Source organism: Plectrocnemia conspersa, unplaced genomic scaffold (genome assembly GCF_051122295.1).
Source record: "Plectrocnemia conspersa isolate PC_06_02 unplaced genomic scaffold, ASM5112229v1 ptg000014l, whole genome shotgun sequence".
Classification (NCBI taxonomy): Eukaryota; Metazoa; Arthropoda; class Insecta; order Trichoptera; family Polycentropodidae; genus Plectrocnemia; species Plectrocnemia conspersa.
In genome coordinates this window covers 32,095,302-32,238,710 of record NW_028277178.1, presented here as the reverse complement: position 1 = coordinate 32,238,710, position 143,409 = coordinate 32,095,302, and the positions used below count along the sequence as shown (strand labels likewise).

At 33.6% G+C, this 143,409-nt stretch overlaps 11 protein-coding genes and 1 long non-coding RNA gene across 19 annotated transcripts; 4 read left to right on the top strand and 8 right to left on the bottom strand.

The window, feature by feature from the left end:
- The first annotated feature begins 73,090 nt into the window (after positions 1–73,090).
- On the top strand, positions 73,091–83,818 carry LOC148226817 (3'-5' RNA helicase YTHDC2-like). Of its 2 annotated transcripts, XM_088204676.1 has the most exons (8): positions 73,091–73,652; positions 73,723–73,869; positions 73,945–74,240; positions 74,306–74,594; positions 74,668–74,809; positions 74,880–77,143; positions 83,337–83,491; positions 83,563–83,818. In XM_088204676.1, exons 1-8 carry the CDS (start codon positions 73,095–73,097, stop codon positions 83,720–83,722), a joined length of 4,011 nt encoding a protein of 1,336 aa, XP_088060802.1. In that variant the 5' UTR covers positions 73,091–73,094; the 3' UTR covers positions 83,723–83,818. The 2 variants fall into 2 exon arrangements, with proteins under 2 accessions (XP_088060802.1, XP_088060803.1); XM_088204677.1 differs by lacking the exons at positions 83,337–83,491; positions 83,563–83,818 and adding an exon at positions 77,252–77,613.
- Positions 83,819–85,623: 1,805 nt separating this feature from the next.
- Positions 85,624–91,484, bottom strand: Xpd (general transcription and DNA repair factor IIH helicase subunit Xpd). Of its 2 annotated transcripts, XM_088204678.1 has the most exons (18): positions 91,448–91,484; positions 91,285–91,384; positions 91,130–91,227; positions 90,906–91,062; positions 90,738–90,840; positions 90,531–90,661; positions 90,234–90,454; positions 90,039–90,172; positions 89,854–89,970; positions 89,550–89,790; positions 89,424–89,491; positions 86,883–86,986; positions 86,722–86,820; positions 86,462–86,641; positions 86,213–86,389; positions 86,081–86,151; positions 85,871–86,009; positions 85,624–85,809 (listed from the first exon to the last, which is right to left on the bottom strand). In XM_088204678.1, exons 1-18 carry the CDS (start codon positions 91,450–91,452, stop codon positions 85,672–85,674), a joined length of 2,283 nt encoding a protein of 760 aa, XP_088060804.1. In that variant the 5' UTR covers positions 91,453–91,484; the 3' UTR covers positions 85,624–85,671. The 2 variants fall into 2 exon arrangements, 1 of the variants encoding a protein (XP_088060804.1); XR_015812378.1 differs by lacking the exons at positions 85,624–85,809; positions 85,871–86,009 and having other exon boundaries at positions 86,115–86,389; positions 89,550–89,789; positions 89,852–89,970.
- A 1,347-nt stretch (positions 91,485–92,831) lies between these two features.
- On the bottom strand, positions 92,832–94,894 carry LOC148226815 (uncharacterized). Its single transcript, XR_015812299.1, has 3 exons — positions 94,648–94,894; positions 94,302–94,566; positions 92,832–94,233 (listed from the first exon to the last, which is right to left on the bottom strand). It is a non-coding gene; the product is annotated as an uncharacterized LOC148226815 (long non-coding RNA).
- A 6,112-nt stretch (positions 94,895–101,006) lies between these two features.
- LOC148226814 (coiled-coil domain-containing protein 25) lies at positions 101,007–102,903 on the bottom strand. 2 transcript variants are annotated; one of them, XM_088203355.1, is made up of 4 exons: positions 102,774–102,903; positions 102,617–102,708; positions 102,397–102,554; positions 101,007–101,359 (listed from the first exon to the last, which is right to left on the bottom strand). In XM_088203355.1, exons 3-4 carry the CDS (start codon positions 102,457–102,459, stop codon positions 101,045–101,047), a joined length of 378 nt encoding a protein of 125 aa, XP_088059481.1. In that variant the 5' UTR covers positions 102,460–102,554; positions 102,617–102,708; positions 102,774–102,903; the 3' UTR covers positions 101,007–101,044. The 2 variants fall into 2 exon arrangements, with proteins under 2 accessions (XP_088059481.1, XP_088059480.1); XM_088203354.1 differs by having other exon boundaries at positions 102,397–102,543.
- NC2beta (negative cofactor 2beta) lies at positions 102,904–103,624 on the top strand. The gene is made up of 2 exons (XM_088203356.1): positions 102,904–103,329; positions 103,485–103,624. The coding sequence occupies exons 1-2, from the start codon at positions 102,934–102,936 to the stop codon at positions 103,590–103,592; spliced, it is 504 nt and encodes a 167-aa protein (XP_088059482.1). The 5' UTR covers positions 102,904–102,933; the 3' UTR covers positions 103,593–103,624.
- Positions 103,619–106,563, bottom strand: LOC148226812 (dolichyldiphosphatase 1-like). Its single transcript, XM_088203353.1, has 5 exons — positions 106,486–106,563; positions 106,326–106,426; positions 106,080–106,258; positions 104,594–104,821; positions 103,619–104,520 (listed from the first exon to the last, which is right to left on the bottom strand). The coding sequence occupies exons 1-5, from the start codon at positions 106,541–106,543 to the stop codon at positions 104,391–104,393; spliced, it is 696 nt and encodes a 231-aa protein (XP_088059479.1). The 5' UTR covers positions 106,544–106,563; the 3' UTR covers positions 103,619–104,390.
- Positions 106,564–110,792: 4,229 nt separating this feature from the next.
- On the bottom strand, positions 110,793–112,405 carry LOC148226811 (TAR DNA-binding protein 43-like). Its single transcript, XM_088203352.1, has 2 exons — positions 111,647–112,405; positions 110,793–111,578 (listed from the first exon to the last, which is right to left on the bottom strand). Exons 1-2 carry the CDS (start codon positions 112,295–112,297, stop codon positions 111,036–111,038), a joined length of 1,194 nt encoding a protein of 397 aa, XP_088059478.1. The 5' UTR covers positions 112,298–112,405; the 3' UTR covers positions 110,793–111,035.
- Positions 112,406–112,520: 115 nt separating this feature from the next.
- LOC148226810 (uncharacterized) lies at positions 112,521–115,370 on the top strand. Its single transcript, XM_088203351.1, has 3 exons — positions 112,521–112,717; positions 112,990–113,863; positions 114,904–115,370. Exons 1-3 carry the CDS (start codon positions 112,562–112,564, stop codon positions 115,323–115,325), a joined length of 1,452 nt encoding a protein of 483 aa, XP_088059477.1. The 5' UTR covers positions 112,521–112,561; the 3' UTR covers positions 115,326–115,370.
- LOC148226809 (U3 small nucleolar RNA-associated protein 6 homolog) lies at positions 115,360–119,304 on the bottom strand. Its single transcript, XM_088203350.1, has 9 exons — positions 119,227–119,304; positions 119,038–119,155; positions 118,652–118,964; positions 118,387–118,578; positions 116,561–116,764; positions 116,386–116,493; positions 116,113–116,322; positions 115,864–116,049; positions 115,360–115,796 (listed from the first exon to the last, which is right to left on the bottom strand). Exons 2-9 carry the CDS (start codon positions 119,127–119,129, stop codon positions 115,392–115,394), a joined length of 1,710 nt encoding a protein of 569 aa, XP_088059476.1. The 5' UTR covers positions 119,130–119,155; positions 119,227–119,304; the 3' UTR covers positions 115,360–115,391.
- Positions 119,305–119,603: 299 nt separating this feature from the next.
- LOC148226808 (uncharacterized) lies at positions 119,604–123,992 on the bottom strand. The gene is made up of 12 exons (XM_088203349.1): positions 123,933–123,992; positions 121,996–122,164; positions 121,769–121,936; positions 121,540–121,706; positions 121,306–121,477; positions 121,067–121,242; positions 120,607–121,005; positions 120,418–120,543; positions 120,189–120,350; positions 119,981–120,107; positions 119,817–119,919; positions 119,604–119,744 (listed from the first exon to the last, which is right to left on the bottom strand). The coding sequence occupies exons 2-12, from the start codon at positions 122,149–122,151 to the stop codon at positions 119,653–119,655; spliced, it is 1,848 nt and encodes a 615-aa protein (XP_088059475.1). The 5' UTR covers positions 122,152–122,164; positions 123,933–123,992; the 3' UTR covers positions 119,604–119,652.
- Positions 123,993–124,351: 359 nt separating this feature from the next.
- On the top strand, positions 124,352–128,366 carry LOC148226807 (2-oxoglutarate and iron-dependent oxygenase domain-containing protein 3-like). Its single transcript, XM_088203192.1, has 4 exons — positions 124,352–124,532; positions 124,596–125,034; positions 125,106–125,258; positions 127,603–128,366. The coding sequence occupies exons 1-4, from the start codon at positions 124,459–124,461 to the stop codon at positions 127,882–127,884; spliced, it is 948 nt and encodes a 315-aa protein (XP_088059318.1). The 5' UTR covers positions 124,352–124,458; the 3' UTR covers positions 127,885–128,366.
- FASN1 (Fatty acid synthase 1) lies at positions 128,248–143,208 on the bottom strand. Of its 5 annotated transcripts, none has more exons than XM_088203187.1 (24): positions 142,984–143,208; positions 142,773–142,811; positions 141,339–141,618; positions 141,021–141,173; positions 140,788–140,961; positions 140,541–140,714; positions 140,165–140,430; positions 139,863–140,093; positions 139,472–139,792; positions 138,905–139,405; positions 138,374–138,828; positions 136,590–136,848; positions 134,950–136,515; positions 133,297–133,683; positions 132,850–133,029; positions 132,578–132,775; positions 132,189–132,510; positions 131,994–132,114; positions 131,734–131,933; positions 130,596–131,171; positions 129,612–130,018; positions 129,335–129,499; positions 128,810–129,085; positions 128,248–128,673 (listed from the first exon to the last, which is right to left on the bottom strand). In XM_088203187.1, the coding sequence occupies exons 1-24, from the start codon at positions 143,149–143,151 to the stop codon at positions 128,557–128,559; spliced, it is 7,536 nt and encodes a 2,511-aa protein (XP_088059313.1). In that variant the 5' UTR covers positions 143,152–143,208; the 3' UTR covers positions 128,248–128,556. The 5 variants fall into 5 exon arrangements, with proteins under 5 accessions (XP_088059313.1, XP_088059314.1, XP_088059315.1 ...); XM_088203188.1 differs by having other exon boundaries at positions 128,810–129,049; positions 142,984–143,207; XM_088203189.1 differs by lacking the exon at positions 142,773–142,811.
- Positions 143,209–143,409: the final 201 nt, after the last annotated feature.

Genomic DNA, 143,409 nt, shown 5'->3' with positions numbered 1-143,409 from the left:
AATTTTAATTTGCATATAAAAGCAATTTTTAATTATTTTTTTTTTAATAAAAACCGAGTCTTACCATATATTGACCGAGACCTCGAACGAGCTTTTATGCGACTCTGCATAGAGTTAACGCTCGTATAAGGTTTCTATTAAAGAAATCGATTTGAATTTTTAATACAAAATAGAGCTTTCGACTATACTTACGATACTATAAAAAAAAATTAAAAATTAAAAAATAAAAGTATTTTTTTTTCAAAACACGTTTAGTGTGATGAGTCGATCGACCCACCATACATACGCTCATAAGATTTTCAATATAGTTAAGGTCAGTGTGAGCTTGTTTATACATATTTGAATTTTAATTTTTGTGACAGTATAGAATTCTTAAGCATCCTGTGTATGTTTGTTAGCAAAATCCATTTTGTCAATTTTTTGCAAAATGGCGACAAGTATTAAAATTCAATCACTTATAACTCAGTAGTGTTGAATTTCGTCAAAAAGGTCTCAATACATGAAATGTTGAGAAGCCTAAAGTTCATCAGAATAAAATATAAAAAATATATATTTTTGCTTGAAAACAAGCGATGTATCAGTTCGATCGTACCCCCATACTAGCCATTTTGAGACTTTCGGAAGAGTTAACGCTCTTAACTGCTTGGTTTCAAAGATTAAAATTTAAATTTTAAGTATCGCATAGAACTAACGCGCAGCCCCTATACGTTATGTTTAAAAAAAATATATAAATTTTTTTTTCAAAATGGCGGCTATCGTAAAAATTCAAAGTGTCATAACTTTGCTAAATGACATCCTACTGAAAAATGTCGTATGCAAAAAGTGTTTGGAATTTTAATTTGCATATAAAAGCAATTTTTTATTATTTTTTTTTTTAATAAAAACCGAGTCTTACCATATATTGACCGAGACCTCGAACGAGCTTTTATGCGACTCTGCATAGAGTTAACGCTCGTATGAGGTTTCTATTTAAGAAATCGATTTGAATTTTTAATACAAAATAGAGCTTTCGACTATACTTACGATACTATAAAAAAAAATTAAAAATTAAAAAATAAAAGTATTTTTTTTTCAAAACACGTTTAGTGTGATGAGTCGATCGACCCACCATACATACGCTCATAAGATTTTCAATATAGTTAAGGTCAGTGTGAGCTTGTTTATACATATTTGAATTTTAATTTTTGTGACAGTATAGAATTCTTAAGCATCCTGTGTATGTTTGTTAGCAAAATCCATTTTGTCAATTTTTTGCAAAATGGCGACAAGTTATTAAATTCAATCACTAATAACTCAGTAGTGTTAAATTTCGTCAAAAAGGTCTCAATACATGAAATGTTGAGAAGCCTAAAGTTCATCAGAATAAAATATAAAAAATATATATTTTTGCTTGAAAACAAGCGATGTATCAGTTCGATCGTACCCCCATACTAGCCATTTTGAGACTTTCGGAAGAGTTAACGCTCTTAACTGCTTAGTTTCTCAGATTAAAATTTAAATTTTAAGTATCGCATAGAACTAACGCGCAGCCCCTATACGTTATGTTTAAAAAAAATATATAATTTTTTTTTTCAAAATGGCGGCTATCGTAAAAATTCAAAGTGTCATAACTTTGCTAAATGACATCCTACTGAAAAATGTCGTATGCAAAAAGTGTTTGGATTTTTAATTTGCATATAAAAGCAATTTTTAATTATTTTTTTTTTAATAAAAACCGAGTCTTACCATATATTGACCGAGACCTCGAACGAGCTTTTATGCGACTCTGCATAGAGTTAACGCTCGTATGAGGTTTCTATTTAAGAAATCGATTTGAATTTTTAATACAAAATAGAGCTTTCGACTATACTTACGATACTATAAAAAAAAATTAAAAATTAAAAAATAAAAGTATTTTTTTTTCAAAACACGTTTAGTGTGATGAGTCGATCGACCCACCATACATACGCTCATAAGATTTTCAATATAGTTAAGGTCAGTGTGAGCTTGTTTATACATATTTGAATTTTAATTTTTGTGACAGTATAGAATTCTTAAGCATCCTGTGTATGTTTGTTAGCAAAATCCATTTTGTCAATTTTTTGCAAAATGGCGACAAGTATTAAAATTCAATCACTTATAACTCAGTAGTGTTGAATTTCGTCAAAAAGGTCTCAATACATGAAATGTTGAGAAGCCTAAAGTTCATCAGAATAAAATATAAAAAATATATATTTTTGCTTGAAAACAAGCGATGTATCAGTTCGATCGTACCCCCATACTAGCCATTTTGAGACTTTCGGAAGAGTTAACGCTCTTAACTGCTTGGTTTCAAAGATTAAAATTTAAATTTTAAGTATCGCATAGAACTAACGCGCAGCCCCTATACGTTATGTTTAAAAAAAATATATAAATTTTTTTTTCAAAATGGCGGCTATCGTAAAAATTCAAAGTGTCATAACTTTGCTAAATGACATCCTACTGAAAAATGTCGTATGCAAAAAGTGTTTGGAATTTTAATTTGCATATAAAAGCAATTTTTAATTATTTTTTTTTTAATAAAAACCGAGTCTTACCATATATTGACCGAGACCTCGAACGAGCTTTTATGCGACTCTGCATAGAGTTAACGCTCGTATGAGGTTTCTATTTAAGAAATCGATTTGAATTTTTAATACAAAATAGAGCTTTCGACTATACTTACGATACTATAAAAAAAAATTAAAAATTAAAAAATAAAAGTATTTTTTTTTCAAAACACGTTTAGTGTGATGAGTCGATCGACCCACCATACATACGCTCATAAGATTTTCAATATAGTTAAGGTCAGTGTGAGCTTGTTTATACATATTTGAATTTTAATTTTTGTGACAGTATAGAATTCTTAAGCATCCTGTGTATGTTTGTTAGCAAAATCCATTTTGTCAATTTTTTGCAAAATGGCGACAAGTATTAAAATTCAATCACTTATAACTCAGTAGTGTTGAATTTCGTCAAAAAGGTCTCAATACATGAAATGTTGAGAAGCCTAAAGTTCATCAGAATAAAATATAAAAAATATATATTTTTGCTTGAAAACAAGCGATGTATCAGTTCGATCGTACCCCCATACTAGCCATTTTGAGACTTTCGGAAGAGTTAACGCTCTTAACTGCTTGGTTTCAAAGATTAAAATTTAAATTTTAAGTATCGCATAGAACTAACGCGCAGCCCCTATACGTTATGTTTAAAAAAAATATATAAATTTTTTTTTCAAAATGGCGGCTTTCGTAAAAATTCAAAGTGTCATAACTTTGCTAAATGACATCCTACTGAAAAATGTCGTATGCAAAAAGTGTTTGGAATTTTAATTTGCATATAAAAGCAATTTTTAATTATTTTTTTTTTAATAAAAACCGAGTCTTACCATATATTGACCGAGACCTCGAACGAGCTTTTATGCGACTCTGCATAGAGTTAACGCTCGTATGAGGTTTCTATTTAAGAAATCGATTTGAATTTTTAATACAAAATAGAGCTTTCGACTATACTTACGATACTATAAAAAAAAATTAAAAATTAAAAAATAAAAGTATTTTTTTTTCAAAACACGTTTAGTGTGATGAGTCGATCGACCCACCATACATACGCTCATAAGATTTTCAATATAGTTAAGGTCAGTGTGAGCTTGTTTATACATATTTGAATTTTAATTTTTGTGACAGTATAGAATTCTTAAGCATCCTGTGTATGTTTGTTAGCAAAATCCATTTTGTCAATTTTTTGCAAAATGGCGACAAGTATTAAAATTCAATCACTTATAACTCAGTAGTGTTGAATTTCGTCAAAAAGGTCTCAATACATGAAATGTTGAGAAGCCTAAAGTTCATCAGAATAAAATATAAAAAATATATATTTTTGCTTGAAAACAAGCGATGTATCAGTTCGATCGTACCCCCATACTAGCCATTTTGAGACTTTCGGAAGAGTTAACGCTCTTAACTGCTTGGTTTCAAAGATTAAAATTTAAATTTTAAGTATCGCATAGAACTAACGCGCAGCCCCTATACGTTATGTTTAAAAAAAATATATAAATTTTTTTTTCAAAATGGCGGCTATCGTAAAAATTCAAAGTGTCATAACTTTGCTAAATGACATTCTACTGAAAAATGTCGTATGCAAAAAGTGTTTGGAATTTTAATTTGCATATAAAAGCAATTTTTATTTATTTTTTTTTTAATAAAAACCGAGTCTTACCATGTATTGACCGAGACCTCGAACGAGCTTTTATGCGACTCTGCATAGAGTTAACGCTCGTATGAGGTTTCTATTTAAGAAATCGATTTGAATTTTTAATACAAAATAGAGCTTTCGACTATACTTACGATACTATAAAAAAAAATTAAAAATTAAAAAATAAAAGTATTTTTTTTTCAAAACACGTTTAGTGTGATGAGTCGATCGACCCACCATACATACGCTCATAAGATTTTCAATATAGTTAAGGTCAGTGTGAGCTTGTTTATACATATTTGAATTTTAATTTTTGTGACAGTATAGAATTCTTAAGCATCCTGTGTATGTTTGTTAGCAAAATCCATTTTGTCAATTTTTTGCAAAATGGCGACAAGTATTAAAATTCAATCACTTATAACTCAGTAGTGTTGAATTTCGTCAAAAAGGTCTCAATACATGAAATGTTGAGAAGCCTAAAGTTCATCAGAATAAAATATAAAAAATATATATTTTTGCTTGAAAACAAGCGATGTATCAGTTCGATCGTACCCCCATACTAGCCATTTTGAGACTTTCGGAAGAGTTAACGCTCTTAACTGCTTGGTTTCAAAGATTAAAATTTAAATTTTAAGTATCGCATAGAACTAACGCGCAGCCCCTATACGTTATGTTTAAAAAAAATATATAAATTTTTTTTTCAAAATGGCGGCTATCGTAAAAATTCAAAGTGTCATAACTTTGCTAAATGACATCCTACTGAAAAATGTCGTATGCAAAAAGTGTTTGGAATTTTAATTTGCATATAAAAGCAATTTTTAATTATTTTTTTTTTAATAAAAACCGAGTCTTACCATATATTGACCGAGACCTCGAACGAGCTTTTATGCGACTCTGCATAGAGTTAACGCTCGTATGAGGTTTCTATTTAAGAAATCGATTTGAATTTTTAATACAAAATAGAGCTTTCGACTATACTTACGATACTATAAAAAAAAATTAAAAATTAAAAAATAAAAGTATTTTTTTTTCAAAACACGTTTAGTGTGATGAGTCGATCGACCCACCATACATACGCTCATAAGATTTTCAATATAGTTAAGGTCAGTGTGAGCTTGTTTATACATATTTGAATTTTAATTTTTGTGACAGTATAGAATTCTTAAGCATCCTGTGTATGTTTGTTAGCAAAATCCATTTTGTTAATTTTTTGCAAAATGGCGACAAGTATTAAAATTCAATCACTTATAACTCAGTAGTGTTGAATTTCGTCAAAAAGGTCTCAATACATGAAATGTTGAGAAGCCTAAAGTTCATCAGAATAAAATATAAAAAATATATATTTTTGCTTGAAAACAAGCGATGTATCAGTTCGATCGTACCCCCATACTAGCCATTTTGAGACTTTGGGAAGAGTTAACGCTCTTAACTGCTTGGTTTCAAAGATTAAAATTTAAATTTTAAGTATCGCATAGAACTAACGCGCAGCCCCTATACGTTATGTTTAAAAAAAATATATAAATTTTTTTTTCAAAATCGCGGCTATCGTAAAAATTCAAAGTGTCATAACTTTGCTAAATGACATCCTACTGAAAAATGTCGTATGCAAAAAGTGTTTGGAATTTTAATTTGCATATAAAAGCAATTTTTAATTATTTTTTTTTTAATAAAAACCGAGTCTTACTATATATTGACCGAGACCTCGAACGAGCTTTTATGCGACTCTGCATAGAGTTAACGCTCGTATGAGGTTTCTATTTAAGAAATCGATTTGAATTTTTAATACAAAATAGAGCTTTCGACTATACTTACGATACTATAAAAAAAAATTAAAAATTAAAAAATAAAAGTATTTTTTTTTCAAAACACGTTTAGTGTGATGAGTCGATCGACCCACCATACATACGCTCATAAGATTTTCAATATAGTTAAGGTCAGTGTGAGCTTGTTTATACATATTTGAATTTTAATTTTTGTGACAGTATAGAATTCTTAAGCATCCTGTGTATGTTTGTTAGCAAAATCCATTTTGTCAATTTTTTGCAAAATGGCGACAAGTATTAAAATTCAATCACTTATAACTCAGTAGTGTTGAATTTCGTCAAAAAGGTCTCAATACATGAAATGTTGAGAAGCCTAAAGTTCATCAGAATAAAATATAAAAAATATATATTTTTGCTTGAAAACAAGCGATGTATCAGTTCGATCGTACCCCCATACTAGCCATTTTGAGACTTTGGGAAGAGTTAACGCTCTTAACTGCTTGGTTTCAAAGATTAAAATTTAAATTTTAAGTATCGCATAGAACTAACGCGCAGCCCCTATACGTTATGTTTAAAAAAAATATATAAATTTTTTTTTCAAAATGGCGGCTATCGTAAAAATTCAAAGTGTCATAACTTTGCTAAATGACATCCTACTGAAAAATGTCGTATGCAAAAAGTGTTTGGAATTTTAATTTGCATATAAAAGCAATTTTTAATTATTTTTTTTTTAATAAAAACCGAGTCTTACTATATATTGACCGAGACCTCGAACGAGCTTTTATGCGACTCTGCATAGAGTTAACGCTCGTATGAGGTTTCTATTTAAGAAATCGATTTGAATTTTTAATACAAAATAGAGCTTTCGACTATACTTACGATACTATAAAAAAAAATTAAAAATTAAAAAATAAAAGTATTTTTTTTTCAAAACACGTTTAGTGTGATGAGTCGATCGACCCACCATACATACGCTCATAAGATTTTCAATATAGTTAAGGTCAGTGTGAGCTTGTTTATACATATTTGAATTTTAATTTTTGTGACAGTATAGAATTCTTAAGCATCCTGTGTATGTTTGTTAGCAAAATCCATTTTGTCAATTTTTTGCAAAATGGCGACAAGTATTAAAATTCAATCACTTATAACTCAGTAGTGTTGAATTTCGTCAAAAAGGTCTCAATACATGAAATGTTGAGAAGCCTAAAGTTCATCAGAATAAAATATAAAAAATATATATTTTTGCTTGAAAACAAGCGATGTATCAGTTCGATCGTACCCCCATACTAGCCATTTTGAGACTTTCGGAAGAGTTAACGCTCTTAACTGCTTGGTTTCAAAGATTAAAATTTAAATTTTAAGTATCGCATAGAACTAACGCGCAGCCCCTATACGTTATGTTTAAAAAAAATATATAAATTTTTTTTTCAAAATGGCGGCTATCGTAAAAATTCAAAGTGTCATAACTTTGCTAAATGACATTCTACTGAAAAATGTCGTATGCAAAAAGTGTTTGGAATTTTAATTTGCATATAAAAGCAATTTTTATTTATTTTTTTTTTAATAAAAACCGAGTCTTACCATGTATTGACCGAGACCTCGAACGAGCTTTTATGCGACTCTGCATAGAGTTAACGCTCGTATGAGGTTTCTATTTAAGAAATCGATTTGAATTTTTAATACAAAATAGAGCTTTCGACTATACTTACGATACTATAAAAAAAAATTAAAAATTAAAAAATAAAAGTATTTTTTTTTCAAAACACGTTTAGTGTGATGAGTCGATCGACCCACCATACATACGCTCATAAGATTTTCAATATAGTTAAGGTCAGTGTGAGCTTGTTTATACATATTTGAATTTTAATTTTTGTGACAGTATAGAATTCTTAAGCATCCTGTGTATGTTTGTTAGCAAAATCCATTTTGTCAATTTTTTGCAAAATGGCGACAAGTATTAAAATTCAATCACTTATAACTCAGTAGTGTTGAATTTCGTCAAAAAGGTCTCAATACATGAAATGTTGAGAAGCCTAAAGTTCATCAGAATAAAATATAAAAAATATATATTTTTGCTTGAAAACAAGCGATGTATCAGTTCGATCGTACCCCCATACTAGCCATTTTGAGACTTTCGGAAGAGTTAACGCTCTTAACTGCTTGGTTTCAAAGATTAAAATTTAAATTTTAAGTATCGCATAGAACTAACGCGCAGCCCCTATACGTTATGTTTAAAAAAAATATATAAATTTTTTTTTCAAAATGGCGGCTATCGTAAAAATTCAAAGTGTCATAACTTTGCTAAATGACATCCTACTGAAAAATGTCGTATGCAAAAAGTGTTTGGAATTTTAATTTGCATATAAAAGCAATTTTTAATTATTTTTTTTTTAATAAAAACCGAGTCTTACCATATATTGACCGAGACCTCGAACGAGCTTTTATGCGACTCTGCATAGAGTTAACGCTCGTATGAGGTTTCTATTTAAGAAATCGATTTGAATTTTTAATACAAAATAGAGCTTTCGACTATACTTACGATACTATAAAAAAAAATTAAAAATTAAAAAATAAAAGTATTTTTTTTTCAAAACACGTTTAGTGTGATGAGTCGATCGACCCACCATACATACGCTCATAAGATTTTCAATATAGTTAAGGTCAGTGTGAGCTTGTTTATACATATTTGAATTTTAATTTTTGTGACAGTATAGAATTCTTAAGCATCCTGTGTATGTTTGTTAGCAAAATCCATTTTGTCAATTTTTTGCAAAATGGCGACAAGTATTAAAATTCAATCACTTATAACTCAGTAGTGTTGAATTTCGTCAAAAAGGTCTCAATACATGAAATGTTGAGAAGCCTAAAGTTCATCAGAATAAAATATAAAAAATATATATTTTTGCTTGAAAACAAGCGATGTATCAGTTCGATCGTACCCCCATACTAGCCATTTTGAGACTTTCGGAAGAGTTAACGCTCTTAACTGCTTGGTTTCAAAGATTAAAATTTAAATTTTAAGTATCGCATAGAACTAACGCGCAGCCCCTATACGTTATGTTTAAAAAAAATATATAAATTTTTTTTTCAAAATGGCGGCTTTCGTAAAAATTCAAAGTGTCATAACTTTGCTAAATGACATCCTACTGAAAAATGTCGTATGCAAAAAGTGTTTGGAATTTTAATTTGCATATAAAAGCAATTTTTAATTATTTTTTTTTTAATAAAAACCGAGTCTTACCATATATTGACCGAGACCTCGAACGAGCTTTTATGCGACTCTGCATAGAGTTAACGCTCGTATGAGGTTTCTATTTAAGAAATCGATTTGAATTTTTAATACAAAATAGAGCTTTCGACTATACTTACGATACTATAAAAAAAAATTAAAAATTAAAAAATAAAAGTATTTTTTTTTCAAAACACGTTTAGTGTGATGAGTCGATCGACCCACCATACATACGCTCATAAGATTTTCAATATAGTTAAGGTCAGTGTGAGCTTGTTTATACATATTTGAATTTTAATTTTTGTGACAGTATAGAATTCTTAAGCATCCTGTGTATGTTTGTTAGCAAAATCCATTTTGTCAATTTTTTGCAAAATGGCGACAAGTATTAAAATTCAATCACTTATAACTCAGTAGTGTTGAATTTCGTCAAAAAGGTCTCAATACATGAAATGTTGAGAAGCCTAAAGTTCATCAGAATAAAATATAAAAAATATATATTTTTGCTTGAAAACAAGCGATGTATCAGTTCGATCGTACCCCCATACTAGCCATTTTGAGACTTTCGGAAGAGTTAACGCTCTTAACTGCTTGGTTTCAAAGATTAAAATTTAAATTTTAAGTATCGCATAGAACTAACGCGCAGCCCCTATACGTTATGTTTAAAAAAAATATATAAATTTTTTTTTCAAAATGGCGGCTATCGTAAAAATTCAAAGTGTCATAACTTTGCTAAATGACATTCTACTGAAAAATGTCGTATGCAAAAAGTGTTTGGAATTTTAATTTGCATATAAAAGCAATTTTTATTTATTTTTTTTTTAATAAAAACCGAGTCTTACCATGTATTGACCGAGACCTCGAACGAGCTTTTATGCGACTCTGCATAGAGTTAACGCTCGTATGAGGTTTCTATTTAAGAAATCGATTTGAATTTTTAATACAAAATAGAGCTTTCGACTATACTTACGATACTATAAAAAAAAATTAAAAATTAAAAAATAAAAGTATTTTTTTTTCAAAACACGTTTAGTGTGATGAGTCGATCGACCCACCATACATACGCTCATAAGATTTTCAATATAGTTAAGGTCAGTGTGAGCTTGTTTATACATATTTGAATTTTAATTTTTGTGACAGTATAGAATTCTTAAGCATCCTGTGTATGTTTGTTAGCAAAATCCATTTTGTCAATTTTTTGCAAAATGGCGACAAGTATTAAAATTCAATCACTTATAACTCAGTAGTGTTGAATTTCGTCAAAAAGGTCTCAATACATGAAATGTTGAGAAGCCTAAAGTTCATCAGAATAAAATATAAAAAATATATATTTTTGCTTGAAAACAAGCGATGTATCAGTTCGATCGTACCCCCATACTAGCCATTTTGAGACTTTCGGAAGAGTTAACGCTCTTAACTGCTTGGTTTCAAAGATTAAAATTTAAATTTTAAGTATCGCATAGAACTAACGCGCAGCCCCTATACGTTATGTTTAAAAAAAATATATAAATTTTTTTTTCAAAATGGCGGCTATCGTAAAAATTCAAAGTGTCATAACTTTGCTAAATGACATCCTACTGAAAAATGTCGTATGCAAAAAGTGTTTGGAATTTTAATTTGCATATAAAAGCAATTTTTAATTATTTTTTTTTTAATAAAAACCGAGTCTTACCATATATTGACCGAGACCTCGAACGAGCTTTTATGCGACTCTGCATAGAGTTAACGCTCGTATGAGGTTTCTATTTAAGAAATCGATTTGAATTTTTAATACAAAATAGAGCTTTCGACTATACTTACGATACTATAAAAAAAAATTAAAAATTAAAAAATAAAAGTATTTTTTTTTCAAAACACGTTTAGTGTGATGAGTCGATCGACCCACCATACATACGCTCATAAGATTTTCAATATAGTTAAGGTCAGTGTGAGCTTGTTTATACATATTTGAATTTTAATTTTTGTGACAGTATAGAATTCTTAAGCATCCTGTGTATGTTTGTTAGCAAAATCCATTTTGTCAATTTTTTGCAAAATGGCGACAAGTATTAAAATTCAATCACTTATAACTCAGTAGTGTTGAATTTCGTCAAAAAGGTCTCAATACATGAAATGTTGAGAAGCCTAAAGTTCATCAGAATAAAATATAAAAAATATATATTTTTGCTTGAAAACAAGCGATGTATCAGTTCGATCGTACCCCCATACTAGCCATTTTGAGACTTTCGGAAGAGTTAACGCTCTTAACTGCTTGGTTTCAAAGATTAAAATTTAAATTTTAAGTATCGCATAGAACTAACGCGCAGCCCCTATACGTTATGTTTAAAAAAAATATATAAATTTTTTTTTCAAAATGGCGGCTTTCGTAAAAATTCAAAGTGTCATAACTTTGCTAAATGACATCCTACTGAAAAATGTCGTATGCAAAAAGTGTTTGGAATTTTAATTTGCATATAAAAGCAATTTTTAATTATTTTTTTTTTAATAAAAACCGAGTCTTACCATATATTGACCGAGACCTCGAACGAGCTTTTATGCGACTCTGCATAGAGTTAACGCTCGTATGAGGTTTCTATTTAAGAAATCGATTTGAATTTTTAATACAAAATAGAGCTTTCGACTATACTTACGATACTATAAAAAAAAATTAAAAATTAAAAAATAAAAGTATTTTTTTTTCAAAACACGTTTAGTGTGATGAGTCGATCGACCCACCATACATACGCTCATAAGATTTTCAATATAGTTAAGGTCAGTGTGAGCTTGTTTATACATATTTGAATTTTAATTTTTGTGACAGTATAGAATTCTTAAGCATCCTGTGTATGTTTGTTAGCAAAATCCATTTTGTCAATTTTTTGCAAAATGGCGACAAGTATTAAAATTCAATCACTTATAACTCAGTAGTGTTGAATTTCGTCATAAAGGTCTTAATACATGAAATGTTGAGAAGCCTAAAGTTCATCAGAATAAAATATAAAAAATATATATTTTTGCTTGAAAACAAGCGATGTATCAGTTCGATCGTACCCCCATACTAGCCATTTTGAGACTTTCGGAAGAATTAACGCTCTTAACTCCTTGGTTTCAAAGATTAAAATTTAAATTTTAAGTATCGCATAGAACTAACGCGCAGCCCCTATACGTTATGTTTAAAAAAAATATATAAATTTTTTTTTCAAAATGGCGGCTATCGTAAAAATTCAAAGTGTCATAACTTTGCTAAATGACATCCTACTGAAAAATGTCGTATGCAAAAAGTGTTTGGAATTTTAATTTGCATATTAAAGCAATTTTTAATTATTTTTTTTTTAATAAGAACCGAGTCTTACCATATATTGACCGAGACCTCGAACGAGCTTTTATGCGACTCTGCATAGAGTTAACGCTCGTATGAGGTTTCTATTTAAAAAATCGATTTGTATTTTTAATACAAAATAGAGCTTTCGACTATACTTACGATACTATAAAAAAAAATTAAAAATTAAAAAATAAAAGTATTTTTTTTTCAAAACACGTTTAGTGTGATGAGTCGATCGACCCACCATACATACGCTCATAAGATTTTCAATATAGTTAAGGTCAGTGTGAGCTTGTTTATACATATTTGAATTTTAATTTTTGTGACAGTATAGAATTCTTAAGCATCCTGTGTATGTTTGTTAGCAAAATCCATTTTGTTAATTTTTTGCAAAATGGCGACAAGTATTAAAATTCAATCACTTATAACTCAGTAGTGTTGAATTTCGTCAAAAAGGTCTCAATACATGAAATGTTGAGAAGCCTAAAGTTCATCAGAATAAAATATAAAAAATATATATTTTTGCTTGAAAACAAGCGATGTATCAGTTCGATCGTACCCCCATACTAGCCATTTTGAGACTTTGGGAAGAGTTAACGCTCTTAACTGCTTGGTTTCAAAGATTAAAATTTAAATTTTAAGTATCGCATAGAACTAACGCGCAGCCCCTATACGTTATGTTTAAAAAAAATATATAAATTTTTTTTTCAAAATCGCGGCTATCGTAAAAATTCAAAGTGTCATAACTTTGCTAAATGACATCCTACTGAAAAATGTCGTATGCAAAAAGTGTTTGGAATTTTAATTTGCATATAAAAGCAATTTTTAATTATTTTTTTTTTAATAAAAACCGAGTCTTACTATATATTGACCGAGACCTCGAACGAGCTTTTATGCGACTCTGCATAGAGTTAACGCTCGTATGAGGTTTCTATTTAAGAAATCGATTTGAATTTTTAATACAAAATAGAGCTTTCGACTATACTTACGATACTATAAAAAAAAATTAAAAATTAAAAAATAAAAGTATTTTTTTTTCAAAACACGTTTAGTGTGATGAGTCGATCGACCCACCATACATACGCTCATAAGATTTTCAATATAGTTAAGGTCAGTGTGAGCTTGTTTATACATATTTAAATTTTAATTTTTGTGACAGTATAGAATTCTTAAGCATCCTGTGTATGTTTGTTAGCAAAATCCATTTTGTCAATTTTTTGCAAAATGGCGACAAGTATTAAAATTCAATCACTTATAACTCAGTAGTGTTGAATTTCGTCAAAAAGGTCTCAATACATGAAATGTTGAGAAGCCTAAAGTTCATCAGAATAAAATATAAAAAATATATATTTTTGCTTGAAAACAAGCGATGTATCAGTTCGATCGTACCCCCATACTAGCCATTTTGAGACTTTCGGAAGAGTTAACGCTCTTAACTGCTTGGTTTCAAAGATTAAAATTTAAATTTTAAGTATCGCATAGAACTAACGCGCAGCCCCTATACGTTATGTTTAAAAAAAATATATAAATTTTTTTTTCAAAATGGCGGCTATCGTAAAAATTCAAAGTGTCATAACTTTGCTAAATGACATTCTACTGAAAAATGTCGTATGCAAAAAGTGTTTGGAATTTTAATTTGCATATAAAAGCAATTTTTATTTATTTTTTTTTTAATAAAAACCGAGTCTTACCATGTATTGACCGAGACCTCGAACGAGCTTTTATGCGACTCTGCATAGAGTTAACGCTCGTATGAGGTTTCTATTTAAGAAATCGATTTGAATTTTTAATACAAAATAGAGCTTTCGACTATACTTACGATACTATAAAAAAAAATTAAAAATTAAAAAATAAAAGTATTTTTTTTTCAAAACACGTTTAGTGTGATGAGTCGATCGACCCACCATACATACGCTCATAAGATTTTCAATATAGTTAAGGTCAGTGTGAGCTTGTTTATACATATTTGAATTTTAATTTTTGTGACAGTATAGAATTCTTAAGCATCCTGTGTATGTTTGTTAGCAAAATCCATTTTGTCAATTTTTTGCAAAATGGCGACAAGTATTAAAATTCAATCACTTATAACTCAGTAGTGTTGAATTTCGTCAAAAAGGTCTCAATACATGAAATGTTGAGAAGCCTAAAGTTCATCAGAATAAAATATAAAAAATATATATTTTTGCTTGAAAACAAGCGATGTATCAGTTCGATCGTACCCCCATACTAGCCATTTTGAGACTTTCGGAAGAGTTAACGCTCTTAACTGCTTGGTTTCAAAGATTAAAATTTAAATTTTAAGTATCGCATAGAACTAACGCGCAGCCCCTATACGTTATGTTTAAAAAAAATATATAAATTTTTTTTTCAAAATGGCGGCTATCGTAAAAATTCAAAGTGTCATAACTTTGCTAAATGACATCCTACTGAAAAATGTCGTATGCAAAAAGTGTTTGGAATTTTAATTTGCATATAAAAGCAATTTTTAATTATTTTTTTTTTAATAAAAACCGAGTCTTACCATATATTGACCGAGACCTCGAACGAGCTTTTATGCGACTCTGCATAGAGTTAACGCTCGTATGAGGTTTCTATTTAAGAAATCGATTTGAATTTTTAATACAAAATAGAGCTTTCGACTATACTTACGATACTATAAAAAAAAATTAAAAATTAAAAAATAAAAGTATTTTTTTTTCAAAACACGTTTAGTGTGATGAGTCGATCGACCCACCATACATACGCTCATAAGATTTTCAATATAGTTAAGGTCAGTGTGAGCTTGTTTATACATATTTGAATTTTAATTTTTGTGACAGTATAGAATTCTTAAGCATCCTGTGTATGTTTGTTAGCAAAATCCATTTTGTCAATTTTTTGCAAAATGGCGACAAGTATTAAAATTCAATCACTTATAACTCAGTAGTGTTGAATTTCGTCAAAAAGGTCTCAATACATGAAATGTTGAGAAGCCTAAAGTTCATCAGAATAAAATATAAAAAATATATATTTTTGCTTGAAAACAAGCGATGTATCAGTTCGATCGTACCCCCATACTAGCCATTTTGAGACTTTCGGAAGAGTTAACGCTCTTAACTGCTTGGTTTCAAAGATTAAAATTTAAATTTTAAGTATCGCATAGAACTAACGCGCAGCCCCTATACGTTATGTTTAAAAAAAATATATAAATTTTTTTTTCAAAATGGCGGCTTTCGTAAAAATTCAAAGTGTCATAACTTTGCTAAATGACATCCTACTGAAAAATGTCGTATGCAAAAAGTGTTTGGAATTTTAATTTGCATATAAAAGCAATTTTTAATTATTTTTTTTTTAATAAAAACCGAGTCTTACCATATATTGACCGAGACCTCGAACGAGCTTTTATGCGACTCTGCATAGAGTTAACGCTCGTATGAGGTTTCTATTTAAGAAATCGATTTGAATTTTTAATACAAAATAGAGCTTTCGACTATACTTACGATACTATAAAAAAAAATTAAAAATTAAAAAATAAAAGTATTTTTTTTTCAAAACACGTTTAGTGTGATGAGTCGATCGACCCACCATACATACGCTCATAAGATTTTCAATATAGTTAAGGTCAGTGTGAGCTTGTTTATACATATTTGAATTTTAATTTTTGTGACAGTATAGAATTCTTAAGCATCCTGTGTATGTTTGTTAGCAAAATCCATTTTGTCAATTTTTTGCAAAATGGCGACAAGTATTAAAATTCAATCACTTATAACTCAGTAGTGTTGAATTTCGTCATAAAGGTCTTAATACATGAAATGTTGAGAAGCCTAAAGTTCATCAGAATAAAATATAAAAAATATATATTTTTGCTTGAAAACAAGCGATGTATCAGTTCGATCGTACCCCCATACTAGCCATTTTGAGACTTTCGGAAGAATTAACGCTCTTAACTCCTTGGTTTCAAAGATTAAAATTTAAATTTTAAGTATCGCATAGAACTAACGCGCAGCCCCTATACGTTATGTTTAAAAAAAATATATAAATTTTTTTTTCAAAATGGCGGCTATCGTAAAAATTCAAAGTGTCATAACTTTGCTAAATGACATCCTACTGAAAAATGTCGTATGCAAAAAGTGTTTGGAATTTTAATTTGCATATTAAAGCAATTTTTAATTATTTTTTTTTTAATAAGAACCGAGTCTTACCATATATTGACCGAGACCTCGAACGAGCTTTTATGCGACTCTGCATAGAGTTAACGCTCGTATGAGGTTTCTATTTAAAAAATCGATTTGTATTTTTAATACAAAATAGAGCTTTCGACTATACTTACGATACTATAAAAAAAAATTAAAAATTAAAAAATAAAAGTATTTTTTTTTCAAAACACGTTTAGTGTGATGAGTCGATCGACCCACCATACATACGCTCATAAGATTTTCAATATAGTTAAGGTCAGTGTGAGCTTGTTTATACATATTTGAATTTTAATTTTTGTGACAGTATAGAATTCTTAAGCATCCTGTGTATGTTTGTTAGCAAAATCCATTTTGTCAATTTTTTGCAAAATGGCGACAAGTATTAAAATTCAATCACTTATAACTCAGTAGTGTTGAATTTCGTCAAAAAGGTCTCAATACATGAAATGTTGAGAAGCCTAAAGTTCATCAGAATAAAATATAAAAAATATATATTTTTGCTTGAAAACAAGCGATGTATCAGTTCGATCGTACCCCCATACTAGCCATTTTGAGACTTTGGGAAGAGTTAACGCTCTTAACTGCTTGGTTTCAAAGATTAAAATTTAAATTTTAAGTATCGCATAGAACTAACGCGCAGCCCCTATACGTTATGTTTAAAAAAAATATATAAATTTTTTTTTCAAAATCGCGGCTATCGTAAAAATTCAAAGTGTCATAACTTTGCTAAATGACATCCTACTGAAAAATGTCGTATGCAAAAAGTGTTTGGAATTTTAATTTGCATATAAAAGCAATTTTTAATTATTTTTTTTTTAATAAAAACCGAGTCTTACCATATATTGACCGAGACCTCGAACGAGCTTTTATGCGACTCTGCATAGAGTTAACGCTCGTATGAGGTTTCTATTTAAGAAATCGATTTGAATTTTTAATACAAAATAGAGCTTTCGACTATACTTACGATACTATAAAAAAAAATTAAAAATTAAAAAATAAAAGTATTTTTTTTTCAAAACACGTTTAGTGTGATGAGTCGATCGACCCACCATACATACGCTCATAAGATTTTCAATATAGTTAAGGTCAGTGTGAGCTTGTTTATACATATTTGAATTTTAATTTTTGTGACAGTATAGAATTCTTAAGCATCCTGTGTATGTTTGTTAGCAAAATCCATTTTGTCAATTTTTTGCAAAATGGCGACAAGTATTAAAATTCAATCACTTATAACTCAGTAGTGTTGAATTTCGTCATAAAGGTCTTAATACATGAAATGTTGAGAAGCCTAAAGTTCATCAGAATAAAATATAAAAAATATATATTTTTGCTTGAAAACAAGCGATGTATCAGTTCGATCGTACCCCCATACTAGCCATTTTGAGACTTTCGGAAGAATTAACGCTCTTAACTCCTTGGTTTCAAAGATTAAAATTTAAATTTTAAGTATCGCATAGAACTAACGCGCAGCCCCTATACGTTATGTTTAAAAAAAATATATAAATTTTTTTTTCAAAATGGCGGCTATCGTAAAAATTCAAAGTGTCATAACTTTGCTAAATGACATCCTACTGAAAAATGTCGTATGCAAAAAGTGTTTGGAATTTTAATTTGCATATTAAAGCAATTTTTAATTATTTTTTTTTTAATAAGAACCGAGTCTTACCATATATTGACCGAGACCTCGAACGAGCTTTTATGCGACTCTGCATAGAGTTAACGCTCGTATGAGGTTTCTATTTAAAAAATCGATTTGTATTTTTAATACAAAATAGAGCTTTCGACTATACTTACGATACTATAAAAAAAAATTAAAAATTAAAAAATAAAAGTATTTTTTTTTCAAAACACGTTTAGTGTGATGAGTCGATCGACCCACCATACATACGCTCATAAGATTTTCAATATAGTTAAGGTCAGTGTGAGCTTGTTTATACATATTTGAATTTTAATTTTTGTGACAGTATAGAATTCTTAAGCATCCTGTGTATGTTTGTTAGCAAAATCCATTTTGTTAATTTTTTGCAAAATGGCGACAAGTATTAAAATTCAATCACTTATAACTCAGTAGTGTTGAATTTCGTCAAAAAGGTCTCAATACATGAAATGTTGAGAAGCCTAAAGTTCATCAGAATAAAATATAAAAAATATATATTTTTGCTTGAAAACAAGCGATGTATCAGTTCGATCGTACCCCCATACTAGCCATTTTGAGACTTTGGGAAGAGTTAACGCTCTTAACTGCTTGGTTTCAAAGATTAAAATTTAAATTTTAAGTATCGCATAGAACTAACGCGCAGCCCCTATACGTTATGTTTAAAAAAAATATATAAATTTTTTTTTCAAAATCGCGGCTATCGTAAAAATTCAAAGTGTCATAACTTTGCTAAATGACATCCTACTGAAAAATGTCGTATGCAAAAAGTGTTTGGAATTTTAATTTGCATATAAAAGCAATTTTTAATTATTTTTTTTTTAATAAAAACCGAGTCTTACTATATATTGACCGAGACCTCGAACGAGCTTTTATGCGACTCTGCATAGAGTTAACGCTCGTATGAGGTTTCTATTTAAGAAATCGATTTGAATTTTTAATACAAAATAGAGCTTTCGACTATACTTACGATACTATAAAAAAAAATTAAAAATTAAAAAATAAAAGTATTTTTTTTTCAAAACACGTTTAGTGTGATGAGTCGATCGACCCACCATACATACGCTCATAAGATTTTCAATATAGTTAAGGTCAGTGTGAGCTTGTTTATACATATTTGAATTTTAATTTTTGTGACAGTATAGAATTCTTAAGCATCCTGTGTATGTTTGTTAGCAAAATCCATTTTGTCAATTTTTTGCAAAATGGCGACAAGTATTAAAATTCAATCACTTATAACTCAGTAGTGTTGAATTTCGTCAAAAAGGTCTCAATACATGAAATGTTGAGAAGCCTAAAGTTCATCAGAATAAAATATAAAAAATATATATTTTTGCTTGAAAACAAGCGATGTATCAGTTCGATCGTACCCCCATACTAGCCATTTTGAGACTTTCGGAAGAGTTAACGCTCTTAACTGCTTGGTTTCAAAGATTAAAATTTAAATTTTAAGTATCGCATAGAACTAACGCGCAGCCCCTATACGTTATGTTTAAAAAAAATATATAAATTTTTTTTTCAAAATGGCGGCTATCGTAAAAATTCAAAGTGTCATAACTTTGCTAAATGACATTCTACTGAAAAATGTCGTATGCAAAAAGTGTTTGGAATTTTAATTTGCATATAAAAGCAATTTTTATTTATTTTTTTTTTAATAAAAACCGAGTCTTACCATGTATTGACCGAGACCTCGAACGAGCTTTTATGCGACTCTGCATAGAGTTAACGCTCGTATGAGGTTTCTATTTAAGAAATCGATTTGAATTTTTAATACAAAATAGAGCTTTCGACTATACTTACGATACTATAAAAAAAAATTAAAAATTAAAAAATAAAAGTATTTTTTTTTCAAAACACGTTTAGTGTGATGAGTCGATCGACCCACCATACATACGCTCATAAGATTTTCAATATAGTTAAGGTCAGTGTGAGCTTGTTTATACATATTTGAATTTTAATTTTTGTGACAGTATAGAATTCTTAAGCATCCTGTGTATGTTTGTTAGCAAAATCTATTTTGTCAATTTTTTGCAAAATGGCGACAAGTATTAAAATTCAATCACTTATAACTTAGTAGTGTTGAATTTCGTCAAAAAGGTCTCAATACATGAAATGTTGAGAAGCCTAAAGTTCATCAGAATAAAATATAAAAAATATATATTTTTGCTTGAAAACAAGCGATGTATCAGTTCGATCGTACCCCCATACTAGCCATTTTGAGACTTTCGGAAGAGTTAACGCTCTTAACTGCTTGGTTTCAAAGATTAAAATTTAAATTTTAAGTATCGCATAGAACTAACGCGCAGCCCCTATACGTTATGTTTAAAAAAAATATATAAATTTTTTTTTCAAAATAGCGGCTATCGTAAAAATTCAAAGTGTCATAACTTTGCTAAATAACATCCTACTGAAAAATGTCGTATGCAAAAAGTGTTTGGAATTTTAATTTGCATATAAAAGCAATTTTTAATTATTTTTTTTTTAATAAAAACCGAGTCTTACCATATATTGACCGAGACCTCGAACGAGCTTTTATGCGACTCTGCATAGAGTTAACGCTCGTATGAGGTTTCTATTTAAGAAATCGATTTGAATTTTTAATACAAAATAGAGCTTTCGACTATACTTACGATACTATAAAAAAAAATTAAAAATTAAAAAATAAAAGTATTTTTTTTTCAAAACACGTTTAGTGTGATGAGTCGATCGACCCACCATACATACGCTCATAAGATTTTCAATATAGTTAAGGTCAGTGTGAGCTTGTTTATACATATTTGAATTTTAATTTTTGTGACAGTATAGAATTCTTAAGCATCCTGTGTATGTTTGTTAGCAAAATCCATTTTGTCAATTTTTTGCAAAATGGCGACAAGTATTAAAATTCAATCACTTATAACTCAGTAGTGTTGAATTTCGTCATAAAGGTCTCAATACATGAAATGTTGAGAAGCCTAAAGTTCATCAGAATAAAATATAAAAAATATATATTTTTGCTTGAAAACAAGCGATGTATCAGTTCGATCGTACCCCCATACTAGCCATTTTGAGACTTTCGGAAGAGTTAACGCTCTTAACTGCTTGGTTTCAAAGATTAAAATTTAAATTTTAAGTATCGCATAGAACTAACGCGCAGCCCCTATACGTTATGTTTAAAAAAAATATATAAATTTTTTTTTCAAAATGGCGGCTATCGTAAAAATTCAAAGTGTCATAACTTTGCTAAATGACATCCTACTGAAAAATGTCGTATGCAAAAAGTGTTTGGAATTTTAATTTGCATATAAAAGCAATTTTTTATTATTTTTTTTTTAATAAAAACCGAGTCTTACCATATATTGACCGAGACCTCGAACGAGCTTTTATGCGACTCTGCATAGAGTTAACGCTCGTATGAGGTTTCTATTTAAGAAATCGATTTGAATTTTTAATACAAAATAGAGCTTTCGACTATACTTACGATACTATAAAAAAAAATTAAAAATTAAAAAATAAAAGTATTTTTTTTTCAAAACACGTTTAGTGTGATGAGTCGATCGACCCACCATACATACGCTCATAAGATTTTCAATATAGTTAAGGTCAGTGTGAGCTTGTTTATACATATTTGAATTTTAATTTTTGTGACAGTATAGAATTCTTAAGCATCCTGTGTATGTTTGTTAGCAAAATCCATTTTGTCAATTTTTTGCAAAATGGCGACAAGTTATTAAATTCAATCACTAATAACTCAGTGGTGTTGAATTTCGTCAAAAAGGTCTCAATACATGAAATGTTGAGAAGCCTAAAGTTCATCAGAATAAAATATAAAAAATATATATTTTTGCTTGAAAACAAGCGATGTATCAGTTCGATCGTACCCCCATACTAGCCATTTTGAGACTTTCGGAAGAGTTAACGCTCTTAACTGCTTGTTTTTAAAGATTAAAATTTAAATTTTAAGTATCGCATAGAACTAACGCGCAGCCCCTATACGTTATGTTTAAAAAAAATATATAAATTTTTTTTTCAAAATGGCGGCTATCGTAAAAATTCAAAGAGTCATAACTTTGCTAAATGACATCCTACTGAAAAATGTCGTATGCAAAAAGTGTTTGGAATTTTAATTTGCATATAAAAGCAATTTTTAATTATTTTTTTTTTAATAAAAACCGAGTCTTACCATATATTGACCGAGACCTCGAACGAGCTTTTATGCGACTCTGCATAGATTTAACGCTCGTATGAGGTTTCTATTTAAGAAATCGATTTGAATTTTTAATACAAAATAGAGCTTTCGACTATACTTACGATACTATAAAAAAAAATTAAAAATTAAAAAATAAAAGTATTTTTTTTTCAAAACACGTTTAGTGTGATGAGTTGATCGACCCACCATACATACGCTCATAAGATTTTCAATATAGTTAAGGTCAGTGTGAGCTTGTTTATACATATTTGAATTTTAATTTTTGTGACAGTATAGAATTCTTAAGCATCCTGTGTATGTTTGTTAGCAAAATCCATTTTGTCAATTTTTTGCAAAATGGCGACAAGTATTAAAATTCAATCACTTATAACTCAGTAGTGTTGAATTTCGTCAAAAAGGTCTCAATACATGAAATGTTGAGAAGCCTAAAGTTCATCAGAATAAAATATAAAAAATATATATTTTTGCTTGAAAACAAGCGATGTATCAGTTCGATCGTACCCCCATACTAGCCATTTTGAGACTTTCGGAAGAGTTAACGCTCTTAACTGCTTGGTTTCAAAGATTAAAATTTAAATTTTAAGTATCGCATAGAACTAACGCGCAGCCCCTATACGTTATGTTTAAAAAAAATATATAAATTTTTTTTTCAAAATGGCGGCTTTCGTAAAAATTCAAAGTGTCATAACTTTGCTAAATGACATCCTACTGAAAAATGTCGTATGCAAAAAGTGTTTGGAATTTTAATTTGCATATAAAAGCAATTTTTAATTATTTTTTTTTTAATAAAAACCGAGTCTTACCATATATTGACCGAGACCTCGAACGAGCTTTTATGCGACTCTGCATAGAGTTAACGCTCGTATGAGGTTTCTATTTAAGAAATCGATTTGAATTTTTAATACAAAATAGAGCTTTCGACTATACTTACAATACTATAAAAAAAAATTAAAAATTAAAAAATAAAAGTATTTTTTTTTCAAAACACGTTTAGTGTGATGAGTCGATCGACCCACCATACATACGCTCATAAGATTTTCAATATAGTTAAGGTCAGTGTGAGCTTGTTTATACATATTTGAATTTTAATTTTTGTGACAGTATAGAATTCTTAAGCATCCTGTGTATGTTTGTTAGCAAAATCCATTTTGTCAATTTTTTGCAAAATGGCGACAAGTTATTAAATTCAATCACTTATAACTCAGTAGTGTTGAATTTCGTCAAAAAGGTCTCAATACATAATATGTTGAGAAGCCTAAAGTTCATCAGAATAAAATATAAAAAATATATATTTTTGCTTGAAAACAAGCGATGTATCAGTTCGATCGTACCCCCATACTAGCCATTTTGAGACTTTCGGAAGAGTTAACGCTCTTAACTGCTTGGTTTCAAAGATTAAAATTTAAATTTTAAGTATCGCATAGAACTAACGCGCAGCCCCTATACGTTATGTTTAAAAAAAATATATAAAATTTTTTTTCAAAATGGCGGCTATCGTAAAAATTCAAAGTGTCATAACTTTGCTAAATGACATCCTACTGAAAAATGTCGTATGCAAAAAGTGTTTGTAATTTTAATTTGCATATTAAAGCAATTTTTAATTATTTTTTTTAATAAAAACCGAGTCTTACCATATATTGACCGAGACCTCGAACGAGCTTTTATGCGACTCTGCATAGAGTTAACGCTCGTATGAGGTTTCTATTTAAAAAATCGATTTGTATTTTTAATACAAAATAGAGCTTTCGACTATACTTACGATACTATAAAAAAAAATTAAAAATTAAAAAATAAAAGTATTTTTTTTAAAACACGTTTAGTGTGATGAGTCGATCGACCCACCATACATACGCTCATAAGATTTTCAATATAGTTTAGGTCAGTGTGAGCTTATTTATACATATTTGAATTTTAATTTTTGTAACAGTATAGAATTCTTAAGCATCCTGTGTATGTTTGTTAGCAAAATCCATTTTCTCAATTTTTTGCAAAATGGCGACAAGTATTAAAATTCAATCACTTATAACTCAGTAGTGTTGAATTTTGTCAAAAAGGTCTCTATACATGAAATGTTGAGAAGCTTAAAGTTCATCTAAGTAAAATATAAAAAATATATATTTTTGCTTGAAAACAAGCGATGTATCAGTTCGATCGTACCCCCATACTAGCTATTTTGAGACTTTCGGAAGAGTTAACGCTCTTAACTGTTTGGTTTCGAAGATAAAAATTTAAATTTTGAGTATCGCATAGAACTAACGTGCAGCCCCTATACGTTATGTTTAAAAAAAATATATAAAATTTTTTTTTAAAATGGCGGCTAATGTAAAAATTCAAAGTGTCATAACTTTGCTAAATAAAATCCTACTAAAAAATGTCTAATGCAAAAAGTGTTTGGAATTTTAATTTGCATATAAAAGCAATTTTTAATTATTTTTTTTTTAATAAAAACCAAGTCTTACCATATATTGACCGAGACCTCGAACGAGCTTTTATGCGACTCTGCATATAGTTAACGCTCGTATGAGGCTTCTATTTAAGAAATCGACTTGAATTTTTTATACAAAATAGAGCTTTCGACTATACTTACGATACTATAAAAAAAAATTAAAAATTAAAAAATAAAAGTATTTTTTTTTCAAAACACGTTTAGTGTGATGAGTCGATCGACCCACCATACATACGCTCATAAGATTTTCAATATAGTTAAGGTCAGTGTGAGCTTGTTTATACATATTTGAATTTTAATTTTTGTGACAGTATAGAATTCTTAAGCATCCTGTGTATGTTTGTTAGCAAAATCCATTTTGTCAATTTTTTGCAAAATGGCGACAAGTATTAAAATTCAATCACTTATAACTCAGTAGTGTTGAATTTCGTCAAAAAGGTCTCAATACATGAAATGTTGAGAAGCCTAAAGTTCATCAGAATAAAATATAAAAAATATATATTTTTGCTTGAAAACAAGCGATGTATCAGTTCGATCGTACCCCCATACTAGCCATTTTGAGACTTTCGGAAGAGTTAACGCTCTTAACTGCTTGGTTTCAAAGATTAAAATTTAAATTTCAAGTATCGCATAGAACTAACGCGCAGCCCCTATACGTTATGTTTAAAAAAAATATATAATTTTTTTTTTCAAAATGGCGGCTATCGTAAAAATTCAAAGTGTCATAACTTTGCTAAATGACATCCTACTGAAAAATGTCGTATGCAAAAAGTGTTTGGAATTTTAATTTGCATATAAAAGCAATTTTTAATTATTTTTTTTTTAATAAAAACCGAGTCTTACCATATATTGACCGAGACCTCGAACGAGCTTTTATGCGACTCTGCATAGAGTTAACGCTCGTATGAGGTTTCTATTTAAGAAATCGATTTGAATTTTTAATACAAAATAGAGCTTTCGACTATACTTACGATACTATAAAAAAAAATTAAAAATTAAAAAATAAAAGTATTTTTTTTTCAAAACACGTTTAGTGTGATGAGTCGATCGACCCACCATACATACGCTCATAAGATTTTCAATATAGTTAAGGTCAGTGTGAGCTTGTTTATACATATTTGAATTTTAATTTTTGTGACAGTATAGAATTCTTAAGCATCCTGTGTATGTTTGTTAGCAAAATCCATTTTGTCAATTTTTTGCAAAATGGCGACAAGTATTAAAATTCAATCACTTATAACTCAGTAGTGTTGAATTTCGTCAAAAAGGTCTCAATACATGAAATGTTGAGAAGCCTAAAGTTCATCAGAATAAAATATAAAAAATATATATTTTTGCTTGAAAACAAGCGATGTATCAGTTCGATCGTACCCCCATACTAGCCATTTTGAGACTTTCGGAAGAGTTAACGCTCTTAACTGCTTGGTTTAAAAGATTAAAATTTAAATTTTAAGTATCGCATAGAACTAACGCGCAGCCCCTATACGTTATGTTTAAAAAAAATATATAATTTTTTTTTTCAAAATGGCGGCTATCGTAAAAATTCAAAGTGTCATAACTTTGCTAAATGACATCCTACTGAAAAATGTCGTATGCAAAAAGTGTTTGGATTTTTAATTTGCATATAAAAGCAATTTTTAATTATTTTTTTTTTAATAAAAACCGAGTCTTACCATATATTGACCGAGACCTCGAACGAGCTTTTATGCGACTCTGCATAGAGTTAACGCTCGTATGAGGTTTCTATTTAAGAAATCGATTTGAATTTTTAATACAAAATAGAGCTTTCGACTATACTTACGATACTATAAAAAAAAATTAAAAATTAAAAAATAAAAGTATTTTTTTTTCAAAACACGTTTAGTGTGATGAGTCGATCGACCCACCATACATACGCTCATAAGATTTTCAATGTAGTTAAGGTCAGTGTGAGCTTGTTTATACATATTTGAATTTTAATTTTTGTGACAGTATAGAATTCTTAAGCATCCTGTGTATGTTTGTTAGCAAAATCCATTTTGTCAATTTTTTGCAAAATGGCGACAAGTATTAAAATTCAATAACTTATAACTCAGTAGTGTTGAATTTCGTCAAAAAGGTCTCAATACATGAAATGTTGAGAAGCCTAAAGTTCATCAGAATAAAATATAAAAAATATATATTTTTGCTTGAAAACAAGCGATGTATCAGTTCGATCGTACCCCCATACTAGCCATTTTGAGACTTTCGGAAGAGTTAACGCTCTTAACTGCTTGGTTTCAAAGATTAAAATTTAAATTTTAAGTATCGCATAGAACTAACGCGCAGCCCCTATACGTTATGTTTAAAAAAAATATATAAATTTTTTTTTCAAAATGGCGGCTATCGTAAAAATTCAAAGTGTCATAACTTTGCTAAATGACATCCTACTGAAAAATGTCGTATGCAAAAAGTGTTTGGATTTTTAATTTGCATATAAAAGCAATTTTTAATTATTTTTTTTTTAATAAAAACCGAGTCTTACCATATATTGACCGAGACCTCGAACGAGCTTTTATGCGACTCTGCATAGAGTTAACGCTCGTATGAGGTTTCTATTTAAGAAATCGATTTGAATTTTTAATACAAAATAGAGCTTTCGACTATACTTACGATACTATAAAAAAAAATTAAAAATTAAAAAATAAAAGTATTTTTTTTTCAAAACACGTTTAGTGTGATGAGTCGATCGACCCACCATACATACGCTCATAAGATTTTCAATATAGTTAAGGTCAGTGTGAGCTTGTTTATACATATTTGAATTTTAATTTTTGTGACAGTATAGAATTCTTAAGCATCCTGTGTATGTTTGTTAGCAAAATCCATTTTGTCAATTTTTTGCAAAATGGCGACAAGTATTAAAATTCAATCACTTATAACTCAGTAGTGTTGAATTTTGTCAAAAAGGTCTCAATACATGAAATGTTGAGAAGCCTAAAGTTCATCAGAATAAAATATAAAAAATATATATTTTTGCTTGAAAACAAGCGATGTATCAGTTCGATCGTACCCCCATACTAGCCATTTTGAGACTTTCGGAAGAGTTAACGCTCTTAACTGCTTGTTTTTAAAGATTAAAATTAAAATTTTAAGTATCGCATAGAACTAACGCGCAGCCCCTATACGTTATGTTTAAAAAAAATATATAAATTTTTTTTTCAAAATGGCGGCTATCGTAAAAATTCAAAGAGTCATAACTTTGCTAAATGACATCCTACTGAAAAATGTCGTATGCAAAAAGTGTTTGGAATTTTAATTTGCATATAAAAGCAATTTTTAATTATTTTTTTTTTAATAAAAACCGAGTCTTACCATATATTGACCGAGACCTCGAACGAGCTTTTATGCGACTCTGCATAGATTTAACGCTCGTATGAGGTTTCTATTAAAGAAATCGATTTGAATTTTTAATACAAAATAGAGCTTTCGACTATACTTACGATACTATAAAAAAAAATTAAAAATTAAAAAATAAAAGTATTTTTTTTTCAAAACACGTTTAGTGTGATGAGTCGATCGACCCACCATACATACGCTCATAAGATTTTCAATATAGTTAAGGTCAGTGTGAGCTTGTTTATACATATTTGAATTTCAATTTTTGTGACAGTATAGAATTCTTAAGCATCCTGTGTATGTTTGTTAGCAAAATCCATTTTGTCAATTTTTTGCAAAATGGCGACAAGTATTAAAATTCAATCACTTATAACTCAGTAGTGTTGAATTTCGTCAAAAAGGTCTCAATACATGAAATGTTGAGAAGCCTAAAGTTCATCAGAATAAAATATAAAAAATATATATTTTTGCTTGAAAACAAGCGATGTATCAGTTCGATCGTACCCCCATACTAGCCATTTTGAGACTTTCGGAAGAGTTAACGCTCTTAACTGCTTAATTTCAAAGATTAAAATTTAAATTTTAAGTATCGCATAGAACTAACGCGCAGCCCCTATACGTTATGTTTAAAAAAAATATATAAATTTTTTTTTCAAAATGGCGGCTATCGTAAAAATTCAAAGTGTCATAACTTTGCTAAATGACATCCTACTGAAAAATGTCGTATGCAAAAAGTGTTTGGAATTTTAATTTGCATATAAAAGCAATTTTTAATTATTTTTTTTTTAATAAAAACCGAGTCTTACCATATATTGACCGAGACCTCGAACGAGCTTTTATGCGACTCTGCATAGAGTTAACGCTCGTATGAGGTTTCTATTTAAGAAATCGATTTGAATTTTTAATACAAAATAGAGCTTTCGACTATACTTACGATACTATAAAAAAAAATTAAAAATTAAAAAATAAAAGTATTTTTTTTTCAAAACACGTTTAGTGTGATGAGTCGATCGACCCACCATACATACGCTCATAAGATTTTCAATATAGTTAAGGTCAGTGTGAGCTTGTTTATACATATTTGAATTTTAATTTTTGTGACAGTATAGAATTCTTAAGCATCCTGTGTATGTTTGTTAGCAAAATCCATTTTGTCAATTTTTTGCAAAATGGCGACAAGTATTAAAATTCAATCACTTATAACTCAGTAGTGTTGAATTTCGTCAAAAAGGTCTCAATACATGAAATGTTGAGAAGCCTAAAGTTCATCAGAATAAAATATAAAAAATATATATTTTTGCTTGAAAACAAGCGATGTATCAGTTCGATCGTACCCCCATACTAGCCATTTTGAGACTTTCGGAAGAGTTAACGCTCTTAACTGCTTGGTTTCAAAGATTAAAATTTAAATTTCAAGTATCGCATAGAACTAACGCGCAGCCCCTATACGTTATGTTTAAAAAAAATATATAATTTTTTTTTTCAAAATGGCGGCTATCGTAAAAATTCAAAGTGTCATAACTTTGCTAAATGACATCCTACTGAAAAATGTCGTATGCAAAAAGTGTTTGGAATTTTAATTTGCATATAAAAGCAATTTTTAATTATTTTTTTTTTAATAAAAACCGAGTCTTACCATATATTGACCGAGACCTCGAACGAGCTTTTATGCGACTCTGCATAGAGTTAACGCTCGTATGAGGTTTCTATTTAAGAAATCGATTTGAATTTTTAATACAAAATAGAGCTTTCGACTATACTTACGATACTATAAAAAAAAATTAAAAATTAAAAAATAAAAGTATTTTTTTTTCAAAACACGTTTAGTGTGATGAGTCGATCGACCCACCATACATACGCTCATAAGATTTTCAATATAGTTAAGGTCAGTGTGAGCTTGTTTATACATATTTGAATTTTAATTTTTGTGACAGTATAGAATTCTTAAGCATCCTGTGTATGTTTGTTAGCAAAATCCATTTTGTCAATTTTTTGCAAAATGGCGACAAGTATTAAAATTCAATCACTTATAACTCAGTAGTGTTGAATTTCGTCAAAAAGGTCTCAATACATGAAATGTTGAGAAGCCTAAAGTTCATCAGAATAAAATATAAAAAATATATATTTTTGCTTGAAAACAAGCGATGTATCAGTTCGATCGTACCCCCATACTAGCCATTTTGAGACTTTCGGAAGAGTTAACGCTCTTAACTGCTTGGTTTAAAAGATTAAAATTTAAATTTTAAGTATCGCATAGAACTAACGCGCAGCCCCTATACGTTATGTTTAAAAAAAATATATAATTTTTTTTTTCAAAATGGCGGCTATCGTAAAAATTCAAAGTGTCATAACTTTGCTAAATGACATCCTACTGAAAAATGTCGTATGCAAAAAGTGTTTGGATTTTTAATTTGCATATAAAAGCAATTTTTAATTATTTTTTTTTTAATAAAAACCGAGTCTTACCATATATTGACCGAGACCTCGAACGAGCTTTTATGCGACTCTGCATAGAGTTAACGCTCGTATGAGGTTTCTATTTAAGAAATCGATTTGAATTTTTAATACAAAATAGAGCTTTCGACTATACTTACGATACTATAAAAAAAAATTAAAAATTAAAAAATAAAAGTATTTTTTTTTCAAAACACGTTTAGTGTGATGAGTCGATCGACCCACCATACATACGCTCATAAGATTTTCAATGTAGTTAAGGTCAGTGTGAGCTTGTTTATACATATTTGAATTTTAATTTTTGTGACAGTATAGAATTCTTAAGCATCCTGTGTATGTTTGTTAGCAAAATCCATTTTGTCAATTTTTTGCAAAATGGCGACAAGTATTAAAATTCAATAACTTATAACTCAGTAGTGTTAAATTTCGTCAAAAAGGTCTCAATACATGAAATGTTGAGAAGCCTAAAGTTCATCAGAATAAAATATAAAAAATATATATTTTTGCTTGAAAACAAGCGATGTATCAGTTCGATCGTACCCCCATACTAGCCATTTTGAGACTTTCGGAAGAGTTAACGCTCTTAACTGCTTGGTTTCAAAGATTAAAATTTAAATTTTAAGTATCGCATAGAACTAACGCGCAGCCCCTATACGTTATGTTTAAAAAAAATATATAAATTTTTTTTTCAAAATGGCGGCTATCGTAAAAATTCAAAGTGTCATAACTTTGCTAAATGACATCCTACTGAAAAATGTCGTATGCAAAAAGTGTTTGGATTTTTAATTTGCATATAAAAGCAATTTTTAATTATTTTTTTTTTAATAAAAACCGAGTCTTACCATATATTGACCGAGACCTCGAACGAGCTTTTATGCGACTCTGCATAGAGTTAACGCTCGTATGAGGTTTCTATTTAAGAAATCGATTTGAATTTTTAATACAAAATAGAGCTTTCGACTATACTTACGATACTATAAAAAAAAATTAAAAATTAAAAAATAAAAGTATTTTTTTTTCAAAACACGTTTAGTGTGATGAGTCGATCGACCCACCATACATACGCTCATAAGATTTTCAATATAGTTAAGGTCAGTGTGAGCTTGTTTATACATATTTGAATTTTAATTTTTGTGACAGTATAGAATTCTTAAGCATCCTGTGTATGTTTGTTAGCAAAATCCATTTTGTCAATTTTTTGCAAAATGGCGACAAGTATTAAAATTCAATCACTTATAACTCAGTAGTGTTGAATTTTGTCAAAAAGGTCTCAATACATGAAATGTTGAGAAGCCTAAAGTTCATCAGAATAAAATATAAAAAATATATATTTTTGCTTGAAAACAAGCGATGTATCAGTTCGATCGTACCCCCATACTAGCCATTTTGAGACTTTCGGAAGAGTTAACGCTCTTAACTGCTTGTTTTTAAAGATTAAAATTAAAATTTTAAGTATCGCATAGAACTAACGCGCAGCCCCTATACGTTATGTTTAAAAAAAATATATAAATTTTTTTTTCAAAATGGCGGCTATCGTAAAAATTCAAAGAGTCATAACTTTGCTAAATGACATCCTACTGAAAAATGTCGTATGCAAAAAGTGTTTGGAATTTTAATTTGCATATAAAAGCAATTTTTAATTATTTTTTTTTTAATAAAAACCGAGTCTTACCATATATTGACCGAGACCTCGAACGAGCTTTTATGCGACTCTGCATAGATTTAACGCTCGTATGAGGTTTCTATTTAAGAAATCGATTTGAATTTTTAATACAAAATAGAGCTTTCGACTATACTTACGATACTATAAAAAAAAATTAAAAATTAAAAAATAAAAGTATTTTTTTTTCAAAACACGTTTAGTGTGATGAGTCGATCGACCCACCATACATACGCTCATAAGATTTTCAATATAGTTAAGGTCAGTGTGAGCTTGTTTATACATATTTGAATTTCAATTTTTGTGACAGTATAGAATTCTTAAGCATCCTGTGTATGTTTGTTAGCAAAATCCATTTTGTCAATTTTTTGCAAAATGGCGACAAGTATTAAAATTCAATCACTTATAACTCAGTAGTGTTGAATTTCGTCAAAAAGGTCTCAATACATGAAATGTTGAGAAGCCTAAAGTTCATCAGAATAAAATATAAAAAATATATATTTTTGCTTGAAAACAAGCGATGTATCAGTTCGATCGTACCCCCATACTAGCCATTTTGAGACTTTCGGAAGAGTTAACGCTCTTAACTGCTTAATTTCAAAGATTAAAATTTAAATTTTAAGTATCGCATAGAACTAACGCGCTGCCCCTATACGTTATGTTTAAAAAAAATATATAAATTTTTTTTTCAAAATGGCGGCTATCGTAAAAATTCAAAGTGTCATAACTTTGCTAAATGACATCCTACTGAAAAATGTCGTATGCAAAAAGTGTTTGGAATTTTAATTTGCATATAAAAGCAATTTTTAATTATTTTTTTTTTAATAAAAACCGAGTCTTACCATATATTGACCGAGACCTCGAACGAGCTTTTATGCGACTCTGCATAGAGTTAACGCTCGTATGAGGTTTCTATTTAAGAAATCGATTTGAATTTTTAATACAAAATAGAGCTTTCGACTATACTTACGATACTATAAAAAAAAATTAAAAATTAAAAAATAAAAGTATTTTTTTTTCAAAACACGTTTAGTGTGATGAGTCGATCGACCCACCATACATACGCTCATAAGATTTTCAATATAGTTAAGGTCAGTGTGAGCTTGTTTATACATATTTGAATTTTAATTTTTGTGACAGTATAGAATTCTTAAGCATCCTGTGTATGTTTGTTAGCAAAATCCATTTTGTCAATTTTTTGCAAAATGGCGACAAGTTATTAAATTCAATCACTAATAACTCAGTAGTGTTGAATTTCGTCAAAAAGGTCTCAATACATGAAATGTTGAGAAGCCTAAAGTTCATCAGAATAAAATATAAAAAATATATATTTTTGCTTGAAAACAAGCGATGTATCAGTTCGATCGTACCCCCATACTAGCCATTTTGAGACTTTCGGAAGAGTTAACGCTCTTAACTGCTTGTTTTTAAAGATTAAAATTTAAATTTTAAGTATCGCATAGAACTAACGCGCAGCCCCTATACGTTATGTTTAAAAAAAATATATAAATTTTTTTTTCAAAATGGCGGCTATCGTAAAAATTCAAAGAGTCATAACTTTGCTAAATGACATCCAACTGAAAAATGTCGAATTTCGTCAAAAAGGTCTCAATACATGAAATGTTGAGAAGCCTAAAGTTCATCAGAATAAAATATAAAAAATATATATTTTTGCTTGAAAACAAGCGATGTATCAGTTCGATCGTACCCCCATACTAGCCATTTTGAGACTTTCGGAAGAGTTAACGCTCTTAACTGCTTGGTTTCAAAGATTAAAATTTAAATTTTAAGTATCGCATAGAACTAACGCGCAGCCCCTATACGTTATGTTTAAAAAAAATATATAAATTTTTTTTTCAAAATGGCGGCTATCGTAAAAATTCAAAGTGTCATAACTTTGCTAAATGACATCCTACTGAAAAATGTCGTATGCAAAAAGTGTTTGGAATTTTAATTTGCATATAAAAGCAATTTTTAATTATTTTTTTTTTAATAAAAACCGAGTCTTACCATATATTGACCGAGACCTCGAACGAGCTTTTATGCGACTCTGCATAGAGTTAACGCTCGTATGAGGTTTCTATTTAAGAAATCGATTTGAATTTTTAATACAAAATAGAGCTTTCGACTATACTTACGATACTATAAAAAAAAATTAAAAATTAAAAAATAAAAGTATTTTTTTTTCAAAACACGTTTAGTGTGATGAGTCGATCGACCCACCATACATACGCTCATAAGATTTTCAATATAGTTAAGGTCAGTGTGAGCTTGTTTATACATATTTGAATTTTAATTTTTGTGACAGTATAGAATTCTTAAGCATCCTGTGTATGTTTGTTAGCAAAATCCATTTTGTCAATTTTTTGCAAAATGGCGACAAGTATTAAAATTCAATCACTTATAACTCAGTAGTGTTCAATTTCGTCAAAAAGGTCTCAATACATGAAATGTTGAGAAGCCTAAAGTTCATCAGAATAAAATATAAAAAATATATATTTTTGCTTGAAAACAAGCGATGTATCAGTTCGATCGTACCCCCATACTAGCCATTTTGAGACTTTCGGAAGAGTTAACGCTCTTAACTGCTTGGTTTCAAAGATTAAAATTTAAATTTTAAGTATCGCATAGAACTAACGCGCAGCCCCTATACGTTATGTTTAAAAAAAATATATAATTTTTTTTTTCAAAATGGCGGCTATCGTAAAAATTCAAAGTGTCATAACTTTGCTAAATGACATCCTACTGAAAAATGTCGTATGCAAAAAGTGTTTGGAATTTTAATTTGCATATAAAAGCAATTTTTAATTATTTTTTTTTAATAAAAACCGAGTCTTACCATATATTGACCGAGACCTCGAACGAGCTTTTATGCGACTCTGCATAGAGTTAACGCTCGTATGAGGTTTCTATTTAAGAAATCGATTTGAATTTTTAATACAAAATAGAGCTTTCGACTATACTTACGATACTATAAAAAAAAATTAAAAATTAAAAAATAAAAGTATTTTTTTTCAAAACACGTTTAGTGTGATGAGTCGATCGACCCACCATACATACGCTCATAAGATTTTCAATATAGTTAAGGTCAGTGTGAGCTTGTTTATACATATTTGAATTTTAATTTTTGTGACAGTATAGAATTCTTAAGCATCCTGTGTATGTTTGTTAGCAAAATCCATTTTGTCAATTTTTTGCAAAATGGCGACAAGTATTAAAATTCAATCACTTATAACTCAGTAGTGTTGAATTTCGTCAAAAAGGTCTCAATACATGAAATGTTGAGAAGCCTAAAGTTCATCAGAATAAAATATAAAAAATATATATTTTTGCTTGAAAACAAGCGATGTATCAGTTCGATCGTACCCCCATACTAGCCATTTTGAGACTTTCGGAAGAGTTAACGCTCTTAACTGCTTGGTTTCAAAGATTAAAATTTAAATTTTAAGTATCGCATAGAACTAACGCGCAGCCCCTATACGTTATGTTTAAAAAAAATATATAAATTTTTTTTTCAAAATGGCGGCTATCGTAAAAATTCAAAGTGTCATAACTTTGCTAAATGACATCCTACTGAAAAATGTCGTACGCAAAAAGTGTTTGGAATTTTAATTTGCATATAAAAGCAATTTTTATTTATTTTTTTTTTAATAAAAACCGAGTCTTACCATATATTGACCGAGACCTCGAACGAGCTTTTATGCGACTCTGCATAGAGTTAACGCTCGTATGAGGTTTCTATTTAAGAAATCGATTTGAATTTTTAATACAAAATAGAGCTTTCGACTATACTTACGATACTATAAAAAAAAATTAAAAATTAAAAAATAAAAGTATTTTTTTTTCAAAACACGTTTAGTGTGATGAGTCGATCGACCCACCATACATACGCTCATAAGATTTTCAATATAGTTAAGGTCAGTGTGAGCTTGTTTATACATATTTGAATTTTAATTTTTGTGACAGTATAGAATTCTTAAGCATCCTGTGTATGTTTGTTAGCAAAATCCATTTTGTCAATTTTTTGCAAAATGGCGACAAGTTATTAAATTCAATCACTAATAACTCAGTAGTGTTGAATTTTGTCAAAAAGGTCTCAATACATGAAATGTTGAGAAGCCTAAAGTTCATCAGAATAAAATATAAAAAATATATATTTTTGCTTGAAAACAAGCGATGTATCAGTTCGATCGTACCCCCATACTAGCCATTTTGAGACTTTCGGAAGAGTTAACGCTCTTAACTGCTTAGTTTCTCAGATTAAAATTTAAATTTTAAGTATCGCATAGAACTAACGCGCAGCCCCTATACGTTATGTTTAAAAAAAATATATAATTTTTTTTTTCAAAATGGCGGCTATCGTAAAAATTCAAAGTGTCATAACTTTGCTAAATGACATCCTACTGAAAAATGTCGTATGCAAAAAGTGTTTGGATTTTTAATTTGCATATAAAAGCAATTTTTAATTATTTTTTTTTTAATAAAAACCGAGTCTTACCATATATTGACCGAGACCTCGAACGAGCTTTTATGCGACTCTGCATAGAGTTAACGCTCGTATGAGGTTTCTATTTAAGAAATCAATTTGAATTTTTAATACAAAATAGAGCTTTCGACTATACTTACGATACTATAAAAAAAAATTAAAAATTAAAAAATAAAAGTATTTTTTTTTCAAAACACGTTTAGTGTGATGAGTCGATCGACCCACCATACATACGCTCATAAGATTTTCAATATAGTTAAGGTCAGTGTGAGCTTGTTTATACATATTTGAATTTTAATTTTTGTGACAGTATAGAATTCTTAAGCATCCTGTGTATGTTTGTTAGCAAAATCCATTTTGTCAATTTTTTGCAAAATGGCGACAAGTATTAAAATTCAATCACTTATAACTCAGTAGTGTTCAATTTCGTCAAAAAGGTCTCAATACATGAAATGTTGAGAAGCCTAAAGTTCATCAGAATAAAATATAAAAAATATATATTTTTGCTTGAAAACAAGCGATGTATCAGTTCGATCGTACCCCCATACTAGCCATTTTGAGACTTTCGGAAGAGTTAACGCTCTTAACTGCTTGGTTTCAAAGATTAAAATTTAAATTTTAAGTATCGCATAGAACTAACGCGCAGCCCCTATACGTTATGTTTAAAAAAAATATATAATTTTTTTTTTCAAAATGGCGGCTATCGTAAAAATTCAAAGTGTCATAACTTTGCTAAATGACATCCTACTGAAAAATGTCGTATGCAAAAAGTGTTTGGAATTTTAATTTGCATATAAAAGCAATTTTTAATTATTTTTTTTTTAATAAAAACCGAGTCTTACCATATATTGACCGAGACCTCGAACGAGCTTTTATGCGACTCTGCATAGAGTTAACGCTCGTATGAGGTTTCTATTTAAGAAATCGATTTGAATTTTTAATACAAAATAGAGCTTTCGACTATACTTACGATACTATAAAAAAAAATTAAAAATTAAAAAATAAAAGTATTTTTTTTCAAAACACGTTTAGTGTGATGAGTCGATCGACCCACCATACATACGCTCATAAGATTTTCAATATAGTTAAGGTCAGTGTGAGCTTGTTTATACATATTTGAATTTTAATTTTTGTGACAGTATAGAATTCTTAAGCATCCTGTGTATGTTTGTTAGCAAAATCCATTTTGTCAATTTTTTGCAAAATGGCGACAAGTAATAAAATTCAATCACTTATAACTCAGTAGTGTTGAATTTCGTCAAAAAGGTCTCTATACATGAAATGTTGAGAAGCCTAAAGTTCATCAGAATAAAATATAAAAAATATATATTTTTGCTTGAAAACAAGCGATGTATCAGTTCGATCGTACCCCCATACTAGCCATTTTGAGACTTTCGGAAGAGTTAACGCTCTTAACTGCTTGGTTTCAAAGATTAAAATTTAAATTTTAAGTATCGCATAGAACTAACGCGCAGCCCCTATACGTTATGTTTAAAAAAAATATATAAATTTTTTTTTCAAAATGGCGGCTATCGTAAAAATTCAAAGAGTCATAACTTTGCTAAATGACATCCTACTGAAAAATGTCGTATGCAAAAAGTGTTTGGAATTTTAATTTGCATATAAAAGCAATTTTTAATTATTTTTTTTTTAATAAAAACCGAGTCTTACCATATATTGACCGAGACCTCGAACGAGCTTTTATGCGACTCTGCATAGATTTAACGCTCGTATGAGGTTTCTATTTAAGAAATCGATTTGAATTTTTAATACAAAATAGAGCTTTCGACTATACTTACGATACTATAAAAAAAAATTAAAAATTAAAAAATAAAAGTATTTTTTTTTCAAAACACGTTTAGTGTGATGAGTCGATCGACCCACCATACATACGCTCATAAGATTTTCAATATAGTTAAGGTCAGTGTGAGCTTGTTTATACATATTTGAATTTTAATTTTTGTGACAGTATAGAATTCTTAAGCATCCTGTGTATGTTTGTTAGCAAAATCCATTTTGTCAATTTTTTGCAAAATGGCGACAAGTATTAAAATTCAATCACTTATAACTCAGTAGTGTTGAATTTCGTCAAAAAGGTCTCAATACATGAAATGTTGAGAAGCCTAAAGTTCATCAGAATAAAATATAAAAAATATATATTTTTGCTTGAAAACAAGCGATGTATCAGTTCGATCGTACCCCCATACTAGCCATTTTGAGACTTTCGGAAGAGTTAACGCTCTTAACTGCTTGGTTTCAAAGATTAAAATTTAAATTTTAAGTATCGCATAGAACTAACGCGCAGCCCCTATACGTTATGTTTAAAAATAATATATAAATTTTTTTTTCAAAATGGCGGCTATCGTAAAAATTCAAAGTGTCATAACTTTGCTAAATGACATCCTACTGAAAAATGTCGTATGCAAAAAGTGTTTGGAATTTTAATTTGCATATAAAAGCAATTTTTAATTATTTTTTTTTTAATAAAAACCGAGTCTTACCATATATTGACCGAGACCTCGAACGAGCTTTTATGCGACTCTGCATAGAGTTAACGCTCGTATGAGGTTTCTATTTAAGAAATCGATTTGAATTTTTAATACAAAATAGAGCTTTCGACTATACTTACGATACTATAAAAAAAAATTAAAAATTAAAAAATAAAAGTATTTTTTTTTCAAAACACGTTTAGTGTGATGAGTCGATCGACCCACCATACATACGCTCATAAGATTTTCAATATAGTTAAGGTCAGTGTGAGCTTGTTTATACATATTTGAATTTTAATTTTTGTGACAGTATAGAATTCTTAAGCATCCTGTGTATGTTTGTTAGCAAAATCCATTTTGTCAATTTTTTGCAAAATGGCGACAAGTATTAAAATTCAATCACTTATAACTCAGTAGTGTTCAATTTCGTCAAAAAGGTCTCAATACATGAAATGTTGAGAAGCCTAAAGTTCATCAGAATAAAATATAAAAAATATATATTTTTGCTTGAAAACAAGCGATGTATCAGTTCGATCGTACCCCCATACTAGCCATTTTGAGACTTTCGGAAGAGTTAACGCTCTTAACTGCTTGGTTTCAAAGATTAAAATTTAAATTTTAAGTATCGCATAGAACTAACGCGCAGCCCCTATACGTTATGTTTAAAAAAAATATATAATTTTTTTTTTCAAAATGGCGGCTATCGTAAAAATTCAAAGTGTCATAACTTTGCTAAATGACATCCTACTGAAAAATGTCGTATGCAAAAAGTGTTTGGAATTTTAATTTGCATATAAAAGCAATTTTTAATTATTTTTTTTTTAATAAAAACCGAGTCTTATCATATATTGACCGAGACCTCGAACGAGCTTTTATGCGACTCTGCATAGAGTTAACGCTCGTATGAGGTTTCTATTTAAGAAATCGATTTGAATTTTTAATACAAAATAGAGCTTTCGACTATACTTACGATACTATAAAAAAAAATTAAAAATTAACAAATAAAAGTATTTTTTTTCAAAACACGTTTAGTGTGATGAGTCGATCGACCCACCATACATACGCTCATAAGATTTTCAATATAGTTAAGGTCAGTGTGAGCTTGTTTATACATATTTGAATTTTAATTTTTGTGACAGTATAGAATTCTTAAGCATCCTGTGTATGTTTGTTAGCAAAATCCATTTTGTCAATTTTTTGCAAAATGGCGACAAGTATTAAAATTCAATCACTTATAACTCAGTAGTGTTGAATTTCGTCAAAAAGGTCTCAATACATGAAATGTTGAGAAGCCTAAAGTTCATCAGAATAAAATATAAAAAATATATATTTTTGCTTGAAAACAAGCGATGTATCAGTTCGATCGTACCCCCATACTAGCCATTTTGAGACTTTCGGAAGAGTTAACGCTCTTAACTGCTTGGTTTCAAAGATTAAAATTTAAATTTTAAGTATCGCATAGAACTAACGCGCAGCCCCTATACGTTATGTTTAAAAAAAATATATAAATTTTTTTTTCAAAATGGCGGCTATCGTAAAAATTCAAAGTGTCATAACTTTGCTAAATGACATCCTACTGAAAAATGTCGTATGCAAAAAGTGTTTGGAATTTTAATTTGCATATAAAAGCAATTTTTAATTATTTTTTTTTTAATAAAAACCGAGTCTTACCATATATTGACCGAGACCTCGAACGAGCTTTTATGCGACTCTGCATAGAGTTAACGCTCGTATGAGGTTTCTATTTAAGAAATCGATTTGAATTTTTAATACAAAATAGAGCTTTCGACTATACTTACGATACTATAAAAAAAAATTAAAAATTAAAAAATAAAAGTATTTTTTTTTCAAAACACGTTTAGTGTGATGAGTCGATCGACCCACCATACATACGCTCATAAGATTTTCAATATAGTTAAGGTCAGTGTGAGCTTGTTTATACATATTTGAATTTTAATTTTTGTGACAGTATAGAATTCTTAAGCATCCTGTGTATGTTTGTTAGCAAAATCCATTTTGTCAATTTTTTGCAAAATGGCGACAAGTATTAAAATTCAATCACTTATAACTCAGTAGTGTTCAATTTCGTCAAAAAGGTCTCAATACATGAAATGTTGAGAAGCCTAAAGTTCATCAGAATAAAATATAAAAAATATATATTTTTGCTTGAAAACAAGCGATGTATCAGTTCGATCGTACCCCCATACTAGCCATTTTGAGACTTTCGGAAGAGTTAACGCTCTTAACTGCTTGGTTTCAAAGATTAAAATTTAAATTTTAAGTATCGCATAGAACTAACGCGCAGCCCCTATACGTTATGTTTAAAAAAAATATATAAATTTTTTTTAAAATGGCGGCTATCGTAAAAATTCAAAGTGTCATAACTTTGCTAAATGACATCCTACTGAAAAATGTCGTATGCAAAAAGTGTTTGGAATTTTAATTTGCATATAAAAGCAATTTTTAATTATTTTTTTTTTAATAAAAACCGAGTCTTACCATATATTGACCGAGACCTCGAACGAGCTTTTATGCGACTCTGCATAGAGTTAACGCTCGTATGAGGTTTCTATTTAAGAAATCGATTTGAATTTTTAATACAAAATAGAGCTTTCGACTATACTTACGATACTATAAAAAAAAATTAAAAATTAAAAAATAAAAGTATTTTTTTTCAAAACACGTTTAGTGTGATGAGTCGATCGACCCACCATACATACGCTCATAAGATTTTCAATATAGTTAAGGTCAGTGTGAGCTTGTTTATACATATTTGAATTTTAATTTTTGTGACAGTATAGAATTCTTAAGCATCCTGTGTATGTTTGTTAGCAAAATCCATTTTGTCAATTTTTTGCAAAATGGCGACAAGTATTAAAATTCAATCACTTATAACTCAGTAGTGTTGAATTTCGTCAAAAAGGTCTCAATACATGAAATGTTGAGAAGCCTAAAGTTCATCAGAATAAAATATAAAAAATATATATTTTTGCTTGAAAACAAGCGATGTATCAGTTCGATCGTACCCCCATACTAGCCATTTTGAGACTTTCGGAAGAGTTAACGCTCTTAACTGCTTGGTTTCAAAGATTAAAATTTAAATTTTAAGTATCGCATAGAACTAACGCGCAGCCCCTATACGTTATGTTTAAAAAAAATATATAAAAATTTTTTTCAAAATGGCGGCTATCGTAAAAATTTAAAGTGTCATAACTTTGCTAAATGACATCCTACTGAAAAATGTCGTATGCAAAAAGTGTTTGTAATTTTAATTTGCATATAAAAGCAATTTTTAATTATTTTTTTTAATAAAAACCGAGTCTTACCATATATTGACCGAGACCTCGAACGAGCTTTTATGCGACTCTGCATAGAGTTAACGCTCGTATGAGGTTTCTATTTAAGAAATCGATTTGAATTTTTAATACAAAATAGAGCTTTCGACTATACTTACGATACTATAAAAAAAAATTAAAAATTAAAAAATAAAAGTATTTTTTTTTCAAAACACGTTTAGTGTGATGAGTCGATCGACCCACCATACATACGCTCATAAGATTTTCAATATAGTTAAGGTCAGTGTGAGCTTGTTTATACATATTTGAATTTTAATTTTTGTGACAGTATAGAATTCTTAAGCATCCTGTGTATGTTTGTTAGCAAAATCCATTTTGTCAATTTTTTGCAAAATGGCGACAAGTATTAAAATTCAATCACTTATAACTCAGTAGTGTTCAATTTCGTCAAAAAGGTCTCAATACATGAAATGTTGAGAAGCCTAAAGTTCATCAGAATAAAATATAAAAAATATATATTTTTGCTTGAAAACAAGCGATGTATCAGTTCGATCGTACCCCCATACTAGCCATTTTGAGACTTTCGGAAGAGTTAACGCTCTTAACTGCTTGGTTTCAAAGATTAAAATTTAAATTTTAAGTATCGCATAGAACTAACGCGCAGCCCCTATACGTTATGTTTAAAAAAAATATATAATTTTTTTTTTCAAAATGGCGGCTATCGTAAAAATTCAAAGTGTCATAACTTTGCTAAATGACATCCTACTGAAAAATGTCGTATGCAAAAAGTGTTTGGAATTTTAATTTGCATATAAAAGCAATTTTTAATTATTTTTTTTTTAATAAAAACCGAGTCTTACCATATATTGACCGAGACCTCGAACGAGCTTTTATGCGACTCTGCATAGAGTTAACGCTCGTATGAGGTTTCTATTTAAGAAATCGATTTGAATTTTTAATACAAAATAGAGCTTTCGACTATACTTACGATACTATAAAAAAAAATTAAAAATTAAAAAATAAAAGTATTTTTTTTCAAAACACGTTTAGTGTGATGAGTCGATCGACCCACCATACATACGCTCATAAGATTTTCAATATAGTTAAGGTCAGTGTGAGCTTGTTTATACATATTTAAATTTTAATTTTTGTGACAGTATAGAATTCTTAAGCATCCTGTGTATGTTTGTTAGCAAAATCCATTTTGTCAATTTTTTGCAAAATGGCGACAAGTAATAAAATTCAATCACTTATAACTCAGTAGTGTTGAATTTCGTCAAAAAGGTCTCAATACATGAAATGTTGAGAAGCCTAAAGTTCATCAGAATAAAATATAAAAAATATATATTTTTGCTTGAAAACAAGCGATGTATCAGTTCGATCGTACCCCCATACTAGCCATTTTGAGACTTTCGGAAGAGTTAACGCTCTTAACTGCTTGTTTTTAAAGATTAAAATTTAAATTTTAAGTATCGCATAGAACTAACGCGCAGCCCCTATACGTTATGTTTAAAAAAAATATATAAATTTTTTTTTCAAAATGGCGGCTATCGTAAAAATTCAAAGAGTCATAACTTTGCTAAATGACATCCTACTGAAAAATGTCGTATGCAAAAAGTGTTTGGAATTTTAATTTGCATATAAAAGCAATTTTTAATTATTTTTTTTTTAATAAAAACCGAGTCTTACCATATATTGACCTAGACCTCGAACGAGCTTTTATGCGACTCTGCATAGATTTAACGCTCGTATGAGGTTTCTATTTAAGAAATCGATTTGAATTTTTAATACAAAATAGAGCTTTCGACTATACTTACGATACTATAAAAAAAAATTAAAAATTAAAAAATAAAAGTATTTTTTTTCAAAACACGTTTAGTGTGATGAGTCGATCGACCCACCATACATACGCTCATAAGATTTTCAATATAGTTAAGGTCAGTGTGAGCTTGTTTATACATATTTGAATTTTAATTTTTGTGACAGTATAGAATTCTTAAGCATCCTGTGTATGTTTGTTAGCAAAATCCATTTTGTCAATTTTTTGCAAAATGGCGACAAGTATTAAAATTCAATCACTTATAACTCAGTAGTGTTGAATTTCGTCAAAAAGGTCTCTATACATGAAATGTTGAGAAGCCTAAAGTTCATCAGAATAAAATATAAAAAATATATATTTTTGCTTGAAAACAAGCGATGTATCAGTTCGATCGTACCCCCATACTAGCCATTTTGAGACTTTCGGAAGAGTTAACGCTCTTAACTGCTTGGTTTCAAAGATTAAAATTTAAATTTTAAGTATCGCATAGAACTAACGCGCAGCCCCTATACGTTATGTTTAAAAAAAATATATAAATTTTTTTTTCAAAATGGCGGCTATCGTAAAAATTCAAAGAGTCATAACTTTGCTAAATGACATCCTACTGAAAAATGTCGTATGCAAAAAGTGTTTGGAATTTTAATTTGCATATAAAAGCAATTTTTAATTATTTTTTTTTTAATAAAAACCGAGTCTTACCATATATTGACCGAGACCTCGAACGAGCTTTTATGCGACTCTGCATAGAGTTAACGCTCGTATGAGGTTTCTATTTAAGAAATCGATTTGAATTTTTAATACAAAATAGAGCTTTCGACTATACTTACGATACTATAAAAAAAAATTAAAAATTAAAAAATAAAAGTATTTTTTTTTCAAAACACGTTTAGTGTGATGAGTCGATCGACCCACCATACATACGCTCATAAGATTTTCAATATAGTTAAGGTCAGTGTGAGCTTGTTTATACATATTTGAATTTTAATTTTTGTGACAGTATAGAATTCTTAAGCATCCTGTGTATGTTTGTTAGCAAAATCCATTTTGTCAATTTTTTGCAAAATGGCGACAAGTTATTAAATTCAATCACTAATAACTCAGTAGTGTTGAATTTCGTCAAAAAGGTCTCAATACATGAAATGTTGAGAAGCCTAAAGTTCATCAGAATAAAATATAAAAAATATATATTTTTGCTTGAAAACAAGCGATGTATCAGTTCGATCGTACCCCCATACTAGCCATTTTGAGACTTTCGGAAGAGTTAACGCTCTTAACTGCTTAGTTTCTCAGATTAAAATTTAAATTTTAAGTATCGCATAGAACTAACGCGCAGCCCCTATACGTTATGTTTAAAAAAAATATATAAATTTTTTTTTCAAAATGGCGGCTATCGTAAAAATTCAAAGAGTCATAACTTTGCTAAATGACATCCTACTGAAAAATGTCGTATGCAAAAAGTGTTTGGAATTTTAATTTGCATATAAAAGCAATTTTTAATTATTTTTTTTTTAATAAAAACCGAGTCTTACCATTCATTGACCGAGACCTCGAACGAGCTTTTATGCGACTCTGCATAGATTTAACGCTCGTATGAGGTTTCTATTTAAGAAATCGATTTGAATTTTTAATACAAAATAGAGCTTTCGACTATACTTACGATACTATAAAAAAAAATTAAAAATTAAAAAATAAAAGTATTTTTTTTTCAAAACACGTTTAGTGTGATGAGTCGATCGACCCACCATACATACGCTCATAAGATTTTCAATATAGTTAAGGTCAGTGTGAGCTTGTTTATACATATTTGAATTTTAATTTTTGTGACAGTATAGAATTCTTAAGCATCCTGTGTATGTTTGTTAGCAAAATCCATTTTGTCAATTTTTTGCAAAATGGCGACAAGTAATAAAATTCAATCACTTATAACTCAGTAGTGTTGAATTTCGTCAAAAAGGTCTCTATACATGAAATGTTGAGAAGCCTAAAGTTCATCAGAATAAAATATAAAAAATATATATTTTTGCTTGAAAACAAGCGATGTATCAGTTCGATCGTACCCCCATACTAGCCATTTTGAGACTTTCGGAAGAGTTAACGCTCTTAACTGCTTGTTTTTAAAGATTAAAATTTAAATTTTAAGTATCGCATAGAACTAACGCGCAGCCCCTATACGTTATGTTTAAAAAAAATATATAAATTTTTTTTTCAAAATGGCGGCTATCGTAAAAATTCAAAGAGTCATAACTTTGCTAAATGACATCCTACTGAAAAATGTCGTATGCAAAAAGTGTTTGGAATTTTAATTTGCATATAAAAGCAATTTTTAATTATTTTTTTTTTAATAAAAACCGAGTCTTACCATATATTGACCGAGACCTCGAACGAGCTTTTATGCGACTCTGCATAGATTTAACGCTCGTATGAGGTTTCTATTTAAGAAATCGATTTGAATTTTTAATACAAAATAGAGCTTTCGACTATACTTACGATACTATAAAAAAAAATTAAAAATTAAAAAATAAAAGTATTTTTTTTTCAAAACACGTTTAGTGTGATGAGTCGATCGACCCACCATACATACGCTCATAAGATTTTCAATATAGTTAAGGTCAGTGTGAGCTTGTTTATACATATTTGAATTTTAATTTTTGTGACAGTATAGAATTCTTAAGCATCCTGTGTATGTTTGTTAGCAAAATCCATTTTGTCAATTTTTTGCAAAATGGCGACAAGTATTAAAATTCAATCACTTATAACTCAGTAGTGTTGAATTTCGTCAAAAAGGTCTCAATACATGAAATGTTGAGAAGCCTAAAGTTCATCAGAATAAAATATAAAAAATATATATTTTTGCTTGAAAACAAGCGATGTATCAGTTCGATCGTACCCCCATACTAGCCATTTTGAGACTTTCGGAAGAGTTAACGCTCTTAACTGCTTGGTTTCAAAGATTAAAATTTAAATTTTAAGTATCGCATAGAACTAACGCGCAGCCCCTATACGTTATGTTTAAAAAAAATATATAAATTTTTTTTTCAAAATGGCGGCTATCGTAAAAATTCAAAGTGTCATAACTTTGCTAAATGACATCCTACTGAAAAATGTCGTATGCAAAAAGTGTTTGGAATTTTAATTTGCATATAAAAGCAATTTTTAATTATTTTTTTTTTAATAAAAACCGAGTCTTACCATATATTGACCGAGACCTCGAACGAGCTTTTATGCGACTCTGCATAGAGTTAACGCTCGTATGAGGTTTCTATTTAAGAAATCGATTTGAATTTTTAATACAAAATAGAGCTTTCGACTATACTTACGATACTATAAAAAAAAATTAAAAATTAAAAAATAAAAGTATTTTTTTTTCAAAACACGTTTAGTGTGATGAGTCGATCGACCCACCATACATACGCTCATAAGATTTTCAATATAGTTAAGGTCAGTGTGAGCTTGTTTATACATATTTGAATTTTAATTTTTGTGACAGTATAGAATTCTTAAGCATCCTGTGTATGTTTGTTAGCAAAATCCATTTTGTCAATTTTTTGCAAAATGGCGACAAGTTATTAAATTCAATCACTAATAACTCAGTAGTGTTGAATTTCGTCAAAAAGGTCTCAATACATGAAATGTTGAGAAGCCTAAAGTTCATCAGAATAAAATATAAAAAATATATATTTTTGCTTGAAAACAAGCGATGTATCAGTTCGATCGTACCCCCATACTAGCCATTTTGAGACTTTCGGAAGAGTTAACGCTCTTAACTGCTTAGTTTCTCAGATTAAAATTTAAATTTTAAGTATCGCATAGAACTAACGCGCAGCCCCTATACGTTATGTTTAAAAAAAATATATAAATTTTTTTTTCAAAATGGCGGCTATCGTAAAAATTCAAAGAGTCATAACTTTGCTAAATGACATCCTACTAAAAAATGTCGTATGCAAAAAGTGTTTGGAATTTTAATTTGCATATAAAAGCAATTTTTAATTATTTTTTTTTTAATAAAAACCGAGTCTTACCATTCATTGACCGAGACCTCGAACGAGCTTTTATGCGACTCTGCATAGATTTAACGCTCGTATGAGGTTTCTATTTAAGAAATCGATTTGAATTTTTAATACAAAATAGAGCTTTCGACTATACTTACGATACTATAAAAAAAAATTAAAAATTAAAAAATAAAAGTATTTTTTTTTCAAAACACGTTTAGTGTGATGAGTCGATCGACCCACCATACATACGCTCATAAGATTTTCAATATAGTTAAGGTCAGTGTGAGCTTGTTTATACATATTTGAATTTTAATTTTTGTGACAGTATAGAATTCTTAAGCATCCTGTGTATGTTTGTTAGCAAAATCCATTTTGTCAATTTTTTGCAAAATGGCGACAAGTAATAAAATTCAATCACTTATAACTCAGTAGTGTTGAATTTCGTCAAAAAGGTCTCAATACATGAAATGTTGAGAAGCCTAAAGTTCATCAGAATAAAATATAAAAAATATATATTTTTGCTTGAAAACAAGCGATGTATCAGTTCGATCGTACCCCCATACTAGCCATTTTGAGACTTTCGGAAGAGTTAACGCTCTTAACTGCTTGTTTTTAAAGATTAAAATTTAAATTTTAAGTATCGCATAGAACTAACGCGCAGCCCCTATACGTTATGTTTAAAAAAAATATATAAATTTTTTTTTCAAAATGGCGGCTATCGTAAAAATTCAAAGAGTCATAACTTTGCTAAATGACATCCTACTGAAAAATGTCGTATGCAAAAAGTGTTTGGAATTTTAATTTGCATATAAAAGCAATTTTTAATTATTTTTTTTTTAATAAAAACCGAGTCTTACCATATATTGACCGAGACCTCGAACGAGCTTTTATGCGACTCTGCATAGATTTAACGCTCGTATGAGGTTTCTATTTAAGAAATCGATTTGAATTTTTAATACAAAATAGAGCTTTCGACTATACTTACGATACTATAAAAAAAAATTAAAAATTAAAAAATAAAAGTATTTTTTTTTCAAAACACGTTTAGTGTGATGAGTCGATCGACCCACCATACATACGCTCATAAGATTTTCAATATAGTTAAGGTCAGTGTGAGCTTGTTTATACATATTTGAATTTTAATTTTTGTGACAGTATAGAATTCTTAAGCATCCTGTGTATGTTTGTTAGCAAAATCCATTTTGTCAATTTTTTGCAAAATGGCGACAAGTATTAAAATTCAATCACTTATAACTCAGTAGTGTTGAATTTCGTCAAAAAGGTCTCAATACATGAAATGTTGAGAAGCCTAAAGTTCATCAGAATAAAATATAAAAAATATATATTTTTGCTTGAAAACAAGCGATGTATCAGTTCGATCGTACCCCCATACTAGCCATTTTGAGACTTTCGGAAGAGTTAACGCTCTTAACTGCTTGGTTTCAAAGATTAAAATTTAAATTTTAAGTATCGCATAGAACTAACGCGCAGCCCCTATACGTTATGTTTAAAAAAAATATATAAATTTTTTTTTCAAAATGGCGGCTATCGTAAAAATTCAAAGTGTCATAACTTTGCTAAATGACATCCTACTGAAAAATGTCGTATGCAAAAAGTGTTTGGAATTTTAATTTGCATATAAAAGCAATTTTTAATTATTTTTTTTTTAATAAAAACCGAGTCTTACCATATATTGACCGAGACCTCGAACGAGCTTTTATGCGACTCTGCATAGAGTTAACGCTCGTATGAGGTTTCTATTTAAGAAATCGATTTGAATTTTTAATACAAAATAGAGCTTTCGACTATACTTACGATACTATAAAAAAAAATTAAAAATTAAAAAATAAAAGTATTTTTTTTTCAAAACACGTTTAGTGTGATGAGTCGATCGACCCACCATACATACGCTCATAAGATTTTCAATATAGTTAAGGTCAGTGTGAGCTTGTTTATACATATTTGAATTTTAATTTTTGTGACAGTATAGAATTCTTAAGCATCCTGTGTATGTTTGTTAGCAAAATCCATTTTGTCAATTTTTTGCAAAATGGCGACAAGTATTAAAATTCAATCACTTATAACTCAGTAGTGTTCAATTTCGTCAAAAAGGTCTCAATACATGAAATGTTGAGAAGCCTAAAGTTCATCAGAATAAAATATAAAAAATATATATTTTTGCTTGAAAACAAGCGATGTATCAGTTCGATCGTACCCCCATACTAGCCATTTTGAGACTTTCGGAAGAGTTAACGCTCTTAACTGCTTGGTTTCAAAGATTAAAATTTAAATTTTAAGTATCGCATAGAACTAACGCGCAGCCCCTATACGTTATGTTTAAAAAAAATATATAATTTTTTTTTTCAAAATGGCGGCTATCGTAAAAATTCAAAGTGTCATAACTTTGCTAAATGACATCCTACTGAAAAATGTCGTATGCAAAAAGTGTTTGGAATTTTAATTTGCATATAAAAGCAATTTTTAATTATTTTTTTTTAATAAAAACCGAGTCTTACCATATATTGACCGAGACCTCGAACGAGCTTTTATGCGACTCTGCATAGAGTTAACGCTCGTATGAGGTTTCTATTTAAGAAATCGATTTGAATTTTTAATACAAAATAGAGCTTTCGACTATACTTACGATACTATAAAAAAAAATTAAAAATTAAAAAATAAAAGTATTTTTTTTCAAAACACGTTTAGTGTGATGAGTCGATCGACCCACCATACATACGCTCATAAGATTTTCAATATAGTTAAGGTCAGTGTGAGCTTGTTTATACATATTTGAATTTTAATTTTTGTGACAGTATAGAATTCTTAAGCATCCTGTGTATGTTTGTTAGCAAAATCCATTTTGTCAATTTTTTGCAAAATGGCGACAAGTATTAAAATTCAATCACTTATAACTCAGTAGTGTTGAATTTCGTCAAAAAGGTCTCAATACATGAAATGTTGAGAAGCCTAAAGTTCATCAGAATAAAATATAAAAAATATATATTTTTGCTTGAAAACAAGCGATGTATCAGTTCGATCGTACCCCCATACTAGCCATTTTGAGACTTTCGGAAGAGTTAACGCTCTTAACTGCTTGGTTTCAAAGATTAAAATTTAAATTTTAAGTATCGCATAGAACTAACGCGCAGCCCCTATACGTTATGTTTAAAAAAAATATATAAATTTTTTTTTCAAAATGGCGGCTATCGTAAAAATTCAAAGTGTCATAACTTTGCTAAATGACATCCTACTGAAAAATGTCGTACGCAAAAAGTGTTTGGAATTTTAATTTGCATATAAAAGCAATTTTTATTTATTTTTTTTTTAATAAAAACCGAGTCTTACCATATATTGACCGAGACCTCGAACGAGCTTTTATGCGACTCTGCATAGAGTTAACGCTCGTATGAGGTTTCTATTTAAGAAATCGATTTGAATTTTTAATACAAAATAGAGCTTTCGACTATACTTACGATACTATAAAAAAAAATTAAAAATTAAAAAATAAAAGTATTTTTTTTTCAAAACACGTTTAGTGTGATGAGTCGATCGACCCACCATACATACGCTCATAAGATTTTCAATATAGTTAAGGTCAGTGTGAGCTTGTTTATACATATTTGAATTTTAATTTTTGTGACAGTATAGAATTCTTAAGCATCCTGTGTATGTTTGTTAGCAAAATCCATTTTGTCAATTTTTTGCAAAATGGCGACAAGTTATTAAATTCAATCACTAATAACTCAGTAGTGTTGAATTTTGTCAAAAAGGTCTCAATACATGAAATGTTGAGAAGCCTAAAGTTCATCAGAATAAAATATAAAAAATATATATTTTTGCTTGAAAACAAGCGATGTATCAGTTCGATCGTACCCCCATACTAGCCATTTTGAGACTTTCGGAAGAGTTAACGCTCTTAACTGCTTAGTTTCTCAGATTAAAATTTAAATTTTAAGTATCGCATAGAACTAACGCGCAGCCCCTATACGTTATGTTTAAAAAAAATATATAATTTTTTTTTTCAAAATGGCGGCTATCGTAAAAATTCAAAGTGTCATAACTTTGCTAAATGACATCCTACTGAAAAATGTCGTATGCAAAAAGTGTTTGGATTTTTAATTTGCATATAAAAGCAATTTTTAATTATTTTTTTTTTAATAAAAACCGAGTCTTACCATATATTGACCGAGACCTCGAACGAGCTTTTATGCGACTCTGCATAGAGTTAACGCTCGTATGAGGTTTCTATTTAAGAAATCAATTTGAATTTTTAATACAAAATAGAGCTTTCGACTATACTTACGATACTATAAAAAAAAATTAAAAATTAAAAAATAAAAGTATTTTTTTTTCAAAACACGTTTAGTGTGATGAGTCGATCGACCCACCATACATACGCTCATAAGATTTTCAATATAGTTAAGGTCAGTGTGAGCTTGTTTATACATATTTGAATTTTAATTTTTGTGACAGTATAGAATTCTTAAGCATCCTGTGTATGTTTGTTAGCAAAATCCATTTTGTCAATTTTTTGCAAAATGGCGACAAGTATTAAAATTCAATCACTTATAACTCAGTAGTGTTCAATTTCGTCAAAAAGGTCTCAATACATGAAATGTTGAGAAGCCTAAAGTTCATCAGAATAAAATATAAAAAATATATATTTTTGCTTGAAAACAAGCGATGTATCAGTTCGATCGTACCCCCATACTAGCCATTTTGAGACTTTCGGAAGAGTTAACGCTCTTAACTGCTTGGTTTCAAAGATTAAAATTTAAATTTTAAGTATCGCATAGAACTAACGCGCAGCCCCTATACGTTATGTTTAAAAAAAATATATAATTTTTTTTTTCAAAATGGCGGCTATCGTAAAAATTCAAAGTGTCATAACTTTGCTAAATGACATCCTACTGAAAAATGTCGTATGCAAAAAGTGTTTGGAATTTTAATTTGCATATAAAAGCAATTTTTAATTATTTTTTTTTTAATAAAAACCGAGTCTTACCATATATTGACCGAGACCTCGAACGAGCTTTTATGCGACTCTGCATAGAGTTAACGCTCGTATGAGGTTTCTATTTAAGAAATCGATTTGAATTTTTAATACAAAATAGAGCTTTCGACTATACTTACGATACTATAAAAAAAAATTAAAAATTAAAAAATAAAAGTATTTTTTTTCAAAACACGTTTAGTGTGATGAGTCGATCGACCCACCATACATACGCTCATAAGATTTTCAATATAGTTAAGGTCAGTGTGAGCTTGTTTATACATATTTGAATTTTAATTTTTGTGACAGTATAGAATTCTTAAGCATCCTGTGTATGTTTGTTAGCAAAATCCATTTTGTCAATTTTTTGCAAAATGGCGACAAGTAATAAAATTCAATCACTTATAACTCAGTAGTGTTGAATTTCGTCAAAAAGGTCTCTATACATGAAATGTTGAGAAGCCTAAAGTTCATCAGAATAAAATATAAAAAATATATATTTTTGCTTGAAAACAAGCGATGTATCAGTTCGATCGTACCCCCATACTAGCCATTTTGAGACTTTCGGAAGAGTTAACGCTCTTAACTGCTTGGTTTCAAAGATTAAAATTTAAATTTTAAGTATCGCATAGAACTAACGCGCAGCCCCTATACGTTATGTTTAAAAAAAATATATAAATTTTTTTTTCAAAATGGCGGCTATCGTAAAAATTCAAAGAGTCATAACTTTGCTAAATGACATCCTACTGAAAAATGTCGTATGCAAAAAGTGTTTGGAATTTTAATTTGCATATAAAAGCAATTTTTAATTATTTTTTTTTTAATAAAAACCGAGTCTTACCATATATTGACCGAGACCTCGAACGAGCTTTTATGCGACTCTGCATAGATTTAACGCTCGTATGAGGTTTCTATTTAAGAAATCGATTTGAATTTTTAATACAAAATAGAGCTTTCGACTATACTTACGATACTATAAAAAAAAATTAAAAATTAAAAAATAAAAGTATTTTTTTTTCAAAACACGTTTAGTGTGATGAGTCGATCGACCCACCATACATACGCTCATAAGATTTTCAATATAGTTAAGGTCAGTGTGAGCTTGTTTATACATATTTGAATTTTAATTTTTGTGACAGTATAGAATTCTTAAGCATCCTGTGTATGTTTGTTAGCAAAATCCATTTTGTCAATTTTTTGCAAAATGGCGACAAGTATTAAAATTCAATCACTTATAACTCAGTAGTGTTGAATTTCGTCAAAAAGGTCTCAATACATGAAATGTTGAGAAGCCTAAAGTTCATCAGAATAAAATATAAAAAATATATATTTTTGCTTGAAAACAAGCGATGTATCAGTTCGATCGTACCCCCATACTAGCCATTTTGAGACTTTCGGAAGAGTTAACGCTCTTAACTGCTTGGTTTCAAAGATTAATATTTAAATTTTAAGTATCGCATAGAACTAACGCGCAGCCCCTATACGTTATGTTTAAAAATAATATATAAATTTTTTTTTCAAAATGGCGGCTATCGTAAAAATTCAAAGTGTCATAACTTTGCTAAATGACATCCTACTGAAAAATGTCGTATGCAAAAAGTGTTTGGAATTTTAATTTGCATATAAAAGCAATTTTTAATTATTTTTTTTTTAATAAAAACCGAGTCTTACCATATATTGACCGAGACCTCGAACGAGCTTTTATGCGACTCTGCATAGAGTTAACGCTCGTATGAGGTTTCTATTTAAGAAATCGATTTGAATTTTTAATACAAAATAGAGCTTTCGACTATACTTACGATACTATAAAAAAAAATTAAAAATTAAAAAATAAAAGTATTTTTTTTTCAAAACACGTTTAGTGTGATGAGTCGATCGACCCACCATACATACGCTCATAAGATTTTCAATATAGTTAAGGTCAGTGTGAGCTTGTTTATACATATTTGAATTTTAATTTTTGTGACAGTATAGAATTCTTAAGCATCCTGTGTATGTTTGTTAGCAAAATCCATTTTGTCAATTTTTTGCAAAATGGCGACAAGTATTAAAATTCAATCACTTATAACTCAGTAGTGTTCAATTTCGTCAAAAAGGTCTCAATACATGAAATGTTGAGAAGCCTAAAGTTCATCAGAATAAAATATAAAAAATATATATTTTTGCTTGAAAACAAGCGATGTATCAGTTCGATCGTACCCCCATACTAGCCATTTTGAGACTTTCGGAAGAGTTAACGCTCTTAACTGCTTGGTTTCAAAGATTAAAATTTAAATTTTAAGTATCGCATAGAACTAACGCGCAGCCCCTATACGTTATGTTTAAAAAAAATATATAATTTTTTTTTTCAAAATGGCGGCTATCGTAAAAATTCAAAGTGTCATAACTTTGCTAAATGACATCCTACTGAAAAATGTCGTATGCAAAAAGTGTTTGGAATTTTAATTTGCATATAAAAGCAATTTTTAATTATTTTTTTTTTAATAAAAACCGAGTCTTATCATATATTGACCGAGACCTCGAACGAGCTTTTATGCGACTCTGCATAGAGTTAACGCTCGTATGAGGTTTCTATTTAAGAAATCGATTTGAATTTTTAATACAAAATAGAGCTTTCGACTATACTTACGATACTATAAAAAAAAATTAAAAATTAACAAATAAAAGTATTTTTTTTCAAAACACGTTTAGTGTGATGAGTCGATCGACCCACCATACATACGCTCATAAGATTTTCAATATAGTTAAGGTCAGTGTGAGCTTGTTTATACATATTTGAATTTTAATTTTTGTGACAGTATAGAATTCTTAAGCATCCTGTGTATGTTTGTTAGCAAAATCCATTTTGTCAATTTTTTGCAAAATGGCGACAAGTATTAAAATTCAATCACTTATAACTCAGTAGTGTTGAATTTCGTCAAAAAGGTCTCAATACATGAAATGTTGAGAAGCCTAAAGTTCATCAGAATAAAATATAAAAAATATATATTTTTGCTTGAAAACAAGCGATGTATCAGTTCGATCGTACCCCCATACTAGCCATTTTGAGACTTTCGGAAGAGTTAACGCTCTTAACTGCTTGGTTTCAAAGATTAAAATTTAAATTTTAAGTATCGCATAGAACTAACGCGCAGCCCCTATACGTTATGTTTAAAAAAAATATATAAATTTTTTTTTCAAAATGGCGGCTATCGTAAAAATTCAAAGTGTCATAACTTTGCTAAATGACATCCTACTGAAAAATGTCGTATGCAAAAAGTGTTTGGAATTTTAATTTGCATATAAAAGCAATTTTTAATTATTTTTTTTTTAATAAAAACCGAGTCTTACCATATATTGACCGAGACCTCGAACGAGCTTTTATGCGACTCTGCATAGAGTTAACGCTCGTATGAGGTTTCTATTTAAGAAATCGATTTGAATTTTTAATACAAAATAGAGCTTTCGACTATACTTACGATACTATAAAAAAAAATTAAAAATTAAAAAATAAAAGTATTTTTTTTTCAAAACACGTTTAGTGTGATGAGTCGATCGACCCACCATACATACGCTCATAAGATTTTCAATATAGTTAAGGTCAGTGTGAGCTTGTTTATACATATTTGAATTTTAATTTTTGTGACAGTATAGAATTCTTAAGCATCCTGTGTATGTTTGTTAGCAAAATCCATTTTGTCAATTTTTTGCAAAATGGCGACAAGTATTAAAATTCAATCACTTATAACTCAGTAGTGTTCAATTTCGTCAAAAAGGTCTCAATACATGAAATGTTGAGAAGCCTAAAGTTCATCAGAATAAAATATAAAAAATATATATTTTTGCTTGAAAACAAGCGATGTATCAGTTCGATCGTACCCCCATACTAGCCATTTTGAGACTTTCGGAAGAGTTAACGCTCTTAACTGCTTGGTTTCAAAGATTAAAATTTAAATTTTAAGTATCGCATAGAACTAACGCGCAGCCCCTATACGTTATGTTTAAAAAAAATATATAAATTTTTTTTAAAATGGCGGCTATCGTAAAAATTCAAAGTGTCATAACTTTGCTAAATGACATCCTACTGAAAAATGTCGTATGCAAAAAGTGTTTGGAATTTTAATTTGCATATAAAAGCAATTTTTAATTATTTTTTTTTTAATAAAAACCGAGTCTTACCATATATTGACCGAGACCTCGAACGAGCTTTTATGCGACTCTGCATAGAGTTAACGCTCGTATGAGGTTTCTATTTAAGAAATCGATTTGAATTTTTAATACAAAATAGAGCTTTCGACTATACTTACGATACTATAAAAAAAAATTAAAAATTAAAAAATAAAAGTATTTTTTTTCAAAACACGTTTAGTGTGATGAGTCGATCGACCCACCATACATACGCTCATAAGATTTTCAATATAGTTAAGGTCAGTGTGAGCTTGTTTATACATATTTGAATTTTAATTTTTGTGACAGTATAGAATTCTTAAGCATCCTGTGTATGTTTGTTAGCAAAATCCATTTTGTCAATTTTTTGCAAAATGGCGACAAGTATTAAAATTCAATCACTTATAACTCAGTAGTGTTGAATTTCGTCAAAAAGGTCTCAATACATGAAATGTTGAGAAGCCTAAAGTTCATCAGAATAAAATATAAAAAATATATATTTTTGCTTGAAAACAAGCGATGTATCAGTTCGATCGTACCCCCATACTAGCCATTTTGAGACTTTCGGAAGAGTTAACGCTCTTAACTGCTTGGTTTCAAAGATTAAAATTTAAATTTTAAGTATCGCATAGAACTAACGCGCAGCCCCTATACGTTATGTTTAAAAAAAATATATAAAAATTTTTTTCAAAATGGCGGCTATCGTAAAAATTTAAAGTGTCATAACTTTGCTAAATGACATCCTACTGAAAAATGTCGTATGCAAAAAGTGTTTGTAATTTTAATTTGCATATAAAAGCAATTTTTAATTATTTTTTTTAATAAAAACCGAGTCTTACCATATATTGACCGAGACCTCGAACGAGCTTTTATGCGACTCTGCATAGAGTTAACGCTCGTATGAGGTTTCTATTTAAGAAATCGATTTGAATTTTTAATACAAAATAGAGCTTTCGACTATACTTACGATACTATAAAAAAAAATTAAAAATTAAAAAATAAAAGTATTTTTTTTTCAAAACACGTTTAGTGTGATGAGTCGATCGACCCACCATACATACGCTCATAAGATTTTCAATATAGTTAAGGTCAGTGTGAGCTTGTTTATACATATTTGAATTTTAATTTTTGTGACAGTATAGAATTCTTAAGCATCCTGTGTATGTTTGTTAGCAAAATCCATTTTGTCAATTTTTTGCAAAATGGCGACAAGTATTAAAATTCAATCACTTATAACTCAGTAGTGTTCAATTTCGTCAAAAAGGTCTCAATACATGAAATGTTGAGAAGCCTAAAGTTCATCAGAATAAAATATAAAAAATATATATTTTTGCTTGAAAACAAGCGATGTATCAGTTCGATCGTACCCCCATACTAGCCATTTTGAGACTTTCGGAAGAGTTAACGCTCTTAACTGCTTGGTTTCAAAGATTAAAATTTAAATTTTAAGTATCGCATAGAACTAACGCGCAGCCCCTATACGTTATGTTTAAAAAAAATATATAATTTTTTTTTTCAAAATGGCGGCTATCGTAAAAATTCAAAGTGTCATAACTTTGCTAAATGACATCCTACTGAAAAATGTCGTATGCAAAAAGTGTTTGGAATTTTAATTTGCATATAAAAGCAATTTTTAATTATTTTTTTTTTAATAAAAACCGAGTCTTACCATATATTGACCGAGACCTCGAACGAGCTTTTATGCGACTCTGCATAGAGTTAACGCTCGTATGAGGTTTCTATTTAAGAAATCGATTTGAATTTTTAATACAAAATAGAGCTTTCGACTATACTTACGATACTATAAAAAAAAATTAAAAATTAAAAAATAAAAGTATTTTTTTTCAAAACACGTTTAGTGTGATGAGTCGATCGACCCACCATACATACGCTCATAAGATTTTCAATATAGTTAAGGTCAGTGTGAGCTTGTTTATACATATTTAAATTTTAATTTTTGTGACAGTATAGAATTCTTAAGCATCCTGTGTATGTTTGTTAGCAAAATCCATTTTGTCAATTTTTTGCAAAATGGCGACAAGTAATAAAATTCAATCACTTATAACTCAGTAGTGTTGAATTTCGTCAAAAAGGTCTCAATACATGAAATGTTGAGAAGCCTAAAGTTCATCAGAATAAAATATAAAAAATATATATTTTTGCTTGAAAACAAGCGATGTATCAGTTCGATCGTACCCCCATACTAGCCATTTTGAGACTTTCGGAAGAGTTAACGCTCTTAACTGCTTGTTTTTAAAGATTAAAATTTAAATTTTAAGTATCGCATAGAACTAACGCGCAGCCCCTATACGTTATGTTTAAAAAAAATATATAAATTTTTTTTTCAAAATGGCGGCTATCGTAAAAATTCAAAGAGTCATAACTTTGCTAAATGACATCCTACTGAAAAATGTCGTATGCAAAAAGTGTTTGGAATTTTAATTTGCATATAAAAGCAATTTTTAATTATTTTTTTTTTAATAAAAACCGAGTCTTACCATATATTGACCTAGACCTCGAACGAGCTTTTATGCGACTCTGCATAGATTTAACGCTCGTATGAGGTTTCTATTTAAGAAATCGATTTGAATTTTTAATACAAAATAGAGCTTTCGACTATACTTACGATACTATAAAAAAAAATTAAAAATTAAAAAATAAAAGTATTTTTTTTCAAAACACGTTTAGTGTGATGAGTCGATCGACCCACCATACATACGCTCATAAGATTTTCAATATAGTTAAGGTCAGTGTGAGCTTGTTTATACATATTTGAATTTTAATTTTTGTGACAGTATAGAATTCTTAAGCATCCTGTGTATGTTTGTTAGCAAAATCCATTTTGTCAATTTTTTGCAAAATGGCGACAAGTATTAAAATTCAATCACTTATAACTCAGTAGTGTTGAATTTCGTCAAAAAGGTCTCAATACATGAAATGTTGAGAAGCCTAAAGTTCATCAGAATAAAATATAAAAAATATATATTTTTGCTTGAAAACAAGCGATGTATCAGTTCGATCGTACCCCCATACTAGCCATTTTGAGACTTTCGGAAGAGTTAACGCTCTTAACTGCTTGGTTTCAAAGATTAAAATTTAAATTTTAAGTATCGCATAGAACTAACGCGCAGCCCCTATACGTTATGTTTAAAAAAAATATATAAAAATTTTTTTCAAAATGGCGGCTATCGTAAAAATTTAAAGTGTCATAACTTTGCTAAATGACATCCTACTGAAAAATGTCGTATGCAAAAAGTGTTTGTAATTTTAATTTGCATATAAAAGCAATTTTTAATTATTTTTTTTAATAAAAACCGAGTCTTACCATATATTGACCGAGACCTCGAACGAGCTTTTATGCGACTCTGCATAGAGTTAACGCTCGTATGAGGTTTCTATTTAAAAAATCGATTTGTATTTTTAATACAAAATAGAGCTTTCGACTATACTTACGATACTATAAAAAAAAATTAAAAATTAAAAAATAAAAGTATTTTTTTTAAAACACGTTTAGTGTGATGAGTCGATCGACCCACCATACATACGCTCATAAGATTTTCAATATAGTTTAGGTCAGTGTGAGCTTATTTATACATATTTGAATTTTAATTTTTGTAACAGTATAGAATTCTTAAGCATCCTGTGTATGTTTGTTAGCAAAATCTATTTTCTCAATTTTTTGCAAAATGGCGACAAGTATTAAAATTCAATCACTTATAACTCAGTAGTGTTGAATTTTGTCAAAAAGGTCTCTATACATGAAATGTTGAGAAGCTTAAAGTTCATCTAAGTAAAATATAAAAAATATATATTTTTGCTTGAAAACAAGCGATGTATCAGTTCGATCGTACCCCCATACTAGCTATTTTGAGACTTTCGGAAGAGTTAACGCTCTTAACTGTTTGGTTTCGAAGATAAAAATTTAAATTTTGAGTATCGCATAGAACTAACGTGCAGCCCCTATACGTTATGTTTAAAAAAAATATATAAAATTTTTTTTCAAAATGGCGGCTAATGTAAAAATTCAAAGTGTCATAACTTTGCTAAATAAAATCCTACTAAAAAATGTCTAATGCAAAAAGTGTTTGGAATTTTAATTTGCATATAAAAGCAATTTTTAATTATTTTTTTTTTAATAAAAACCAAGTCTTACCATATATTGACCGAGACCTCGAACGAGCTTTTATGCGACTCTGCATATAGTTAACGCTCGTATGAGGCTTCTATTTAAGAAATCGACTTGAATTTTTTATACAAAATAGAGCTTTCGACTATACTTACGATACTATAAAAAAAAATTAAAAATTAAAAAATAAAAGTATTTTTTTTTCAAAACACGTTTAGTGTGATGAGTCGATCGACCCACCATACATACGCTCATAAGATTTTCAATATAGTTAAGGTCAGTGTGAGCTTATTTATACATATTTAAATTTTAATTTTTGTGACAGTATAGAATTCTTAAGCATCCTGTGTATGTTTGTTAGCAAAATCCATTTTGTCAATATTTTGCAAAATGGCGACAAGTATTAAAATTCAATCACTTATAACTCAGTAGTGTTGAAATTCGTCAAAAAGGTCTCTATACATGAAATGTTTAGAAGCCTTAAGTTCATCAGAATAAAATATAAAAAATATATATTTTTGCTTGAAAACAAGCGATGTATCAGTTCGATCGTACCCCAATACTAGCCATTTTGAGACTTTCGGAAGAGTTAACGCTCTTAACTGTTTGGTTTCGAAGATAACAATTTTAATTTTAAGTATCGCATAGAACTAACGTGCAGCCTCTATACGTTATGTTTAAAAAAAATATTTAAAATTTGTTTTCAAAATGGCAGCTAATGTAAAAATTCAAAGTGTCATAACTTTGCTAAATAAAATCCTACTAAAAAATGTCTAATGCAAAAAGTGTTTGGAATTTTAATTTGCATTAAAAAGCAATTTTTAATTATTTTTTTTTAATAAAAACCGAGTCTTACCATATATTGACCGAGACCTCGAACGAGCTTTTATGCGACTCTGCATATAGTTAATGCTCGTACGAGGTTTCTATTTAAAAAAATTGACTTGAATTTTTTATACAAAATAGAGCTTTCGACTATACTTACGATACTATAAAAAAAAAAAAAAATTAAAAAATAAAAGTATTTTTTTTTCAAAACTCGTTTAGTGTGATGAGTCGATCGACCCACCATACATACGCTCATAAGATTTTCAATATAGTTTAGGTCAGTGTGAGCTTATTTATACATATTTGAATTTTAATTTTTGTGACAGTATATAATTCTTAAGCATCCTGTGTATGTTTGTTAGCAAAATCCATTTTGTCAATTTTTTGCAAAATGGCGACAAGTATTAAAATTCAATCACTTATAACTCAGTAGTGTTGAATTTTGTCAAAAAGGTCTCTATACATGAAATGTTGAGAAGCCTAAAGTTCATCTAAGTAAAATATAAAAAATATATATTTTTGCTTGAAAACAAGCGATGTATCAGTTCGATCGTACCCCCATACTAGCCATTTTGAGACTTTCGGAAGAGTTAACGCTCTTAACTGTTTGGTTTCGAAGATAAAAATTTATATTTTGAGTATCGCATAGAACTAACGTGCAGCCCCTATACGTTATGTTTAAAAAAAATATATAAAATTTTTTTTCAAAATGGCGGCTAATGTAAAAATTCAAAGTCTTATAACTTTGCTAAATAAAATCCTACTAAAAAATGTTTAATGCAAAAAGTGTTTGGAATTGTAATTTGCATATAAAAGCAATTTTTTATTATTTTTTTTTAATAAAAACCGAGTCTTACCATATATTGACCGAGACCTCGAACGAGCTTTTATGCGACTCTTCATATAGTTAACGCTCGTATGAGGCTTCTATTTAAGAAATCGACTTGAATTTTTTATACAAAATAGAGCTTTCGACTATACTTACGATACTATAAAAAAAAATTAAAAATTAAAAAATAAAAGTATTTTTTTTAAAACACGTTTAGTGTGATGAGTCGATTGACCCACCATACATACGCTCATAAGATTTTCAATATAGTTTAGGTCAGTGTGAGCTTATTTATACATATTTGAATTTTAATTTTTGTGACAGTATAGAATTCTTAAGCATCCTGTGTATGTTTGTTAGCAAAATCCATTTTGTCAATTTTTTGCAAAATGGCGACAAGTATTAAAATTCAATCACTTATAACTCAGTAGTGTTGAATTTTGTCAAAAAGGTCTCTATACATGAAATGTTGAGAAGCCTAAAGTTCATCTAAGTAAAATATAAAAAATATATATTTTTGCTTGAAAACAAGCGATGTATCAGTTCGATCGTACCCCCATACTAGCCATTTTGAGACTTTCGGAAGAGTTAACGCTCTTAACTGTTTGGTTTCGAAGATAAAAATTTAAATTTTGAGTATCGCATAGAACTAACGTGCAGCCCCTATACGTTATGTTTAAAAAAAATATATAAAATTTTTTTTCAAAATAACGGCTAATGTAAAAATTCAAAGTGTCATAACTTTGCTAAATGAAATCCTACTAACAAATGTCTAATGCAAAAAGTGTTTGGAATTTTAATTTGCATATAAAAGCAATTTTTAATTATTTTTTTTTTAATAAAAACCAAGTCTTACCATATATTGACCGAGACCTCGAACGAGCTTTTATGCGACTCTGCATATAGTTAACGCTCGTATAAGGCTTCTATTTAAGAAATCGACTTAAATTTTTTATACAAAATAGAGCTTTCGACTATACTTACGATACTATAAAAAAAAATTAAAAATTAAAAAATAAAAGTATTTTTTTTTCAAAACACGTTTAGTGTGATGAGTCGATCGACCCACCATACATACGCTCATAAGATTTTCAATATAGTTTAGGTCAGTGTGAGCTTATTTATACATATTTGAATTTTAATTTTTGTGACAGTATAGAATTCTTAAGCATCCTGTGTATGTTTGTTAGCAAAATCCATTTTGTCAATTTTTTGCAAAATGGCGACAAGTATTAAAATTCAATCACTTATAACTCAGTAGTGTTGAATTTTGTCAAAAAGGTCTCTATACATGAAATGTTGAGAAGCCTAAAGTTCATCTAAGTAAAATATAAAAATTATATATTTTTGCTTGAAAACAAGCAATGTATCAGTTCGATCGTACCCCCATACTAGCCATTTTGAGACTTTCGGAAGAGTTAACGCTCTTAACTGTTTGGTTTCGAAGATAAAAATTTAAATTTTGAGTATCGCATAGAACTAACGTGCAGCCCCTATACGTTATGTTTAAAAAAAATATATAAATTTTTTTTTTTAAAATGGCGGCTAATGTAAAAATTCAAAGTGTCATAACTTTGCTAAATGAAATCTTAATAAAAAATTTCTAATGCAAAAAGTGTTTGGAATTTTAATTTGCATATAAAAGCAATTTTTTATTATTTTTTTTTAATAAAACTTGAGTCTTACCATATATTGACCGAGACCTCGAACGAGCTTTTATGCGACTCTGCATATAGTTAACGCTCGTATGAGGCTTCTATTTAATAAATCGACTTGAATTTTTTATACAAAATAGAGCTTTCGACTATACTTACGATACTATAAAAAAAAATTAAAAATTAAAAAATAAAAGTATTTTTTTTAAAACACGTTTTGTGTGATGAGTCGATCGACCCACCATACATACGCTTATAAGATTTTCAATATAGTTTAGGTCAGTGTGAGCTTATTTATACATATTTGAATTTTAATTTTTGTAACAGTATAGAATTCTTAAGCATCCTGTGTATGTTTGTTAGCAAAATCCATTTTCTCAATTTTTTGCAAAATGGCGACAAGTATTAAAATTCAATCACTTATAACTCAGTAGTGTTGAATTTTGTCAAAAAGGTCTCTATACATGAAATGTTGAGAAGCCTAAAGTTCATCTAAGTAAAATATAAAAAATATATATTTTTGCTTGAAAACAAGCGATGTATCAGTTCGATCGTACCCCCATACTAGCCATTTTGAGACTTTCGGAAGAGTTAACGCTCTTAACTGTTTGGTTTCAAAGATAAAAATTTAAATTTTGAGTATCGCATAGAACTAACGTGCAGCCCCTATACGTTATGTTTAAAAAAAATATATAATTTTCTTTTCAAAATGGCGGCTAATGTAAAAATTCAAAGTGTCATAACTTTGCTAAATGAAATCCTACTACAAAATGTCTAATGCAAAAAGTGTTTGGAATTTTAATTTGCATATAAAAGCAATTTTTAATTATTTTTTTTTTAATAAAAACCAAGTCTTACCATATATTGACCGAGACCTCGAACGAGCTTTTATGCGACTCTGCATATAGTTAACGCTCGTATGAGGCTTCTATTTAAGAAATCGACTTGAATTTTCAATACAAAATAGAGCTTTTGACTATACTTACGATACTATAAAAAAAAATTAAAAATTAAAAAATAAAAGTATTTTTTTTTCAAAACACGTTTAGTGTGATGAGTCGATCGACCCACCATACATACGCTCATAAGATTTTCAATATAGTTAAGGTCAGTGTGAGCTTATTTATACATATTTGAATTTTAATTTTTGTGACAGTATAGAATTCTTAAGCATCCTGTGTATGTTTGTTAGCAAAATCCATTTTGTCAATATTTTGCAAAATGGCGACAAGTATTAAAATTCAATCACTTATAACTCAGTAGTGTTGAAATTCGTCAAAAAGGTCTCTATACATGAAATGTTTAGAAGCCTTAAGTTCATCAGAATAAAATATAAAAAATATATATTTTTGCTTGAAAACAAGCGATGTATCAGTTCGATCGTACCCCAATACTAGCCATTTTGAGACTTTCGGAAGAGTTAACGCTCTTAACTGTTTGGTTTTGAAGATAACAATTTTAATTTTAAGTATCGCATAGAACTAACGTGCAGCCCCTATACGTTATGTTTAAAAAAAATATTTAAAATTTGTTTTCAAAATGGCAGCTAATGTAAAAATTCAAAGTGTCATAACTTTGCTAAATGAAATCCTACTAAAAAATGTCTAATGCAAAAAGTGTTTGGAATTTTAATTTGCATTAAAAAGCAATTTTTTATTATTTTTTTTTTAATAAAAACCGAGTCTTACCATATATTGACCGAGACCTCGAACGAGCTTTTATGCGACTCTGCATATAGTTAATGCTCGTACGAGGTTTCTATTTAAAAAATCGACTTGAATTTTTTATACAAAATAGAGCTTTCGACTATACTTACGATACTATAAAAAAAATATAATAATTAAAAAATAAAAGTATTTTTTTTGTCAAAACTCGTTTAGTGTGATGAGTCGATCGACCCACCATACATACGCTCATAAGATTTTCAATATAGTTAAGGTCAGTGTGAGCTTATTTATACATATTTCAATTTCAATTTTTGTGACAGTATAGAATTCTTAAGCATCCTGTGTATGTTTGTTAGCAAAATCCATTTTGTCAATTTTTTGCAAAATGGCGACAAGTATTGAAATTCAATCACTTATAACTCAGTAGTGTTGAATTTCGTCAAAAAGGTCTCTATACATGAAATGTTTAGAAGCCTAAAGTTCATCAGAATAAAATATAAGAAACATATATTTTTGCTTGAAAACAAGCGATGTATCAGTTCGATCGTACCCCCATACTAGCCATTTTGAGACTTTCGTAAGAGTTAACGCTCTTAACTGTTTGGTTTCGAAGATAAAAATATAAATTTTGAGTATCGCATAGAACTAACGTGCAGCCCTTATACGTTATGTTTAAAAAAATATATATAAAATTTTTTTCAAAATGGCTGCTAATGTAAAAATTTAAAGTGTCATAACTTTGCTAAATAAAATCCTACTAAAAAATGTCTAATGCAAAAAGTGTTTGGAATTTTAATTTGCATATAAAAGCAATTTTTAATTATTTTTTTTCTAATAAAAACCGAGTCTTACCATATATTGACCGATACCTCGAACGAGCTTTTATGCGACTCTGCATATAGTTAATGCTCGTACGAGGTTTCTATTTTAGAAATCAACTTGAATTTTTAATACAAAATAGAGCTTTCGACTATACTTACGATACTATAAAAAAAAATTAAAAATTAAAAAATAAAAGTATTTTTTTTTCAAAACACGTTTAGTGTGATGAGTCAATCGACCCAACATACATACGCTCATAAGATTTTCAATATAGTTAAGGTCAGTGTGAGCTTATTTATACATATTTAAATTTAAATTTTTGTGACAGTATAGAATTCTTAAGCATCCTGTGTATGTTTGTTAGCAAAATCTATTTTGTCAATTTTTTGCAAAATGGCGACAAGTATTGAAATTCAATCACTTATAACTCAGTAGTGTTGAATTTCGTCAAAAAGGTCTCTATACATGAAATGTTAAGAAGCCTAAAGTTCATCAGAATAAAATATAAAAAATATATATTTTTGCTTGAAATCAAGCGATGTATCAGTTCGATCGTACCCCCATACTAGCCATTTTGAGACTTTCGGAAAAGTTACCGCTCTTAACTTTTTGGTTTCGAAGATAAAAATTTAAATTTTGAGTATCGCATAGAACTAACGTGCAGCCCCTATACGTTATGTTTAAAAAAAATATATAAATTTTTTTTTCAAAATAGCACCTAATGTAATAATTCAAAGTGTCATAACTTTGCTAAATGAAATCCTACTAAAAAATGTCTAATGCAAAAAGTGTTTGGAATTTTAATTTGCATATAAAAGCAATTTTTAATTATTTTTTTTTTAATAAAAACCGAGTCTTACTATATATTGACCGAGACCTCGAACGAGCTTTTATGCGGCTCGGCATATAGTTAATGCTCGTACGAGGTTTCTATTTAAGAAAATGACTTGAATTTTTGATACAAAATAGAGCTTTCTACTATACTTACGCGACAATAAAAAAAAATTAAAAATTAAAAAATAAAAGTATTTTTTTTTCAAAACACGTTTAGTGTGATGAGTCGATCGAACCACCATACATACGCTCATAAGATTTTCAATATAGTTAAGGTCAGTGTGAGCTTATTTATACATATTTAAATTTTAATTTTTGTGACAGTATAGAATTCTTAAGCATCCTGTGTATGTTTGTTAGGAAAATCCATTTAGTCAATTTTTTGCAAAATAGCGACAAGTATTGAAATTCAATCACTTATAACTCAGTAGTGTTTAATTTCGTCAAAAAGGTCTCTATACATGAAATGTTTAGCAGCCTAAAGTTCATCAGAATAAAATATAAAAAATATATATTTTTGCTTGAAAACAAGCAATGTATCAGTTCGATCGTACCCCCATACTAGCCATTTTGAGACTTTCGGAAGAGGTAACGCTCTTAACTGCTTGGTTTCGAAGATAAAAATTTAAATTTTGAGTATCGCATAGAACTAACGTGCAGCCCCTATACGTTATGTTTAAAAAAAATATATAAATTTTTTTTTAAAATGGCGGCTAATGTAAAAATTCAACGTGTCATAACTTTGCTAAATGACATCCTACTAAAAAATATCGTATGCAAAAAGTGTTCAGAATTTTAATTTACATATAAAACCAATTTTTAATTATTTTTTTTTGATAAAAACCGAGTCTTACGATATATTGACCGAGACCTCGAACGAGCTTTTATGCGACTCTGCATATAGTTAATGCTCGTATCAGGTTTCTATTCGAGAAATCGACTTGAATTTTTAAAACAAAATAGAGCTTTCGACTATACTTACGATACTATAAAAAAAAATTTAAAATTAAAAAATTAAAGTATTTTTTTTTCAAAACACGTTTAGTGTGATGAGTCGATCGACCCACCATACATACGCTCATAAGATTTTCAATATAGTTAAGGTCAGTGTGAGCTTGTTTATACATATTTAAATTTAAATTTTTGTTACAGTATAGAATTCTTAAGCATCCTGTGTATGTTTGTTAGCAAAGTCCATTTTGTCAATTTTTTGCAAAATGGCGACAAGTATTGAAATTCAATCACTTATAACTCAGTAGTGTTAAATTTAGTCAAAAAGGTCTCTATACATGAATTGTTTAGCAGCCTAAAGTTCATCAGAATAAAATATAAAAAATATATATTTTTGCTTGAAAACAAGCGATGTATCAGTTCGATCGTACCCCCATACTAGCCATTTTGAGACTTTCGGAAAAGTTAACGCTCTTAACTGCTTGGTTTCGAAGATAAAAATGTAAATTTTAAGTATCGCATAGAACTAACGTGCAGCCCCTATACGTTATGTTTAAAAAAAATATATAAAATTTTTTTTTCAAAATGGCGGCTAATGTAAAAATTTAACGTGTCATAACATTGCTAAATGACATCCTTATGAAAAATGTCGTAGACAAAAAGTTTTTGGAATTTTAATTTGCATATAAAAGCAAATTTTTAATTATTTTTTTTTTAAAAACCGAGTCTTACGATATATTGACCGAGACCTCGAACGAGCTTTTATGCGACTCTGCATATAGTTAATGCTCGTACGAGGTTTCTATTTAAGAAATCGACTTGAATTTTTAATACAAAATAGAGCTTTCGACTATACTTACGATACTATAAAAAAAAATTAAAAATTAAAAAATAAAGTATTTTTTTTTCAAAACACGTTTAGTGTGATGAGTCGATCGACCCACCACACATACGCTCATAAAATATTCAATATAGTTAAGGTCAGTGTGAGCTTATTTATACATATTTAAATTTCAATTTTTGTGACAGTATAGAATTCTTAAGCATCCTGTGTATGTTTGTTAGCAAAATCCATTTTGTCAATTTTTTGCAAAATGGCGACAAGTATATAAATTCAATCACTTATAACTCAGTAGTGTTGAATTTCGTCAAAAAGGTCTCTATACATGAAATGTTTAGAAGCCTAAAGTTCATCAGAATAAAATATAAAAAATATATATTTTTGCTTGAAAACAAGCGATGTATCAGTTCGATCGTACCCCCATACTAGCCATTTTGAGACTTTTAGAAGAGTTAACGCTTTTAACTGCTTGGTTTCAAAGATTAAAAATAAATTTTTAGTATCGTATAGAACTATTGTTCACCCCCTATACGTTTTGTATGAAAAAAATATATAAATTTTTTTGCAAAATGGGGGCCAATGTAAAAATTTAAAGTGACATAACTTTGCAAAATGATATCATACTGAAAAATGTCGTATGCGAAAAGTGTTTAGAAACTTAATTTGCATTTAAAAACAAGTTTTAATTTTTTTTTATAATAAAAAATGAGTCCTATGGCGGCCAATGTAAAAATTAAAATTGACAAAGATATTTTAAATACCTCTTTTAAATATATTTCTATTTCTATTTGATTATAACACAGTTTGGCGCTTGCAAAGTAACATTAAAAAATTTAGTTTAAAAAATATTATTAACTATAAAAAGTTCCTGGTATTTCCCAAATTACAGTTAATTGAGAATATAGATTAATCTTGATAAAACCATATAAATACTAATAAACGTATGTTTTATCTGTTACATCTATATGATCATTCCATTTCATCACGACTCGGCCAATGTTCCGATAGGCAAAATATCTAAGAATGGGTAGTGATAAGTACTGATGTGGCAAAATATGTATCAATGTTTTTATCAATTTTTTTTCTATGCAATTATTAATTTTGTACGTAATAGCCAAATTCAGGATACACACTTACATAAAATGTATGTAGTATGTTGATTATTAAAAGATAAAACTTGACGATATTGACTTGATCTTCAACTTGAAATGATTCAATTTTTGTATATATATTTACCAATTCTAGCAAATTGTTTTATCATTGCTTCTGAAAAATAATTAAAAATAATAAGACCTTATCAAGATTTAAACATTGAATACGTTATTACTTCTGATATAACCCATTAATGAAATTTAAACGACAACTGGAGAAAAAAATTATGGAAAAAACCATAGAAGGTTAAGCATATACATTGGCATCTCGTTTTTAAATGATGAGTTGTGTCAATACGACATATTTTACTAATTTGTAATACGTAAATGTTATTAGATCTTTTATTGTTTTTGTAAATTACTTGTAAATGATACTATATAGCGGGTAAAATGTTACATTTTGTTTACACTAATATGGGATTTTTCATTATGTCTACAAAAGTAATATATATATATTAAATTTACTTTGGTATGTATATCATTAATTGCCAAATCAATGCTGTTTGCCTTTTAATAATTGATCCTAAAAAGTCATTAGTAGTTTTGTAAGTATAACTTTAATATATTATTCATATAAATAACCACTTACTGGCACACTCATAATATAAAGGATTATCTATAATTCCAAGTGCTATATCATTTTGAATCATCTTCAATTAACACTTTGCAATTAAATACTGTGATTATAACATATTTCACTGTTTATTTAATTGAACTAAACTGTACCGGCGCGCGCTTGACAGTTGACAGAAGAGTTTTCAGCAATTTGTAAGCAATTTTGACATTTGAAGGAAATCCTGGTTCTGGCACGCTTGAGAGCAAACTACGCAATTGATATTATCGATTCAAATTGTAGCTTATTAAAATATCCATAAAATTTTAACTTAAGAAAAATATGTTTGGTTTATAATTTTTTAATTAATTTTTAAAATTTCGCCTTAAATAAATATTTCCAACAAAAAGAAGCAAAATACTCACAAAGATAACACGGATATATCCGCTAATTGTGGAATTAAACTGACTAGTTTTTCTAGCGATGATGAAAGCGATTTTGAACCTGTTTTGAAGAAAATACTTAGAAGACAGCAGTTAAAATGAGAATAAATAAACTTTAGTTTTATTCTAATTTTTAAAGTTATAGTGTTATGTTGTGTTGTTTTATAAAAAAAAAAATATTATGGTAAACATGCTCATGGCGTATTACACGTACCTAGGTACTACAATTTTGAATATATATAATTATAAATAAAGATGTTTTATATAACGAAGTATCCTTTGGCGCGGATTTTTCGAAACGTATGTATTCAATTGAATATGAAATCGATGCCTTCATTTACAGGGTTTTTATATAATTATATAATATATATATTTGCCTTTTTACGCGGTTTCCATTTAGGGTGGTTTGCGAAAAACATATCTACCGTGTAAATCGGGAGATGGATTTACAATGTTTAGTTTTATTTATATCTAGCTAAGTTTTAAACCTAATCTAAAATGATTTAAAATGTTTTCTTCTATAAATATTTAGCTGAGCTGTAAACCTATTTTTAGATTTTTATAGATTAAATCATTTTGAATAACGCGGTAACAGTCAAAAACGCACTACAATAGTTATGTTGTAAATCGGTTTTAATGTGTAATTTTAATCATTAAATTTAAAAATTGAATGATTAAAATTAGTGATTGTTATAAGAAGAAAATAATAATGTTGTACTTTTAGATAATTTTTCGAGTGGCAACACCGGCAGAGATGGGTCGCCGGGTACGCCGGGGTGGCAGGGGCCAAGCTCCCGACGCGGGGGCGTCGGTGGGCGAAGCCGCGCGCCTGTCGCTCCGCCTGCAGCTGGCGCAACTGGCGCAGTCGGAGGCCGCCGAGCTGGTGCTGCCTTCCAGCTTGTCTCTTGCCGAGCGGGCGTACGTGCACCAGAGCGCCGTCTCCCTCGGCCTCTGCACCAAGTCCAGGGGGTCAGGGGCCAAGCGCTTCGTCACGGTGTTCAAGCGCTCCGAGTCCACGCTGGTGCAGAGAGACGCCGCGCTGACGCTGGACCGTGCGATGAGACACTCGATCTCGGAGCTGATCGACGCGTACCCCATAACCGGTAAGGAGAAGGAGGACCTCAACAGCTGCGAGCGAGAGAGGATAGGACACCTGTCCAGCGCCTGTCCCTGTCCGGGAGCAGTCGGCTCCTCGGCGCCCCAGGTGCCGTGTCAGGCGTCGCAGTGCTCCCAGGAGATGCTGGCGTTCAGGCGCACGCTGCCCGTCTACAACCACCGCGAGCAAATATTGAGCGCCATCGACTCGAGCCAGGTATTTAATCGCCGTTTCCGAGTATCGCCTCCGACACCCACCGACTCCGACTCCGACCGCTCCTCCGCAGGTCACCGTCGTCGTCGGCGAAACGGGCTCAGGCAAGACGACGCAGATACCGCAGCTCATACTGGACCTCTGCCAGAAGGAGAAGAAAAAGTGCCGGCTCGTATGCACTCAGCCGAGGAGAATATCCGCCGTGTCGGTCGCCGAGCGGGTAACTTGCCTCTTTTCATTTCTTTTCTTTTCTTTTCTTTTCTCCGTCTGTCCGCACTCACACTTGGGCTTGCAGGTTGCTTACGAGCGAAACGAAAAGATCGGCTGCTCCGTCGGCTATCAAATCCGCTTAGAGTCGAGGACGTCCGCCAAGACCGTGTTGACCTATTGCACCAACGGAGTTCTGCTGAGAGCCCTGATGGGAGGCGGGTCGGCCCTCTCGTCCGTCACCCACGTCATCGTGGACGAAGTGCACGAACGCGACAAGTTTGCAGACTTTCTGTTGATCTCGTTGAAAGACGCTCTCGCCAAACACAAAGACTTGAAAGTCATCCTAATGTCGGCGACCATCGACGCCGCTCTGTTTTCTAGGTACCAGTTTACACCGTCCGTATATATATATACATACATACATATTAACCGGCACTCTTTTACAGATACTTTAACAACTGTCCGGTGACCGTCGTACCCGGAAAGATGTTCGAGGTCCAAAAATTACACTTGGAAGACATATTACCACTGATTCGATACAAAACCGAAGCTATGAGAAAGATCGAAAAGAGTTGGGAGAAGACCGCCGGTCCCCGAGACCGACGACCCCAAGGTGAACCCCAAACTTCCCTCAATCCAGCCGAGAGTCGAACGCCCAGAGAACAGCCGCTCGAACCGTCTCTGCAGAGCGACGTCGACGAATTCTTAGATGACTGCTACGACAGCGGGAGTGCGGTCCGTCAATCGTTGCGCCATATTTTTATACATGTATATAAATAATTTAGCCGACGACTCTCTTCTTCTTTAGGATTCTTTCGGACAAATTTTGTACGCCTACGTATCGGAAGACGTTCCGGTGGACAGCGCGCACTCTCGCACCGGCACCACCGGACTGATGGCCGCCGCTCGTCACGGATACGTCGACACCGTGCAAGATTTGATAAAAATGGGTAAAACTGGTTACGAACCGACGGTTCCGCCGTTTTATCGGCCATTTTATTCACGGCTTTCGCGTTTCAGGCGCCGATGTCGATTTCGCCGATAAAAATGGTAAAACGGCATATCATTACGCGCTTTCCAGAGGACACTCCGAGTGCGCCGACTTGTTGCGAGACTCGACCGCGGAAGCCGCGCCGACGGCGACGCCCGAGAGCGACGAGCGCGAATTTCTGCTGAGCTGTTATCAACGAAGCGTCTCCGAAGACACCGTGGATTATAATCTCGTTCTGCACGTCATAAAATATATTCACGTAACCCAGCCCAAGGGCAGCATTTTGGTGTTCTTGACCGGCTACAGTGACATAGTCGAACTGAGAGACGTCATCCAAAATTGCAGCGAGCTGAGGCACGGGAGCTACCAATTGTTCACGCTCCACAGTAAGATGCAGACCGGCGATCAGAAAAAAATTTTCCAACGATCGCCGACGCTCAGAAAGATCATCCTCTCGACCAATATAGCCGAGACGTCCGTCACCATCGACGACGTCGTCTACGTGATCGACGGCGGCAGAGTCAAACAGCTGTACTATGAGACGTCGTCGGAAGCGTCCACCCTGCAGAGCTGCTGGATATCCAAAGCGTGCGCCGCGCAGAGGGCGGGCAGAGCCGGCAGAGTGCAGCCCGGCAGGGCTTTCATGCTCTATTCCAAGCGTAGGTACGAGAGCTTCGACGAACAGACCTCCGCCGAAATTTTGAGAGTGCCGCTGCACGAGCTGTGCCTGCACTCCAAACTCTTGGCGCCGAGCAACGCTCCCATCGCCGACTACTTGAGCAGAGCGATGGAGCCGCCTCCGTTCGTCGCCGTCAAGAATTCCGTAGCTCTTCTCAAGACCATCGGAGCCTTGACTCCGACGGAAGACCTGACCGAGATCGGCCAGCATCTGTTGGGCTTGACGATAGAGCCCAAGTTGGGCAAGATGATACTGTACGCTTGCGTTCTCAAATGCTTGGATCCCGTCCTGACCGTAGCTTGCAGCTTAGCTGCTAAAGAACCCTTCCAGTTGAACCGAGACAAAGACGACGCGAACAACAATCGCGACGCGCGCAGAGAGTTCTCCGGCGACTCTCTGTCGGATCACATGTGCCTGTTGAGAGCGTTTCAAGCTTGGCAGGTTTCAAGGATCAACAAGACGGAAAGAGCCTTCTGCAAGAGAAAGTGCATCAGCAGAGCCGCCATGGAGACTATATTCGGTTATCGCGCTCAACTGTTGGCTCAGTTGCGAGCGCTCGGATTCGTCAAGGCCAGAGGGGCGGGAGACGTCAAGGACGTCAATCAGAACTCTGAAAAGTGGTACGTCGTCAAAGCCGCCCTGGTCGGCGGTTCGTATCCCTCTATCGCCAGGATAGACAGGGAAGAGAACACGCTCCGTTCCAACAGAGAAGCCAAATTAGCCTTTCATCCCGCGTCCGCGTTGCACGTCGGCCGCGGAAGAGCCGGTTTGACCCTGTCGACGAAGAAGATACCTTCCGACTGGATCGCGTACGACGAGACGGTCCGAGTTGGCAGAGCGCGCTTCATCCGCTGCAACACGGCGGTCACCGCGCTGACGGTCGCGCTGCTCGCGGGACCTCTGAGGCTCGGTCCCGCCGCCGTCAAGATGAACCTGCCGGGTCTGTCGGACGACTCGGACAGCGATCAAGAGGAAGGAAACCAGCCCGGCGTCGAAACCGGCTGCCTGTCGCTGGACGACTGGATTTCGTTCACGGCTCTGACGCACGACGTTCTGAGCGTTTACGTCTTGCGTCAAAAGTTCTCCGCTCTGCTGATCAGAAAGATGTCACATCCCAGTCGTACGTCCGGACAGATGGACGACAAGATCCTGTCCGCCGTCGCGTACGTGCTGGGTCTGGAGGAGCGCAGAGTCGGCATGATCCAGCAGACTGGCGTTAGCTCGCGACCTAAAGCGACGCCGACCGACACCCAGGGCGGCGAGACATCTTATAATAACTACGATCCTCGAGCGAATCAGAATCCCTTTCAACAACCGACCCTGACCAACATGTACAACCACAAGAATAACCACTATTTCAAACAAGGAAAGCAGCAACAAGGGTCAACGTATCAAAACTTCGTCCCCGGTAAAGCGCCGTCGAGTCCGCAGTGCGGTAACATTCTGTTAGCCAACATTGAAAAATATACCAATTCGGACAACGCCGCTGCCGCAAATTCGACACGTTACTTCGTACTGAAGGCTGTGGACACCTCCACCGTTGAAAACAGTCAAACTATAGGCACTTGGACTTTCGCGAATACGACGCTCAAGAAATTGACGGAAATCACCGAGGTGATGATCTTTCGCTTGTATTATGTTTTCAATCGCTTAAAAATAATTCTAATTCGTTCAGTCGAATGACTTATTTTCCCATCTGCCTTTATTATTATTTTATTTTAGTTCTACAGCTCTCAATTTTCTTGATTCCGTCGATAATAATTGATTCGCTTCTACTTTTGGGCGTCTTCTTCGCTGCTGCTTGTTTCGCTACTTCAACCGGAGATTTTTTACTGTTCTGAAATAAATATTTTCGCTTTCAATCAAAGCCCTACTGAGTTCTCAGTCTGTCTGTCGACTGCGATGACGTAGCTCATTTAAGAAGATATCCGAATAATGAAAATGCCACATTTATGACACAGAGACGTCATTTGGAAGGGGGGGGGGCAGATGAAGGCATTCGCCCCCCTTAAATTTGGGCAGATAAATGCATGTCAATCAATGAAATACTTTAAACTTAAATTAAATCGAAATATTAAAAAAAACTACCACTTACTGGACAGTTTTTGCTTCCTTCCCCCCCCCTTTATCCCTGAAAAAAATCGAATTAATCCTGAAAATATATTTTAAAATGTAATTTCAGTGAAATTATATCAGAATACATTTTCACCGGTAAATATATTTTTACCAGTGAAAATATAACAGGCTAGTAAATTAAATGATTTCAACTTTTCCATACTTAGTAATATATACATTTACACTAACGTTCAAAACTATAAGATCAAGTTATTTTTGTTGATATTCTTAATATAAATTTGGTAAATTATAAAAAAAACAACATTATATGTAAAATGAAATTACAATTTTAAATGGTATTTTTGAAACAAAATTTAAAAAAAAAATTATCTTTTTATCAAAAAATCTATCCTTATTAGATAACACGGCTTTTAACTATTCTTGACATTCTAATAACTAAATTTTTCAATATAGTGGTTGATATATTAGCCCACCCACTGTGATCGTTCCCATAAGGCTTTTTGGGAACTTTTATTTGTAGAAACCTCCTGCCCAATTTAGAAGAGTGTTTGGGAGGATTATCCAGTCGGAATATAAAACTTTACATTTTTAAACGTCTGCGCATAGGTAGCAATTGCTTTAATAATTGCCAAAATTCTTTTGTAATTTCTGCCTATTTACATGAGGTTTTCGACTCCCGCCGCTGGCAAACAACCCCGCACCACAACTCAACTTCCATTTTGCTTTATAGTTGTCACAATACAGTTAGGACTCATTTTTTCGCTGACGGTTCGTCTGACAAATACTCTCCGATTTGATCCAAACAATTCAAATTTTGATTCGTCAGACTAAAAATTTGCATTGATCTTCAAATGACCAATTTCGACGCCTTGTAGCCTAGTCGTACCTTTTCTTTTTATTTTCGGATTTCTAGCCTTGAGAGGTGTGTGACTTTGCAACCTGTAAGACGCAGGTGGAAACTAGTGAGAATTTATTTAGATTATATTACATATATTGCGACAGACTATGAATGGCGAGTTGTTTTCTCTCAACAGTGGTGGAGAAGCTGGCGCAGGGATGGTGTCTTGTAAGTGGCGTGGCAGGAATAGTATAGCAGAGACTGATCCCTCTATTGCGGCGCTCGTATAGTGGGATTGATCCCTCTCTGGTGCGAACGTCCATGACTATGTTGTCTGTGGGTGGGCAGGCGACTGGCAGTCTCTTCGAGTGTCGACCGGTAACTGCTTGCGAGTCCAAGCTTAAGTATTTAGAGCTGCAAAGCTTGCTGACCAATCACAATCATGCAGTGATCATTCAGCCAATCGCTGCACTCGCTTCTTAAAAAAAAAAACGAAATAATATACGCCTTTTATTTAGACATTTGCTGGATATCTCCGAGTAGTAATGTAGGGCCTTACGATGCTATTTGTCTTCCGGTGATATATTGTTTCCCATAACCATTTTGGAACAAAGAAATATACATTCAATGCACCGGAGAATCCTTACGTGTTATTTATGTGAAACCCTTTGTTATAGTCGTAACGAGGGCTTTGTCTAAATTATCCTTATTGATAAATAACTATTTTTGGTCACAGTAATTTCGCAAGTTTCACGAATAGGATCCCGTGGCTCTGTGTAGTCCCCTATCATTTTCTCATCGTAACAAAGGGTTTTTTCAATAATGCATCCTTCAAGTTTTTCTACCCTTAATTGACGTTGAACTGCTGACACTGATATATTTTCAACACCACTGTTTTTCACTTGGAAGCAAATTTATGTTGAGTAAACCTTCTATTTATTTTACTTTACATTACTATATGCTGATCCCGTTGTTTTGATGTAATTATAGGACTTCCAGATCGAGGTTTATCACAATTTAGTCCTGTATTTTAAATTTTTTTACATCTTCCTGCATAGAGATATTTCATTTTTAGGCAATATATCACCGAGTTCTGTTGTCCTGGTGAAGAGTGATAATTGTATTTATTTTTTCTGCCATCAAATTATTTTTTCACCCCATTGTAGCAAGAGATTTTTATTTTAACGTCCACAAAACCAATGCATGTAAACAGTTCAAGTAAAGACGAAACTAAATGAAAAAAGGAACAAATTTTTTCCAGATTGTGATTGGTATAGTTTAGAATACACATAAATGAATGTGAATAGATAAAAAGTAGAATAAGAAAGGTCGAGTCTAAAAAAATATATCATAATATTATTATTACAGATAATACAGAAAATAGTCGAATTCTTTAATTGGGTAGCAATATTTTTAATACACCCATACCTCGCTTTACGGCCTAGATTTGTTCCACGAAACTTGGCCGCAAAGCGAAAAGCCGTATAAGGAATCATTTATTCTAATACAAATTCAATGGGATCGGTTCCAAATTTGTTAAATATGTAACATGGTTTATTATTTAAAATGCATTTTATTTCATTTAAATCAAAAATACATACATAACAAGTACATAAAATAATAACAGACTCCAAAAATCGACAATAATCCATAAACAAAAATGAAACAACTTCATGTTACATAAAATATGTGTATGTATACATACATATTTTTTTTAAAATGGCTTTAATCTGAAGACGATGAAGAAATGGTAACCTGCAGATCACTGTCGTCATCATTTTTCGCTGGTAAGAATGGGCCTGGCTTAAAAAAATTGTCCAACGTTGTTTGTCTTGCCTTCTTGTCTATTTCGTTCTTCAGTGATTTATAACAGCTAATGGCTGAGTTAATTCCTCGAGAAACTTTAGCGCTACGTTCGACGTCAGGATCGTTTTCAAGGAGGATGTTTATTCCTTGTTCGAAATAGGAAAAAGCTTTCGACAAATTTTTTTATGTTAGCTGTTTGGATACAACAGGCTCTGTCTCTTCATCAAATGCCGGTTCTGCTTGCAACTGAATGAGCTCCTCGTATGAAAGGGGTTCACATCACGTTTGTTCAAAACCGAGATCATTTGCTAGATCCAAAATGTTTTGCATAATTTCAGGAAAGCAATTAACTTCTGCATCAGTACTTTTTACACATTTTGGCCATATTTTTTTCCAAACATGGTTCATTGTTATTAATTTTAATTCCTTCCATGATGCTGTCAACAGCATCCTTGATGTTATAGTTTTTCCAAAATGTTTTAATTGAAGATTTACCATCGGTTTCCCTTATAAGTTGTCGGAAAGTTCGGCCTATGTAATATGCCTTAAAAGTGGCTATTGCACCCTGATCCATTGGTTGGATCAGAGCTGTTTTATTTTTCGGAAGGTACTCAATCATGACATCTTCAGATAGTTCGGATAAATTAGTAGGATGCCCTGATGCATTATCCAAAATTAGCAAAGCCTTGTTGCTTAAGTTATTGTCTCGCAAATATTTTTTCACTTCTGTACAAAAATGATTTTTGAATCCATCCTCAAAAGTAGCTTTAGTCATCCAAGCTTTCTTGTTGGATCTCCATATGACGGGTAATTGATTTTTATATAGCCCTTTAAGAGGCCTTGGATTTTCGGACAAATATATTAAAAATGGTTTTAGCTTAAAATCATCCGCGGAATTTACACCAAGTAGCAAAGTTAATCGTTCTTTAGACACCTTATGACCAGGCGCAGATTTTTCGGTTTTTGAAATGTACGTGCGATCAGGCATTCTCTTCCAATAAAGCCCTGTTTCGTCTACGTTAAACACTTGTTCAGGTTTATAACCACCTCTTTCAATAATTCCCTTTAAAATGTTGGGATATTCCTTAGTTGCGGTCTCATCGGCGCTAGCTGCTTCACCTTTCATTTTTAAATTTTTTAAAAAATCGACATCGAAAAAAAGTTTTTTTTGCCGTTATAGCGAAACGTTTTAGGCAGTAAATCGAAAACGTGCCTTAATTGAAGAGGGCCGTTATAGCAAAATTCCGTATAAAGAACGGCCGTATATCGAGGTATGGGTGTAGTTATAACAACTAAAGGCTGAGTTACACAATGCCAGTTGAGGTTGCCAGTCACTTAATGCCAGCGACTAGCACCATATAAACGCTTAACGCCAGTCACTGAGAAGCCAATGCGTCACTGGCACGCCAGCAGCTGGCAACTCCAGCAGAACAAATATTTTTGTTTTACTGACACGCCAGCTCCCCCTTTCTACTGTACTGACGCAAGGTGAGTGGCGCTTTTTCTCAACAATAGTTATTTTAGTTGCTTGCACTGTGTAAACGGTAAGACGCCAGTCAACTTCCTACTGGCAGGCTAGCAACTGGCAGCGTGTAAATTAGCCCTAAAGGTGGATTCGTGACTATGAATGTTGTTGCAGGTTTTGGTCTTGAATTTTTGACCGGTAATATACATACTTAACTCCATCAGATTTATTTTCATCGGGGAAAACAAAAATATTTCGTTTTTATTCTTATATTTACTATTAAAAAAATGATCTGCATAATTATGCACAAACTGTCTAAAGCGTTTCAATTGAAAAGAAGCTTGATATGGATTTATTTTTTATAAAACCACCAAAATTTATTTTTACAATAATATAATAATAAATGAAAACTCATTTTTCTACTTGCGATGACAATAAAAATGTGTCTTTTTGTTGCAGTTATATTTGCATCTTTTCCACTCTTTGCTATTGTCAAGAAACGGCATGTGGTCGGTCGTGTCTTCTTTTTTCTTAATTTAATTTTAAACGTTTCACTAATGGTGTTGGCGAACTTGTACATGGTCTCCCTCGTTTATATAAATTATTGGATTTGCCCACCTTCACAAGACTTCTGAAAATCAATTGCTTATTTTTAGGTATACCTAGTTGTTTCATAGCATGCCTGTATTCTAACCGACTATTTACAATTGCTAGGTCTACTGCATGAATAATGAAACGAAAAGTCCATTTCTTTGATCGAACAAATATCAAATATAGCCTAAAAATATCCCATTGCAACGGCGCCGACACGATTTTATTGCTTTTGACGTGAATTTTTGACTTCTGAGAAGTGATAATTGTTTTTTGCGCCCTTCTATTACATTTTTCTTTGGATTATTCACCCTTTCATCGTGTTTGACGTCTCTAAATGTCATGGTGAATAAGCTCCAGCCGCGGATAGCTTTTGTAGCCGTCATCACAGTTGTTTAATATATTTTAAGGTTAAAAATTGCTTGAACAGAATATTAATAAATTTATCTAACTACATCTTTTGAGGCTCGCTCGAAAACATTAAAATATTTATAGATGTTTTCAATTCTCGGCACCACGGCGCTGCCGTCGATTTATCATAGGATTATATGGAGCTTGCGAGTAAATCCCTCTCTTGCATGGCAGGACGTTTTTTACAATGTACACCATATATTCCAACTTTTATGAATTGAAAAAATTTAGGTATAAATTGACATTTATGTATAAAAAACTCAATTCTTTATTCATTAAAAACAGCACCGTGCGTAGATGTATAAAAATATTTTGAACGCGGACAAAGGGCGAAGAATGAATTATCTGTCCCGATCGATGCGTTGATACAAGACAGTTATTTAGTCACGTTTATGTAAAGTTTTATTTTATGTTACGCGTTGCGAGCAGCTATGTCGCAGGGATCGCACATAGTTTGGTTCTCGCGCTTGCTTTCAACGAAAGCTTTTAGAATTGCAACTACGAGAACAGTAGTTGTTCGAAACTAACCGAAAGTTGAATTATTTTTAATGTTGATTTTTATTTTAAAAAACAGTAAATCTTCATCCTAACATTGCGTTTTAATATAGTTTATTTTTTAGGCCGGCTCTAAGGTCATCTTGTTCTTTTCGATCGGTGAAGTCGTATCGCGATTTTTCGGGTTTGCCGAATTCACAAACGCGCCGAGCGACGGCGAAGAAAACGTTTATAAAATAAAATGGCTGTCATCTCAAGTTATTCCCCATTATTTGACGAGGTGAGTTTTTATCGAGTGATTTTTTACATACGATATGCATAATTTTAATTGCAATATTTACAACTTTATAGGAACCTATTGAACAGTTTGAATGAAAACCGTCGCGTATTCAGCTCCGCGGACGGACAAGAGATCAGTCGAGAGAATGGTAAAGCTCTGATGGCCCTGTTGGATCAGAACTCGAAGAAACCGCGGAATAACGGACGACCAATTCAAAAACAAACCATTTAAATTTCCGACAACTAGCGTAAAGAACTTTTTATTTTATACCTTGAATAAAGTGATTCGATTGAATTTATCAACGTCGATAAATTGTATAAGAATTTATATTGTGATTTTAATCGGCCAAAGACAATGCCGGCCGCGTCTAGAGCGTAACGAAGGTTCGGATTATAAAGTACCGTATATAATTGCGGTCCGATCTGATCGATTTAACTGTGATGATAATGCTAGCGCTTATTATTTATGTTATTAAGACCTCATGTTTTATAATGTATATCGAACATCTAGTTCAAGTTTTAGATGTAACGTTTTATTCCAGGAACGAACGCCAACGGATCGGTGCTATGCAAAAGGGCAAATATTATATTTTTAATTTTTTGCATATTTTTTCTTTCCAAAGCGTGCTTTGTAGGTTTATATGCGTCTAACGCGACAGTTTACGCGTTTACGAGGCATGTATAACAATATTCTGACAAATAACGAGGTCTGGCAATTATAGATGTTTTTATTAATTGGAAATTATTACTGGGGCCAGTACAGACGTTTATAATCACTGCATAAATTAATATGCCACCGATTTAGACGTTTTACTGGCGATCAGTTTATATATATATATATATCAGGCGCGGGCGGTGAGATACTATCGCTCTCGATTGCTCGCATGTCAACACGCGAGCGATTGAGAGAGAAAGTATCTCACCGCCTGCACTTGATATATATATATATATATATATTGATGTACTTACGCGCTGCGAATACTGGATGGTACTATTTTATCAATTAAACCTGAATTGATTAAAATAAGCCAATTATATTTATTTATTTAATTAATTTATAAACCAAAATGGGGGCCGCAATTATAATGAATAATAATCTAAATGGTATATTAATTAGCATTCTAATTGTGAAAAAAAACTCTTCAGAGCTAAAAAAAATTGACAATACACACATTTTTACCAAAATTCATCCTAAATCTTATAATTATAACAAACATTGACATATATTTTTATTATATTATTTCACTTACTTTCATATTGATGTTTTGATCTCAAATAGTCCGCATACCCTTATCTCTCACTCCCTCTCCTCACTTAACACACGAGCGAGCGAAAGGGAAAGTATCTCACCGCATGCACCTGATATATACATAAATACACCCAACTCTTTTTTTACATGGTGGAACATTCCACAAAGAACTGTGTAAAAAGTGATAAAATACATAAGAAAATCGAAGATTGGTACTCTAAATTAAAAAAATCGTGTTATTTGAAAAAATAACAACATTGTAGTATAGAAAATCGTGTAAAAAAAGGTAATAATAAAAACCAAGTAAATAAATTATAAAAATATACGTACGTATGTATTTTAATTAAATAAATATAATACAATAGTAAAAGTTTTTCCAGCTTTAATTGAATCCACTGAAAAGAAGTTTTAGTGGTATTCCGTTTAATGTAAACGAAATTATTATTAAAAGTCCAAAACCCACATCCCAATTGAACATCCAATCTAAAACTAAAACATTCAAGAGACATTTCAATAGTGAAGTATATGAACAAATTAAGTAGATTTGTGGATGTGCTCGTTTGGCAAAATTATTTTGTTGGCCATGTTTGTTATTTTGACAAGAGCTGAATGTCTGGAATAAATTTGGATATAATGATTTAAAGTTTTATCATTTGTGTTCAATTGCATAACGATTATTAGATATTGGAAAAGGCTGAATTACAATTGATGAATTAACCGACTGCATTAAATTACCAACCGATTTTTATAGTTTAGAAAATTGAAGAGGGTGCAAAATACTAGACTTGCATCCTTTCAGAATATAGTCGAATAAAATCTAATAATAAATAGGATTAATACTGTCGTATGATTGAATATCCTCGCTCCTTAAATAAAAACCGATGGAAAATATAAAAGTAATATTTATTACAAAGAATTACAAATCAAAATAACTATTTTTGCAGCGCTTGTTTTTCAATTTTCTTCTGTTGCTCTTCCGATTGCAACTGCTGAAGAGTGAGTAGCGAAACTCCCAATTGATCTTCTCTAGTGAACGGTTGCGCCATCGAACGTAACCACTTTTTGCAAATCTAAAATTTAAGCGTTCGCATCGTAAGCTAGAAAAATAACATTTCAAAGTATATAACTGACCTGAACCGCCTCTTCCGTACTGAGATTGCAGAGAGAGTCTTTAAGATGCTCTTGTATCCATCTCGGCAATTTGCTCCTTTTATCCGAGCGGCTGAACCGCTTATCGGCAAATATCATGATGCCGTAATCCGTTTTACCTCTGGAATATTTAAAATAACATTCAGCGATCGCGCGTTGAATATAGTTTTCAATACGACCGTTCGCGACTACCTGATCGCTCTTCCTACGCACTGAGCAGCGTGTCGCATGGCGTCGAACGTTAAAAAATCGTTTTCCCTTATCTAAATCGATTCGTATTATTAATTATTTGATGATAAAATTAATAACTATCTACGATTATACCTGAAATTGATCCCTCAAGTATTCCAATCTCGCTTTCAAAATCCTGCTTTGAGTGTACACGTACGGAATGCCGAACATGAGAATGGCTCTTCCCAAATGATGATCGAAATCGACGCCTTCCGAGACTTTACCTCTAGCAACCGACAAAAGAACAGCTCCTCTGCCTGATTCGCAAGCCTAAATCGATCAATCGATGCGTTATAAATCTACAATCCTATATTAGCAGTACATAACTATCGCGATAAAAACCTTAATATAATTCATTAGCGCGAAACTCGTTTCTGCACTGTCTTGAGTCTCGATGAATAACAATTTGTGCTTCTGCAACGACGACACGACTCCTTGATCGTACCAGGAACTCACCACCGATTCCAAATATAAATATGAGGTAAAAAAACATACTACACCGTCGGGAACGCAAGATGCTATCTAAAATTTAACCAATAAATAAAAAAAACATTAGCGTAACAAATAATGCGAAAAAAAATCGCTACCGAGACTGTAAATACCTCGACTAACAACTGGCCGTAGTTTCTGATCACGGCGACGTCTTCCCTAGTTTCAAATTTTGAACTTATAGCTACCTGATCGCTACCTTTCGTTACGATCTGAAATAAAATAAATCGTTAATACGTTTTTTCGAAAATACTATTTGCAAACGTCCAAGTACCATAGGCAACAAGCAAGGTCTCGCGAGAGTCATAGTGAAAGAACTGATCACTACTGGATTAAAATCTAATATTTTAGGATACATATCGAGAGGAGACAGCGTGCCTGAAAAAATAAACAACAGCTGTTAAATACGCGCATAGAAGGGGCAAGTCTTCTAGTCGTTTTACCGTTAAAAATATCATACTATCCAAAATCAACATCGACGAACGAGTGTGGTTCAAATTCGATTAATTTGTTTTTAGAAATACAATTTTAAAGTTATTTTACTTCAAATGCAACGTGTTCCGAGAATCGGTTCTCGGTCATGCCCGAGTTAACTTGAAAATTTCTTTAATAAATTATCACCTTTTTTTGTTAAAAATTAAATCTGGCGACCACACAAATAGGTCCAGTTTTAAAAGGGTAATTGTCTCATTGTTGATGACCGTGACCAAAAACGTTCATTCATTAACAATGAGACAAATCTGATTTCTCGAATTCTAAAAAGCCACTGCAGCGATTGGCTAGGAGATCGATGCACAATCGCGATTGGCCAGCTAGCGTGCATCCCCCTAAAGGATATAAGTCCGGACTCCGACGAGGAGAGGACAGACGGTCAAGAGACAATCGGAGGCACCATACGAGACGGCCGGAGACAGCAGAGACGGACACAGACGACCAGAAAGCGAAGATCTACCAGCAGCCATCCGGAGGAACCAGCCACGCGCCCTCACCAACAGACCAGAAAATCACTCCTGGAACTCCCGAGCCGCACGCAGCCAGAGCCCTGAGACATCACCACCTGCACACCTTCATCGCGAGATACGTCACGCCGTAATCGTCCATAGTCAAAATGTAATTATAACTTAATAAACAATCTAATAGGATTCACAGAAGTGTCTCATTGGCCGCGAGGTCAACTATCTCTAGGGCTACGCCCCCTAAATAAATTTGTATGAATATTTTTAATACTGCATAGAAAGGGTGGGTCCGTGCCAGACATTTTTGAGTAATTTTTAAAAAAAGTACTGTGACCTGGAAGTGGTTAAACTATAACGTCACCTAAAATAAATAAGTGTATATATACATATGGCACTAGCTTTTCTGGTTCGACCGGAATACCGAGCCCAAGACAGTTGGCAGTTGTTGCATGGTAATGCACCAGCGCACAAAGTGAATACTTGGCAAAGAAAGGCATCACAGTGCTCAGCTACCCTCCGTATTCACTCCCTGTGATTTCTGGCTATTCCTAAAAATTATGTTGGCATAGGAAAACCATTGATGACGTCCAAAAAGGTTCGACCGAGGCCTTAACCGTTTACAGTGGTCGGTCTTTCACTGTTTCGAGGTACTCCAGATAGTTATATACATACATATATAACTGAAGAAATAATAAATAAAAAATATTATAATTACATAATATTTTTTTAAATTTGATTTCTATAGAAAATAATACCAATAAATTAAAGAATACAAAATAAATGAACGTAACAAAAAATATTGAGAGCTTCTGAATTGAAATAAAGAAATCCACAAACGCTGAATAATATTTAAAAATATGTAAAATAAATTAATGAAATTTGATAATAGAAAAGTATTGAAATAAATTCTTAAAAGTAATAAAATAAATAAAAGCAATAAAATGTTGGGAATCACTGATATTTTTCTATAATTTACTATAAATGCAATACAAAATATTAATAAATAAATAACAACAGAAATAATTAATGAAAAATAAGTATGAACTAACAACTGAACTAACGCGAATTAATTAACTCACTACTCGAAGGGTTAAAGGCCCTTCTGAAAAATTTCTACAAAAGATGTTTCGAAATTTTCTATGAACGTCTCCAGCTCTGTATTGACTCAGTAGGGGTGTATTTTGAATAAATGAATCTAATATTGCAGAATTACAAACGTTTTCTATAGGACGGCCCAGAAATAGCGAACCAGTGTAAACAATTTATAACTTAATAATTATAAAAGTTTACTTTGTTTTTTTCAAATATTAACTTAAAAGTGAACCTTTACAATTAAACATAGAAAGTTTCACTACGGAGTAACGAACGAAAGTGGCCGAAATATTTTTTACAAATCAACAGTCAATTGTTCATTCAAGTGCTAAAACTCAACATTGGGCATGAAGTTCAAAAAGTTTTTTTGCGAAGCAGAAAGTGGAGGTCACCGCCGTGATATAATTTTTGTCAATTGATTTGTGAAAAATATTAAATTATTAATTAAAAAAGTCTAATTTTTGTATTTTAATCAATATTTTAGAAATTATTGGGTGAACAAATACGTTGTATTTGTTTTTGATCAGTCCTCGCGGATTCGGGACAGTCATACCCTCATACCCGCAAGTGATACATCTACTGATACCTCGATTATTATTTTTTTTAAAAAGTAAATCGTATAATAACAAGACAGATTAATATAAATTAACTCGTTGGATGTTGATTTTCTAAATGTATTTTTTAAATTTTGTTACAAATTTATCCAAAGAGTAAATAGTAGAAAAACGGTAAAGCGACCTACGAACGGATTCATTGAACATAATCACCTGAAGTCATGATCACTGTTTGAAATCGTGAAAAAATATGTCTCACGGCTATCGAAGAATCTAGACAACTGAAAACATGGAAAGTTAGTACAGTTTAAATTACATAAAAAGCGGGTATAAAATAACCTGAAATGTAATATCGGATTGGACACAGTGGGGGTTTTGTCGTCGAACGGTTCGATGATAATTGTGAATCCTTTGGTATATGTCGCGACGAGCGTCGCCAGATTTGCCACGATGGTGAGGGAGGAATAGTTTGACGGATCGTTAATTTCCAACGTTCTCAGAAGGGATGAGAGGCGCGAGGCGCAAAATCTCAACGGTTTCCTCTCTATGCACACCCTCGATGCGACATCTTTCAAAAAACCTGAAAACTTGGATCGTTAGGCGTTTTCTACACGTGCTGAAATATTTTCGAACGCATCCTCACCGGCTGGAGATTCTTGCACGACGTGCTGTATTCTCAGACGAGTCTTTAAGTATTCGACGAACCGTTTGAGAAATCCGAGGAAGTGTTCGGCGTTACGTATGTTACCGGGAACCGCCTCTGTAAATCGTCGATGGAAATTAAACATAGGTTCGGCGGGGATATCGAGATCGTCGGACGTAGCTCACCGTCGAGAACTTCGTCGGGTAATATCGGACTTCCGAGCAAGACGTCGGCGTCTCTCGCGATCGCCGCTTCCCTCAGTCCTTGGACCATCCTTTGATACTCTTCGGTCAAACGGCTCGCGTCGTCTTCTCGACACCTGAAAGCGAATCGTAATCAGCGTCGTCATAATCGAAAAACGGTACGTCGTCGGTACGCACTCGACGACGATCTTCTCCAATTGATGCAGAGCGTTAGCCCCCTTTTCTACGATGCGCCTCGTTATCTTGACGCTCAACGCGTCTATGCACACATTGTCGATGTTGTGAGCTTCGTCGAAGACGACCACGGCTTCTTTGGGGAAATTTTTCGATACTATATCCGCTATCTTGGGATCGAGGATATAATGATACGAATAAACGACAATTTCGGCGCGATTCACCTGTAAAATAAAATCAAGCGTGAAATAAGTTACGTACTTAAGCACGAACATACGGAAGGCGGAATATATCACCGACTGCGTGTCTTGCGAGAAAATACGGACACCAGTTTCTATCGGAGCCGTACTGCTTGAGGTCGTCGATGGTGTAAACGCCGCGAGGCATTATAAACTCTTTACCTTCGCTCTCGAAACCTTCGTAGAATTGACCTGAATACGACAAAGTTAAAAAAGTTTAAAATATACATTAGACGGTTAAATATAGAACGACTATGCGACAGATTACAAATGGGCGTCGAATTGTCAGCTGCGTATCTTTCTCTGATATAACTTGCCGTTAGCGAATAACATTTGCCGTCGACCGATTTTCCTTCCCTCTCCTTGGAAACCTAGTAAAACGTAAGCGAGCGCTATAATATACGGTGCCGCCTGATAAAGATGAATGAAAGTATACCTCGGGATGAATGCATAAATTTTTACGCGCCGTCAGCACTAAGCCCGTGAAGGGCGGCTGTTCGCCGGTGCACGTTTCGTAATATGCGAACAAATTTCTCATCTCTTCGACTACTTTTTCAATCTCCGGAACCGTTCTCGAACAGTATATCAGTTTTCTAGGCAGAAAGATACAAACGTCAAAGTCAAATTGGAGAAGTGAAATGAGTAAACACGCGCGGTTACCTCACTACGTGCGGGTTTTGCATCATATACGCGACGATGAGGGACAACAGAGTGACGGTCTTTCCTGTGCCCGAAGGCATTTCGAGTAGACAGTGGCCCTGCAATTTTTCAACGGTTTTAATTCCGACGACAAAAGACAAGAGAAGACAAAATACCTTCGCGTCCAATCCTCTCTTGAGCTCGAGCATGTACGCATATTGCTCGGGATATATATAATCGTAAGGAAAGTAGACGAGCAAACCTTCCACGCTCAACCTGAAAAATCGTCGAATCAGTAAGCACTATTACGAACTATTACGAACGAACGAACGAGCATACTTCATTTTGACGGCACTCGAACTGACGTTTTCGAATCGATGTTGCCATACGCTAAAATTATTACAAGTACCTACCTATTAGCCATCAGAGTGAAAGTCTGGATATTATACTATATATTTAATTATAAATTAATATGTGTTCTGGCAACGGGTGGCAATTGGACACAGATTGAGCAGCTGCAGTATTATTTTACTGCGATATGAGTTGTTTACATGGTTTATACAAGTGAAAAAAACTAGAGTTAGTCTGGGACTTTACCGACTGCACTATTCCACTAAATGTTAATCGACGATTCAAAATAATATCAATTAAAAAAACTTTAATCCACTAATTGACTAGCATTTCAATTTTGCTTCAACTCTGTGAACGTATTAATAATATTCGACAGGTCAAGTTTTTGTGATCTTTCATTTTTTATCGATAATATAGCTAATGAATTCGAACACTCGTTCGATAGTCGACCCGAGACATCCTTGTACAAAACTAAATAATGAATAAAATAAATTCTTTTTCGGTTTTTTCTTTCAATTTTTCGGACTGCTTATCGATACAAATTTATATATGTACTTACTTTTATTATTATTTTACTAAAAATATGTAAATACGCGTGCATAAAATGTTGATATAAAATATCTCACTCGCGTATATAAGTCGACACAAAAACTAACTATTTACGCTCTATTCCACGCTTGAACTACACGTTTGCTCTGAGAACTTCTGTTCGCTGAACGCACTTCCTTCGACTTCGGACTTACACCGTTACACCTCATCGCCTATTCAGCAATCACCTCCAGGACACGTTCGAGAACAAGTACCGACGCCTTCTAAAAGGCCACTACGTGTGACTTGAACGCTTCAGTGCTCCGGTTTATTTAACAAAAAGTATGTGAAATACTCAATAAATATATTTTGAAGAATTCAAATATGTAAATCCGTCTGTAGTGTAATTAATTGTGGTCAAATTATTTTTTTGCATGCGAATATCTATAAAAAATAGGTCATTTGGGATTTTTTTTTGTTTGAGGACAAATTTCTGAGAAAGCTTTGGCTGACGGATGGCAATTAGACACATATTGTCAAGTATTTATTGGTTTACGTGTTAGAATATGAAAGTGAACGGTGGACGAGGCGCCATCGTCGTTGTCTATCCGTCCAAGTCCACCAAAAGATTATGCCGCCCTCGCGTTAATGTTACCAGAATGCCGACAAGTTTTGGTCATAATCAAATAAATACATATATAGGCCCCCACAAGCTAAAAAGGTCGTCACGGAAACTTTTGTTTAAAAACTTTCAATACCGTGTTAAATAGAAGCATATGACGCCCCCCCCCCCTTTTGGAGTAATTAGCGCCCCAGGGTGACAGCCCCTATCTGGCAACAGTATATGGCAAAGCTGAAAATCTTCGAAAGTATGCCAAAATGATGCTCACACTTAGTTTCGTATCCGTGACTTACGTTCCTGTTCCATTTGAAGATTTGAAAGATATGACATGCTTCAGGCGCCGAAGTGTAAATATATTAAATTAAACGAAAGACTGCAAACATTAATGCCTTCGTATAGTGATATAAGTAAATTGGAATATTTAAGAAGGGTGCCATGCATGTATTGAGTGTTATAATTTTTCGACTAAATTTTCGGTTTATATAATTCTAAATTTTTTTATGTTTTAATTTTCTGGAATAATTTTTTTTGTTTTTATAATCTTATATATAATTGTTCTAATCCGCTTCCGCCGTCGCTTCCGGACGCGCATAACTTTAAACGAAACATTCTCCGTTCAATTATCTACTCTGTAAATCGTATCGCTTTGTATTAACGGTGTGTAACAATACACGTAAACAAAGGAAATATATTTAATTATAATAATAAATAATATTAAAAATTAAAATTGAATTTGTTCCGATTGATTTTCGAGCCGCCGGTAATGCGTTCTGTTGTTTCGACCAATCAAAAATAAGCATTCAAATATTCAAATAGCTTCGACCAATGAAAAATAAGCATTCAAATTCAAATAGACAGTACCGTGACAACGCTTTTAAATAATTATTATTTAATAATAAAATTTTGCTACGCGACAATAATTTTCATTAATTCGTCATTTGACTGAATAAAAATGAAATATATACATAATGTGTTGAGGATTAGAAGAATACATTGATTAAACTAGATAAACAATCATAAAATAATCTTCGTAATGAAATTTTCAAATTTTGAATTCCCGGCGACGGGCTCCGAGGCCTAAAAGTGAGTTTTTGCTTTTATAAATAATCGGATTGCAAATTAACTAGGTGTGTTATAACTATGAAAATTAAATATATACATAATGTGTTTAGGATAAGAAGAATACATTGATTAAATTAGAAAAACAATCATAAAACAATCTTTGTAATGAAATCTTCAAATTTTGAAATCCCGTCGCCGGGCTCCGAGGCCGGAAAGTGAGCTTTTATATTACATAAACATTATCATTGCTTTCCGATTTAATACACATATACGTTAGATTTTAAGAATTTTAAATTAACCAGTTATGTTTTAAACATGAACGTGTAATATATCCTTAGTATGTGAGGATTGAAAGTTAATGTCGATCAAATCGGCGCTGTCGGACAGCTTATAAATGTGTACTTTCTTGGATGTTATCTAATAAACGACATTTTACAATGATTATAAATATGTGATTGCATACCTGGAATAATCGATAGCCAAAATATCAAAGAGTGGGTTATTTTTAATTCCGATGTGGCAAAATAGGTACAATTTTTGTTCTGTGCCATCATTCCTCTTTCTGAACAGCCAAATTTAAGATATTCAGTTACATCAAACTTATGTAGTATGTTCTTTATAAAAAGATACTTGCTGACAGTGACTTCAACATGAGAAGATTAACTCTTTGTTTATATATACCAATTCTACGTTGTAGCCATATAGGTCATCAAATTGTTCCATCATTGCTTCTGAAAAATAATTAAAAAACAATAAGACTCCTATCAAGAGTAAACATTGAACACATTATTACTACTAATATAATCCATAAATTAAATTTAAACGACAACCAAAGAACACAATTGATGGATGTACTGTAGAGGATTAAACACGTAGATTGGCATCTTTTCATCTTCTACAATATTTTCACAATATGTCATATATTTTTTATTATTACTAGCATTGTAATATGTTTAATTAACTTCGGTATGTATACCTTTAATTGCCAAATCACCGCTGTTTGTCTTTTAATATTAGATCCTGGAAAGTCAATAGTAATTTTGTTAGAATAACCGTGTTATATTATTCATTTATAACTAAACACTTACTGGCACACCCGCAATTTATAGTTTTGTCTATAATTTCAAATGCTGCATCACTTGAATCATCTTCAATTGTCACTTTGTAACAAAAATGTCGCGATTATTACATATTTCTTGCCAGATGTGACAAGAACTGTCAAAGCAAATTTGGGAAGTCCCGCGCTTGAGAACGAACTAAATTGATTTTAACGAGCGAAATTTATTTTAACGATTTAAATTGTATAAAATTTATTAAAATATGTATAAAAATCATCAAATACAAAAAAAAATGTTTTTAAAAATATTTTTTTAGTTTATAGATTTAAAATATAATATAAATAATGTGGATATGTATTAACTTCTCTATACAGAAAAAATATGTACCTAAATTTTGGCGAACGTTGGCAATTTAAAGTTTTAGTTTTTAGAGAATTTTTAAAACTTTGCTTTAAAAAATATTTTAAACAAAAAGGGGCAAAGTTTCAAAATAAGTACTATTCATTACCAACCAACTACTAAGCGCACAGTATTGCAAAAATCCATCTTACTGACGCCTTTGAAACTAAACTACACAAAAATGTATAACACTAATTTAAATATTTTTTAAATTAAAAGTTTCAGAATAAAATTTCAAGATTTATTCAAAATATTTTTTTCAACATTAAAAATATTTTTTATTTTATTATGGATTTTAAATATTAATAATTTATTATAGATTTTAAATATCATTAGTTCATTATTAATTTTAAATATAGTGAAAACTTTTTACACTCATTAATTATTAAAATATATAATGCTGCGCAGAAAAACATTTACTTTAAAAAAGATGTAAATCAAAATATTTTTTAATCAAAAAAGACAAAGGTTTCAAAATTATTAATATTTTTAAAACGCACTTTTGGTCTAAAGTAACAGATTAGGTACTTGATATCTTTAGTTTTTTGTTTCTTTCTCATTAGTAAATGTAATTAAAAACTGACTTTTATATTTACACATAAAACATAGAAATATTTTTTTTAAATTATAAAGTAACTTATGATGTCACCAAAAAACTTTTTTATTACGAAAATTTAAATTTATGATATAATTGTGTTATGCAGCGTTAAAACTGGCACTCAAACACATAAAATACGCTAAAACACAATCAATGACTTATAATCACTCACATTGCACTAACTATATATGATCGATTGTGTTGTAGCGTTAGTAAGGTGTAACAAAATATTTTTTCATATCAGTAATATTTTTGAGCGGATGTGTAACCGATGCTATTTATTATTATTATTATTTATTAAACTGTAAGCCTACTTTTAAATGATACAAAATGTTACGTTTTAATATTATTTTTTATGTTGAAAACATTTTGATATTTTTTGTTTTAATAATATTTAGTAAAGTTACAAACCTATTTTAAAAAATATTACAACGAAATCTATTTGTAACGAATACCGAAATAACAAAATTCCCAGTATAACGAATCTTTAATTTGTCCCCGACAAACTTGCATACAAAATGTTTTCATTATAATACCCGCACTTCACTCTCCGAAAGTTGTCCTAGTGCAGTGGTCGGCAAACTTATTGGCCGAAGAGCCAAATATGTACATTACAACGATTCAAAATAGTTCTGAGAGCCAAATCTGTTTTTTAATTTAGTAAACCTTTATTATAATTTTAAACCTTCATTAAATTACAGGTACACTGAATAAAACTTGATTTCACACTTAATAAAGATTTATTAGTTGATAAACAATAATATGAAAGTAAGGTATCCATAAATTTAAATCATGACAATGACTGACAAACACTTAATGCAAACAATGTCCTTGCATCTCCTTGGAAAGTTTCAGTAAGTCAGGTTTATATGTTGTTGTTTTTAATTTTAGGCATGATTCCAGGTTCTCATCAATAAGACAACTTTTCAGTTTACGCTTGATAAAGTTCATGCTTGAAAAGGTTTGTTCGCATTAATATGTAGAACCAAAAAGGGAAAGAACAGCAAACGCAAGTTTTTTCAGCGGATCTTAAGAGTCAGGAATACTATTCCAAACGTTGAAAATGATCATGACTTCATTCTCCAGGTCTTTCAAAGCAGACCACTTGTGTTGTGAACTAAGATCACATTCGTTCTTCTCCGATATTTCCAAATCAATACAAAGACGTTCAAATTTGGAGCTCCATATTTTCTTGTTTTTTAAATCCTGCAATTATATTTCAAAGTTACTAATGTCAATGCCAAAAGGAGAAAATTTCAACTCAGTTTATTGTAGCATTAAGAAGATTTTTGACGAATGCTAAGGTCGCTTTGAAACCTGCTGAGAAATGCTTTCCTCATATTTAAAATTGTTGTTTTGAAATGGTGTTTGTCAATAGAGGAATTATTTTCTTGGCGATGCTTCAGCAGGCTCGGAAAGTGAAACAATGTTTCCCTTTCAAAATCTTGAGCAAAAGCGTTTTAAAACGTTCCCTCTTGATAACCATCGAACCTTGTTATGAAGCAGAAAATCAGCGTACTCACTCTTCATTTCAACTAAAAATTCTCTGAATTGACGATGATTAAGAGCTTTAGCTACAATGGAGTTGATGATCGTGATCACTAATCCCATAACTTTACTAATTTCTTCCGGAAATATCTGCGCACAAAGCGCTTCTTGGTGAATAATGCAATGATAAACCAATATCTCGTAATTATTTTTTTCTTTCAAAATGGCAACAAACCCTTTTCTAACGCCAGTCATACTTTTGGCCCCGTCTGTAACCGCCAAGTACGCAGATTGACAGCTGTCATACTACTACGCTGCGCTGCGCCCCTATCGGACGAAACAGATACTACGTCAACGCTCACGTACACATTCAACGTTGCATGGAAAGGACACTCGACCAGAATTAGCGCCCGGGCCCGTGGATATTTGTGCCAGAGCCGCACTCAAGGAGCCAAAGAGCCGCATGCGGCTCCGGAGCCGCACTTTGCCGACCCCTGTCCTAGTGGAAGTTCGACCGAAGTCGGTCAAGGTCGCAGTTTTTCGAATAGCGTTCGCACAGCCGGGAATTTCATACGCGTGCACGCTTCTCAACCTCGCGTATTATAACTACGTGCGTGTTTTAAACACAAAAAAAATTAAAGCCAAATGGAGAAAAAGGAGATGGTGGATGATTGCAATGCACCGGAATAGATAAATAGTGTTAGTAAATAAGACATTTTATGTTGAATCGAGGCTTCACTGTCACTAATAAATAATAAACAGGAAACGTTCAAGTGTGCAACTAATGAATAATTTCTATTATTTTTTAAGGAAAAGTATGGAAAGTCAATTTGCTGAATTGAGATTTTATATACAATATATAGCTTAGGTCTTTCTCTTTATGATACATGCAAAATTGACTGCGGATTTTTGCGGTTTTTAACACATTGCATACCTTAAAAATGTATTATTCTTAAAAATGGGACGGGGCTTAGTCGCGAAAGTTACGACCTAAAAATTTGTTCAGAATCACCAAATATACACATATTTAAAAAAAAACGATACCGGGTATGATAAAATGCTAGTCAAATACTTTTTCTTAATATAAAACAGCAAATTTGTGACATATACAATTTTTTTTTTTTACGCTACGCGGCTAAATTTTTTTATTACGCTACGCACGGCCGTTAAACACGGAATTCCTCTTCCTCGGGCCTACAATTAAAGAAATGTTAACGTCAAATTTAAAATACAGTTTTGTAATGATTGTAATTTTTTAATAATATGGTTACCGTGGTAAAATCAGTAAACGTCAAATTGTGGATCGCGTACTAATGAAATAAAATAAAAATTTGTTTGGAATGACTAAATATATACATATTTAAAAAAACGATACCGAGTATGATAAAATGCTAGTCAAATACTTTTTCTTAATAAAAAACAGCAAATTTGTGACATATACAATTTTTTTTTTTACGCTACGCGGCGAAATTCGCACGACCGTTCAACACGGAATTCCTATTCCTCGGGCCTACAATTAAAGAAATACTTTAAATAATTGTATTTTTTAGCACTTATAATATTATATATTTGACTAAGAGCACTTATGGAATCAACTAAAGTGGTGAAATAATTTTGGCCGTCCAGATCGGGCAAAAATACCAAACAGTGGCGCGATCGTGAAGACGCCCATATTAAAATTGAATCGTTCTATCTCAGTTTGCGATAAACCATCTCTATCTCTCTCTCTCGTCACGCGAGAGAGCGAAAGGGGAAGTATCTCGCCGCTCGCGCTCGAAGCGTCTTCGGGTATTACTTTCGGAAAGCGAGGGAATTTTTGGAGGCGACGAAGTCGGCCGCCTCGACCAAAATTACCCCCAGTTTACCTCCCGTTCGCGGTGACCTCGGAGAACTTGCGAGAGATTTTAGCGCGGGGACAACCGAGCTCGACCGAAGTAAGCCCGAATTTTCACATTATATTTCCCGTCCTTGGCCAACTGTCGCCTACTTTCGGAGAGTGAAGTGGAAGCATTACGAAGACTGATCTCAGTATAACGAAATATTTTGATCCGAATTTAAGAATGACGTTGCAACTTTACACAATATTTCTCCAAATTCAGTTCGTTCTTGACGAGGTGTGTGACAGATGTGTTCAAAAGCGACATTACAGGTGTTTCGCTGACCCTCAAACTTTTTTTATAAAACATTTTTTTCACAAATTTTATTGTTTCATACAGTATCCTTAAAAATGGGCAAAAAACTATCTGTCAACCTTATAAGAGGTTATTTTGATGTTGTAGTAATGTGATAATTAAAAATAAAATATATCATCTTCCTTACGTTCAATATAACGAATTTTCAGTATACCAAAATTTATTCATTGGTTCCGTGAGCTTCGCTGTATTGAAATTTCATAGTACAATTTTTAATTTATTATTATCTATCCAAGTTTTAAACCTATTCATAAATGATATACAATATTTAGATTTATCATTAAATATCTAAGTTTCAATATAACGATAAAATCTAACGTTGTAAATCTAATAAATAATATAAAATGTTTTCTTCTGGAAATATTGAGTCAAGTTGTAAACCTATTTTCAAATGAATTGAATATGTTAAGTACTTTTTTATAGATTGAACTATTTTGTCTATCATTGAAAATCCTAAATAGTAATGTCCAATTTGAACCATTAAATTTTAAAAAATATTTAAAAAAATCAGAACGAAGCAAAAATTATATTTAAAACCCAAAAAGTTGAGGGTCCGGTATTCGCACACTCGCTAGCTATCGGTACCTCACGATAGTGAGGTACCGACAGCTAGTTTATTTATATTATGAGTATGTTTTATTTTTTATTGGTTATTAAATACAAAATATAAGAATAAATGTCCTCACTTATTTTTGCGCGCCTTTATCGAGCTTGTTAAAATTACGTTTATAGTTCACGGTTTAACTTTATCGATTTCATTATTAGATTTTAAAAAATATTAAACGTTTATCGTCTTCGTTATATTTTAAATTATGAGTATAATTATATACTTTTTTCCACAAGCGAAAAACGAGTTAAAGTAATTCGCTTCAGTTACTTTATTTAATATTTTTTGAATGACTTCGTTTCGACAGTCATTCGAAAAAAAATTAACGCCATATTAATGGCGTTAATATTTTTCAAAGGTGTAATTTAGATGCCATTTTTTATTGTAATAATTTTTAGCAGTCACTGCATTTCTTGCTATTTCTTTCGAATCGATAATGTACTTTTCCTCTCGTTCAAAATCCAGTTTTTATGCGGATTATTTATTTATTTATGTAACTACTATAAATAATTATAACTCTAAAAATATAATTACATACATAGAAAAGTTAATCTCCATGAACGTTCAAGTGTTATTTAAAATAATATAGATAACAATAAATGAAAAAATATGTAATTTGTTAACAGCTAAGGCTGAAAATAAGACGTTAAAGCAATTTTGCAACGATGAAAGAAAATGCGACCTCTCGTAAAATAGGAGAATACAATGAAATTAATAGGTTTTAATAGATCTAGATGGCTGATTTATAATATAATCATTTATTATTTCAAAGAGTAAATTAAATCATTACAAACACCGCTAAAAAGGTCTTGTTTAGTCTTTGTCATTTTATAAATTTCAGTCTATAGAATTTGGCGATCGACGTTATCGAAAGGTGCTATAGTTAGATATAATTGTTTTATAAATGTATAAATATCATCGGAGAACGCATTCTAAGCTGTAAACTTATATAGATTATATTGGAATAGCTTTCGGGGAATAAAAATAAAAATATACAAGTATAAAAAAATGATTATTTTACATTAAAATTATTACATAAAGTCGTCGGAGTCGTCGCCCGAGTCGTAGTTGGTCTTCATGTTCTCCGGTTTCATCAGCGTCGAATAACTTCTCATCTCTGCTTCCTCCTTTTTTCTCTTCTCCTCCTCCTTCTCTTTCTCTCTTTGCGAACGCAGTATTTGTTTCTTGTCCTCTCTCTCGGAACGGTCGCGGTTCTCCCTCTCACCTCGCAAGTCCGGTTTGGACTCCACTTTGGTTCTGTTCAGCCTGTTGACAGTCTCGTTACTCCTTTTGGCCACCCTCACCTTTCTGACTTCCTTCTCTTTGAGGAACGACACCTGGCCGACCTGAAAAACACGACGATAGAGTAGCGACTGACGCAATCCGAACGGATGAGCCCGGGGATGTTATTTCAGCTTTTTCCAGTCAGTCAGTCAGTCGATTTCATTGAGATTTTAATTATAAAACTGTTATGATAGCTTTCATAATTAAAATAATCCATACGCTTTCGATATTTAAATGAAAAATATCGAATTGCCACATTATTATTTAACCGGGAGATTATTCTTATAAAACTGGATAAAATCATTTAAAAAATAGTGTATGAATATTTATTAATATTTTTTCTGTTTTTTTTTATGACTTTTTATAATTGAACAATGCAAATATATTTACTCTACATACTTTTATTTTTGGAAAGTTGTTATTTTTGAAAATCATATTTCAACTGAATTTATCCCATTATTGAAATTATTACATTTGAAACAAGATAATCGTAGTGTAACAATTTGTGTGAAACGATGAAAAAAAATATCGTTGTTGTGAAGGATTTTTTTGTTTCAAACCGAAAACGAATGAGTTTTATGTAGGAGCATTCTGGAGAGAACGAATGATATAAAAAAAGGTCTCTTTGAGATGGCAGGCGAAGTTGGCTTAATGGCTGAATTGGTGCAATTGGTGCGATCTTTGCGGGAAGACGTAGCAAATACGTATAAATATTTGAAAAGAAAATATGTACTTTTTGTAAGTTTTTTTTTCAAATAATTAGACATCTTTAGCTATAATAAGTAAATCAAGAAAATATTTGGAATTATTGAAAAAAAAATCCAAAATCAACAAAGAATATTCTGATCCTAGCTCTGAGGAAAGTGAAGTTGAAGAACGGAAGAGTCATCAGAAAAAGTATGTGACATATTGGATAGGTCGTGTGCAAAGTGCTTTAGAACTATTACACCTAATGGCATACAAAATGTTTTTGCTCGTAAACCTATTGTTGGATAAAAGGAATTGTTTGTGCATTTACATAAGGTAATGGTTGTAGAGTTATAGTTTACAAACAATCGGTAGAAGCAGTAGCAATAAACCAAGTAATCGGTAATATCACCTCCATGGCCGGAGTCTTCTTCAGATTGTCCCACATGGTGTAGAGCACGTCGACGTCGTTCATCTTATTTCCGTTGATGGAGTTAGCTTTGGTCAGTTGGCAGGCGTCTTCCAAAACGGAGCTCGGAATGTCGTCGATCGTCTGTCCCTAAACCGAATCTGAACGATTTGAACGAATAGTAGAGTGGCGAGCGGACAGTAGTTGGTAGAATAGTACTCACCGGCGCCAGTCGCAGGTACACGTGGGCGGAAGATATTTTGTCTACGTGAAACCAGACGTCTTCTGGCCATCCCCATTTGATCAGTTCGTCGTCTGCGAGAAACATGCGGTCAAATCTAGTGTCTAGTGTATATTGTCTAGTGTCTAATAACGCCTACTTTCGTATTTGTCGACGCCCATGAAAATCGTAACCGGCGGAGAGACGACGTTGCTGGTGTAGTAAAAAACCATCGTCACCGCTGCGCTGCAGTCGACAGCTGCGCCGTTTGACGTCCGCCGCTGCGGGGTAATACCGAACGCGACCCCCTCCCCCGCGACATGAGCACGCCCGAGAGAGAGCCGCCCGCCGAGGAGGACGAGCTGACCCTGCCCAGAGCCAGCATCAACAAGATGATCAAAGAGCTGGTGCCGTCGGTTAGGGTGGCCAACGAATCCAGGGAGTTGATCCTCAACTGCTGCACGGAATTCATACACCTGCTGAGCTCCGAGGCGAACGACATATGTAACCAGAACAACAAAAAGACCATCAACGCGGAGCACATCTTGTTAGCTCTCGACAGATTGGGCTTCGGCGATTATAAAGTCGAGGCGGAAGCGGTGGTGCGCGACTGCAAAGCGGTCGCTGCCAAGCGCAGGAGGCAGAGCACCCGATTGGAAAATCTGGGCATACCTGAAGAAGAACTGCTGCGCCAGCAACAGGAGCTGTTCGCCAAGGTATTATTGCTCCTTTCCTCTTTCAAATTTATTCATTTCTTCTCTACTCTAAAGATTTAATCATTTTTTCATTAGCAAGTCGACTGTAATTTCATTTATTTAAACCATCGATGACGATGGATTGACAGATTAATAACGATTCGACTTTATCGCAGGCTAGAGAAGAGATCGCCATCGCCGACCAGCAGCAGTGGTTGCAGTTGCAAGGCATCGCCGTCGCGGGGCAGCCCAAGCCCGAGACGGACGACGACGACTATTCTTAACTTTTCGTCAAATAAAATATTTCAAATTTAAATCTCCATTTTTATTAATCGCAATGACAAAACAAACATCATATCTTACGAGCTAATAACTTCGTAGACCATCTATTATATAATAATCAAAAATTCACAATTCAACATGTTAATAAAACTCGATAAAATACCGCATAACAAATAATGTAAAAATTAAAACGCTGCGCGAGTTCTAGATGCCGAAAAAATAAAACAAACACTACGACCGACCGTAGCGATAACTAAAAGCTGTCTACGGAGAGTATTTCTTTCAATAAAAGCAAATTTAAAACTACCACATATCACATTCGGTAAATTCGGCCAAAATAAAACATCACCATCTCGTTTCGTATAAAAGGGTCTACGTTTGGCACGCTATGTACCTTTTTAATAATACGGTTAAACGATTACACTATTATATTTTAGTCGTTAATTACTATTTTATGTACAATAATTATTTACCATCCTACGGATCCGACGACGCTCGGGGTAATTTGTAATTCACGTTCGACGTTATTCTAAAAAAGTATTCGAGGCGAGAGTGAAACGGACGGAGGAGCGGAATCGATCCGACGCTGTCCGTCCGCGAATAACGAAACGTACATTTTTTTATAGCTTTCGTCGCCTTCCGTTTCACTAGGCGAACGTCTGATAGTATATAACGTACAGCGGCAGCGCTAGCAGCGCGCAGTAGAGGGCCGAGGAGCAGGAGCGGGCGAACCGACGGTGTCATTTAGCCGACAGCGGCCAGCGGAGGTGGCGAACCGAGCCGCGGCCGGAGCCTCCGGGTCATTGGGCCTTCATCGGCACCAGCTTGCGGGAGCGGGCTCGAGCCTCCTGGCGGCTGCTGGTGTACTCGAACCACAGAACGTTGGGAATCAGCGTAGTGTCTCGGAGCAGCAGGAGCTCGGATATTTTCCTAGAGACGAAACGTTCCGATCAGAATCCGATCGGCGTCCGCGTCGGTTACGAACCGCCGCTCTCCGACTCACCAGCAGACGACTTGCGGAAACAGGGGCGTGAGTATGCAGTGAGTGAGCGCAAACCAGAGAGTAGCCAGCGCCGTTCCGACCAGAGCGCCGACGGCCACCTGTCCGACGCTGTGATACATCAGATAGACGCGACCCACGGAGACCACCACGGCGCTCACGACGACGCCGCCCAGCACTCCGCCTATCCATATCCTCGATAATATCGAATTGTTATTGATGTGGTGTAACCTGCAACCAAAGATACGAGCGCTTTTTAACAAAAATAGTTTAAAAATTATATAGTTTTTTTGGCGTATAAATGCGAGTTAATATCCTGGTATTTTAATGACATATTTCATTCTGTTTATTTATTTTGCACTCTTTCGTTTATTCGTATTATTTTGCTTAGAAAATAAATTTATACTACAATTTTAACGTTTTTATTTACTTTATTTTCAGTCGTATAAAGGTGTTATTGCGATAATTTTGGAACACATTTATTTATTATATATAATTATGCGTTGACTTTATATGTCCTAATTATTTTTTTACTGTTAAAAAAGACTATAAGTGCTGAAAGAAAACTGATTTACATTTCTGTGGCAAAATGTTTCTTTCTTGTTGACTACATACATACGAGATATTCTTTATGAGCTAAAGTAGCTTAATATTAGAAAATTTTCAACGCCTAATATGTACGACCTAGCACGATTTTAATCAATCATCACGTAACTGAAACTTTTTGGCAACGATATGATAGAAGAAAATTACACATTTATAAAAACTTACTAATAAAATATTCAATGTCTTCTAGAGCTTTACACAACTTTAACCAACATTTAAATAATCATTAAAAATTTTATAGCTATACGTGAATGTAAAAAAAATCATTAGCTTTGTATAGTTAATATACGGTTTATTCAAATATAAAGGACCAAATATTTTAAAAGAAACAACCACTAGCAATAACGCGACAGTGAAAAATACAATGTCCCAAAATGAACACGAAAAATCTTGCGTTAATTTTGGGACAACCTTTATAACTAGCTGTGGTCCGCCGTTACTGCTGAAAACATTAAGCTCAATTACTGTAGCATAATTTTAAATTTAAATGCTTATTTTTCATGGTCTACAGTCGGAGCCTTTAGACTTTATTTCCTTTGTTTGCGTGTATTATTATTACAATATATACACCATTTGTCATGAGCGTATCATTTTAAAGCGAGCACGTCCGGATAAGGTAGATATTAATTTTTTTTAAATCTGTAAAAGTCATCAGATCTCAACGCCCAGAACGCACTGATCGTATAATCTGCTTCATTATCTAAAAATATTTTTAAATAGGAGATAAAATTAATCTTTGACTTATAATTTAGGAAAACACAAAAAATATATTTTTGTGACAAATTTTTATTTAAATATTTGAAAGGGTATTTTGAATTAAGTTGTTTAAAGTAAATGCAATGTGTGCAATTTTGCTATTTTTGTATAAGTAATTTAGCGGTACCTTATGAATATAAAGTATACAATGTACGCGGTGAAAAACCACATAAACTGCGAGTGCGAAGAAGGCATGCCGTATTCGCTGTAAAGGCTCTCCCTCTCGGTCGGTCGCTCTTCTTTGATGACTTGTTTGAGGATAGCGTTGATCACTTCGTTGACTAGCGTGCCTAAGAAGAACGTGATCTAAATATGAAGTAAAAATATGTCATGAACGTTGCGAATCGAGCGATAAAGTGAACGAGATAAAAACCGTGTGCAAGTCCCTGCGGAAGAGGATGAGGGCCACGAAGCCGGCGCCGATGCCGAACGGCGCGAGACTGACGACGGCGAAGAGCTTGCCCAGAAGATCTCCTGAAACGGAAGGCGATCGTCAGGTTCGCGGTCGCGGCCGGGAAAAGCGGGAGACTCACCCTTGGGGTACTCGACGAGGGTGAGGGCCAGAGGAGCCCAGTCCCCGTCGCGCGCCATGGTCGACGGCGCCGCGACTCGGCTACCTGCTATCGCGTTGCTTGTTTATACGCGACGACTCGTCTCGCGCGCATGCGCACATGCGCACGTGCCAACATTATTTTCTCGTTATTACTCGCTTCTTTTTGGGGAGATCGTAATATTTGAAGTAATTAGAGCCCCAGGCGACCGTCCAAACATTTCGCCTCTACTGTAACATTTTTATCTATGAGAAACTATGCTTTGTATCATTATTTATCTAATTCTCGATAAAAGCAAAAGGGCACTATGCGAACAGTTGGATTTCTATGCAGGTATAGATATACGAGCAAGGCACTGGCGGATCCAAGCAATGTCCTCACTATAGAGAATTACGTCAAGTTCGTATATTATACAATCAAGACTTACGCTAAAAAGTATGCACACGTAAGCAATTTAAACGTTTTCAAATAAAGCACGGTTATTCTTGTACGCTTCATTATTTTTTATTTATTTATTTATTCAAATTGTGACTAATGCGTTACGATGGCCAAAAGCATAAAATATATTACAATTTTAAAATACATACATACAAATATATATGTACATATATACTTATACATACATACAAATACGCACAAACACACATACAAGTAAAAACACAAACAAATCACCTCAACAGGTGTGCATTGTCCCACACGAATTGAACCAAAACCTCATACGTGCATGAGAAAATGTCAATATACACAGAATTCAGCAGACGAACGGCCTCGTTTATTCCTTCAAGTATAAATATCGAAGGAATTTACGCTGTACTTTTTCCAGCTTCGATTCATTACATTGACTCATTATGCCTGGAATCCATATAATAGAGCTTGTTTCTAGTATACTGCGGACTAGAGCATCATGAAGAGTGCGCAATTCATTTTTGCGCAGAGAATTTTTAAAGATCTGCTGTGAGTCTCTGCAATGTACTGGCTAAATTTCTAACGTTCTTCGCAAGTCACACCTAAATCCTCAGTAAAAGAAGACCTGTCTAGAATATATCCGCCGAGATGGTAGGAATATTCCGCCTGCATCGACGACCTTGAAGATGAAATTGTGTGACATTTCTTTACACTGAAATGCAATCGGTTATAGTAAGCCAACTTCCGTAAAGAATTGAAATCCTCCTGTAGGTCGATGGAATCCGAAATTGACTGCACATTCTTGAAAATTTTCAAGTCGTTTGCATATAATAAAAAAATTTAACGATTCATTGCCATTTCTATCATTAATGAACAATAGTATTACTGTACTCCAGTAGAAGTCTCATACGTTCTAAAAATGAGTTTTCATACATGACGAATTAATATTTATTGGTCGAGTAATTTGAGAATAGGTTTATGAGACCTTCAGAAAACCCGAAGCTAGATCATTTTTTCACAAGTATATCATGATTAACTTTATCAATGCCTTTTCAATCTGTGCATATAACGTCCACTCGTACACCAGACCAACGATCCAACGATCTTGAAACAAAGTTAGAAAAAAAACATAAGATTAAAGACAGTGGATCGAGATTAATGGAAACCATGTTGCGGCTCAAAAAGCATACACCTTCAATTATTAAAACTGTATTTATGTAATAAAATTTAGCAGGCGCTAAAAGCAACGCTATTGGCCTATAATTATTAATGTGATACTTGTCACCTTTTTTATGAATCGTGATGAGCTTAGAGCATTTTCACAACTCTGGAAACAGGGGATCTCAAAATTAAATTAAATATGAACCGAATAGGGGTACAAAATACCAGACTTGCGTCCTTTTAAAATGTAGTCCATTCTTTGAAAAAAGTAAATATACATACTTTATGCTGGCAAGAACTGGAAATTTACATACGAGGCAATGTCATAAACCGTTCTCCGATGTCATAAACTGAAAATAGCCGAACCTCTCTTTAGTAAAAAGTGATATTTTTTTTACAAATATTTGCTATGTCGTTTAATAATCTTTCGACTTTTAAAAACTGTTATTGAATGTTTTTCGATCGACAGCGGTTGAATATTATTCGCATAGACAACTTGCGCTCGCGCATGCGCGCGAAAGTGTCCTCCGCGTAAAAAAGTTCTAGTCTACTCGCGACGCACTGCTGATTTTGGTCCCGACCCGATTTAAATCGACCTTTAACCCTTCGAATAGTGTGTTAATTTGTAGAAATTTTAGTACTTTACCATAATTATTTTATGTTGTATTGCAAATGTACTTGTTAATTATATCGGCACTACGCTTAGAAAACATTTGTTACGAACATATATTTATTTTTGCCCCAACGTCTGCGAAATTGGACAACATAGTTTTGCTACGTAAATATATTTAAAACGTAGTTTTTATCGTCGTGCGCGCGTATAGTTACCAAACAGCGGTTAAAAATTGCAATTAATTGTTTATCAGTGTCGTCGATAACTCTGATAAGCGGTAAATTGAAATATTTAGGGAGTAAACACGCACACAGTGGTAAAAAACTAAGTTTTATATTTCAAAACGTATTTATGTAGCAAAATGTCGTTGGCCACTTTCCCAGATGCTAGAGTCAAAACCTAGAGAATATATTCATAACAATCTGGTACCCGAGTGTGGGGTCGATATAATCGGTAGGTACCGAAAAAATATCAATTATTCTCGACGTTTTATTGCTTTGATTTATATTACTACTTTTTTGTATTAATAATCTATTTTAAATATTATTCGACTTGTGTAGATATATTTATTTATATTAATTCTCTCAATATTTTTGTTATGCTCGTTTATTTCGTCCTATTTAATTTATTGATATAATTTTCTATAGAAATTATACTGAAACAAATAAAAAAGAATTATGTAAATATGTTTTTTATTTAGTATCTCTTCAGTTATATACATGTGTAAATATATACCTATCTGGGGTATTTCAAAATAGTGAAAGATCGACCACCGTACATATACGGCGTTACCTCTCAATAGGTTGAAACGCGTATCGCTTTTAATTAATTCTGGATCGCCGCAATCTACCATTAGCCGCACAATAAAGAGGTAGCTTCGCTAAAATAAACTTTGTGCTTGTTAAGAATGCCGGCGCCAGGCTTAGAAACCGACGGTTATGAACATTTTTGTTACATAAACACGTTCGAAAATTTAAACTTATCAGCTGTGAGCGAGCGTTAGCAGGAACATTCGAACGATTTGTGTAAGGTAAATCCTGTTGCAAATTTATATAACCTTATTTTTAAGCAGATTCGTCACAGTCGTTCGTGGGGTGTTCACTGTTCAGATCGACGCTATCTAGCCGCCGTTCGTTCGCACCTAACCCGTTTTCGTAACCGTCGGGTCCAGACTTGCAGTGACGCCGATATTCTTAACGAGCATAGGAAACCTTTATGGTAATTATAATTGTATTTTTGTTTCAATTGCAAGGTTATCGTAATTTTCTAACAGCAAATTCGTCTCGTTTGCTGAGTTTCCTACCGGCTTTTAGTCATAGTTCGCCGTTGTACTTTAAAATCCCAAAACGCGGCAAAAATTTCATTAGTTTCGTTCGGAAAACGTGTTCCAGCTAGGATGGTAAAATTTATTCGGATTTAATAGAAGTCACCGACGGCACATTTTCAAACAGCGCACCGCACTGCACAACTCGACTACAACGTAACAAATTAAATAACTAGCATGTTCGCGTCCAAGTTTGCATAAACTAAAATCTCATCGAACAGCGTTCCGGTGTCCCTTTTTTAGGACTACATCACTGACGATTAGACGCCCTCTGCAAAATTTTCGTCTTTCTCCGTCTTCCTTGAACAAAAATATCCTAGGTGATCTTTCTTTATTAGCTCCCGCAGCGTTCCTAAATGAAGAAAAAATTCCGAAACGATCCTTGATATTTTGAAAATGCGGTCACCTTAACGTACGAATAGAGGGCAAAGTTGATCAATATATAGTCGTATTTTCTTGAAATAACTTGGTCGAGGTTCGATAAGACAATATTTTTAACCGATTTCCGTTTATAACTTTGGTCGAAACTCGGCAGATAATATTCGAAAGGGCGTTGCGTTGGTCGGGTCGAAACGATTCTAAAACGGATAATTTTTATAAGATGTTAACTTTCGCTAATTAATAATTAATATAAACGAAACACCTATATATAGAAAGGAGCGACGACGAACGACGATCGAGCGGCTCCCAGTCGGCGGACCGTTCTTCTCGGTGGAATCGATTCGGGTCGCGTACCTAAAAATATGTAAGACATCGGAGGACGGTGAAAATAAAAAAATGCAGAAATCGGTCATGTTAGATTTTAATCAAGCGAGCCGCGCGACCGCGGAGTCGCGTCTCTCGGCGAAAACGCAAAAGGACGCGTCGATCGCGCGCATCGTCGGCGTATATCTCTTTAACGTATCGTATATAATATAATATAACAACGCATCTCGGTATAAACTTTGAAGAGTTCGATGGAACGTAACGGTAACGTCGCGGCGGAGGTGAATTTACAATCTTATGTACAATATATTTACACGAAGTCGGTCATTCGTACTTGACGTAGCTCTTGACGGAGACGTCGGGCTGGTGCGGCCACCGGTTGGGCTGCGCCTCGGCCCCGTTGCCGTTCTGAGGCACCCAGTTGAAGAAGCCGGCTCGCTGGTGCTGGTGCTGGTGCGAGACGGGCCCCGGCTGCGCGGGAGGCCCCCGCGGATGGTAGCCGTCCACGGCGACGTTGTTGACTATGCCCCAGCCGGCTCGGTTGAGGGCGGCCGCCACGAGCGCCTGGTTCACCGGCACGAGGTTGACGCCGGCGGACTGTCGTCCCGCGCCGTCGGGCTGCGGCCGGACGTCTCCGCCCTCCGCGCCCCCGCCGCGGTGGCCCGGCCAGCGGGCGCAGCGCTTCCTCTGGTCGCCGCCGTGGCTCCCGCGGCGCTGCTGGTCGCGCTTCGGAGACGCGTTGGACACGTTCACCGACACGCCTTTGACGATGTGGTCCTCGCCGCACAGGCTCTGCGCCACTTCCGGGTCCAGGAAGGTGACGAAGCCGAAGGCGCGGAAGGGCTTGGGCACGAACACGTCGGTGACCTGCGAAGAGCCTCAAGTTAGAGGGACAAGAGTCGAGAACGATACGACAGAGAGAGAGAAAGAAAAACCTGTCCGAAACGGGCAAAGTAGTCGCGCAGGTCGTCGGCGCCGATGGCCTCGGTGCAGCGGCCCACGAACACCTTGCTCGGCACCTTGGGCACCAGGCCCTCCTTGGAGTTGGGCACCCGCACGTCGCACCAGCGGCCGTCGATCAGGTGGCGCTGCCCCAGGGCCTTGATCTGCGCCGCGTACTCGCAGAACTTGACGAAACCGAAGCCCTTGGACGAGCCCGTCTTGCTATCTCGCTTGATCTGCACCAGCAGCAGCGGCCCGAACGCCGAGAAGTACTCGCGCACCGCCTCCTCGTCCGTCTTCCACGGCAGCCCCAGCACGATGAGGTCGGAACATCGCAACTTGGCGTCCCTCCTGTTTCTCGACTCGTGTCGGTCGTCGCCGCCGCCGCCGCCGCCGCCCCCGCGACGCGGAAATACGCACTCGTAGCGACGGTCTCCCCACCCGCCCTCGGGAGGGTGCAGCCGATCGTCGGCGAGCCGCAGACCGCGGAGCGCGCCCCCCACACGGTACTTGAGGCCGCAGCAGCCGTAGAACTGCGCCGCGACCGTGCTCAGCAGCACCGAGCCGTCCTCTTCGGCGGGCAGCTCCACGGGCTCGTCGTCCTCCTCCTCGCACACCTGCAGGTACTGCACGGCCGCGGACATGGCGGGGGCTAGGCCCGCCGCCCTTCCCTCCTGCCGCGGAGGGCCATCGTCGGGCGAGCGTCGAGGCCGACTCGCGACCGCCACCGCCACCGCCACCTGGGTTGCCACAGTTAAATATACCGCATTTCCTCCGCCTTACGTAACCGCCGCGACTCCCCTCCGCGACTCCTCTCCGCGCCCCGCCGCCAGCGGAGTCCCCGCCCCCGAACGCCCCTCCCCTCCCCTCCAACGCGCCCCCCTCGGCCGGCGAGCGCCCCGCCGGGCATGGCCGACGATATCGGCGGCGTCGTGGCCAAAAACATGGCGGCCGAGTTGTGCGAGTGTCGCGCCTGTCTTCGTCGGCTGACTCCGGCCTCGGGGCGCCGCCTCTTCGGCCGGCCGTCGCTCGCGGCCGCGCTCAACGACGTCGCTTTGCTGCAGGTTTTTTCAATTTTCTCATTTATGTCTCGTTTGTTTTGTGTGAAATAACTGCAATTAACACTAGTTGTTTTATTGATTATATATAGGCCTCCAACGTGTTCACCCCGTTGTTACGTCAACTTATCCCTTTGTGAAATTGACACTTTGTGAATATGAAAACTTTCTGTGCACCAGTGGTTTAAATAACATATCAAAATTAAGACTAGTTATAAATGGCAACATTTCTCCTTTACCTTTATTTTTTCTTCTTGTATAATATAATTTGTTTTCAGGTGGCGAAAGGCGATGGCTTTCCGTCTTATCTCTGCCTACGGTGCGTTCGCAGCCTACGCCAATCTTTCAGATTCAAAAAGTTATGCCGGGAGTCCGACGCCAAACTCAGAGAAAATCCCGTCGCGCCTCGCGTCGACGTCCGACTCGAAGAGATCGAGCGAGAGAATCGCGACGATTTCGACTACGAACCCGAGGAAGTCGAACGAGAGAGAGGCGACCGTCTCGACGATCGAGTCAGACGCGAGAGGAGGGATTGCGCGCCGGCGGAGCGCGATCGGAACCAACTGCGGTGCGAAATCTGCGACCAGACGTTCTCCTATAAGCAGACTTTGACTAGGCACATGAAGATACATTCCAGCGGCGGACAGAGCAAGCTTTGCGCGTTCTGCGGCAAGAGCTTCGTCCGCACCGACGATCTCAAACGCCACGTGAGGATCCACACGGGGGAGAGGCCCTACTCGTGCGACCGCTGCCCCAAGAGATACAAACAGTCGTCCGAGCTCAAAGATCACGCCAAGTCGCACTCCGACGCCAAGTGCTACGTGTGCACCGAGTGCGGCAAGAGCTTGGCGACTCGCAACGGACTCTACGTACACATGAAAGTGCACAGAGGCGAAAAGACGCGAGAGTGCAAAATATGCGAAAAGCGATTCGTGACCAACGGAGAGCTCAACTCGCACGTCAGTCACGTTCATTCCAGAGAAAAGCCGTTCAAGTGCGCCTACGACGATTGCGAGAGAGCTTTCGCCACCAAACTGTCTCTGAAGACGCATCTACGCGCTCACACCGGAGAGAAGCCGTTCAAATGCGAAATTTGCGAAAAGTCGTTAGCGACGTCGTCCTCGCTGTCGGAGCACAAAAGAATACACACAGGTAACTGTGAAATATATAATTCAGCGTACTTTAGACCACTGCCTAATTTGTACATCGAAACAAATTATAAATTTCAGGTCAACTTTTTATTAATGTAAATTTAAATAATTTTTAAATACATACAGGGTTCAAAATCATTTACTATTTTAAACTGATTAAATGCATATTATACTATTTAATTATAGCGAATCTTTTACTGACGCATTCTGACATGAAAAATTGTAAAATAGTAATTATTAATACAACCGTAACGAGCAAACAAGAACGATAACGCATTGTTCTAATAACGCTCGATCGATAAAACACAGTTGCATCTCTCTATTTCCTTGAAATCGAAATTGCTTTAAAATATTTGTTCTCGCTCGCACCTAATCTGTCCAACAGTAAAATATAAATAAAATATTTACGTTTAAAGTTGATTATAATTAATTCGAATATAGAATAAATAAAATTATTCTGATGCGTGAAATAAAAGCGAAATTATATTTTCCAACATTAGGGTAAATTATTAAAAGGTGTCCCAATATATGTTCTTTATATTTGAATAAACTGTATATTAACTATACAAAACTAATGATTTTTATTACATAAATTTTAGTGACATATAATACCAACGATTATTTAAATGCTCTAGAATACATTAAACATTTTATTACCAAGTTTTTATCATATCGTTGCCAAAAAGTTTCAATTACGTGATGATTGATTAAAATCGTGCTAGGTTGGTTACATATTAGGCGTTGAAAATTCTCTAATATTAAGCTACTTTAGCTCATAAAGAATATCTTGTATATATGTAGTCAACAAGAAAAAAATATTTTGCCACAGAAATGTAAATCAGTTTTCTTTCAGCACTTTTAGTCTTTTTTAGCAGTAAGAAAATAATTATAATAAATAAAAATTTTTTTCAAAAATTATCGCAATAAATCTTGCGTTAATTTTGGGACACCTTTGTAACGATGGAACGAATTAGTATTAAAAATATTTATGAGCATACCTACATATTGAAATCGTTAAAAAATAATTATTTTTATTTTTAGGCGAAAAACCCAAGACGTGTTCCGCGTGCGGCAAAGGGCTGCGAAATTCTCAGGCTCTGAAAAAACATATGATGACGCACACGGGGGAAAGACCGTACCGATGCGAGATATGCTTTGATGCTTTCGCTTGCGGATCTACGTTAAACGCGCACGTAAAAATCAAACATGCGGAGAAGCAACACGCGTGTCCGGTTTGCGATAAAAAATTCGCCTTCGACGCAAAACTGAGGAAACATATGAAAGTACACGATAAACTAGACAAGAAAGGCGATGCGACGGGAGAATCGTACGTTATCGACTTTGATCAGTGCCAATTGGTTTATCGACAAGACGCATTAGAGAAAAACGAAGAGTTCAACGGCCATTTAGCGAATATGATGCCGGCGGTATTACCTCAAATGTTATCGACGCAATTCCCGTGATTCTGTGATATTTTATAAAAATGAATAAAACTCGTTTTCATAGTATACGATTTTATTGAATTTGTCTCACACCATTAAACTGTAATCTGATATAAATTTGTCTACTACGCTGCGATCGAGGTTAGAACATGCTCTCGCGTACACCAAACCGCAGCGTTCCGGCTGTCCGGTTTTGGATTCGAATCCTACGTATCCGAGCCAGAGTTCGCAATTTTTAGTGCCGAACTGTTGAACGGCCATCTCGTAACAATTTCTTATGCGTTTTATATCTTTCGATTTCTGCTCGAATTCTATCTCGATCATGGCTTCGTGCACCTCTAGCGCGAACGGAGGCATTATAGACATTAAAGAATATTCGTTGCGAGCCGTGTTTACGTTTTCGCATTTGTAGAACGCTTTCAAAAGCAGAGGTCTGATTCGAGCGGCGGCCGACGGTATCAGGGTCATGGTTTCTTCGCGCAGCTTCCGCAACTGGAAGTTAAATTTTAATTTTATTCATTGCAGACGTAAGTATAGAAATCGATCAATTATAGCTCACTTTGTTTATATTTTTAGTGTTTTCGACGACGTAAACCCAAACGGGCGAAACGTTCTCGGCAGATAACGCTCGACGGGCTAATTTAAATATTTTAAACATTTCCTCGGATTTGTTGACGAATCTCTTCAATCTCTCCACCCAGATGTATTGCGATGACGGTAAATACTTACAAGCTTCTTCCAGAATCTAAAATATGCAAACGTATGAATAAAGTTAAGTCTTCGAAAAGGTACTACGCGCAATTCAAACCTTATCTAATTCTTTATTATTTGTAGCGGTGTCATTGCGTAATATATCGATCCATATTTTGTAATGATCTTCTCCGAGTCGCTTTAAAATGTGACCTTTTTTCAGAGCTCCGTTGATTATCTTCATTCTTAAATTGATGCTGTATATGTCGTTGTTGATCAGCATAATTGCGTTGTTTATGTAATCGATGCATAGGTTTTCAATATTTTTCTATAAAATAAATTACATTTTTATAAACGGTAACTATGACATTGCGGTGTATTCGATTTATACCTTTTCGAGAGCGACTTCGTATACGTTTACAAATTTATTTATGTTCGTGTCGTCCGCCAAAAAATCGTCAGATAACGATCTCCAATCGAAACCCGAGACATCTCTACCCTGAAAGATGCGAAAATTATACATAAGAATATGACAAAAAAACCTATAGAATCTTATATAATCTTACTTCTAATTCGCATTTAGCTATAAAATTCCACGCTTCCGTTTCGTGCGAGTGCTCGTTCCAAAGTTTTCGGAATAGTTTTTCTCTAAAAGAAGATTCGAAATCGAAATCGTCGACAATTCCGCACGCTTTTGTAATAAATTTAACGTCGTCGATTTGCTCCAGGGCGTCAGTCAATATTAGGTCGGCGCGTATCAGCTGTTTTTTCTATATAAAAAAGCATTCGAACGTTATACACATTTTAAATTAAAATTATATTCGTAGAATAATCACGGTGCTTGGATTTTTCCGGACAGATTTTTACTGACGTTGATTATTTCTGATAAAAAAATATTTTAAATATTATATTAACACTCCGATTATCATGATTTTTTTCGAAATTAGCTAAATGTGCTAAAGTTTATAATTATTTTTAATAAGAAAAAAAACATTACAATGTTTTTTTAAACACTACTTTTTTAATAATTGTGCTTGATATTTAAAAAATAAAGTTTCACAAAGTAAAAACACAATCCAATAAGGACTGGTATTTGATTGCATGCTCTCTCTTTCTCGCTTCTTCACATATGCGTGAAAAAGCGAGTGAAATGTACAGCATGTGCAAATCGTAAATTATAATTAATGCATGTGTTTTGTTTTTTGATATTGAAAACCTTTGGTAACATATTGTTTTAATTGCACTTAATTACACCAGCTTTATTTATTAGATATTTTTAAATTAAGTGGGAGTCAGTGTGAACAACAGGGTCGTCATTTGGGAGGGGAGAGAATGAATTCGGTCAGAAAATGCATGTTATTTAATGAAATGGAAATATTAAAAAAAGCTGAAATGATGTCCCTGATTCTAAACCAGAAATTGTCAGGTTTTCCCTCAAAGAAAATCTAAAAACAATCTCGAATCTATCCCAAAAATATTTTTTAAATTGTCATTTCAGTGAAATCGTATCAGAATTCAAATATATTTTTACCAGTGAAAATTTAATTTATCTGAGAGGTGCTTGTAAAATTATATAATTTCAGCTTTTCTATATGTAGTATGTAATATATATTTACATTTTTTCAGTGAAGTTATATTTTCATTAGTTAAGTTCAAATACATTTTCACCAGTAGATGTATATATTAACTACTAGCAAAAACATAATTTAACTGATATGCACTATATAACTAATATGCTGCGATAAAATTTCCATGAAACTCAATATGACAGTTGCGAAATGTCAATTTTCTGTTCAAACCTAAACCTAACTAAATGAAAGTTCTAAAACTATAATTAATAAGTCATCATTACGAACTAAGCCAATTCATTTCTGCCCTTACATCTACCCTTAATGAGAGTATTGGTTAAAACCGTATTGTATTCGATCCGAATTTCGGTCAATAGGAGTATTACGTTTGGTTGGTGGTATTTTAATATTTTTTAAATAAATTAAAATATTGTTTTTAACTATAACCGATTGCGCTAATAGAGAAAATCATCGACAGTAGTGATAATATACAGTTATTGTGAAAATAATATTTCTGTTAGTGAAACTGATAATGCCTGTGAATCTAAATGGTAAACATTATTAATCGACGAAAGAGACGCTCTCGTTGCAATTGGGTAAATGCAGACTTTGAATTGTTTTTTATGAATAAGTTGAAAAAAGAATGAAGTTTCTTTTGAACGGATATAGACAAAAATTACACTTTAAATAATTTTATAAAAGCATGTCAACTAGTGAAAACTGTAACAAAAATAATCAAAATATCAACAGGTTGTTTAGAAAAACTGATGGTATGATATTATTTATTGGATTAATCCAAATTTTTGGTTCAAATAATTACTAACCCGTTGGTCTTCATCTTTAATAGCTTCCGCCACCAGCAATTCGATCCGAAGCGCGTCGATATAAAGATCGTGATCTTTCGGATGCCTGTGTATTCCCTTCAAAAGAATTTTTCTCGCATTGTCGATATTGTTCATCTCTTCGTATTCCCATCTGCAGGACAACTGCCACATTTTTGGCTTGTCGCCGTGAATCTAAAATAACTTGCGTATAAATTTCCTATATAAACTAATCGAATAAATATATACGTTTATTAAATTACAATACTTGCAACATTTTCTCAAAGTATGACGTTATTGTTGTCATAAAGTTGACTTTTTTGCAAAACTTCATGTAATTCAGCCATATTTCTATGTCGTTGGGGAATCTGTATAACAATTCATTGAACAGTTTACTAATCCTCTTTGCCAATTGGTATTCTATGTCGTTTTTTTTCTCGTCGATTTTGTAATTCTCTCTGCGCAGCCTTATATCTTTCAAGAGCAAACACTCGTACGATATATATCGCAAAAAATCCTCCTTACTTTTGGTCCTTCTGTGAATCGTGTACTCAAACTCCTTTCTTTTCTTAGCAATTTCCCTTCAAAAAAAAAGAACGATCGTATTAATAATTACGTCGCAGATCGTATTCATATTTACGTCGAAATACATACTTGATCTCCTCGGGTGTGTATAATTCGACCCTCTTCATCTGCTCCAACTCCGTGAGCATATTTTCGATGCGTTGATTCACAATTTCCGCCATTTCGACCAAGTGACAAGTACACTCGTCTAATATGAGTAAACGAGTAAAAATATAACATTCAACACAACAGAAATGCATTCAGTGGAATCAAACTTACGTTTAAATAACCGCACTTGCCGTCGATTGACCTCTTGTCAACTACACGTGCGTCAAAATGACAGATTATGGCCCTAACAATGCGTCAGATTATGGCCATAACATTTCGTTTTTTTTTTTTTTTTTTAAGTTATAATGTTTAACCCATAATAATAAATGTTAAAAATAAAGCTAATAATACTCGATCTTATATATTTGTCTTTTATGATGGCCAAGAACAAAACTGAACCAACTTCCCTCAAGTGCAAATATTAAAAACATCGACAGCGCCGTATTTAACAGTCAGACAACCGTTACCAGATAAATAAATAAACAAATAATTATTATAAAATATATTTCATTTTCTAAAAATAAATTTAGACTAAATGACACGTTTATCAAAAATATATATATAATATATTAATTAACACGTTTTGATGATCAATTCTCATTTAAGATATTTTGAAGCCCAATCCGTTCTAGCCAGGAAACTGGTGTTTTTAATCGAGTTCTTGTCGACATCTTCGCCTAGTATGTAAGCTAAAACAAATAATTTTGCATTACCGAAATTATTAAAACAGCAATAAAGACTGAATTTGGAAAAACATATACTTGGCGAATTTTTGACAGGTTCAAAAATTGACGTGTCCAATTTTTGTCCAGGAAAATATCTCGACGAGTTCAAATAGTGTTCGAATGCGCTGATTTCTTTTTCCTGCGAATTAAACGTGCATTATTATAAATGTTTCAGTTTAATGCGAAGCTTTAAATTTTACCTTTTTATTTGGCCATAAGTTCCAGTTGTTAACGCCGTTTCTCTGATTTTGCAAAGGCATGTTATTTATTTTAGTGTAGTGCGTTACGGGAAAATTCATATTTCTTTGCCTCTTATTCGGAGTGTCGCTATTCGATCGAATTAAATATATTTTTTTAATCGTATATTATAAGAGATTGTGCTATTTTAGTGACAGATACGATACTCACAATAAATTAGCCGTTTGCTGTCCCACCACATATCTCGAATTATTTAGATATCTCTGTCTCGCGCTGACTTTTGCGGAATTCAATATATCGTCTAAATCGAAAATGTTTTCGTCGTTCCAATCCATCTTTTTGTCGAGAGCGTCGTGGCTGGTGATTTTACCGCTACATTATTATTAAAATTGTTAGGTGACTACCCGTATCTGAAAGATATAATCCAACGTTTATCTACCCCAAAATATGCGCAAATTCATCGTCTGAATTTTTTCCCGCGTCCTTTTGGTCGCTTATAGCTTTCTTCTGACTTAAAGAATTTACGAGTAGGTCGTTTTCTGAATCTTTTTTAATTGCATGGTGTCTAAAAAATAACAATAACAATATTATCGATTAGAATTTGAACTTAGCGCGAGGCGATTCTCACCTATTCTTTAAAGTGATTAGATTCTTAGAATGCGCTAACGGTGGCATTATTTGCAATTTTGCCATAGGCACTCCGTAGTTCGCGTTATCAGATTTTTGGTTGTTAGGTTGGTGAACTATCACGTTCAAAGAACCGTTCGGCAGATAGCTACCGTAAGATTTTCCCGTATTGACGGGCTCTTTCTGCAGTATGCTGTAACCTTCTATTTGATTTTTATTGCTTTTTCCGCTAGAAACGTTCGTTATGTTAACTAGTTTATTGTTGATTATAATTTTGCTGTTCATTATCGGATTATTGGCGTTATCGTTGCCGTTTGCGACCGCCGCTTGCGTGGATTTGGACAGATTGCGGTGCGTTATGGAGTTTCCGAGCTTCGCTCCCATTTGAAAATAAGGGTACCTGGTTAAATTAATACGCAATTAAAAACGAGACGTCGTCTATCGGGTGTTTTATGATTTACCTCAAAGCTTGCTGAGCAGTCGGACGTTTCTGCGGATTCCACATCATCAAATCTTCGAGTAATTTTAATCCGTCGGTACCCGCTCCGGTCACGATGCTCTCTAAAGGAACTTTAGTGAACAGGGGAAATTTGAAGTTCATCGCGTTGGCTAATTGCTGTCCTTCTGGCCAATCGTCCTATAAAATAAATTAAAATTAAACAGTTATTTTTATTTAGACTATTTTAAATTAATTACGCACCTTGTCGGGAGTACCCAGTATCGAGCATATTTTAAAGATTTCGTCAATTTCACTATTTCCAGGGAAAAGTGGACGAAACGTGTACAGTTCCGCCATAATGCATCCAACTGCCCACAGATCTATAGGGCTGTTGTAGTTGGTGGAGTGCAAGAGGACTTCCGGAGCGCGATACCTGAATAATTAAACGTTTAAAAGTGTAGAAATTAATAATTCGATAAAGCGCGCGCATATCACCATCTCGTCGAAACGTAATCTGTGAAAGGAGGACGCGATCTGATCTCTCGCGCCAGTCCGAAATCGGCTATCTTAACCAATTCGGGCCCCATGCACAACAAATTCTCGGGTTTCATATCTCTATGAAAAAACCCATGCCTGTGCATGAAAGCTAAGCCCTGTAAGATCTAAAAAACCGTTTTCATTTATTATATATTTAAAAGTGTCGATCTACACAAAAATACATTACTTGGTATATCATATTTCGTACGACCGGCTCTGGAAAATATCGCTCTCGGTCCTTAATCAGTTGGTACAAATTTTCTTTCATGTATTCGAAGACGAAATATAGTACGTCGTTTTCTCTGATCACTTCTTTCAATTTGACGACGTTGGCATGACTCAGTTTTTTCAGCGACTGAAACGTTACCGGTTAACTCGATACTTAAACGCGTTAGTATTTGCTCAATCGGGTACCTTAACTTCTCGAAGGTTCATGGCTTCCTCCCAGGAATAATATTTTCTCTTCATTCTTTTAATTGCTACCTTTTCGCCGGTGTCTCTGCGTTGTCCGAGTACGACGCTGCCGTAAGTTCCATCGCCCAATTGGTTCAGGGTTATGTATCGATTCATTTCTAACGACAGTCTGCTTCACAATATTATGATCAAAAACATACTTTATTAAAATAAAACTTTAATACTTGGAAAATATTTTAATTATAATTTGAAACGACGCATATATAAATTTAAATTTATTCATTCGATTTAATCGTAACGATTAAGTAAAGTATTTTATAGATACTTGTCCGCATGCACGTACAGGCGGACAGGTACTGTTACTTTAATTCTATTTCGTAGCCGAAGTAAAATAATAATTAATCCCGCTTCCATATAATAGCGGTCGATACGTAGAAACAAGTTTACGTTAGCATTATAAATGTATGACATTTCTTCGACTACACTCGAGTTTCAAGGGTGCTTATTAACCCCTTCCCGGCCATGCCCGAGTTAACTATGACATTTGTATTTTGGGGATTCTTATTTTAAAAATCAACAAATTTTCCGAGAAAATTATCATAGCCTTTTTTTGTTAAAAATTTAATTTTTACGAATATTTTTAAATATTTCACAACGGTTGCATTTTTTTATACCACTACATAGGAAAATGTGGGTTATTGCCAGACTTTTTATAAAGCACTGTGACCGGGAAGAGGTTAAAATATACTAGAATCTTTTTTTTAATATAGTATTTTTATTACCATTTATTTAATTTTAAATTATTTTCAATTATAGTAACATTTGTTAGATGTGATCTTTCAGTCGAGGGTAATATAGGCAACTTAAAAGTATTACTATCTTTGTATTTATATTATTTTGTTAAATATTTGCAAGAACGAAATAGTTATAATATCTTTTCCTTTATTTAAAAAAATGTTTTTTTTTTTTCTTCTGTGATAATAATCGAGAAAGTTGCGATTATTTATTATCTGAATACCATTAAACCATTTAACGATTTTATATGAGATAAGTTATTTGTTCAGTAAAATTCGATTAAAATAGAGTTATTGTGATAGAAAAAGTGATATACATATATGAGATATAAGCAAACAAAAATCATAAAAATTCTCGTGACGCGGTAGGTCGTAATCGTTTTCGTTTCTTAATTTTCCATTTTTGCATCACTGAAATATTTACTACATTGTCGATAAAAACCGTTTCGTTTTTATTACATATCAATTCTTATACTATAGTAATTTCGATATCAATATAATTTACAATTGAAATTTAATACGTTTCAAACATTTACATTATCTATCTAGATAGGCGACATGTGGGTAAATATTTAATGTCCCTTAAACGATATTCGATAAAAAGCATTAAATCGCCATCGTTCCTATTTACTAAACGCAATATTGGAAGATCGATAAGCATTAGCGGAATCTTTCATATTGGCTATTGTTATATTATTTTATTGTCAAATGCGATTTTTTCTTATAAAATATATAGTCATAAAGAGCGACTTAACAACGCTTTCAATGCGAATACAAGTCGTTAATTAACATTTCGGTCTAGCGTGAAATTACATATTCGAGCGCTGTTTTATCCATTTTTAAAGAGGAACCTTGCGTGCATGCGAGGACTATCGATCTTCAAACTTAAATGCCAGAACGAAAACGATATAGTGAAGGCCACGTATATGTACGTACAATAAATCTGAGTAGTATGAAATGGATATATGCTTGTAGTTAATAATATGGGATAAAATTAAAATCGCAATAATTACTAAAGCACAGTAAAAACATAACAAGGCTGTATACTTAAATGTGCATGTTGCATATTTACAATGTGTGTGCCTTTATATTGAATAAATACCATTAAAAATAACGTAAACAACTATATAATAAAATACTCACTCATGTGATGTGATTTTAGCGTTAGTTTATCGAGAGTGGAAGTACGAGTGCACGTTGCCGTATCTACGAAATGATAACATTGAGTTGCTATGGAAACGTTTCATAAACACAGTACGTACAATTGGACATTATAATAGTATTCGTATCGACAATTTGTCGTTATGGTTGTTACCGTTGTAAAATGTGATGCGAAGAATTGGGAAATGGGGAATAAAAAATTGAAATACAGCAAGGGTTTAAACATTTAAAAATAGATGAATAGATTTTATTTTGCCGAAAAGTTGAATATAATCATAGACTTGTATTGCTTTAATTAATTTGTATTGTATATTATTCGTCCGATTTGTTGTACGATTGTATTTTTAAAGAATATTGTATTTATATTTATATTTATGGTCGAAACGAATTGCGTTAAGACCAGTGTTGCAGTGTGACAGTTCACGTTCGATCCTTCGTAGGTGACGTTTTGCTATTGTATAGGTTTATTGATTTTTATAAATAGCAAAGCGGAAGCGGAAGCGTGCGAATGATGGCCAATCGCCATAAGAAACAAGAAAAAAGTATCAATCGAAACGCAGTCGCCGTCGCCGAAGATGAATCGTGAGTAGCGATGAGCGATGAGCGGTTCGATCGATGCGATTACTGTTATTGTTTGTTTTTCAGAAACGAAGAATCCATACCGTCGCTGCGATATCAACGCTCGCTCAGCAGGCTGATCACGATAATAGCGGTGTTGGTGGTGGTGTATTTCACCTCTAAGAATGGAAAAGAAGCGACGTTCGCGAAACAGAACGAGATACTGAGAATCCGATCTCAAAACGTCGACTGCTCCGAGAGCTACAAGAACGAGCTGGAATCGTTCTCGGGATGCATGCCCGAAAAATGCGGACGTTTCGTTTCCGACGGTCTAGTCACGACCGGCGAAGTAGACAGTTTGCTGAATATCGCCAAAAAGGGTATCGCACTGGGCGGTTCCGACGGCGGAGCTTCGATATTAGACTTGCACTCGGGGGCTCTCTCCAAAGGCAAACTTTTTATCAATATAAACTTGCTAGATAGTGCCAAGAACGTTTTCAACAAAGCTGATTTGACCACTTATAAAGTGAGACATTTCTTTATTCTTTACGATGCAATTAAAACTAAAATAAAATATTGACTTTGTTCACATTTTAGGTAATAAAAACAAAAATACAACACGCCATAGGGCACAACTTTGGAGTCGATTCCGATAAGATATATTTAACTTATCCCACGTTCTTTTCGCAAATAACTCCTAAGGAAGCGGCGACTATTCATGATGAATATTGGCATCCTCACATTGATAAGGTATGAAATTGTTAAACACTCCTTTTTTTGTTCTAAGTAAAACACTTGAATATCCGTTCAATTGAATCAGTATTAAATTATTTTTAGATATACATTAAGGTGTTATTTAACAGACAATTATTTTAACATATTTGTGTATTTATATAAATACTTGGTTCCGCAAAACGAATTGTTTGTGAATTACAATAATAATAGCAACATTTTATTTATATTATTTTAGCGTTTCGTTAGTGTAGCAAATGACCAAAATTTAGTAGCATTGGACATGATCTTCTATAATACTTTTTGAAATAATCTTTAATTTGAGCTTATTATAATAAAATAAAGTACAATTCAAATGAGCAATATATAAAATAAAATACCTATATAATGATTTGCGGGATTTCTGGATTATATTTTTGTACTCGATACTATTTCATTATTATCATTTTAACTTCCGCCCCTTAAAATGAAATGACATCTCTGTAAAGAAACGTATTTTTAGCATTTTGCGATAAATGCTAAGATTCGGAATATATGAAAAAAATATATAATCTTCATCTTAATTAGATTCATTATAGAGGGTTATTCATAGGGTGTTCACTGTTCTGACCAACGCTCTCTTGCTACTAACCGGTCCAACTGAACAGCTGAATAAAAATTTTGTTATAATTAATAATTCACTATACTGACCAATGTTCGCTCGCACCTATCCTATCCAACAATTTAACGCAAAAACTTGTTATATTTAATAATTCTTTTACTTCATTATATTACAATAAATGCGCATTATATTTTATATATTGCTCATTAAAATTGTACTCTATTTTTTATACTAAACTGAAATTAAACATTATTTCAAAACATAGAAAACTATTCCAAAAATTCTTAACATATAAAAACACAAAAATATTTTTAATGTAATTTCACCGATATTTTAGCTTTCAAAATAGACAAGTACATTTTTCATAGGGTTAAATTATAATATAACCACCTATCTTTCTTATGTATTCAGCTATCTTTTTTTCACTAGGTTGATTTTATTTATTTAGCTGTATTCTCTGGCAGGAATAAGGTATATTCTTTCTAAAGCATTAGATATAGCTTCAATCTTCTTATTTAGTTGAGTCCGCTGGTAAGCGTTTTTCCATGTTTTTTAGCCGGAAAAAAGTTTGTTCGAAAATAAATATAAATCCTTTAGTATTATTTTCGTACTTTTTAGAATAAGATTCTACCATTTCCAACAGCACATAACAAAATCGAGAAAGTCATTTTTTTGGGAATTCAAGACTATTGTTGGTACTTAGAGAAGCACCCTCGTACCAATTCTTGTTTTTGTTTCAGGAATATGGGCTCTTGTTCCCACTTCTTCGCGAAAAGCTTCTAAACTAATTAAAATACGTTTTCTTTTATAGCTTACAATTATTATTGAGTTCCAAATAAACGCTCTTGACCGATTTTATTATGTAATTTTCCTGTAAATATTATTATAAGCAATTGACTCGACCGAAGCAAAAAACGTATTGCACACCGAAGGCGCAAATCCAGAGAGCAACGGTAGAAAACTCACTATATTTTTATAATTCATATATATTTTATAAAATACGCATTTTATTTTATATATTTCTCATTTAAACTGTACCCTATTTTATTATAATAAACTCAAATTAAACATTATTTCAAAACGTATAAAACCATTCAGAAATTTTATAAGTGGTCAACCTGATCACGCCCAATGCTGCTTAACGAAACGCTAATGCATAGTTTATATATTTTAATGCAGACTATAAATAAAATGTTACTCAATCTATGCATTAATTTAATGCTCATTTCTTATTATTGTAATGCACAAACAATTCAATTTATAGAACAATGTATTTTATATATTGCTCATATAAATCGTTTGTTTTATAAGCGATCCTGGTCGTTTCTTACATTAATTAATTTCTTTATTATTTTTTGGCCTCAGAATTTAAATATTTGTTGCTAACCGCTAATTGAATTTATTTAGATTTGGGCTTGTATAGCTTTTATAAATGCCACTTTTATTTTTAATTCCATTATTTTGAAACCAGCTCTACAAAATAAAATTATTTTAGAACTATTCTCTCGCCGTCGTAAAGTACAAATCTTGTGTCATAAAAAATATTAGATCAATAATTAAATCATGGTCTCCTTCAAAATAACTTTTAAGATTCGCATTACCGAATGCTCCGCGCGTGGGTTTCCATTTCTCCTATGAGTTTCGACTCACCCGAATGGTAAATTTGCAGACTGTTTACTTCGAATATATAAATTTAGAGATAATCTCGGAACGTTTACTTTAGCGTCATTTATATTAATCTCGAATATTTTATAATTTCAGGAAACATATAAATCGTTCCATTACACGTCGCTTTTGTACTTAAACGATTTCGGAAAAGACTTCCACGGGGGACGGTTCATTTTCATCGACAACGACAACGTGAATCGAACCATCGAGCCGAGAAAGGCGCGCGTCACTATGTTCACGAGTGGAGCTGAAAACGTTCACTTCGTCGAGAAGGTGACGGAGGGCGTACGGTACGCGCTGACCGTTTCGTTCACGTGCGACAAGAAATTCGCCATCGGAGATCCGGCCCTGAAGACGCTTGACGGCGAGAAATGAATCGTCTCGCCTCACCTTTTATATTCGTCGATCGGTGTTTAGCGGCAATGTGATAAAAATAGTCCTTTGTTATATGTGTATTATTTTTTCTAGTTTAAGGGAGGCGTAAGTTTTACATACATTCCGGTTCCAAATACTAGCGTTACTATTTTAAATAACGGGTGTTTTATATATTATTTATATTTTGATTTATAAGTGTTTTATAAGATTTTACTATTTATAATGTCGTAACGAATCAACGTCAAAATGCGTATACTAACATTTCGACGTAATATGTGTGCGCGTATATCGTAAATCGTACAAATAACCCCATATGTATCGTTGCATCTGCAATACTTCAATTATGAATTAAAAATGTGATAATTTTTAGATGGTTATACGCATTTATTATAATATTTACAAAAAATGTACACAAAATAAAATACAAAAATAATTTATGAATAAATAATATCCGGTGATACAATAAAACTATATCACAATAATATTTTTATTTTCTATCACACCGACGCCAACTCACGAACGAAATATCTTTGGAATGTGATACGTTTAAAACTAAATCATAAATCAAAACTTATCCGTAATACAACTTAGGAGTAAAATAGCTACTCTGCTGTACAAATCTTGTGCAACATTGATCCCTTAAGTGCGCTACGGAACTGATATATCTTAAAATTAAACATTCTTGGCGACGGAATCGACGACGCTCGCCACTTTCAGAGCGGAATCTCCGAGTATGATGCTGCGGTGAGATCCGGGCAAGGATAGTATTTCGACGTTTTTCTTGCACAGCTGCAACAGTCACGTTAGCGTTCACGAATCGTATACGAGTTGATATAAATCAATAGAGAATTAGTAAATTGACGACGGTTACCGGTTAGTAGGATCGTTAGTAGTTGTTTTAAATAATCATATCGGCGATACTTACGGGAGTGAGGCCGTAATCTTTTCCGAGCGAGATAAAATTGTCTTTCGCCGACAATAACGTCACGCGTCCTCCGAACTTCGACGACGGCTGGTAAGCGTCGGCGGCGACGAGCTTGTCGTAAAACGACTTAGCCGCTTCGGACAACTGCTTAGCCGAAAACGGCGCTGACGACTTTAGCAATTCGGTCATGTAATGCAGTCTTTCATCCCAGGTATCGAAAGACTGCATTTCTTTCGAAATCTGTGTAAAATTTTGTCTTATGTCATATAAATTGACCTACATAATAAAACATACGTTAGTGATGTGTAAATTAATATAAATTGGGCAACACCAAGGCGACGGCACTGAACACTCTGGACTCTGGACGCTGACAAAGCGACGACATGTAACATGTATGGCTGCCGTTCGGAAACCAGGGACGGAACGTTGACAAATACGTGCATTGTATTTCATTTAAACACACTAGCCTTGAATTTTTATCGGCCCATTATAAATAATACGACAAAATACGAGCTTAATAGTTACCTTGGTGTGATCCACTTCCTTGAATAGCATAACAAAGTAGCTGAGAGCTTCGGATTCGTGACACGCTTCCGTGTTTTCCATTCGTTTGGATTTATAATTCTCAGTGTGCGTCGATACGTAGTTCGGAGAGCCGTCGATGAGTACCAGATCTACGTGTTCGTTACTCTAAATGGTATAAAATATGTTTTATGTCGAAAATCAACGGAGAGCAATAAAGATGCGGTAAGTTAAAAGGCGAGTGATGCGTATGCTCGAAAATATCACCACCCGTTCGTACCTTTTCAATTTGAAGCGCCATTTCGAACGCGACGCAAGCGCCGAAAGAATAACCGGTGATGACGTAAGGTCCCTTCGGTTGCACTGTTTTCAATTTGTTCACATAGAATCCGGCCAAAGCTTCGATCGAATCTAAGGGTACGTCTTTGGTGCATTGTAATCCGTAGACAGGTTTGTTTATATCTTTGGCGACGACTCTGAGCAAATCGACGGCTCCTTCGATAGGATGTACGAAAAATACGGGTGTGGCGTTCGGATCGTGCGGTTCTTTGGAAGGTAATTTAACTAGAATTTCTCTCGGCATCAGTTCTCCGTCCATGTTTATGAATTGAGCTTGAATAATTTCCATGACGTTTCCGTTCGTTTCGGTCTTGTCTTTCTGGGTTTCGATCGTAGTCAATCCGCCGTCTGAAACGAGTGCGATTAATAAACATTTTCAAAATTACTTACTACGAGGGGGGACTCAAAAGTAACGAGACTCGGGCTGTGAAGGGGAGGGACGTTAGGCGAGTTCTGGGTGGTGGGGTGTTGTTGTAGAGGGAACCAGTATGAGTCAGTATAAGACGCTTCGTCACCGTGAGAGCATCCGTTTGTGCATAGTATTTTTTTACCAAAACAATTTTTTCGCAAGTGTTTGAGCAGAAACGGAATGATACCGATTATTCACTCGTTCTACTCACTTGGTCTAGCCACCTGTGACTTATTTTTGTTCCCTAAACTCAAAAGGGACATGAAAGGAAAACGTTTAACGACTGAGGAAGAGATAAAACGAAAAATGCTGGAGGGGTTAAAAGACTTATGTGAGTTCCAGAACTATAATATTTTGAACAATAGAAAAAATGTTTGGACATGTGCATATTAGTCAATGGAGAGTACTTTGGAGGTGAAAAAAATTTTGTGTAAAAATAGTGAAAAATAAAAAAGTTATAAAGAAAGTTTTGTTATTTTTAGGTCCCCCTCGTATATGCGAGTCGCTAAAGTCTACCTAATTCTTGGAGTTTTCCGAAAGTTAGGTTCCTAATTTCTTGTACGCCCAATACCAAATCGTAGTTCCGTTCCAGCGTTTGTTTAATTTCAGCTCCCATCAGAGAATCCATGCCGAGGTCTGCCAAGTTGGCCGCAAGAGGAACTTTGTTGGCGTCTTTTATACCCAGAATGTTGGCTACGGTTTGCTTCAGATCGATCTGGTTTCCGGCTGTCTTTCCGCGATGCTTGTCGGCCAAGACCATGGATCCCACCACCGGATGGGGCAGATGGAGCATGGTAGACATGGCGTTCAGACAAGACGACATTCTCTGCGGAAGAGTGCCACCCACTACGGTCTCGTTGTCGCCCATGGTCTCTAGAATGAGACCCACGTCGCCGATGGCGCCCCACTGGATTGCCAAGCCCGGCAATCCGTTGGCTTGTCTAGCTTCGCAGATTCTCTCCATGGCCGAATTAGCAAGACCGTAATTCACTTGACCGGCGTTACCCCTTCCGCACGAGACGCTAGAGAATGCAACGAAGTAATCTAGGGTGGGACAAAGCGTTCGTGACGCAATATCCAAGTTCTTTGTTCCTAAATAAAAAGAAATGCAATCATTAGTTTTTTATTTACAAAATATTAATTTAATAAATACGCTATAACTATACAATGACAACTTATTGTGCATTTATTATTATTTTTTTAATACAAATAAGATATATTCTCTATGAGCTGAAAATAGCTCATTATTAGAGAATTTGTAATACCAAATATTTTATTTATTTATTTATTAAAATTATGACCATCGTGACCTGACGGGTTAACCTAATGCATCACGATTATTATTATATATGTACAACCTATCTCGATTTTAATTAATCACAATATTCATCCGTGAGATTAGGAAAATCTAGGTAAACCTAATCTGTGATGATCGATCGGTATTATAATTACATAATAATCACTAACTCTGATCTTGCAGACACGATAGAAATTTAAAAAAACTAAGGTCCGTTTGGGATTCGAACCTAGGTCTTTCAAGTTAATAGTCGGAGACTTATACCACTCGTCTATCGTGCGGGTCAAATCGAACTATAACAATTTGAATGGAACGCGCGGAAGAAATATTATTGGAATAAAATAAAATATAACATACCGTCAACTTTAGGTTTGCACACAGTTTTGAAATCGGCTTCGGTTTGATTTTCCATGAAAGCGTCTCTAAGTACGACGGCCAAGTTGAAAATGCCACCGACTGGACCGAGTCGGTTTGATTCCTTCAACAATTTCTCGGCGCCTTGAAGAGTGGTAATGTCGCTCGTGGAAATCGAGACTTTCACTCCGGCCTCTCGCCATCTGAATAAGATCCACGATCAGTTTCAGCTCTTCGTTTAAAGATCTCGATTATTACTATACCTGCGAACGCAGAGCGATTGGTAACCGGTTTTGAGACCACTGCGAGACGTTAAGACAATTTTCGTAGCGCCCCTAGTCACCAGCCAATTTCCGAGCTCTAATCCGAATCCGCCCAAGCCCCCTTGTTAAATAAAATTGTAAATAAATGCAAGAAAGATGTTTAACTCCAAACAATAAATATATAAATATAAATACCGGATAGCACGTAGCTCTTATCCGGATGCATGTAAGATTTAGGAATTGCATTGACAGTCTTTACGCTGGGTTTGAATACTTTCTCCTCGTTCCTGATTTTCAATATGACTTTTCCTATGTGCTTTCCGGTGGCCATGAACCTAAACGCTTGTTCGATTTGTTTTTCGGAGTAAACCGTGAGCGGCAAAGGCCTCACTGCGCCATTTTCCATACCTTCCGACACTAATCGCACGACTTCTCTCTTATCGGCGCAGTCGCTATCGAAAAGCGCATCGAGTAGAATACCGTGGAAAGTGGTATTCTTCAAGAATATCGCCATTCCCTAAAAATATATATTCAAATAGGTGTCAAAATTCATAGAATAAATTAGATCGCGCGTCGACGCTTACCAATGGATTATTATTAGACAAGTCGTATTTTCCAATTTCTAAAAATCTTCCTCCGAGCGCCAAACACCTGACGGACGCGTGAAGCTTCTCTTCGGCCAACGAGTTCAGAACTAAGTCTACGCCGCGACCTTTCGTCTGTTTCAGTACTAATTGTTCGAAAGACGTATCTCTAGAGTTTCCGATATTGTCGTCGTTTAGCTGCAAGAGTCGATTTGTTTCAATTAAATCCCATTAATTGCATTGAAAATTATAATATTCATATTTCAAATCACTTGTGGGAACGTCTTCTTCAAAAAGTCTCTTTTCTCTCGAGTTCCAACGGTGGTGAAAACTTTCACCCCCATATGCAAAGCGATAGAGATGGCAGCCAAACCGACGCCACCGGTGCCGGCGTGTACTAGAAGCGACTCTCCGGATTTCATTCCCCCTCTTACGAGCAGAGCGTAATACGCCTAAAATAAAATATCATAGTTTGTCTCATATTCATTCGACTCAATAATCATTTTTATTGTAACTTGTGTTATCGTTCAAATAGGAGGATTTCGAAATTTATCATTTCGAAGAATTTATTTATAACCGGCGCATTAGCTACACAATTTACTTTCATGGTATCTATCACCTTCCGGAATTATGATACCTTCGCTAGTTACATAAATGTAGTCAAAGAAAATGAAAGGTTTGAACGACTGAAACCTAATACAATAATACGATGTACTTACGGTCGAATAGACGATGGGAATCGTAGAAGCCTGCTCAAGAGTCCACTTATCTGGAACGTTCCACATGAAGCTCTTGTCTGCGATGAGAGTGGTAGCTAATCCTCTAGCTGATACCATTCCCATCACGCGCTGTCCGCTCTCCGTGCGTCCAGAAAATTCCATACCGAGTATGCAATCCTGGCCGGCTAAATCTCCCGGCAACGCATCCGGAGGAAGTTTTCCGGTCGCCAACATGATATCGCGGAAATTGAGAGGAGCGTAGTATACGTTGCAAAGCTGCTCGTTGGGCTTCAATTTATCTTCGTTGAAATAAGAGAGCGGTCCTTCGATCCAGTGCAGACTTGCCAAATCCCCTCGAGCCAAAGTATTGATGTAAGCGTGCTCAACCTAAAATTAAGAACTATGTGTTAATACAGTCGTATATTTGATACAATCGCTAGAAGAAGACAATCAAAATGAAATTTATTGTTCAATTGTTCTAGTGTGTATCGAAATTTACGGAAAGATTATGGTCAATTTCATCGTCTTACTGAGTGAACAAATCGCAATGTAGTAAAAAAAATTGAAGAAACGGGAAGCGTGTTGGAGATAAGGTAAAGCCTGTGCATCATCGTGGAACCCGTTCAGCCAAGAATATTGCTACTGTAAGTGAAAGTGTGGCCAAAGATTCGGAATTAACGATTTGTAGGCGTTCGCAACTGTTAGGCTTTTAGGCTCCCTTTGGTGCATTTTGCATCTGAACTAGCACCTACACCCACATAAAATTCAGATAGCACGAGAAAGAATAAAATTCAGATAGCCTAGAGATCATGGACAGCGAAGAATTTACGCAGATTGGGTGTTAGAGCAGCAGGAAGTTAATGCTGATTTTTCAAAGAAAATCTTCTTCTCTGATGTGGCACATTTACACCTTTCTGGGTATGTTAATAAACAAAATTGACACATATGGGGCGAGGAAAATCATGGGATTCACGAGAGAACATTATATGCTCAAAAAATTACTGTTTGGTGTCATTGTGGTCAGGCAGCGTCATTGGGCCTCGCTTTTTAAAAACAGTGAAGGTCGGATTATAAGTCAATGATGAGCGCTATAGGCGCATGATAACTGATTATTTTTGGCAAGGAGTCGAAGATATTGATGTGGAATACATGTGGTCCTAACAAGACGGCGAAACTTGCCACACATTGGGTGCAACGTTGGATGTTAATATAATATTTCATGTTTTGGTGACATTAACTGACTGCCAAGATCATGCGATTTAACGTAACATTGTTGGTTTTTTTTGTGGGGTTACGCTAAAAGTCGTGTCTATGCCGACAAACCCGAAACGTTGGAGCACCTAAAGACCAACATCAACTGCGAAAGGTCCAGAGGCGACCATTTGATATTATATTATTTTTAATAATTAATGAAATACAGCAAATGTTCATTTAATAAAATAAATCCGAATATATTCTTAAATTTGTGTTATATTTTTAAAAAAAAGTATAAAAACTGAATTTTAACTGAAGGGACATCTTTATCATATAAAAAAAGATACCATTTTGGAAAAAAATAACGATACAATGGAAATTCTAATTTTAACTCTGTGGCATATTGTTTTTTGTTATAATATAATTTTGTTAATATATAATATAGATAAAAAATCTTACTTGAAGAGTTGCCGAATCTGTGGACTGGTCTAATCGCAAATGTCTGTAAGATCCCCAACAGTTGTTTCTATACACGTTCATGAGTAGATCTTTTTTGAGCTGTTTTTTGTAGAATTCCGACGTAATACTGAACTTTTCACACTTCTGGTCCTGCATGAAGTACAAGCGAACGTTGTTACCGCCAGACTCTTGCTTCAGGCAGTTGACCATTCCGACGACGCCAGTAGTATATTCTCCTTCGCAGGTTAAATATATTTTCCTATTGTCCGCCTCGCTCTCCTTCAGCGCCTTTTTCACGTCTTCGACCCAGCCGAAGTTCTTCTCAGTTATTTCGATCACAATGGGGTTCTTAGGCATTTCGATCGTCTTACGCAGCAACAAGTACAACTTGTTGGACGTCGTCTGTACTGAGATTAAATCTAAACTCAGATCGCTAAATATGGATTTATTTGTGGCGCTATCAAGGCATCCTCGAATCTCTTCTAGTAGCAAAAATCCACCGACGGACAGAGATTCCATCATGTTCTTTAAAACGGAGCTACCGTGTCTGGTTAAAATATCGGCTCCGATGACCAAATGACAGTTTTGCTCCGGAACTGTCGTTTTAACGTCTTTATTCGTCGCTTTGATCGACAGAGGTTCCAAGGTGGGAGCGTAAGACGAAGCCGGTTGCTCAGTCACTACGGTAATATCGGTACGCAACATCGGCTCAGACTCCAATATTTCCATAACTGTAGGGCTCAACAGCGCTTCTACGGGCTTATCGAAAGCGATTTCGCAGATTTTCATCTTGAACATGCTCGTGTTTTCCATGGCCGACTGCAACGTAACGGTGAGGGCGTCCGTCTTCGAAGATTCTCTAACTCGATCGCTCTCGTAAGGAGTGAACGCGTACTTCTCCAGTTTGGCCGCCGCTTGCGACTGTTGCCTGCGAGGCGCCAGACTAGTTTTCACGCCTCGCAACTCGATTCCTCCAGACTTGCAGATGTTGATATCTTTGTACATGTGAACCGGAAGACGTTCGCCTTCCTTAGCGCTTCCGACCATCGCCAGATGCTTGGCGGGATTAATTATGGCTCTTTGAAGGCGGGTGGGCAAATATAGTTCCCTAGTGGGGGCGCTGATGATGCCGAATTGGAGCATGGTATCGATGTAAGATATCCAATTATTTTCCCAGGCCAGTTTACCATTGATTCCGTAATTGTCAGAAGACGCGATGCCTCGGAATATTCCCGAATAGTCGTAACCGCGCAGTCTCAGATCTTTGTATATATCGGGCGTATCCAGCATCAAAATTTCCTTGTCGTGTTTCCTCGATTCGGGAGGATCTAGCTCTAGTTGTTCTTTATTAACATCATCGGGGACGTAAATCCGGCCAGATACGGCCATAGTGCCCCCTTCGCAAATCTCAAAATCTCCAGTTCCGTCGAAGATGTTGATTAAAAATTTAACTGTGCCCTCTTTCGGCATAATAGTGGCTCTGTGGAACTGAACGTTCTCCAAAACTACGGGCATTTCTTCGAAATTTTTATTGTGAAGCGTAGCTAAAGTCTTCCAAGCCAGCGTCTACGATCGAATAGCAAATAAAATAAATAAAACAGTACACTTAGAGGTATACGACAAGATCGCAATATACAAACCAAATATCCAGTGGCGGGGAAAAGTACGCGTCCGTCGATCGTATGTCCGGATATATAACCGTCTTCCGGTTTTGCCAAATCGACTTCTACGATAGTTTCTCCAGATCTAGAATCTTGCTTTCCAAAGTTAGCGACGTTATATTCTTGGCTATAATCCCACTTGATCATGGACGCGATCATCGGTGTGCCGCGGCTCACTGGGAACGTTACCGGAGTGTAAAATTTGGACACATCAGGTTCGGCGCCGGCCGCGTACAATCTAAAAAAAATAATGGCACAATATAACTAGACTAGTATCGCTTCCGTTAAAAGACAACGGACAATATATTAAAGTAGATATACATTATACTTATGGATCCCATGAAAAATACGATTTATTTATTAAATGGTACTATTTAAAAAATATAAATTTAATACTAATTATTTACGAACCGTCCGAGTCGATCATGACACGTGAGAATAATATTGATACTCTTAAAGAAAGATTAAGCGGGCTCAGTATGTTATCAACCGAAGGAGATGTTTTGCAAATTTTGCAATAATGAAAGCCAGAAAAGTATTAATTTATCAAAAGTACGGAATTCGTGACGATTTTCGATGCATGTCGTTTAATGAAATACTATGAATCTGAATGAAACCGAAATATTATAAAAACGACACTGACTGGCCAACTTTTGCTCTCTGAAATGACGTTCCTGTGCGTTCCGTATAACTCTATTTGATAAATTGCAATTGTAATTAAATTTTATTTGCATTGTAATTATGTTTTTTTAACTTAATATCCTTTTAATTATTCTAAGTTATTATTATATCAAAGTTGTTAATTATAAGTCATTATCATAAACGAAATTGATATTGGTGTACAATTAAAAATGATATACATATATTGTACAATATATTGCGTGAAATTAGCAAAAAAAAAATGCTTAATTGATGAAAAGTGCAATCCCCTTGCGTCATTCGTGAATTAAGCAAACTATCTGGCGAATGCGTGAATTGGACAGGAATTGTTTCGATTGTCTCATGTATAGCGCTAAGTATCATAGATAGTAGCGTTTTTGTAACTAGACAATGTGCAATTTATTATATAAAAATAAATCGATCATTAACTACAGTGATGTTCATCTTCATTTAGAACGTACAAATTTTATTTACAGCTATTTTCACGATTTATATAGTGGATGTATGGTCGACTTTTAATCTCTTATGGTGTAACAGGTTAAGTGCGATAGTAGCGCTTCGGTGACGTTTTTCGTAACTACATTTGCTTATATAAAAGTAAATCAGTCTATGTACATGAGGTCCTACAAATTTTATTAACAGGTATTTTGGACAGCTTGAATCCTTCAGTAAACGTGACATTTCGTAACTGTCAAAAAGCGCTACTATCTCATTGGCTTAATGCACGCATTATGCAGATAATTTGCCTAATTCATGTATATGGATTTAAAGTGTAAAATTGAGTGAAACTCCATATTTGACAAATTTAGAGGAGAAACGAAAAAGTAAATCGACAACTTGAAAATGTCAATTTTTAAGCACGTGTATTTCGATTAAAGGTACAAGACGGCATTGTTGAGTAATTTTTACACTTAAGCCCTCGATATATAAGAAAATAAAGAGTGGCTTGAATAATTAATAAAATTCCCTGAACCCGATTGGATTGAAATGTTCGTTTGTAAAGGTATTCCATAATTACAAGAGAAGATTAAAACAAAAATCATTCACAACTAACTTCATGCATTATATACGGATCTGGATTGTAAAAACATATTTGTACGTACTTTCCGATGCTGGACAACATGAACGCTGCGTTATTTTCGTGGTCTCTCTTCATGAGACCGATGTTGGTGCAAGTTTTGGGTAACGATCTCTTCAATATGGCTTGCAGCAAACAATGCGGCGCTATTTCGATCACGATGGCGTTTTCTGGAATGTGTTGTATGGCCTCGTGGAATAAAACGGGAGATAGAAGATTGTTTACGTGATAATCCGCAGAGCTCATTTTGGCCAGAGGCGTGTCCCATTTGGATTGCGGGATGGAAGAACTGATCCATTTCGAGCTTCTCGGTTTGGGATTCGTCACGACCATGTCGAGACTCTTCTTCAGCATCGGAGCCGCTTCCGCGATGTATTTCGAATGGAACGCCACTCCGGAGCTTCTCACTTCCTTTGCGAATATTTCTTCGCTTTTGAGTTGCTTCACGAACTTCGTTATATCGTCGGGCGGTCCAGATATCTGAGCGATTCAAAATTCACTATTAGTATATAATCGATCATATTTAGTATAACGCATAAAAAAACAGACGAAATACCGTAACGCTGTCGGCGCTGTTGTGACAAGCCGGAACGATGTTCGGCGGACATTTCTTCAAGCAATCTTCCCAAGACAAGCCGACGGCCGCCATGGACCCGACGATGACTTTGCTGTCGACGATGCTGCGACCTCTCCAATACGCGGCCAGCACCGCCTGCTCGGCCGTGAAAGCTCTGTCGGCGTACGCGCATCCCACTTCGCCGACGGAATGACCTACGATGCCGTCAGGCTCGACGCCGACGGAGAAAAGCAGATCCACCAGAGCCACCTGAACGGCGGCGATCGATAAGAATGAGTTGACTACGTTTTCGAACGTCGCTTCGGTCCCGTTCGTCACGAGATCGACGAGATCAATTTTATACTGCTTCAATGCGAGAGCGCATTTTTCGATGGTCTGTCTGAACACGGCGATGTTCATCATGTCCTTTCCCATTCCGGGCCATTGCGATCCCATCCCGGAGAACACGAACCACACCGGCCTCTTCTCGTTGTCGACGGCCTATAATACAAAATTAATATAACCATATCGTCGAGTACATAAAAATAAAAAAATTAATACACTCACGGTTATTTCTCTAGCGTTCGGATTACCCAGGATGGAATACCCTCTGCAAGAATGGCCTTGAATATTATTCTTGTGTATCTTTGCGATCATGGCGTAGAGCTCGGAGTCTTCGGGGCATTTCTCGACGCTTTCCAACAAGTGTTCGACGGCTTCTTCGGTTCTGCCGGACACCGTGATCAATCTGGGTACGGGTTCCTTCGGGAGCGTCGACGGTTTGACTTTAGGATTCGATCTGAGCACCACGTGAGCGTTGGCACCGCCGAATCCGAAAGAGTTGATCGCAACGATTCCGCCGTTCCAAGGCGTGTGTTTGTCAACGACCTGAACAACGAAAGCATAAATTTTAAGCAAGCGATCGCCGATATTAAACGGTGTTTGGTGTTCGACGTACTTTAAGTCGTCCGTCCAGAAGAGCGGGAATATCCGGGTTCGGTTCTTGGAAGTGGAGATTTGCCGGTATCACGCCTTCTTCCATTGCGATGAGCATCTTGGCTATGGAGCACAATCCGGACGCAGGTTCCGAATGGCCCATGTTAGATTTGATCGAACCGATCAACAGAGGTGTCTTTCGATTCTTGCAGAAAAAGTCTACGATCGAGTTCACCTCTTGGGGATCGCCGACCTTGAACGAATTTCATAAGTTTCATAGGCCGGTACGAACATATTCAATTTAAAAATCAGAGCGATAGATACTTTAGTGCCGGTTCCGTGAGCTTCGACGTACGCTACTTCCAAAGGATTAATCTGTCCTTCTTCGTACACCTCTTTGATGAGTTTGTTCTGCATGTCGCCCGAAGGGAAGGTTATACCTTGGACTTTGGCACCGTCGGTGTTGGTTTTCGAGTTTAATACGGTAGCGTAGACTCTTCTGGCGTCTTTTGCTTTTTGAAGGAAGATCGCTACGGCGGCTTCGGCTCTGACATATCCATTTCCGGATTTATCGAAAGCTTTACACATACCTGTCGATTCCAAAATATATACATACATATAATATATTGTTAATTTAGTAATCGACGGTCTCGATCGAGATCTCGCGAAAAAAATTGACGATGCGAAGCAATCAGTTTACCTTGCTGCGACAGCATACTCAATTTGTGAAAATTAAGAGAGCTAGCCGGTTTCAAACATAAATTAACTCCGGCGACGATAGCCGCGTCGCATTGTCCCGTTCGCATCGCGTTTACAGCTTGATGCAAAGCAAACATAGAGCTAGAGCAGGCGGTGTCGATGGCGTAGCTGGGTCCTGAACGGCATAAATCGCAAAAATTAGATCGTCGATATAGTGAGCGACGTACGACAGAATGCAGGAAAAGAACCTTGGAAGTCGAACGTGTACGAAACTCGGTTGGGAAACATAGCTCTGCAGCATCCGGTCAGAGCGTATCCGTTAGCGTTGGATTTGTCCATAGCCCAAAACTCTTCCGTCTCGCTCGAAGAGGCCCCGACGAACACTCCCGTTTTGGATCCTCTGATCTGATTGGGGTTGACGCCTGAAAGAAACGTAGCGTTCAAGGCGTCGCAGAGGCGAAACGACGTATTCGAATATTACCCGCGTCGACTATAGCTTCGTGCGTTATTTCCAGTAGCATGCGAAGCTGAGGATCCATCACGTTGGCTTGCTTCGCGTGCACGCCGAAGAACGTGGCGTCGAAGTTGGCGATGTCCTTTATTTTACCGCACCTCGCCGGCAATCCGTGTAAACCTGATCATATGACAAAATAAATTTACTGACATCGGTCGCATTGACATGTCGTGTTACAAATCACTGAATTTACTCTACTGTCAATCGACAGTTAATTTAAAATAGAAAAATGATTTTGTTACATTTTAACGTAAAATTGTACAAAAATATGTTTAAATCGAATACCGTTGGGCCATCTTCTCTCGTCGTCCGTCACCATATCCACACTGTCGAACAGATTTCGCTTGAACTCGTCGACGCTGCCGCTCTCCGGAAAGCGTCCGGACAGACCGGATATGACCACCTCGTCGTCGAGGCGGCTCTGGTGGCCGTTCTGCTTCGTGACGGACGGCATGGCGGCTTCGGCTTCCGTCGAATTGCTCCTCTTGATTTTTCCCTTCTGTTTCTTCTTCGACGATCGCTTGCGGGGAATCTTGTCGGATTGGGGGTCGAAGAACGAGGTTTTCTACGAAACATAAATTTGTTAAAGCGACAGACGTATAATCTATTCTGCTCCGTAAGGTTTCCGTAGCGATTCGAATCCTATTATAGAGCGACAGCCGGACCGTTTCAACAACTTTAATTGTTCCATAAATCGATTTTTTTTGCATTACCGTCGGACAGATCAGAACAGTGAATATTTTATGAATAACTACTTTATATATTGTAAATGCACAAAGTATTGATTTAAATGCACATTTTTATTATCAACTTGTTTGTATTGGGTGCGATTAACAGGGAATTATTTTAAGAGATTTGTGCATTTAAATACATATTTAGTTCCATAAAACGAATCAATGCACAATTTCTATTAGAACAAATAATTGATTTTATGGAGCAATTATTTTATATATTGCTCACTTAACCTTTTCCATGCTACAGATAAATATAATCATATCTGCCGTTGATTTGAAATTAAAGTTTTTTATTGTTTGTTTATCTCAAATTTCATCTGAAACTGCCGTCACTCATTAGATATGGTAGGCGATTAAATTTAATATATTAAAATTAATTTCAAAACATTTGACTTGGAAAGTTTCGACCATAGATGATCAATATACACTAATATTTAAGAAAAACGTTTTAAAAATATTTTACAATTATAATAGTAATTTACATTTTGCGCAAATTTTTACTTAAAAATGGAGAAGAATATATTTTCGGTCTTTGCCTGATATGCATATTTCGAGTAATCTAATTGTTTTTCAAATAAGTAATTTTTAAAGTAAAGTAAAAAGCAATATATAAAAGATATTTCCAGTATTATTTTTATTCCAAAATTTCATGAAACAATAGTATTTAATCTCTGCGAAATAATGCAATAAGGCCGCGTCACGGTCGGTTGTAAAAAACGAGGAAAGAAAAAAATAACAACGAAAGGTTCGAAACTCGGCTAATGGATATTTTTCAGCATGTCGACCAACCTTCGAAGACTGTAATTGAATAAACCGTATCGATTATCGCGAGGTGAGAACTATATCGATTAAAAAGTTTTAGATTACGTTTTGAGAAGTGATCGATAAACGAGAGTGCAAATATTAGTTAGCAAATACTAGAATCCTATCGGAGAAAAGTTCCAGGAAGGCGGTTATTACGAACAAAAAATGAAACGTTACGTACCGCTAGCGCGAAAACCTTCGATCCTCTAGCACTAGCTGGCTGTTACGAAAAACACAGACAAATAGTATAAATTGGGTGTGGGGTTAAGACTCACCGCGCGACCGTCGTCTTCGCCGGAAACGCAAAAACGAACCGGCGCGCGGCGAGCGTCCGTTTAAATAGGCGGAGGACGGAGGACGGAGGTGAGAGTTTATCGAAGATGCTCACTCACCGGAAACGACCGGAACGAACCGAGCGGGAGCTCCAGCCGGCGATGACTGCGACCGGCGACCGACGACCGACGACCGACGACCGACGACGCTAAAATCGTTGCAGAGGGGCCGGGGCGGCGAGGTGGCGAGGGGCGGTCTACGATCCGCGATCCGCGATCCGTTACCATGGTGCGATGTCAGGCCACGTGAGAACGGCCAATGGCAAGCCACCGCCGAAAGAGGTGACCATCCACCCTTTAGTACTGTCCACGCTCGCGTCTCATTTATTCTACTTTTCCCTATCGCCGTTCAGCTCCAGCGAGTACATTTTTCTTGTTATTATTTTAAATCACTAATTTTCATTTATTTTAATAATTTTCTATTAATAAATTTAGATACATATTTATTTTATCAAATATCAACTATCAACAGCGATACCTTTTGTA

Bases quoted from the DNA above. Each gene is read 5' to 3' on its own strand.
- LOC148226814 (XM_088203354.1), bottom strand. From the start codon at position 102,846: ATGGTTTTTTACTACACCAGCAACGTCGTCTCTCCGCCGGTTACGATT. The intron at 102,709-102,773 runs GTAGGCGTTATT...TGTTTCTCGCAG, and splicing joins GGGCGTCGACAAATACGAAA to ACGACGAACTGATCAAATGG. The intron at 101,360-102,396 runs GTGATATTACCG...CGTGTTTTTCAG, and splicing joins AGAAGACTCCGGCCATGGAG to GTCGGCCAGGTGTCGTTCCT.
- LOC148226812 (XM_088203353.1), bottom strand. From the start codon at position 106,543: ATGGCGCGCGACGGGGACTGGGCTCCTCTGGCCCTCACCCTCGTCGAG. The intron at 104,822-106,079 runs GTACCGCTAAAT...CTTTGGTTGCAG, and splicing joins GTATACTTTATATTCATAAG to GTTACACCACATCAATAACA. The intron at 104,521-104,593 runs GTGAGTCGGAGA...TTTCGTCTCTAG, and splicing joins TTTCCGCAAGTCGTCTGCTG to GAAAATATCCGAGCTCCTGC.
- LOC148226810 (XM_088203351.1), top strand. From the start codon at position 112,562: ATGGCCGACGATATCGGCGGCGTCGTGGCCAAAAACATGGCGGCCGAG. The intron at 112,718-112,989 runs GTTTTTTCAATT...ATTTGTTTTCAG, and splicing joins ACGACGTCGCTTTGCTGCAG to GTGGCGAAAGGCGATGGCTT. The intron at 113,864-114,903 runs GTAACTGTGAAA...TTTTATTTTTAG, and splicing joins GCACAAAAGAATACACACAG to GCGAAAAACCCAAGACGTGT.
- LOC148226808 (XM_088203349.1), bottom strand. From the start codon at position 122,151: ATGAATCGATACATAACCCTGAACCAATTGGGCGATGGAACTTACGGC. The intron at 121,006-121,066 runs GTAAATCATAAA...TAATTTAACCAG, and splicing joins ACTGCTCAGCAAGCTTTGAG to GTACCCTTATTTTCAAATGG. The intron at 120,108-120,188 runs GTGAGTATCGTA...TCGATCGAATAG, and splicing joins CAGCAAACGGCTAATTTATT to CGACACTCCGAATAAGAGGC.
- LOC148226811 (XM_088203352.1), bottom strand. From the start codon at position 112,297: ATGTCCGCGGCCGTGCAGTACCTGCAGGTGTGCGAGGAGGAGGACGAC. The intron at 111,579-111,646 runs GTTTTTCTTTCT...GGCTCTTCGCAG, and splicing joins ACTTTGCCCGTTTCGGACAG to GTCACCGACGTGTTCGTGCC.
- NC2beta (XM_088203356.1), top strand. From the start codon at position 102,934: ATGAGCACGCCCGAGAGAGAGCCGCCCGCCGAGGAGGACGAGCTGACC. The intron at 103,330-103,484 runs GTATTATTGCTC...ACTTTATCGCAG, and splicing joins AACAGGAGCTGTTCGCCAAG to GCTAGAGAAGAGATCGCCAT.
- LOC148226807 (XM_088203192.1), top strand. From the start codon at position 124,459: ATGATGGCCAATCGCCATAAGAAACAAGAAAAAAGTATCAATCGAAAC. The intron at 124,533-124,595 runs GTGAGTAGCGAT...TTTGTTTTTCAG, and splicing joins GCCGTCGCCGAAGATGAATC to AAACGAAGAATCCATACCGT. The intron at 125,035-125,105 runs GTGAGACATTTC...TTCACATTTTAG, and splicing joins CTGATTTGACCACTTATAAA to GTAATAAAAACAAAAATACA.
- FASN1 (XM_088203187.1), bottom strand. From the start codon at position 143,151: ATGGTAACGGATCGCGGATCGCGGATCGTAGACCGCCCCTCGCCACCT. The intron at 139,406-139,471 runs GTGAGTGTATTA...TTTGTATTATAG, and splicing joins CGAACGCTAGAGAAATAACC to GCCGTCGACAACGAGAAGAG. The intron at 138,829-138,904 runs GTATTTCGTCTG...TGAATCGCTCAG, and splicing joins ACAGCGCCGACAGCGTTACG to ATATCTGGACCGCCCGACGA.
- Xpd (XM_088204678.1), bottom strand. The intron at 90,841-90,905 runs GTATACTTTCAT...ACGTTTTACTAG, and splicing joins ATTTATGCATTCATCCCGAG to GTTTCCAAGGAGAGGGAAGG. The intron at 85,810-85,870 runs GTCAGTTATATA...CTTAAATTTTAG, and splicing joins GTACGGAAGAGGCGGTTCAG to ATTTGCAAAAAGTGGTTACG.
- LOC148226809 (XM_088203350.1), bottom strand. From the start codon at position 119,129: ATGGCGGAAATTGTGAATCAACGCATCGAAAATATGCTCACGGAGTTG. The intron at 118,579-118,651 runs GTATTGTAATTT...AAGTTATTTTAG, and splicing joins ACTTTGAGAAAATGTTGCAA to ATTCACGGCGACAAGCCAAA. The intron at 115,797-115,863 runs GTGAGCTATAAT...TTTAACTTCCAG, and splicing joins ACACTAAAAATATAAACAAA to TTGCGGAAGCTGCGCGAAGA.
- LOC148226817 (XM_088204676.1), top strand. From the start codon at position 73,095: ATGGGTCGCCGGGTACGCCGGGGTGGCAGGGGCCAAGCTCCCGACGCG. The intron at 73,653-73,722 runs GTATTTAATCGC...GCTCCTCCGCAG, and splicing joins GCGCCATCGACTCGAGCCAG to GTCACCGTCGTCGTCGGCGA. The intron at 83,492-83,562 runs GTGAGTTTTTAT...ACAACTTTATAG, and splicing joins ATTCCCCATTATTTGACGAG to GAACCTATTGAACAGTTTGA.